The 142,517-nt window shown below is 43.9% G+C and overlaps 3 protein-coding genes across 4 annotated transcripts; 2 read left to right on the top strand and 1 right to left on the bottom strand.

Moving 5' to 3' along the window:
• The first annotated feature begins 23,933 nt into the window (after positions 1-23,933).
• On the top strand, positions 23,934-38,683 carry OSTN (osteocrin). Its single transcript, XM_051626395.1, has 5 exons — positions 23,934-23,986; positions 31,029-31,127; positions 33,978-34,195; positions 37,652-37,748; positions 38,056-38,683. Exons 2-4 carry the CDS (start codon positions 31,029-31,031, stop codon positions 37,734-37,736), a joined length of 402 nt encoding a protein of 133 aa, XP_051482355.1. The 5' UTR covers positions 23,934-23,986; the 3' UTR covers positions 37,737-37,748; positions 38,056-38,683.
• Positions 38,684-42,458: 3,775 nt separating this feature from the next.
• On the bottom strand, positions 42,459-51,713 carry UTS2B (urotensin 2B). The gene is made up of 5 exons (XM_051626463.1): positions 51,367-51,713; positions 48,986-49,087; positions 46,063-46,100; positions 44,859-44,952; positions 42,459-43,092 (listed from the first exon to the last, which is right to left on the bottom strand). The coding sequence occupies exons 1-5, from the start codon at positions 51,488-51,490 to the stop codon at positions 43,067-43,069; spliced, it is 384 nt and encodes a 127-aa protein (XP_051482423.1). The 5' UTR covers positions 51,491-51,713; the 3' UTR covers positions 42,459-43,066.
• A 10,941-nt stretch (positions 51,714-62,654) lies between these two features.
• CCDC50 (coiled-coil domain containing 50) lies at positions 62,655-107,462 on the top strand. Of its 2 annotated transcripts, XM_051626038.1 has the most exons (12): positions 62,655-62,961; positions 80,960-81,022; positions 82,318-82,447; positions 87,437-87,527; positions 90,197-90,314; positions 93,892-94,596; positions 97,232-97,323; positions 98,020-98,064; positions 98,431-98,535; positions 99,490-99,569; positions 100,547-100,638; positions 101,631-107,462. In XM_051626038.1, the coding sequence occupies exons 1-12, from the start codon at positions 62,913-62,915 to the stop codon at positions 101,648-101,650; spliced, it is 1,590 nt and encodes a 529-aa protein (XP_051481998.1). In that variant the 5' UTR covers positions 62,655-62,912; the 3' UTR covers positions 101,651-107,462. The 2 variants fall into 2 exon arrangements, with proteins under 2 accessions (XP_051481998.1, XP_051481999.1); XM_051626039.1 differs by lacking the exon at positions 93,892-94,596 and having other exon boundaries at positions 62,665-62,961.
• Positions 107,463-142,517: the final 35,055 nt, after the last annotated feature.

The following is a 142,517-nucleotide window of genomic DNA, read 5'->3' as shown; positions in this document are numbered from 1 at the left end:
TGTCTTCTGGATCCAAGTGAGTCACACAGACTGGCTACTTCTGTCCTTAAAGGGAACATACTATTCCTTCCTTTCTTCAGAGGCCTTGTCTCCTTCATCATTAGCAAGGAAATAACTGTCCTTCTGCCAGGCAGAAAGGCAAGTGACCATGTTAGCTTTTCAGCCTGGATCCAGTCGTGGGAACTGGTGGGGCTCAGGCTCTGGTACACCAGTAAGCACAAGTCAAGCCTTCACTGCTCCTGAACAAGGTGGCAGCCAGTGCCCCTGTTTCAGGCACTTCCCTGGCTTTCTGTTTGCTTTCTGCCACGTGGGCAATGTCTCTGATGTAACATTCACATCCTGTATGTATTACTGTTTGTCTGTATGCAGACACGTGTGTAAGTACCCAGATATGCATTTGCCTTCCAGAATTCAACATGTTCCTATGTGCTGTCTACCCAGTGTGCTCCAAGCCTGGGATGTGACACAGCTCAGTGCAGTCTGTGATGCAGGAAGGTTAAACTGGACCAGGTCATCCCACTGTAATTTAAGAATGTGCAAACAAGGAATACCACAATCAGTCTAAAGTAGGGTTAAGTGAACTTGACTATGCCCGAATCCTTTGACTGTAAGGCTGTGGGACAGAAGAGGGTCTTTCTGTTTTGTTTATACAGCTTCTGCCATGGCAGGGCTGTGATCTTTATTTGGGACCACAGTGAGTGATAATCTAATTCTGTTTTTTTTCTTAAAACTGCAGCCTGTCTCAGCTCAGGTGTAGTAATTCTCTGAAGTTCAGGAACCAGGGATAATAAAATATCTCATGGTTCAGTTTCCTTGATTACACAGGGCTTCCTGCCTTGCTGGCACATCAGGTATTCATGCTTTCCCAAGTTGTGTGTGGCCACGGACACACACACACCAACAAACAGGTGCAACAAACCAGCTTCATTCCCCTGCCATAGCGGTGCAACAGAACTTAGCTTCTCATGATCACCTTGCTCTTCTGCATCTGTCATGCAGGCAAGACCGGGTCATCTTTATGCACAGAGAATTTAAATCTATGCTGCCCATTAAAGCCCTTATTCTTCAGTAGAGGCAGAGGGATCTATTCTGCCCTGCAAGTAATATTTCCATGAAGTACAGGAGCACTAGGTTGAAGTATAGGGCATAAACAAGCCTGGAATTGGCCTGGACACAGTTATAGCAATTAAATTATTGCCTCAGGGTGGAATAACAGATTTCCACTCATACGTATGCAGAGCCAACCCCGTTTCCAAAAGCCAGTGTGCTCACGTTACATGGTGTTCAAAAGTTCTTGCTGTTCCCAAAATATTTCCTTAGCTCATTTATCCATTGAGGGGCACAAGGGAAAGCAATTACTGTGGCAAAGGTGGAAAATGGAGGTAACGGTTCAATCTAATCACCACCCCACCATGGAGAAAGCTGCATCTCTCCTAACCACAGAGGAGGTGTCTAGTGCTCTGGCTCAAGACAAATATTTCCTCATCACTCAGCAGCCATTAGGCAGGATGTTCCAAAGCCAGTCAGGTCTTGTAGCATGAGGAAAAGAAGGGCTGCATGGACTGTCATCAGCAACAAGAGCCCCAGAGTTTAGACACAGCTCTTCGTGCTGGGCTAAAACAGGTGACAGGCCACATTACACAGCTTCAGAGCTAGTGGCTGGTTGTTGTGTTTAACTCTTTGAAGATCATAAATGACACTTGCACACTTCTTGCTAGAATCTAGAAGACACCAATGAGGAATCCCTTCAAGGGCAGGTGTGCCTGGTGAAGAGGGTCTCTTCTGCAGCCCTGACAGATGATGTTTCTCTACATCTGTAGCTGCACTGAGCTGCTAACTCATTGCCTTCCATAACGCACTCTCCCTTGGCATGAGTCCCTGTGTAATCAGGGACCAGGCTGGGTTTCATGCCTACTGAAGTCTTTGCATCTAGCTGACCAACACCAGGCTGGCCTGATGTCATTCACATAGAATCACAGAATCATCATGGTTGGAAAGGACCTCTGAGATCAGAGTCCAACCGTCAACACGACCTCGGCCTCTAGGGCATGCCCTGAAGTGCCACATGTACACATTTCTTGAATGCCTCCAGAGATGGTGACTTAAGATCAGCTTTACCTCAGTCAAACTCGCTGTATTGATTTTCATGAGGTTATTCCTCATGAGGTTATTCCATGTTTGCTCTGACGTCAGAACACTGCTTGCTGGATTTATGTCAGGAACAGGTTTGACAATTATTTTGCTCTGAATGCTTGTGTTTGTAAAGCATTGCTATGTGGCAAGAGGAGTTTTGTAGGATTCAGCTGCTGTAGTCTGGAAGTGTTTTTACATGGTAAATCTTTTGATGGCTCCAACATGCGGCAGATGAACTATGATCAAACTCTTCCCCCAGTTCCAGTGGTAGGGATCTTGTGTGTCATTGGAATCACATTCCTTCAACTGATGTAATGAGTAAAGCGAATACATAGTGAGAGCCTGGTTTCAGATCTTAGAATAAAGGTACAGATCTCCATTGCTCTGTTACTACAAGTGTAGTATAGCTTTTACCTTCAGAAATGTAGGTCTGGAGGTTATCAAATCCTGCTTGCATTGCTGTAGATAATTGCATTTATTCATAATGTTTATGAATTGATCAAAATCCAAACTAAAATTTGCTCAGACTAGTGTCCTGTGAGTTGAACTCTGTTTCTGCTGGCCAGCATTAGTTAGGATCTTTACTTTCTCTCTGGATCAAGTCCAGAAGTTGGTATTTTATTACTGAATAAATTGCAGCTCAAGTCCAATTTATGACTAAAAACTTGATGTAGAGGTTGCCTATAGAAAACTATCCAAGTGAGTCTTTAAGAAACTTCAGGATAAAATACTGCTTCTCTGCAGATTAATCTATAGGTTTATGTGCACTGATGCCAAACTGCACTCACATATAATGACTTTTCAGCATGGATGCTATAACCTGGCTGTTGTTGGTAACCCAATGCAATTTTGTTAGATGTGTTATAATTTCTAAGTCCCTAAGAAGTGATTAAAAATATCTCAGTAATTACAAAGGAATTATACAAGAAGCAATTAAAAATGGTTAGATATTTCCTACATCAAATGTCAAGTCACACACTTTCATTTAATGAAATCAGTCTCCAATAGAGTTCATAACATCATCAATGACCTAAGCAGTGCACCTGACAGCTTGCTTGCCATCTCGAGCTGTAAATCTGGATAACCGATGGTATATCGAAGAAGAAAAGGTCAATAAATGCAGAACTGTGTGGAGAATCTAATCTTTCCCTGGCACTTGTTATTTCTCCCTTTTCACTCTCCTTTCATTTTATAATCTGTCACATTAAACTAGTCACATTTGGCAAGAGGCTGATCAGGACAAGTTTCCGATAAAGCTGCACCCGTTCCTGAGAGGCAGCATCAGCTGGACAAGGGCAGTACGTGGCTGCAGATCTGGGAACAGACGAGGGGAAAACTCTGTTCTGGAAATGCCATTTAAGGAGGAGTCATAAATACATGTAAATACATTAAAGCTGAGAAAGAGACGGGACAGACTACAGAATTTGTTCATGTCTTCATGCACAATTAAGAAGGTTTTTAATGGGTTTTGCTTTGCTTTGAATAAAACTGGTACTCTTGAAACCAGAAATGTCTTAGGCTTCTGAGCAGTAAACCTGGTAGTCTTTCCATTTGCCAGTACGTTTTTTTCCTGCAGTGTGCTTAACACTTTGCCTTGTCCAGAAAGAAATGACTCAGTCAAAAGAACTTCCTCCTTCTCCCTTGGGTGAATATTCCACAGTCTATTAGGTCTCCCCATTAGGAAATGTTTTCAAAATAATTTTCCCTGTGCTTACTTTTAAAGCATCGTTCTATGACTAGATACTATCCTAAATAATGTTCTTCCATCATTAACGTTTCCATTTCTTCTGTACTTGTCTATGGTTGTCATATCCCCTCCAGCATTTCACTGGTGTTTACTTGAGCTGCAGATGTTTAATGTATTTAACCTTCCCTTCTAAGCCAACCATAGGACTGGCACCAGGATATTTATACGCCATTAAACAAGGGTGGTGCCTGTTAAATGTAATTAGTTGATGCTTTCATGGTAGAGGTTGTGCAAGAGAACAAGGGCAGCTTCTATTCTAAACTACATGGGAAAGGTACAACTGCTAAACAAGAATGAGTTATAAACAGACTACATATAGCAATATATTAATTTTGTTTCAAGCTTTGATTTAAGTCCACATGGGAAGCAGTTACATGTAATCAATGCCAGCCTCTCAAAGATATTGCATGTATGTGTGCACACAAGAAATTCCAGCGGAACTGATGCATATTATCAGGTTTACAAGGATTCTGTATTTTAACTGTAAAGAATATCTCTAAAACCACTAGAGTCTTTTAGACTGTGGGAAACATTACAAATGTTACCACACTATGTCTGGATGCATAATATGTATGTTTTTTTGTATCTCAGCATATTTGGGTTTCTTTGAACTTTAAGATTAACTCTGAATTTCTTGAATACACAAAACTCACTTCAGGGATAGTTATATAATCTCTGTGCTGTATGTTACCTTAAATTGGTGATACGTACTGTCTACTTAAACTCCAAATACGGGTTTTTAGTTAAAGGTGGGGATGATAGCTGGGTCTCTCATTAAAAGTGTAAACATTTAGCATTTACCTATCTTTGCTTGCTTATAAATTGACTAAGCTTGAAGGCTTTGGGTTGAAATTTTCTGTGCCAGCTCTGTCAGACACAATATGGTTTGTGTAGGTAAATGTTATGATCATTTCAGTGAATTTTTCTAGGCTTTTCTGAGAACAAGAAAACAGGAAAATGTGATAGAAAAGTGCAAGAACAGTCATACCAGGTCAGACCAGCCGTCTGTCTAGCTCAGGATAGTCACTCTGACAGTGGCCAGTACTGCAAGCATATTTGACACTTCCTTCAAATATTCTTTCAGCCTCCAGCAATTTGTGGCTGAGGGATTTTAGAACCAGACACAATATTGTGTACTTAATAGTCCTTGAGGGATTTTCCTTTGGTGACTTTGTTTTTGAATCTGTGTAAGCTTTTGGCATCTAGAACATAATTTGGTAAGGAGTTCCACTGTTCAAGTGCACACTGGTTGAAAAGAGGGTCTTTCTGTTTTTTGAGCCTATTTCCTGTCCTTTTCAATTGAAGATCCTAAGCTGTTAAGTTGGAAGCAATCATTTTGAAAGCCAGCCTCTGCCAAACCCTGTCTTGGTCCTCATTTTGGAATAGAAGCAGTGAGCTCAGAGCCCATTGCTATGTAGGTAAGTGGAAGTACTTGAGATGGTTTCTTCTCGTGTGCATCACTTCACATTTATTGATACTCAATATCATCTGCCCTTTTTTTGGCCAGACATTCCATCTTGTCACCTTCATCTGAAATTTTCCATAATTGTTCCTTAATACCTTGAATACCCATTTGTCAGAAGAAAACTGTCTTTTCACCATTGTCTTTCTTTTCTAGATCATTGCATAAATCTTATTTTTCTCAGTTTAAAAATTTTGACAGTTTTTATAGAGCAGCTCTAGCCACTTCATCTGATAGAAAAGAGGAAGTAGGAGTCAGGATTGTCAGGGATGTGTGTGTCACTATGCCTGTGAGCATCCCAAAACTTTATGTAAAAGGGAATGCAGCAGACGCAAAACAGCAATGATTAAGGAAACTGGAAATGCTCCTTTTCACTGAAAGATAAGTTCCTTTAAAGGGCTGACTTTAGATACCAACAGATTTTCGCTAAAGAATTAAACAGCAGACCAAACACTGACTGAAATAGAGTGAGACTTGCTTAGAAATCAGTAGGGTGTTGTATCAGATATAGAAATAATGTTTCTGTGTTAAGAATTAATAGGAACTAGTCCAGGAAAGCAATTAAGTGAATGTCTAACTGTACATGCTTGAGTAAATCTTTTCAGTGGGGACACATATTCTGAAATTGAAAACCATACTTAAATGCTTCACTGGACTCCTTGAGGAGTTGTATAGCTGTCTGTAGATATTAAATATACATGAATTGTTTGAAATGTATGACCAAATTGAAAGTAATCTATTTACCAGTGTGCTTCTGACTATCAACCTTGACTGAGCATTAGTTTGCTTCTTTTTTCACACATCTCTCCCAGATTCCCAGTGAGCTGCAAACTTCATGGGTCTTCTCTGGGGTCTGGTTTGTCCCTGCTGAACTTAATAAGTGGCAAAGTTAATAAAAAAAGTATCAGCAGGGTTTACATTTTTTTTTCTTTCAAAATAGAATTTCTTAATCCTCTCTCCCTGTTTCACTCCAGGAGATCTGTTCCACACAGCCCATGGAATTTTGGCTTCTCCTTTATATTTGGAAGAAAAACAAATTTCAAAATGTTGGAATTTCTCACAGATCAGAAATTCCTTTTTCCAGATAGTTCTTCATGAAAGGAACCCAGTGGCTTCTGTGGCACTTGGCTTGCCTGTGTAAGATTGTCAGGCAGAGATTGCAACACTCGGATGGAGGAGGAACTGTACAGCAGCACACGCACCTTCTTGCCATGAGGTAAAGCACTCTCCATCCCAACACTTGTATCTGGGAGCTCCTGAGCCTCCTCTTCTCCCATCCTTTGTTAAATCAGTCCCTGAATAATAGCACCTTCACTGACTCAGTTTAGCCTTTCCAGCCTTAAAGGTAGTGGGTATCCTTGTTAGAGATGGGTTTCTCAGTAGTTCCTAAGAGGCAGCTGTCAGCACTCAGCAGCTTTCACTGGGACATTTCAATCCCAGCCTGTCAGTAATAGGGAATTTTAAATTGTTGTTCCAGGAGGCACATTCTTCCTTCAGATGTTCATTTTTCCCCAACATAAAAGAGTAAATAAATAAATAATGGAAGTAGGATATACCAGTTAGTAGGAAAGTCCTGAGTAATCCTAGTTGGTCCTAGTAGTCCTAGTTAGTAGAAACTAGTCCTAATATCTGTCTTTACAGGCTTCCTGCAGCTATTGTTTCACCTTTCACTGTGCCATTTTTGCTGTCTGCTCTCCAGTCTTTTTCTGTCAAATATTTTTGGAGAATAGAAGAACGACAAATTTCACTGACGTGCAGTAGAAACAGGGCTAAGGGGAGACAGGAAGCTTGATTCACATGGAATAAAAAGGCAGAATATAAAATATCCAAGAAGAAATGTGTAGGGTGGCAAGGAGCAGGCAGGGGGTGCAAAGGAAGTCCTGGAGAGGGAGATCTTCCTTTGCTGCTTCTGCTTCCTTTCAATACCAGTTGTGACTCTCCACACCTACCATTTGAGTGTAGGCAGGACAGAGGTCTTGGTTCTCCAAAGCACTTTTTCTGTAGTCATTTCCATGAATATGAAGATACGTAGCAAGCTGCAGTTTCACTGTTTCTGACTTGTTTCTTGTTTTTCACAATAAAGTACAGTAAAAGTTTATACTTGCACAGATAAGAAAAGCACCAGAGCAAATTTTAAAGCATAAATTCATAATTTCATAAATAACAATGACTTGCCTTTTCTTTGTTGGAAAACAATAATTAAAGGAAGCCTAGCTGACCTGATTTGTTTACAATAGCCTTAGTCCTATAAAAAAATCACTCACAAAATATTCTTGCAGAAGTTGAGTGGTCAGGAAGGAATGATAAAGTACTGAGTAATGAACAAAAGAAGGAATTTAATTATTTTGTATGTGTCTTAGGGGACAACAGCAGATAACCCAAGGTTCAGTGCTAAAATTTAGCATAAGTTCTTCAAAGACCAGGCAAATAAGAATTTTGCATAATGATTTAACTTTATTCAGATTCATTATGGCTGGGGAAAATTATGACTAATTTCAGAGAAGTCCAGCTCAATGGAGTCTCAGTTCAGGGACAAGGTGCTGAAGTACCAAGATATTGCAAAAATAGGTAGTAAAAATAATTGGGGAAGATTTAGTTGAAAGAAAATAGAAATTCATCAGCCATGTGTAGGTAGTTACTCACTGCATACCAACACATGCAGGATTTTTGCTCAACAAAGTTGTTCTAAGTCCTCCAGGGTCCAAGAAATCCCTTTAGCAGGGACTATAATATTCTTGACAGCCAGGTCTGTGCTGGCACTGTGCACCTTTTTTGCACAGCCACTTTGTGTGTAGGAGCTTTGGTGTTCAGAAGAGGCAAAGTTTCTACCTCAGACATAGGGAACATAAACATTTTGACTTTCATGAGTCTCTTTGTCAAAGACTTAGCAGCAGGGGATGAAAGATCTTGCACAGCTCTGGTAGGGAGAAGAAAATCAATCCCCCCACAGCAGCAGCTTCCATGAACATTAAGTCTAGCTTTAAAGTTCTCAGGGAAGAGAAATTAAGGCAAAAAAAACCAAGGAAATGAGCCAGATGCCCAGAGAGAGGAGTTGAGGCATGGTGGAATGAAGGTATGTGCCTTTTAGAGCCTCAGCATAAGGAGCAGCAGAGATTCTTTGGAAGTGCCCTTCAGATCACTGACTGACAATGTAAACACTGTTCACACCACTCACCAACCTGATAGGCTACACTCAAAGCATCTGACATCTGCCTCAAAGCTGTCCATGAGTACATGATGGTTGAAAGGGAGATGAAGAAGCTCTCGCCAGGTGGTCCACCTGGTGTTTCCCTCTAGTGCAGAATATCAGTGGAAAATGCCATTTCTGTAAGGCAGAAGCTGCTTTATATGGCTCAGTTGAGGCTTCATTCCACTTTTACCTAGGACCAACTCCTTGACTTTCAATTTTTTTTTTTTAATTATTTTTTTTTTTTCTTCTGTTTGATACCAGTACAATGAGGAGAAAATTGAGTGATAAAAATCTTTTCTGGCAAGTGATCCTGGAGCTGTCCTTGCCATTAAAGTCTCTTTTCCCAGCAGGGTCTTATGAAAGCTCAAGGAATTCATGTCTGTCCATTCAGGAACAGTCACAACAAGTCTAAGTGCCTTCCTGAGCTGCTGGCTTAAAATAACTCCACCAATGGCCACTTGTGCAGTGACATTTTGGAAATGTGCACCGCCTTAGTAGAAAACTCAACTGTGAATACCAGGCGATCTATTGCGGTTCCTGGGATGTCAGCCCAGAATTTCAGCAGCCTTTCCATCTCAGCGGAGCTCAAAAAGGCATTTTTTAATTAAAAGTTTCATGTAAAATAATAGACATTGCGAGATGGGAAGCCTCATAAATTGAAAAACGTCTGTTGATTTTGCAGAGGTTGCTTATTTATTTTCACCTCAAACATTTCAGAAGGGATTCTAGCACTTTGTTAAACTGCTGCAATATTGGAGTTTTCTGTGTTTATTTATACACACCTAGTAAACTCCATGAAGCAGCCCAAAGTGCCTGGTGTCAGCAGCCCCACAGCTGGTGGCTTGGGTTTTTCTTGTTTGTTTTCTTTGTTGTTGTGCTGGATTAATGTTACAATAGACAAACCTGAGCAAAGCATGTGCATTAAATGCAAATGTTTGTTCCCTGAGGAAATGTGAGAGTCCAGGAGCTAACCTCTCTAGTCCAGGTGCACTCAACCAAAGTGAGCTGGTAGTTAAACATCCAATTCAGTGTATCCTTTCTTTTGCAGCTGCAGCCAAAACTCTATTTTCTGTTTGGAGCTATTGGCTTGACTTCAGGCTCCATCTCATCAGCAGTTTACCTGTCACACTTGGTGCAGGTGGGTCTAGCACTTTGTTGAGGAATTGCAGAGGATTTGTTGTAAAACAAGATCCCAGCCTGACATAGGTCAGCTCAGCTCCAGCCAAGGTTATTGGACAAATTCTCAGCTGCTGGAAAGTTTAATTGATTTAAAGCCATTGTGAAAATCTGCTCATCTCTGTACAGTGATTTGTTTCCAGTTTCAGGGTATTTGCACTGATTTGTCCCACTGGAAACTTGTTTAACCGGCTGGGGTAAAGAGGTACTTCCTCTGATTTTGGGTGATGTCGGTGCTCTTCAGTTCTGGACCACCTCTTCATTTCGGTTACACCAAAATAAATGCTACTGAGGACAGAGAAACTGTAACACCAAAAGAATACTATGTGAGGAAAGAAACCTACTTATTTTGCTACTTTATCCTTCACCCTGTGCTTTTCTGTCCTTGTGTGTCCTTCATCCTGTCCCAGAGCAGCAGGATCAACCCCATTTTCCCTGCCCAGAGCATCACCTCCACAGTCAACCCCTGACCCTGCCAGGGGGTTTTCTCTACAAGTCCCTGGCTGTGGTACTCATGTGAACATCCCCCCTAACATGTTTTCTAGGTATATATCGGTAGTTAAATTTTCTCCCAGTGAAAGTCAGCACAAGCCAACAAAGTCAGCAGTTTGGGGCCAGTGACAGGGAGATAAATATCATGGGCTAAAGCTGTGGTGCAAAAGGTTTTTGCATGGATGTTGAGGGATGTGTTTGTGACAGACACCAGGCAAGTTTAACCATCTGGACAATATCTTTTTCTGCATCTGTGGGTGTTTTATATTCCATTATTCTTGTTGAGCCATATACCTCCCTCTTCTGGAACATCTCCGTTGATTTTAGTTAACTTCTAAGGATTTACATCAGCGCTAAAGAAGACTCAGTTTGTTGCTCCTAATACTGACATTACCTCGACCCTGTAAAGTCTAGGGCAAATGGGCCAAATACAAAGTTGGGATAGAAAAGAATATCCTCCACTGGAAATTTTGGAGACAGATTTTGCAATCTTGTTTATCTGTGCAAGTCAGACTTAATCCAGGACATAAGCTGGCCAGAAAAAAAAAATATATCTAAACAAAAAAGGTATAAGAGGAATGTGCAAAAGTAATATGATTTCCATTTCATTGGAGCGGAGGGGAAGTACAGAATGGTGTAAATGGAACAGTATAACACAGGGTATGTCAGTGGGGATATAGCTGTGTGAAGAACAAGAAAAAAGAATTCTCTGTACAGATTTATGTTGTCTGTAGATCTACCTGCTGGTATTGGTGAATTTGTAGTTGCTTCTACATCCATCTGTGACATGCAAAAGTGGTGAAGCTTGTGATTTTTAAATAAGCGATTAGGACAATTTCCTTAGTTCCTAGCTTTTCAGAGGGAAGTACCTAAAGCAGAGCTTGTTGCTCATTGTGGAAGGGGAAGGAGCAAGTGACCTTCACCTTGTCTGCTGGGAGCTCCCACGTTGTAAGTCTTGCTCTGTGCTTCCCTGGGTGCCAACGTTCAGGTTATTATAGAGGCTTTTCCCTGTAGTGAGCATGGATCCTGCTGCTCAGATTTATTGTCTATTCTTCTGCTGTGCTGAGGATTGATTGTGCATTGCAGGCTCAGAGGGGGAATGCTTCTTAGTGTTCCCTCTCTCCCCTCCCTCTGTAGATGTGAGCTCTGCTGCCTAGGTGGAAGGGAAAGGGAATGTGTTAATGGCTCCGTAACGAGAAGGGTGATTTTTCCTGGCAGTGCTTTTAGGTTTGCTTCCAGAATGTGTACAGTTATCATTTATGCTCCTTTAAAGTCTTTCATTTTCTCAGAAGAGGCCAGTGCATAGAAAGAGATTTTGGATTATCAGGCTGCTGGCACTGGCCTGCATTTTCCACTGTGTGCTCAGAATACAGTTTGGTTTTGTGCCTCTCCGGATCTGTTTACCTTTTCCCTTCCCCTCTTCCTACTTCCCCCGAGTGAGTTTTTCATTATAAATATTTTAAATTTTTGATACAGCCATTAAATCACTTCTGCAGTTTCATTGAAAACCCTAAAACTGCACAGTTGATCTCCTGAAGTGTGAGGAGGCTGGTGGAATGACCAAGATATATCAGTTCTTTGGTTCTCAGAGCACTCAGAAGACATCAAATTTGGCTCCATGCTGCTAGATCAAGAGCTTTTAAAATGTTGTATCTAATCCTTCATCCAGAGCTTTTTAGCTGCTGATGTAAGCTGGCCTGTTTGCAAATGAGGAATTGTCCAGCATTTCATGGGATGTCTCACTCTGCACTGATGTAGGACAGGTAGCACCTCCTTGCTTCCTCTGTTGCTGCCACCTCTAGTGTGCTGCAAAAGCAGGACCTGGCTGTAGGAAGCAATGAGCACTTAAAAAAGTAAAAAAGAGGGGCAAGGAGACCATGATAGTGGCTGAGAGGACCTCCTTACAGTAATTTCTGTTCATATTTTCTGTAACCTTCAAAAGAAATTGTGGCTGAGCAGAACTAGGAAGAGACAGGACAACTCTAGATCCGTGTGGTTTGTAGAACTTCACACAAAGATGCTCTTCAGCCCCTTTGAGCTTAAACACCTGTGAGTTTGAGTATCAGTGTTCCTGATTTAGCTATGTGAGTCAGGTACTGCAGTCTGAAAATCTGCCTTGTGGATTGAAATCTAGCCCCAAGCTACAGTGAAAGCAGCTGGTGGGCTGCTGGGAAATGAGAACTTCAAGCCTTACCGTTTTGAAACATTGTTAATGTAATGAGCAAGGCCACAGTGATCTAGGTGAGACTAGGCTGTTGAGTTTTGATCAGGCAAGGCTGTCTGTTGGAAAGTGAGACATACTTCTGCTGGTAGTTCCTCGCACAGAGGGAAAGAGAGGTTGCTCCCTGCACCCCTACATTGAGCCCAGGGCTTGAGACTGGGGAGGCAGTGGGAGTACTTCCATTTGAAATGAGCATGGGTGCCTGTGATCAGATGATAAAAAGTTGTGGTTCCTAGGAACTAGTTCTGTTTCAGGGCAAGCAACAGAAATAATACTGCTTCTACTGCTGTTTTGCTCTAAAAGAGATATTAATGTAAAAATAAAATAATTTAGAAATAACTATATTCCCTCAGCTAGCTGTCATGGCAATGAAAGCCCAGTAACAGAGCCAGTCCTCTGGCCAAGGTTCTTTCTAAACCACTTCTAATTCGTGGAAACCAATTTGCAAAATTTTGAGTGGTTTGGGAACAAGAAAAGTCACTTTACAAATCATTGTCTGCTGCAGAAAAAGCAATTGTCATGGACCCAGAGCATAAAAACATGATATGGGGCTTTTTTAGTGTATCAAGTCATGCGACGAATTAGAGGGATACCAAATAACGTAATTTCAACACAGTCAAACAGCTTGTGCTCTGCTTGCATGGTGATTATCCTCTCAGTTTACATAGAACTTTGCACTCCTGTGGTGCTTTAATAACATCACTTTAAACCCCTGACATTTGGGTAGCATGAGGAGCAGGAAATACTCGCAGCACCTACAGTCATCAGTCACTGTCAGCTCCAGGCTGAGATTTCTCTGCTTTCTAACCATGTGACTGTACATTTAGCTTAAACTCCTTTTTCTGACACTGCCCCCAAAAAACAACCTTGAGAGTCTCTGGTTGGTGTGTCCAGCTTCCAAAATCCTCAAGAGCCTGTGCAGACAGCAGGCAAAGGGTGGGGTTTAAGTTGAGTGTCAAATGCTGTTCATTAACCCCGGCTGCTGCCCAAGGATGATGCTGGTGACATTGTGTTATTTGCATGACAGGAGAGTGACAGATCTGCTTGAGATGGAGAGGAGAGCAAAAATAGTCACTGAATAATAAATGACAGTCTTTGGTCTGAGGAACTTGCAGGACGGGGCAGAAAAATGTGATACAATAAGGGCAGGATTGAGGCACTTCAGGTAGTGGTTGTGTGTGCTAAATACCTTGAAGAAGGTCTGAGTTTTCTCTCCTTTCAGTCTGTGCAGCCAGACTTCGGTCCTATTCATGCTTGTGTAAATCACAGATGGCTCCACTTCAGTGCAATATTGACACTCTCTGCTATCAGGGCTGTTGACCTGGGAGTAGTTATGCCACTTATACCCTGGCAGAACAGAAGCAAGTCCTGTATCTGGGATGGGAAGACCAGGACTGGCTGGCAGCTGGCTGGATTTTCTAGTTGCTCTCTGATTGATCCAGTGAGAACCAAATGAATCCCTCATTGAAAGGGGCACTCCCTGCTCCTGACAGCATTGGGGGTCTCTGAACATTTTGTAGGAGCAGGACTGATCCCCGTGGCATCACTGTGTGCCCACTGACATCTGTGTGCAACCAGCCGCATGCTGCTCAGCAGCCAGGCACCCCCAGCACTGTGGAGCCATCACATGGCACCTTTGAGGACAGAGTTTCCCTCCTGCTGGGTGAACAGAGCTGAGGTACCTGAAGCAGTGTGCAGGGTCTGTTCCTTCCTTAGTGGCAGCCTTCACAGCTCACCTCCTTTTTTTTTTGTTTGTTTGTTTGTTTTTGTTTGGTTGGTTTTTTGTGTGGGTTTTTTTGTGTTTTGTTTTTGTTTGTTTGTTTGTTTGTGTCCAGAATGCTTCTTGTGTTGATTATCACATACTGGTATTATTTGTAAAAGAAAAAGGCAGCCAATCCTTCCGTGTTTACCTTAAGCACATCTAACATGCAATGCACTGAAACCCTCATTTTTCCCCAAAGACAACTAGGCTTTGCTACAGCAAGACTGGGCTGTGGTGAGAATAGATGCTTTAGACCCTTGAAAGATCCTCTTGTGATGGAAAGTCCCAGCTTCTGTGATATGAGACACTTCAGTAGCCCAGTTCTAGATCCTCTCTCTGGTCACTGGAGTTGTATTCTTGGTGGCAATGTGCTTGATCTGGGACTGCAAGATAGGGCTTAGAGTGCTTAGTCAGTATTATCTGCTCTGTTTCATTCCATTGGTTGGTTGGTTTTAAATATATTTTAGATGCCTAATAGTTTCAATAAGAAATTTCTAAAAGAACATTAGAAAAGTGATCCACAGTATTTAAATCACTATGTTAATGCAACTGAGCTCATGTGGCTAAGAGATTGCAAATCATTTTCAGATGCTGTCAGCATCTTTTTTTTGCTTGTCCATGTCCTCCTGTGACCATTGCTTGCAGAGCCATGTACACACTTGAAGGATTTGCTTCGAGGGGAGGGCTCAAATATCAAAGTAGAAAAAAAAAACATTCAAACCTAAAAGCTGACCATAAAGCCCAGCACATCATTTTCAGAAGCAGAACATTATTGTTACTCTGCTGACAAACTCCTTTTGAGGGCAGCAGCACAGTCCAGCACCGTTTTAGCCGCACATAACCAAAATAAATATATGGTTACATAAGGAACTATATTATGTTCTTGCTCCTGAGTTCCAAGTCTAATTGTAAAGTAAGCACAAATCCAGCATGTCTGCCCTTATGGAGGTGGAGGGCCAACCTCCTACATGCAATCCAGTTCATTAGCACCTGGCATAAAGGGGCCAACTGGGTAGAAGTAAAGTGGTTTCTTGTCTCTTCTTCTAAGGTGTACAAGATGTAGGGCCCCTCTGCAGATGTGGGCACAAGGGGACAGTTAGGGAGAAGCACTGAACAGGCTCCAGAGAGCAGACATGTCTCAGGAAGGGCAGTACGTGGCTTTTGGCCATAGCCCAGCACGGTGCACGTAACTGAAGGCCAAAGGATTACATTGCTTGCACGAATCAATAATGATTTATACAGCTTCATTAATATGCCAGCAGCAATACCTATAGTTATAATGACTTAATGCTGCACATGATACAAGCCTGCTTTCTGCTGCCTGTGACTGGGGAAAGAGTTATGGAGAGAAGCTGTGACAAACCTGCACTTTTAGAGCTGTGACAAACCTACACTTTTAGAGCTAGGCTCTGAAATCTGGCAGGGGATAATTGTGCTTCTTTGTCCCTGAAGGTGTTGTGAAAATATATGAATCATTGTTTATTTCCAAAGTCCTTGGACACTGTAACTTCAAATAGGATAGAAAAACCCACGAAGGAATCCATTTTGCTTCAGAGCAGAGATCCTCATGAAAATACTCATGAAAGACAAACCTTGGCACGAAGAGGGGCAGGATCCAGCTGTTTGGCTGGCGTTATGTGGAGAAGGATGAAGAAACATCCAGCAAGAATAAGCAGGCAGTGTTAGGACCTTGCATTTTCTGGAGCTGGCAGTCTCTCAGCTTTAATCAAGCACAAATTGTTCAGTTCCATGCAGAAAGGACTGGATAATGTTTACTGCCCTGCACACCCTATGGGAACAAAATCAGGGATTCCTCCTGCCTTCTTGACTAAGACTAGGATGCAGCAACCACAGAGGAAAAAGAAGCTGTAAGATCCAAGTGCATTTTCTATGTCACTGTGTTCTGAAGAGGACTTTATCACCCCTGGCTTAGGATACTGTACAGTGCTCAGTATTCTGTCTGAGCTTCTAGACCTGGAGTGTAACAGAATATTATGTATGTATGTGTGAGCTCCTAGATAAAGCACACTGCAGCAGAGAAGGTAAAATAAAATCTGAGGCACCTGGGCAACAGGACAGTGACTGCTATAAAAGCCCATGTAGAAGTGAATGTTGTCAGTATGAGCAGCCACATGTTGACAGAGGATGGTGATATAGTTACCTAGGAAGGACAAGTGAAAATTACACCCACCTCAGACAACCAAAGTTTGAAATACCTTTAGGAAGGAGGCCAGTAGCATCAACACTGTGGACAATAAGGCCCAGAGAGATGAATTCAAGGTTATTTAGCCAAGGCAGAAGTGAAGCTGAGACCAATCCCGTCCACGAACACAGGCTGAGGGCTCAGTATCTGGAAAGCAGCTATTGAAAAACACCTGAGAGTCCTGGAAGAGGAGCTGACTGTGAGCCAGCAGTTGCACTTGCAGCAAGGAAGACCAACAGCATCCCAGGCTGTGTTAGTGTGTGCACTCATCTGGAGTACTGGGATCCCCAGTACAAGAGAGGTGGGGGCGTGCTGGAAGGGCCACAAGGGTGATAAAGAGCTTGGAGCATCTAGCATGTATGAGGAAGAGGGTGTGAGAGCTGGGATTACATAGCGGAGGGCATCTTATCAATATCTGGTGGGGGAGTAAAGATGACAGAGCCAGACTCTTTTCAGTGGTGCCCAGGAAAATACAAGAGGTGATGGGCACAAACTAAATGCAGGAAATTCTGTTTTAACATAAGAAAATTAAGGGCTTTTTGTTTGTTTATTTGTTTGTTTGTCTTGTTTTAATTATTTTATTTTAACCATGGCAGTGGCTGAACAATGAACAGGCAGCCTGGGGAGACTGTGGAGTCTCCATCTTGGAGATATTAAAAACTTGCCTTGGCAGAGCCCTGACCAAGCTGCTTTAGTTGACCCTGCTTAGAGCACTGGTGTTGGACTAGGCAATCACCAGAGTTTCCCTCCACCGTGCTGCAATTCTGTAACAGAATAGAGCTCTCCTGAATTCCAGGGTAATGTTTGCAACAATATGATTACTGAGATTCTGGACATGCTCTTTTTTGGTAAAATGTTGCCAACAGAAATACATGTTCAGGTATGGGGCTGCACATGCACAGACGATCTGTGCATTGGTGAGGGTACCTGGAGAACCCCTCCATAAGTAGGCAAACCAGTGCCTCCGGCCCAGCTGTGAAGTGTGAAAAATTACTGAATTCCACCTAGACAGAATTTCCAGCTGGAAAAAAGAGGATGTGTCTGGGGAAACCTGGCCATGAGCTATTCTTGCCTCCAGGATTTTGCGCTAAATCTCCACGCAGACCAGTTTCTTGTTAAATAAATACCTATTCAGAGAAGGTCTTTGCACACCAAAATCAATATATTCATAACTTAATTATTTGGTGGGTTACTTGCTATTCAGAACTCTATATATTCTTCCCTTTAAAACTTCTTAGCTATTCCAGTCAGGGGAAGGCTGAGTCATCGTGTTTATATATGAAGACTTGCTGCTTCTGTCACCTCAACACATCCAGCTTGTGTGGGCACAATTCATTCATACAGTTGTGCCGCAGGTTTAGTTCACACACGTTGCTTGAGGAAAATAAACTGTGACAAAAGAGAGTTTAGTCTGGAGGTTATTTTTACTGCTTTTTATTATAGCTGTGTCATCTAGCTAGCTAGCTACGTGTTTCGCTCCTCTCTGCAGTACCATGACTGCAAAATAGGAATGCAAAATCCTGCAAGTTGGGTGTCCTCCCAGGTGAGAGACAGAAAAGACAATCGAGGAGCTGACAATCAGAGCTCAGTAATTTGTTCCTGTGATGGCACATGGATCTACTCTAATCAACAAATACTTCCCTTCTGCCGTATCCAGGACTGCTTGGTCTGTCAGAAGACTAATTTTCAGCAGACTCACATCAGCTCTACCGCGATGTGGCCACCTCTAGAGGGCGGTGATTGACTGATTAATGTTTGTGCTGTAATTGAAGGTGTTGGCTGGTTGATCCTGGACTCTTCCAGTTACGACGCTGCAGCTGTTCAGCAAATCACAGCTTCACTGCAGAAAGGTGCAGAGTCTGACAAGCAAATGTCTCTGCCCAGTTGAAGTGACAGAGGAAACATGGCCAAGTAATGTAGCAGAATTTGGTCCAAGCACTAGGATGAACTGATAATCTGTCAAGAGATTTTTAATTCTTTGAAATACTAGAGAGTTTAATCTCTAGAATAACACTTGTGCTGTCCTTTGCAGGAACCAATCCATAAGTGCAATTAAGCCAGAGCAAAATAGGGAAGGAAATAAAATCAGTCAGCATCAATTGCTGTAAACTACTGGCTTTACACTAGCGGCTTGCTGTAGTTGGCTTCCAGCACAGAATGGTCCAACTGTGCAAGCCACTATCCCAGGGACAGGCTTGCCAGAAAAGAGGGGGCAGTACCTGCCTTATTATCATCATTTAGTGCAGGAATTGCTTCCAGGGAGAAACAGCCACCTGCCCCACCTTTCTCATGGCTGTGTTTTCCTCTACCCGCATGTCAGGCAAGAAACCAGTGGTTTCTGTCATCTTCTGGTGTTGCGTGGTCTGCAGGTGACCCTGCCCAGCTCCCACACCACTTGTTTCTATCTGAAAAACATCACTTATATTCCCTGTTTCCCCCAAACCTTTGTAATAGCTTTGGTGCTTAGCTGCCTTCTTTACTCCTTTCTACTGCTGCCAATGAACCAAACTCCACTTTACTTCTCAGCTCTGCCCAGAAAATGGTCATCAGTTATGTGGAAAAAAAGCTTGAGGACAAGACAGAGTTTCAGGACAGACGTTTTTCCTTCTTGTGAGTGTGTCTGAAGTTAAGCTCCTGCTGTGCACTCAGTGCTCTGCTACGTTGCATATTTGTAGTTAGGCATCATCCAAGATCAACACTTTGATGCTCAGTGCTTTTTGTACTGTGCCACAGGGGCTCATGGGTCAGAAAGAGTTTATTTCAGTGATGGGCATCATCAGCACATGTCTTTGACAAGGGAGGCAGTGTGAGCACATTAGCACTGCTCCCTCTTTTCCCTATTTCTTAGCACAGACAGGTAGGGCTGGTTCTCAGGTTGACATGTTTATACTTAGCACTGACTCCAAGTAGCATTGCTAGAGGAGATGGAAACACAATCTGCTCTTTTTCACTTCTGTGGTGCCAGTTTTAATTAGGACCAGGTTAATATTGGCCCAGATTTATTACTATTTGCTTTGTACTTTGAGACCTCTTTGTACGATCTTGTTGCCTCCTGTCCATTAGCCTGTGGACCACTGTGATCATAGCACAAAAGGCCCTGTTGCCCTTCTTTGCCCTTTTCAATCTTCACAGCCCTCTTGGACTGGGAGCCAGTGGCAAGGGCACAAAAGATAAACTGTATTTTTTTATTTCCAAACACATCCTTCTGTATCATAGCATGTCTGTTACAGAAAAAGCCTGTCTTTCGATAAACTGTCCTTGTTTGGGATTTCTGCCTTGTTTTGCAAGATGTTGTGACCCAGCTCCTATCATAAACACTTAATTCTAGCACAAAAGACTTTTTAAAAAGTACATATATAGAAGCTGCTAGCAGGAAGCCTATCATTCCTGAAGTATGTTACTGTCTTTAGTTTCATAGGCTACCTTCATTTTGTGGGTTTTGCTTCTCGAAATCTATCTAGCTGCAAGGAGTCATCTTAAATGGAAGTGACACTGAAAAAGCTACTTTGATAGCTTGCAGATTTAAAAATATCTGTCTTAACATATTTTTTCCTTCCAAGGTAGAATGTACCTTTAGTTGGAAAACATGTGCACATTGTTAATGCAAGGTCTCTTTTCCATAGTTGTGTCTTACAGTGAGTTATCTGCTCCCTGCCTTTGAATATCTACATGAAAACAGGTGGGAATCAGCTTAATTTCTGAAATTGCCTCATATATTGACTGCAAGTCTGTGGTGGTATTTTTAAGATGTTTTCCCTTCTCTGGACAAGATAAGAGTATAAGTGCTACTAAAGTAAAGTTCTCCCTGAGCTGGTGATGTAGCTATAAATTGCTGGAGTTTGATTTATCTGGTGAGATGCTAATCCAGTTTCAGATTGGTTAGAATTGGGCCAACTGTATCAGAAGAGTTTATTGCCTGAAGAAATAGAAATAGATTTAAGACACCATAATTTGAAATATTTCAGTTGTTTATCTCAGAGATGAATGAATCAGTACTAGCTAAGCACCTGACTTGTGGAGATCAGCTCTTTAGAGAAGGGGAAAAAAAAAAGTATGGATTTAATTTGAAAATAAATATAGTAATTGGGTATTTTGTAGAATTTTAGGGTAAACCTTCAAAACTGGAAAAAAATTTCCACTTTTTCTTACTTCAAAATTGTCCTTATTTCCCACAGTAAACCCCCAACTAGACTATTTCTAAGGACAACCTCACTGTTTAATGAAACTGTGGATAATCCTAGCAATCAGAATGTATCAAGTCACATGCTTTTACTCCATGCCAGATCAATCAAAAATTCCTGAGGACTGGTCTTCTGCTTTGGCCATAATGCCCTCTGGACCCACTTGATTTATAGATGACAAATGTGTGACCTTGTGAGGAATCAGTGGCCAGTGGAAAGGGTAATGTGATTCAAAGAGGCTGGAAGGTAGAGTTTTCATGAGACAGCTTAATGACAGAAGGAGGAGACTTCTGTGACTTAAATCACAGTGATCTAACAGTACTGCCACAGGTTTTAGTGGGAGAAGAAAAAGTAAAAGTATGATACAGTAAAACTAGCAAGTATGTGTCACAGTATCCATGTGTCATTCCTAAGATTTTAAAGACAAGGTCTAACAAACCCAAGTATAGTTTGCACAGGCAAGGCTGATGAAGTGGAAGATTGCTCAACACTTGCACACGTGAACCCTTGCTAACTCCTGCTCTCTGAATAAGAGCTTGTCTACTAAAGGAATTAAGGAAAACATTAAGCCAGCTCAATTGATTTGCAGTTGAGTATTGGAAGAATTACAGAAAGTACTTGCAAGAGTGTGAGGGTAGCAGGGAGGCAAGTTTGTCTTTCTCTTGGCTGGTAACAAAAAAAGCTTCATATCTTGCGTCCTTACCTCCTCCAATTAATATTGTTTTGTCCTCATAGTTGTGAAAATAACATAAAGCTTCTTGTTCATTTATGGTTAAGACAATAAAGATTCCTTCCAAACTCTTGGTTGCCCTAACTTAAATATCGATACTGTAACTATTAATAAACAACAATAATATTGAGTATGCCTGTTCATTGGGCCCTCTGCTAGCCAAGTAACCACCGTTTACCTTTTTCTTTATCTGTGAAGTTTCCTGGTCAGCTTTTACCAAAAGGTGTTAAAAAGGTATCTGTAAACTTCTGTTAAATCTACATCAATTTGGAGCAGGAAAATGAAATGTTAACACTTTTTTTTTTTTCCTTTTTCAGTCAGAGATGATGATCATTGTGTGTATCAGCATCCATTTCTGAAACTTTTAGGTCATATGCTTTTGTAGGAAGAGCGCAGTGATAAATTTATTTTAAAACAGAAAAAAAATGTGTATTACTTACCTAAAAGGAAGAGCTGTAACTTCACAGTAGGTCCAGGTGGTACAAAAATGGCTGGAGCTTTGTTATAGGATCACCTATCAGTGAATAGTCTCAAGGCAAATTTCAGTACCAGGTCTTAGGCATCCTCTTGCAGTCAAAGAGGATGACAATATGGTTGCATTTCTCCTCTTGCTTTTTTCCCAGCCCACTGTACCACTCAATCTTATGAGGTGTGCTGAACCTCAGCTGCCTGAGGCTCTGCCATCCTCCAGTCCTCACCCTGTCTTGTGAAATACTGAAATGCCTGTTCCCAGCATTCAGTTCCCTGTTGTCAGCTTACTCATAGCCCATGCCTCCTACCACCCTCATCAACACCAAAAGTGGTGACAGAAAGGAGCCCTACAGAGATCCTGCTTCAAGAGCTTGAGATAGGACCTGTAAAAACTCCAAAGAGGAGTAAAAGTCTGAGAGTGCTGCCTCATGCCTTCCCAACAGAAAAAAAGAGAGAGGCAAAGAATGCGTAGGACTGGAGGAGCTGGTCAGCATCACTTCATGGTCATATGCAATGAAGGTAACAAATCAATTGAATAATATCTTGTGTTTAGATCACGGTTATCTTTTTTTCCTGAGATCTTGCTCACGTTTTGTACACATCAGTCAATTACTACTGTGTCCTTGGACTCCCAGCAGCAAGGCATCTAAATGCAGGCAGCACTCTAAAACAGAGCTCTGCCCAGTTCTCTTCCAGTGGCAGCGTTTTCAGCTGTGTCTCAGCAGTCTGGCATTGTTTGGTTCTGTCCTTTTGATTCTGCTACTGCCCTAGTACCCAGAGAGCACATGTGGACCTCTGCAGCTGCCAACACTGTTCTGTTATGTCCTGCAGTGGTAAAGAGTCCCATCCTTCCTGCTCCAGCCTGATGTTGGGGTGGGTGCTTGTGTGTCTGAGGAATATTCTTGCAGCACTACATGAGGCCACACTTGCATATCTGGCTGTTCTGAGAGCTGCTATGGAAATACTTGCTTTGCCTCTCCTTGCTTTCTGGGGCTGTACATTTGTGTTGTGCTCATGATGAACACCAGCCTCTCATTCTCCATTTCCTTTTTTTCCCCCCCTTATAGCTCAGTCAGGGTGTGTGGCGAAAACTCTCTTTACCAGGAACTGCCCTAATTTGGCTCTTGACATCAGCTCCACAAAGTTCTGTGGCCACTTTAATCTGAGAAATGAGCTGTGGTGCAGTATGATTAAACTCTTGTCTTGCTCTAATCACTCCAAACAAGGCAGATGATGAAATCAAAGCTTTTGCTCCTTGACTGGAAACTTTTTCCCACCTATTGCAAAGCTACATTTGGAATTTCCTTTTATTTTCTGTTGCTTGTAGCTTGCTTTTGGCAAGTCAGGGTAAAAACTATTCTGAAAGTACTGTGCCTGTCTGTTTAAAGAATAAAGTCACTATGAATTAACTGTTAAGGAGTCTGCAGGAGTCAGAATTTTAGACCCAAAAGTGGGTCTACAATTGCTATGTGAATCACTTAAGAAATGAGATAGAGAAAAAGGGGCAAAACCTGAGATAGGCTTATTCTAATGTACAGGCAAACAGAAAGAAATCTGTCCTCTGGTGCTGTCTAGTTAAGATATTTTCATAGCTTACACTTCACAATCATTTAACTAACTGAAATAAAGTGAAAGTCTTAGGATCTTGTAACTTGCTTTACAAACCATACTTCTTTCTAGTGCTTATCTTACAGTAGTGTTGGTCTAGTAAAAATGCAGTAACTAATTTCTTCCTGAAGTAAATGCAGTTCTAAAGTTATTCCTGTTGTCCCCAAGAAAGACATTAAAAAAATAATTCAGGACACCAGGCTTCTCTACTGCAGTTTGCAGAAGTGAGAGGTTAGAGGAATGGTGATGCTGCTGAAAATCTTTCTGCTCCCATGACTGGCTGTGTGATTCCCTGAAAGAAAGGAAAAACACAACTGACAACAAAAACCCTAGACCTTTAATTATAACCTAATCATCTTGATCACAGCAATAAATATAACGAATGTGAGGCAAGTTATGTGTGTGAGAGTGCAAGACAGAGAAAGGTTTAGGGCAAGGATCAGTGGAAAATCTTTAGAAATGATGTAAGAGAAAGCAAAGGCAGGGATTGGAGTTTGTAGCCTACAGCAGAGACTATAAAAACTCTGAAAGAAAGCTGAACATAGGGATAACTTAGGGGGAAGAACATAGCAGGACCATTAAGGTTGGAATTGCTTGTGTCCAATGCAAGGTAAGATGAGTGAGGACAGAGCTGGGCTGGGGATGTTTTGTGTCTTCTCCTCTGTTTACAGAAGCTTTCTTCCCTTCTTTACTTTCTTCTGTTTGATTTTTTTTCACATTTTTTTGTCTTAACAGGCATGCACAAGGTATGCACATGCCCATGTCTGATGGGAAAAGCACAGCTTCTTTTTCCAGTTTGAGATTAAAATAATATGATGTTTATCGCTTAGTATTTTTGGCACTAAAACTGAACTAATAATATTCAGTGGAAACTTATTTCCCTCAGTTAATCAGCCGGTATTTAAACAAGCTGTGTCAGTGCATTTTGCAGCAGTGACTCGTTACTGTCATGTTTTTGTAATGCTTTGCAGTAAACTGCTGTTTATATTGTTATGCATTTTACTCTAGATGTTGTTGTCAAATGCATATTACTTCTTAAAATAAGCTGAAGAGACAGGACAGAGTAATTCCTTAGCATTATTAAAGAACATATGTGGTAGACAAGTTTGCTGCACGTAATATATTGTAAAACACAAGATAAACTGTTTAGGGAAATTATTTTCCTTTTATTTATGGATCTGAATAAAAGTTTTACTATAGCCCATATTAGATGAGTGTTGATCCAGACTCTGCCACATTTTTGCAATAATAGAATAACCCTGCAATAACATTCCTACACTAACAGAGTAATTATCATTATCTAGTGATCTGATTACTTCAGCTTTGTGCCACTGTAAATGGAAGCAGACCCTGATTTGTTGATAGTCATTGTATTTTCTCCTTTCTGAGTTCAAAACTATTTCACTGTTTCTTTTTGCCTCCCAGACTGGAGCTATGCAAGTCAATACATGTGAATAGCCTTGGGTTTAGATGTCCAGAGGCTACAGTGAAGTTCAGAATCCACTAATTTTTAAAGCACAAGTAGACAGTGCCTTTAGCTTTTCTTACTTGGCTTTTCAGTTTGGAACAACTGTCCTCTCCAGGGGAGTGCAAAGCTTGAAAGCTGAGGAGTTGCAGGGACATTTTGTGCCCCTTCCCACTGGTTCACTCAGGAAGCCTGGGGCAAATTATGACCTTTATCTGTCTCTGCTCACCTGTATTCAAAATACAGCTTGACCTACTTTTCATCTAAAAAACTTTGAGTATCATGAGGAATAACAGGCAAAAAACCCAACCCCCCCAAAAAAAAAATCCACCAAGAAAATCTATGGTCCAAATGATGGGAAAACTGCAAAATATATTTGTCTGGAGCAGGAGTTCTGCAGTATTCATAAATACCTGCTACACTGATTTCAGCAGATTAGGGTTTCATTTTCACTCTTGGAGTGAATGACAAATATACTTCTCTCCGTTTCTTATATGGCAAATTAAAAACTTGAATGATACAACAATTGTAAGAATTCTCTTGATTGACCCTGAAAAAGACTGCAAGTGTTGCAGCTTTCCTTTTCAACCCAGAGAAACAGATTACTCTCTAATTTCTATTTGCAGTGCATCTTCACCAAGCAATTGACTTTTCTTCTTCAATTCATATCCTTGCTCAGAGCATTTACAAGTGTTTATCCAGTACATCAGCATCAGTGTATGATTCTTTTGTTAAGACATTCCAATGCTATTCTTGTCCTTAAGAGCTTATCTTGAAAGCACATCTTGAAGAATATTTTTATTGGACTTTGAATGGTCTATGTCTTTGTGTTGATAACATATTCTGATAATATATTCCTCATACCAAGTGTTAAGAACTTCCACTTAACACTCCACTGCTGTTAGTGAAGGAGATTATTTTTCTGACTGCAGAAAAAACACAAGATATTTCTTGATTTTTTTTTTTTTTTTGACAGAAAGGTTTCTTATTTTTACTTCACATGCTGAAGATGGCACTCTAACAATGAACAGTTTTAGTTCTCATGCAAAAGATGAGGGAAGAAAGTTATATGCAAAGTTGTTAGAAATGTTAATGAAAGTTGGCATGTTCAGTCAGCGCATAAATGGTGTGGGGTTGAAAGCTTGTTAGCAATGAAGAGTAGTCTAATAGTGTCTCATTTTCCATTGTGCATACCAAGAACACTGTAGCTCACTCTTATCTTACTTAGGAAAGGTAGAAATTGGTTCTTCCTACTAAGAGATATTTTTTTACTACTTCAGAGCATCCTTCTTATTTATTAGTCCCTAGGCTTCTAGATGGGTTTAATGATTTCTGTTTGTGTCTTCTTCTTCATGGTACCCTATGGCATTGAAGTGACTTTGGGGTTTAAAATTTCTAAAATCTGTTGCTAAAAATGAATTTATTACACAGTGTAGTCAGATTTGCAAGGTGTCCAACTTGTCTCCTTCCTGCCCACTGCAAAGAAAATAGTCCTCATTTGCTCTGCATGGCCATTTCGTTTCATGCTCTTTTAACCAAATGAAGAGATGAAGACCTTGACTGACTGGTCTTCCACAAGTGTCTGTCAACCTGTGACAGTTTGGTTTTTTCTTGATTCATGCTTATGTCTGTTATACAAATGCATCCCAGCAGGGCTGGGTTCATTTGTGCAGTTTCCACACTCTGTGGGAAGCAGAGTGCCACATTTTCAGCCTTTCTTCACATGAGCAGAGAGATTCCTATGCTGCTCCCACAAATGTTGTACTTGAGTATCCTCCGACCAGGTGTGCAGCTGTCATAACTGAGTCAGCATTTGTCAGAGGTACTTTGGTAAAAACATAGGCAAAGGTGACTGTCATGGTGATATGAAGACATGTTAAGACCAAACACTGGAAATCATACTGTTACAGTGAAAGCAATTATTGCAATGAAGCCTTTGAAAAGGAATGACTAATTAGAAGTGCCTTCTTAAAAAAACTTTCAGACACTTCATTTTCAGAAAGTGAATCATCTTTGGCATTGAAATACTGTCAGATAAAATGTTTCATTTGGGACACAGAAATACCTAGACATTTTCTCAAAATCACTGGTCTTAAGATTCTTGCATAAGTTAATTCATTATAAGTTCTCTCTGGTTACACCACACTAAACCAACCGGCATCTATTTATCTGCATAGCTGGGAGACTGAAAATGGAGAAAATTAAAACTGTAGAATTCAGGAGTGTCTGTACCATATATCTAATAAAATATATGAACTTTTAAAAAATCTGTGCCTACCCCAGGAAACACATTATTAATAACATAAAGTGCCTGACACTGCTTACGTTTCGTTTTGCCACAAGGCCCAATGCTTCAGTAATTTTTTAAAAAACAGTGTGTAAGGAGTGATCCATCTCTCATCTATGGGATGAGAGCAAAACCACCACTCTAACCCACTTTTGGACTCTGCTTGTTTTTCTTTTGTGGTTTCTGAAGGTGGGATTTGTTTTGGTTTTTCTCCCTTTGATATTGACCTGACTAGAAAGTTTCACTTGAGATATTCAAGGTCCCTTAGGAGTTGCTGGAATCACTAGGACTGATGGTATGGGCATATTTTTGGCTTTGTGGTAGTTAATATGCTCAGATGATCCATTGTATAACTTCTAGAAGTAGGGCAAATTTGTTTCACCAGGAGAAGACTTATTCTCAGAGCTTCACACAAGCTATTTAGAAGTCGTTCTTTTGGTAAGATGATCATCCATAATTTTATTTTTTTTTTCAGCCAAGGTAGATTCTCATCAGGTGTCCAGTCCAAGGCTAGCAAAGCCAGTGTTAGGACTCAGTGGTATATTTTATGAAGAGAGGTAGCAGCAGTTAGTTTTCTATTTTGTGGCATTGGAGCAGCAAGAAGAATCCATCAGTAACTGGCTTGCAGGAACAGCTGTGGTTTCCCCCAGCTGGTTGGAATCCACATGGTATGAGAGATCCTCACGGCTAATGGTGATGGACATGCACTACTACCATCCCAGTGCTCATATAGCAGAAGAACTGGAGCTTCCCATTGCCTATGGGACAGTTCTGGGGCATTGCATCAGGTCAGCTCAGGAGCACACAGCAGAAAGCCCCGTGGGCTTCTGAGCTCAGCCAAAATTTGCTCCTTGCAAGAGCAATGTCCTCATTTGCAGGTGAGCTTGGCTATGTCCTGTGCTGGCATTTCAACAAGGACAGCCGAGTCATCAATACATAGTGGCAGCTGATGTGAAGGATTATAGTGCAGGACATGATGTCTTGCCTCAGTTCTCTTGCTAACAGGATAACAAGAAAAATTAAGCTCTTGTGATTTATAGTTGCAGAGTAATCTCCACAGTAATGTGAAATATGATGGTTTAAATGGGTAAGAACAATGACAGCTGTTACCATTTTTGACAAGCTATGGGTTTGGAGCTTGGTGATGAATCTCATGCTGTCTGGGGTCTGTTCAGCCCACTTATCTTCAAGGTGTCATTTTGGTTTTTGTTGTTGTTTTTTCTTTAAAAGAAAAACATCTTTTAAGTCCTTCGGTTTGATGTTGGAGACTTAACAGTTTCTGTTTGGTTTCTTGGGGGTTTTTTGCTTTCTTGTGATGTTTTCTTGGAAAATGGCTCTACACTGATTCCAAAGAAAAAGTTTTGAATGTTTATCCTGCTTTGATAAGGTAGAATAATGTTCTCTCTTTTATCTTTAATTTTATTTAAATTGGACCTGCAACAAAGATACATAATTATAAAAGGAATTTTACTTTTGACACATTTCAAGCTAAAATATCACTAAACCGTATAAATATGTCTGAATTTCAGACTTGCAATTATATGTAGTGAAGGGTAAAGCATATTTTATGTCAGATAACACCAGACCAGACCCTGAGCTACAAAAGCCATGGAGTTACACCCCAGTCCCTTGAACTATCCCTGAAATTTGTGGTGAAGGGTTTTTTTTCAGAAGAAAGATGGAAATTCAAGGTTTTTCAGAAGCAGGCTGGTTGTCAGAGCTTTGGTTGTTCTCCTTTAGGAACAAATTCTGTCAAGCCCCACTGTAGGTCTCTCTTGGCATGGGGCAAGGCAAAACGTGGATGGCGTGAAGCAATGAAGAGTGCATGATATGGCTGGAGGGCTCTGCTTACACAATTGCAACAGATGAGCTTAAGGAGAAAAAGAAACAGCTACTTTTAACAACTAAGGTCCTACAATGTGAAGGGAAGAAGCTAAGTCCCAGACTAGCAGAAGACAATGGGATTTTAATGGTGTTTACATAGTCCTCATTGCATCCTTAATTTTGTAAATGCTGTTCTAGAGCTAACCTGCTCCGCTAGACCAAGCTTCTTTTTCCTGCTTTGGTCACAACTCTGTATGAAAATCAGCAAAACAAGATCTTGCTGGACTTAAGTTTTGCTCCTATTTAAACTAGTGATGTTGCTTCTTAGTTACTCATTTCCATGGGAACTAGAGCCAAGTTTTAAGTCCTTTCAATTTCCTCCGCTTCTAATTTCACTGGCGTCAAGTTCTGACCAGTTAATCAAATGTCTTTTGTGTTGCAGGTGCTTTAATGTTTATTTTTATTAGTGTACCAGTTACTATTTTTAGCTCTTTGGTCTTAGGGTTGAATGAATAGCAGCACAGACCTTTAACCATAATAAACATGTGTTTTTAACCTTGCCATTTATTTTTATGTGTCTGTATCCAAATAATCAGGATGTGGTTACCTGTCAAGGTTGTAGACTACTACTTCAAATTTCAATGCACGCCCACATACAAAAATATACATTGTAGAGGGTTACAGCTTTAAAAACACCCAGACAGACCCTTGACTGACTTTAATGGCTTTTGCTGTTGGGCTGAGAAACAGTGGTACCACCTGGCTTAATGCTTTGTCTTTGCCCTCACATTCCAGTGAACTTAGTCTGCTTCACCCCTACACAGTAGCCAGCAGCTTTCTTCCTCACTCCTGATCCCTTGTGGACAAAGTAAAAACCAAAAAATCTATATACTGGGCTAACCAAATAACAGAAGCACATGTAAAATTTACAAGCAAGAAACAGAGTTTCAAGAAACAAGACTACAAGCGTTATATATTTACTTTTCAAAGCTGGCCTCCAAACACTTTTGTGGCTTTTCTCTTTTGTAGTGTGGAGGAAAAGTACGAAGCCAAACATTTTTTACAACTTGTCCTTTGCCTGATATAATGGAAGACTTTCTGTGCAGGGGATAAAACAACTATAATACATCATAGAAATGTAGTTACGCATCCTTTCTATTTCTGCTTTTGCCAAGCAGAGAGTCAGCAAAGAATGGCACCATCAGGCTTGAATTATACTCTGGGACAGGACCTGTTGACAGAGTAATCAGCAAATTAGCAGATACCTGTGGCACTAGAGGCTCCAGCCTGATTCTGTTAACATCAGCTGAAATATTCCCACCTAGATGAGCTGGAGGCACATCAGGTTTTAAGAGCTAGATCTCAATAGGAGCTTAAACAACATACCCTCAACCCATGGCCAAAGAAACCCCTGCAGTGAGCAGCTTCCTGAGTCTTCAAAAATTCAATGGTCCCTGTGTTACTTAGAGGCTCTGCAAGTACCTGCAGTTCTGCAGCTGTGGTCAGAACCAGTGATGGGTTCCCATGTAAGCTTTTCCCAGGAGTGGAAGCTGGATAACTTTATTCTAGGATCCCAAGAAGATCCTGGAAATTGTGGCTATAGCAATAACTTATTCTGGAGACCGGTGAAATGCAGCCTTGCTTTCAAAAGGATGTTGGGGGTGTATATCATTTCTGTGACAGCTTTAGGCACCTACCCAGCATGGGGGGAGGTCAGAGTCAACCTGGGTGGCTATGAGCCAGAGTCTTCGTACTTACAAGTGAGTGCCTAGTACAGCTGGTTTTAGCACAAGTTTGCATTCATTACTGCTGCCACTGCAAGGACTGGGCAATTGTGCAGAAAGGAATGATGGGATTTGCAGGATAAAGGGGATGGAGCTGAGTCTGCACCCAAAGGTGAAGCACATTCAGTGGTGCTATCTGGTTGCTGGGTTTCATGCAGTGATTCTGTAAGATAAAACGTTAATAACCATGGGAACAGAATGTCCCTCTGCTTTCACTTTTAAAAGACTTTTGGAGTAAGGTTGTGCCAGGAATGCAGCTGTGAAGCTATTAACAGATTGTTCTCCTTTACAGATGCAGCAGTTCCAGCTTGTTGTGGTGCATTTGGCCCTTGTGATCACCCTGCTGCAGTGGCACGCTAGCTCAGTGCTCCTTGCAGAGGCAGCTCCAGAGGTAGGTGGATGTTTCTGGTAGCTGTCACATAACAGTGCTCTTCCTCAGGCTGTTTTTGGCCACAGTGTGTGGGAGACACCATGGTCTCCAAATGGTGTTGGCAGGTGGATGGTTGGTATTGACTCTGCAAGGGCAAAGCAGAAGCTGGACAACTTCCCCAGTAAAAGGAGTGATGTGAATTGCATGGCTCTGGGAGGATGGACAGAAGGAAGTCTTACCCAGACTTGTGCAATTTCTCCCGAAATACCATGCAATTTCTGTGTATTAAAATACTGCCCAGTGACTTTGGATAGAGAACTCCCTGAATAAGGGAAGGATGTGAATGGGGCAAGGAAGCAAATTCCTCTAATACTGAAAGGAAAGTTTATTTCTTCTTCTTAAAGACAAATAATCATATGAGAAGTCTGCAACTTTCAGAAACCATAAGGAGATCCCTGAGAGAAGACCACTTGCATGAAAGTTGCAAATTAAATGTGCCAGAAGAGACCAGGAGAGGGAAGGGCAAAATAACTTGCCTAAGCTTGTGCAGGAAAGTAGCACATGAAATGGGAGAACAGACTCACGTTTCATACAGTATGATATGCAGGGGTTGCACACCTGAAAAGACAGAAGTCTTCTGCTTTCTCCTTTTTTTTTATCTCATCTTGACATAAAACAGATTTGGCAGGAAAGGTATTTATGCAATGGTTTCGTGCCATAAAAAAATCAAGGATCTAAAAGTTCAATCAAAGTAGCACTTGACCGTGAGGTCTTTACATGAGTTTTTAAGATCAGCTTGGAAGTTTGATGCATACTGAAGAACACTGATGGGTCTTCCTACCTTGCTCTCTGTCTTCAAATGCATATGTCCTGATTATGCAAAATAATATTTGTTGTAAAAAACAGGGCTTGGGGGAGCCACTCCTCACATCAGAGCTGTAGCAGCTGCTGCTCTGATGTTGCAGAGACCTGGTATCTTGTCTTTACCAATGACAGATTTTTGTGAAAAGAGTGTAAGAACAGAACAGCTCCAGAGACTGCCTGATCTAGAGACTTGCACTTGACCAGGGCATGTTTTAGCTGCTGATGGGCCTGAATTTCTCTTTGAAACAGTTTAAAATCTTGGCATCCGTGACGTTCTTTGGCAATGTGTCCCACTTCATCTATGTTTTGTGTTTAAAAAGTAGCTTCTTATATATATTTTAAATTCACCATCTGGTGACTTGACTCAGTAGACTAATGAGCTCTTTTTCATGATGAAAAGAATTATTGGTCTTTATTCAGCTCTTTGCTGCTTATAAGTTTATAAACCTTCAATTGTACCCCACATCTACCTCTGCTTATCTGTGCAGTTTTACTTTGTTCAGTGGTTCACCATGAAAACTGTTGTCTACTTCTGATTACCATTTTAGCTGTCTCTTTACGATTCTATTATATCCTTTTTAAGACAAAGTAAGTGGGACTGCACTAAGCACTCAAGAGCAGAGGCTATTTTTGACCTTCTAGTTTCAAGAGTTATTGTAGATATTTATCCCCACTAATGAGAGGAGAATGTTCAGTCTTTTTTAAAGGCGTAATTTTGTTGCAAACCTCCGTGAAAGTTTTATAACCCTGACAGGGAACCGAAAGGATTGCTCAGTGCTCTTGAGCCTTGTAAGAAGTCAAGTCAGAGAACAGTATGTGATGCATTGCAAAAGTATTAACAGCACTACATTATTGTGTGAACATTGTGGTCATGTGCTCCCCCTTAGACCACGGTTTTACACACTTGATCACTGGTTATGCCACCCATCAGTGGTGGGAAATATCACCACAGCTGTGGTGTGGGCCACAGCAGATATAAGCATGTTACGTGTCATGCATGTGGTGGCTTCCTTTACATTTGTGCTAAACCCACTATGTGTGCTTAAGAAAGATGGTGGTGTGCTTCTAAAGATAGAAGAAGACCTGCTTCAAGGCAAATAAAGGGTTGGGGTTTTTTTATTTTTATTTTTTATTTAATTCCATGAATATAAAGTGGATCAAGAAAGCAAACATTTCTTCTGAAGAGAAAATTATTTGAGCTTGACACCTGCTTTCATAGACCTATATTTTTCTGCCCTATATTTTTCTGTTAGCTGCAAAGCAAATTACTTCACTTTTGTTTCATGTATCTCTTGATAGACCCCCATATTGTCAGCTTTTGTACACCTTGAACTCGAGTTTGGTTCTGAAAAGGTATTAAGCCTAATGCCATAGTAAAAGTTTACAACTCTGTGTCAAGTCAACATACTGTTCTTTCCTTTCCTCCTCCCCAAAGTCTGTTAACTGCATAAATCCTTTAAATGTCAGTTTTCAACAAGTTAATCTTGGGGTATTTTTTTGCATAGCAATTCATTAATTAGTCAGCTTTGTATGGAAAGTGGTTTTGTTTTTTTTTTTCAATAGTGTTTATTAACATTCATTTAAAATAATTAAAATAAGTTTCCTGAAAAATATCAGGATAGATACTGGAGTCTGGTAATGGTGACTGCATTTTAAGATGATTAAATTACTCAGCTCATGCTATAAGTGATATTAATCACACTGTGAGATAGGGATACTGGGCTGGCCTACAAAAACAGGCTTTGTGTAGTAATAAATTTTGATAATTCTTGCAATCATAATGAAGGCAAGTTGAATGATATTAAAAAAAACACATTCCCAGCCTTTTATGGCAAACTCCTGTGGGTGGTAAAGGGCCTCATTTCACAGAAGAAACTTTGTTTTAGAGCATTGGCCGAGGTTTAGTATTGTAAGGATGATGTATTTATAGGACTGCTGCTGTGACACTGGTTCAAATGATTTTCTGGAACTTGAGGGGCAAGCAAACATCTCCCCTTTTTTCTGCAGCCTTTGGAGCCTTCTGCTGCTCTGGCCATGGGAGCACATCCAGTTGCCAGTGAAGAGAAGTCAGCCACCAACCTGGCAGCCAAACTGTTCCTTCTTGATGAGCTGGTGTCTCTGGAGAATGAGGTGACTGAGACCAAAAAGAAAAGAAGTTTCCCAGGATTTGGGTCCCCGATCGACAGGATTTCTTCAACCTCTATGGATGCTAAAGGCAAAAAGAGGTAAGTTCTTAGATGTTTCTACCAGTGGTAAAGCTGGAAGAAGGCTGTTGGTAGGTATCCTTGGATAAAAATGGGTTAGCTTTAGCAACCAGCAGGTTTACTGTTGTTTTGAGGTGCATCTGATCAGGGTACCAGAGGTCTACAGAAACCATTCTGGTTGCATGATGTGTAATCCTTCAGCTGGGATGAATAGTACATGCACTAGTTAATTTATCCCCACAGTGTTGTACAACTAGCAAGGAGCATTCAAGCATATACATTTTTTGAGTATATTTCTTTCCACTGACACACACTAACATTCAGTTTAAAACTGCCTTTTTGATAATGAGATTATTTCAAGTAACAATACGCCTGAGGTTCAAAAGCAGAGGGTCAGGGCTAGGTGCTCCTGAGGCCTGGGTGAAGAGAAGTTATGATCATGAATAGCAAGGTGAAGAACACCTCATGAAAATGGGCAGATAGTTAACAGAATGTTCTTCAAGACCTCGATCAACTTATGATAACCTAGGGTTTAATCAATACAGCAGCACAGCAATACCTGCACAGCACACATTTGAAGATAAGCATGTTTGTAACAGGGCTAAGCAGTGATGCTTGATATGTCTGGGGAGAGCCAGGGAGTTTAGGGTAATGCTCAAGGGGCTACTTGTATCTGCAACAGCTTAACTGTCTTGTTCCCTTCTTCTGGTAACTGTCTTCTTTTGGATGGAATCCTCGATGCCACAAAGTATTTAATAACATGCTTAAAGCTTAATCTGGAAGTGGAAAGTATTCACAAGAGCCTGACAACATTACAAGTGTTTTTTTTTCAAACAGAATTTTGCAATATTTTCTTGTTGTTTTTCCATTTATCCACCCAGTCTGCTACTAGGACTTTTTGACTGCAGCCAAAAGTGATAAAATACAAAATTCTTAAACCCTTGAGTAGAACTATTCTGTTCTGTTCTCATCAAGAGATCAGAATCAGGTCATTCTCTGTTTGCCTTTTTAGTATGCTTTCCCTTTCCAGAGGAGGAAATACAATACAATTTTTGAAGTTACAGTGCCTTTTTTGCAAAAGTACATGGTATTCCTGATTTGTCTCCTGCTTTCTAGTTGGAACTCTTGTCTCATCTTATGTGCAGTACAAGGAAAGAAACCATGGGGGGGGGGGGGGGAAAGGTGAAAGTTGTCCAGGTTTTCTAACAGCTTGTCTTTGAATAATGAGCTCATGTAAGTGAGTGACACACTGCACAAAATTCCTCCTTTCCCAGCATCATCAGCACAGTTTGCAGTTTTGCTTTGAGATTATTACTTTTAGGGAGCCAATTAGCTTTCAAGTTTGGGATTGACTCATTTATTTGGGCCCTCTGAGCTGCTTTGATCACTACATTGGTAGTCAGACACTACTATCAGCATGGACCACAGATCAGAAGAGTGGTATGAAACAGAAGTAATGGTTTTTAGGTGGAAGCAGGCAGAGGCTGCTGCACTTGGCGGAGTAACGCAGAGGACTAAGCACTCCATCACTGTCCTGCAGACAGCAGATAACAGCCCATTCCTGTACCAGATGAGACAGTTACCTACAGAGACCATATAATGACTTTTGAAGTGTGAAAACTGTTCAATAGACTCAGCCCTCTGAATTAATTCAGTGTGTGTAGTGCCTGGCAACATAGCAGAAACTTTTGGAAAAGAGCAGATCAAATACAAGTCCACTCAACAGATTGTTGTTGCACCCAGCAGTTACAGGAGGGCCCAGATCCTAACCTTGCCCATCAACAGCAACTTACAAAGCTGTGAAAGCATGGGAAAAGCACAAAGAGGTATGAGTCTTCAGAACAGGCAGGAAGACCCATAGGCAGAGAGAAACTCTGGGAATCTTAGTAAAGGCTGTTTTAAATAGAAAACATCACTTTGTCCCCAGTAAGTGCTGAAATACAGTCTGGTTTGGGAGATGGAAATGGCACGGCAGGCTGGGGAGGGAGCTGTGACTACCCTGCTGTGGCTTGGGATGGCCACAAGAGGGGAAGCTTCTCTGCCTTGCCTGCCTGCCCTGCCTGCCCGCTCAGCCTTGCCCCTTGGCATGCAGTTACAGTTTCCTTCTGTTTGTCTACAGAAGACGACAGCGTTACAGATGATGCAGAACATCTCTACCCCTCCCCAACCCTCAATCCAATCTGGGAAATTATTTCCTTTTTCTTTTTTTTTTTTAAATCCAGCAGCCCCAGTGTCCCACCTGCCCCCCACCACTGTGTACCTACACTTGGGAATAAAAGAGTGCTGCCCTTGAGGCAACAGACCAGCCCTTTGTTTTCTTTCCCTGCGGCTTCGTGCAACAGTGCAGAGCACAGAGGTGTTTGTGGAAGGGACAAACTTTCCTGCTTTTGCAATGTTCTGTAACTGCTCCAGTATGACCAGTGTGGTGCTCCCCACGTACGTGCTGCACTGTCAGCTCCTGTCTCTTCACCTCATCTGAACAGTAGCTAGAAAAGAAGCAGTGTGAAATGGGCTGCTGATGCGGGAATAGTGCCTCTGGGCTTCAGGCCATACCAGAGCAGTGTGAGGAAAGAAGTCTGCTTAGAGGAGACTGTGGATTAGCCAGATAGTCTTGGGTGGGGTGAACAGAACCCCCAAAGCCACAGGCTGAGTGAGCATGGGAATGCCAACAATTAGAGTTAGACTAAAGTTCACCATACCATCCACTCCTGGTAGTTATTTTGCATCTGCAAACTTAAAGAACAAAATTTCTTATTTATTTTCCTTGACAAGAACTGGTAGAGAAAAGAGGTACTTTTCCAGGGTTTCTCTTGGACCTGCATTTTGCTGGCAGGTCCAAGGGCAAAAGTTAAGGTTATTTTCAACAGCAGAAAATCTCACCATTTTCACAATTAATTGTGAAATTCACATCTGCTGGTGAAAAAAATGCTAAAAAATGCTGAATTAGGATGGGAAAACTTATTTCCTCATGCCCTCAGTCATCAAATCATCAGGAAAAGTACCATGTGGAGGAAAAAACTAAAGCCAAAACCTTCCATTTTCAATGTCATCAAAAAGTCAGTACTATACCATTTTGAGAGCAGTGCTTTGCAGGAGACCTCATAGGAAAACTCTTCTAGGGCTCCTCTGACTTATGATGCTGTGCACAAAACAATTCCTCTAGACAGATGCAATGAATCTCCTTTCTTTTATCAAGAGTAGTTAACCTGAAAACTGTTTGCTGCCAAATAAAAGCAGGGATAGTGGATCAGCATTAGCCAGTCTGTAAAACAGGTGCAACTCTTGTCTATTGTAAGACAAGTTGAAGCATCTTATTTTTAAACACTCGTGTCTTTGGCTGTTCTTGCACCACTGTTTTATCTCAACAATGAAGTTGTTAGTGGAATGGAGGAATCACAGATGTAGTAGCATATTGATTGTTCCTATTATGTCTTTCCCCAGTTTTTTCCATCCTTTGCTTTTTTTCTCCCTGTGCAGGAAAGTGGTTGAGCTGCCTAAGAGAAGGTTTGGAGTTCCTCTCGACCGGATTGGAGTGAGTCGTCTCGGCAACACCAAGGGTTAGCAGTTCCTGCAAGTAAGCCCAAGTACTCCAGGTGTGGGCAGGCCCAGAGACCCCCCTGTTCTCAGTTACATGGAGGTACTCAAGGCATTCCAAGCCAGTCAGCTTGGAAAGGAGAGCCTGGGGAATAATGGCTTCTTATAACATGTGCTGTGACTGTCAGTTTAGCTTGAATGTCCTAAATTAGAACTTAGTAGCTCCCTACAGGAAAACAAGTATTTCTAACATTTTCCATCTCCTGTACTTCACCTCACAATGTATTTGTCCAAGCTTGCATTTCTGACATGGGAAGATGTAATGTTTACTGCATTTCTGCCTACAGGTACTTCTGTTCTAAATGATTGATGCTGTATTGGGAACACTGCAGAAACACAGAAGATGCATCACAGCATGTCTTGTCATTGACTAATGATCCAACACTCAAGGAACTGACCTCCTGCAAAATCTGTTTCACATTGCATTTTACAAATGTTGCATTTACAAATAATAACAAACTCAACTCATCAGGTCAGGATGCTCTCACAGTTGTGCACAGTGCCACTGATAGGAGGGAACAGAAAATTTGTATATAGTTTAATTGCATGGCATTTATTTCTTAAACTTGCAGAAGTTTGTTATCCTAGCAAGGACTGTTGGATTTTTTGGATTGAAAATAAAACTTCCAGAGATGCCAACAACAGTCCATGAAAAAGCAGCCAGTTTGCCTTGCACGTTTCTTTCAAGAGAATGTTTGTTTGATAGATGATGGGAGGATTTAACAGTTATGGGACAAACCTAGGATTTATTTGAATTATTGTTTGGGAGAAGATGTCTACTGACTTTTCTAGGAGTTAGTCTGAATGAGAACTATGTCAATACCTTAGTATTCGTCCTGATGTTTTTAGTAGTCTTTCTTTTATCTCTGCACTGTATTTAGCCTTGTTTTCATTGTATGGCAGATCCTGAAATGTGATGAGACTTTATGTTTCTTCCTCTAAGCCGATGAATACATTTCTCTCCTCCCTATGTGTAACATAGGATAGCATCCAAGTATGAAGTCATCTATTTCCTAGACCATCTGCATCACAAGCCTTAATTTAGGCTGTTGATGAGTGCATGGGGCATGATCAGAGCTCCAGCTCGAGAAGTTCAAGAATTTCTTACTTCGGTGAAGTGTAAACATGTCCTCTCCATTTCAGAGTAAAACAGGTCATCTTCCTGTTTAACACTTTTCACTTCTTTCTGGATTATAAGATATAGCTGCAAAGAACTGTTTGCTGACATCTCAATGCTCAGATTCCTAGCTACTATTTTCTAAACCTCACAGCCTGCTTCTTGGACTTTGGTCCGTGCCAACTAAATTCTTTGGATTGCTCTTCTTGGGTGTCGATTGTTTCTAGCATTGCAAAAGAAGTTCTTTTGAGAGTGGGTTTATGCAGCACTAGGAAAGAAATGGTTCTTGCCAAATACTCTGTGTTAGGCAGAAAGTTGTAGTAAGGCTGGAGATAGAAATTAAATGTCAATTTTCTGATCTCATGTGAGGCTCAAAGCTCCTGGTCATTGGCTAGCAAAATGTGGAAAAATACAGTCAGCTTTCCTCAAGAAAGGATTTGGGAAGTCAATTAGTATTTGAAATGAAAGCTATTCTGAGAACTGGGATTTTGGGGCAATTGCCCCAGTTTAGGCCATGGTGGGAGATGAGGCTCCGTGCAGAAGGGCAGGTAGCATCTGATTCATGTCTGAGACAGGACAGTGCTCAGCCATAGCAAGGGCTATTCCTATTTTCCTTCTTGCTGACATCCCTCCCTGAGGCCAGGACTTGCCCAGCCACAGAAATTCTGCAAGAAACTTTGCTTTTTTTTGACGTCTCCAATACAGGCTTATGCTGCTGGGAGCTGCTGCACAAACCAGTGGATCACATCAAGAGGTGCCTCCATGTTTCCCATTAAGCAGAGCACTCTCTAGCTGAGTTAGGTGAACATTCCTCAGGTAAGTTGTCAGTGCTTGTGTGTGAGTTGAAGCACTGCAGATGCTTTTGAGACCAAGATCTTCAAAGTCATAGAAAGAAAGAAGAGCCATGAGTCCGTCTTGGTCTTTTGTTCCCTGCTTTCCCCTTGTCCGTTGCTCACTTTCTGCCTTTAGGCTAGTAGTTGAAGAATCTGAGAGCTGGATTGAGTGGGTGCATGTAGACTGGCTGACTCAAGACAAGTTTTTCTGTCCATGCTAAAGGCAAATCTACAAATGCAGGCCTGGACAAGCCCAGACCCTGTCCTCTGCAGTGCACTGCCACCACCTATGCTGAGCCTGCCCTGCAGTTTAGTGAACAGTTGTTTCACTGAGCTCATCCAGACAATCTGCAGACAACCTGCTTGCAAGGCAGCCATATGTATGGGCATGGGCAGATTATGGAATTGATGACCTGACCACTCATACAGCTGTCAGACAGATGCAACATGGACATAGTCATTGCATGACATATTGGGAGACTTGGATCAGAGGAATCTGATGCTAATGCAGTGGCTTTGCAAAGACACTGCTGAATTGCAACAGTTGGCAGTATTATCCTGGGCTTACAAATAAAGAGGGGTTTTAAAGCATGTAAGTTCTGTGCAGAAATGCTCTCCCTCAGAAGGGAGCTGGGAGCTGAAAGCCTCAGTTGTGCTCTTAGCTCCCACCTCACTGCATGGATTACTTGGAAGAAAGCAACAGCCTTTCTGTTCCTCTGCCCCATCCACCCCAGAACACACTGAGACCTTCTGCAGCTCAAAAAGCACCCTTCAAAATCCACAAATGGACAGGTGCTGTTAAAAATATGTTGATGTCTGAAGGGCTGAATGCCACAATTTGTTTTCATAGGCAATATTGAATAGCTTCAGTCGTTGTGCATGGCATGGGGGTCAACAAATGTGACATAAGGATATACTACAGCATCTGTTGCACAATAGATTTGCCCTGTGCTGCCTGTTTGCAAATCCATTCAGATGCCTGTGGGGATTTTCTGCTAATAAATCAACATGATATAGTAGAATGTGTAAGGGAAATCCCTTTAGTTATTGCCTGTGTGTCATGAGCAACTTTAGCAAGGGTGACTGCCCAAGCATAGGTAAGGTATGAGCAGCCACGATGTGGAGGTGACTCCTAAGGAAGCGAAGAGTTTGTGTTCTGTGTGATTAGCAGAAAGGACAGGACTCCTACAGTGACATGTTGAGGGTGAGCCTAGAGTGAGCACCACTGCCCTTGCTCGAATGAGTGACTTAATTGCATTCAATACTTATTCATCACTGCAGCAGAAGCAGTGAACACAGCAGCATGTAGTGCCTGTGATGAAATAGTGGGGTACTTTGGGCACTTAAATAACTGTAGTGATAGGGTGTAGCACATTGTGTGGCCTAAAAATCACTGCTGAGCAGCATGGTGCAGTGCACTCCAGGGAATTCCTGTGTCTAGGGTGAGAGCAAGCTGTAAAATGCCAGAGACCCTGTGTTCATTTTCCTGCCTTGCTGGTGAGCTGTCACATTGGGTCAGGAAGGCATGGCTACAACTAGCAGGTAACAGATGGAGCCTGCTGGTCCAGACTTTCATTGCATTGGGATTCTCTACAAGCTGAAAGCATCTGAGCTGAACACCAGCTTGGGTCACTCTGTGCAGCTCTTGTTATACACCTTTCTTTCAGCTAGAGCACCAAACTCTTAAAGAAAGAGAGACCCTTCTCTTGGCAATAGGCTCTAGTTTTTCCTGGATTTGATGCTATTGTAAGGGTTTGCTTCCACATACCTTTTCACTTGCATAAAAGCAACAGAAAATGGGAAATGTGTTCTGAGTCACTATCAAGGAAATAACAAAGAATTAATACTAATAGCAAACTGTGTTTTGGTTGTTGTTAGACCTCACGGATATAATCAAGCTGGTTTTGTTTGGTATATGCCAGCTTTGGCCTATAATAGAATAAATAGACCTCCTGTTGCTGAAGCGCATACAAGGTACTGTGTTAAGTGTGCACATCTTGCCAGATCCCAAGGCAATGAATGCAGCAGGGTAATTACAGCTTTGGGAGAGGTAAAGTGTTGAATTATATGGAGGCTGTATAAGCTCCAATTAAACAGGGTGGCTCAACAGAGCTGGAGAGACTGTTCAATTCTTGTCAAAATCAGTCTACACATTCACAGTGGCTACCAGATCCTGCTCCCTTTTACACCATTGGAAACCTCAAAGTTAGCAAAATGGCCTTAAGGTTTACTTTGTATTTACACTTTTGGGAAAATGGTCCCTTGTTTTTGCAAATAAATGTAGATAACAGGACTTAAGATGAATACATGTGAGAACCACCGATGGATTGTGATCCATCTTTTTGGACAGGAGCAGACATAATTCTGCAGTAGAAAAAGCCAGCTAGCATCTGCTCTGAGCAGCCAAATGAGCCAAAAATCTCTTCTCAGAACCTCTCTTTGGGGTGAGTAGGTAGAAATCAGTGGGTCTGGTTGAGACTTATGAATACAGCAGCCTGCACGTATCCATGAGGAAGACCCAACTCTCATTCCCAGTTTTGGTCACTAGGAAGGGCCTCTCCTCAGGCACATTAAAACAGGCCTGTGTTGCTCTAGCTGGGTGTTTAATGGGACCCTGTTTTCCACGGTAAACTTCACATGAACTATTAAGGTAACAAGAGCCCACATCAAGGGAAATGTGCTGCCCCTTGGGCCTCTGCAAGAGGTGAGAAAGAAAACAGCACATGCTTCTGTGCAACAGAAAATTTTTATTGGAGTGATATCCAAAGGATCCAGACCTCTGTGCCAGTCCTACCCCAAACCTGCTGTGTACACTGACAGGACACAACGAGGAACAGCTCTGGCTCAGCAAGCCAAGGCAGGCAGCCCCTCACTTTACACCCAGCCTGCCTTCCTGTCCCAGCAGCAGCTGTTGAGTCATCTCAGAGCTGCTCATAGAAGGCCATGGGAAACCCAGACACCACCATGAGCAACGCCTGCAGGTGTGGGCAGAGGCCCAAGGCAGGGGAACTGAATTGGTGTTTGGTGTCTCATGGGACCTGGAGAGAAGGGGCAGAGTGTACAGTGTCAGCAGACTGAGTGGCACACACAGGACAGCAGGGGAATTTTTGGGAGCCTCTTCCAAGTAGATCATGGCAGGTTAAACCTGGAAGGAAGGAATAGTGGAATGTGGTAGTGGGCTACTGGCTTCTGACATGGTCCCTGTTGGACTTGGCTGTGGTTCAGTCGTGGAGGATAGCATCCAAGTTAGCAGCATGATGAGAGAACAGCATAAACTCTTAACACATTAATACCCAGCATGGCAGTTTGGGGAAGAGCTCGTCTTCAGCCTTCAGTCCTTGCAAGTCTTCAGATGCAGTATTTCCAAAAACAAGCTGGAAAAGGATACAAGAAAAGGATGTTAGCATCCAAAATACTTTTTTACTTCCCACTCTGTCCCTGGAGTGGGTTTCAAAAGGCCCATGTCTTGAGAGAGTTGGGGTGTGAATCCAGCCTTGTGGTTTCTGGACACATCTCATTAACCAGCTTTGACTTCATGTAACACTTTTATAAGGTGTTTCTTTCAGCTGCTTATACTGTAAAGAAGGGGTCTAAAAGTTTTGTTTCATGTTGCTTGATTTATAAGGGTTTGCTTTTCCTTTTGCTGCATTTCAGTAATATCAGGAATCAGTTTTTTCTTTCCTGTCTATTGATCAGCAGTTTTGCTGCCTCAGAGATGAGCACAAGGTTTTTCACCCATGGTTGACTGGAAGGGCAGGATATTGGCTTGGAGAGAGTTGATCTGGTCGGTACAATTTTTTATGTTCTGTTTGTTGTTGTTTTGTTTTGTTTTTTTTTTTATCGAGCCAGTCTATCACTCTGCAATGAACTGTCTTCCAAACAACATTGATCTCTGTGGGATCTTCCAAGAATAGATTAGGGAAGAATGCAAATTTTCATGTTGGAAAAAAATACCTGTATCACCAGCATGCCCTGTTCTGTGAACCCCATGTGCGTTTTCTATTGTCAAGTATGAGAGGGATTTCTACCTGTTTTTTAAAGCAGGATCTTGGGAGAGAGCTTCTACTGAATCAGTGGCACTCATGCTGAGACATGAGCTCCTCTGAGACTGGAAGGACTGTAGATGAAGACAAAGATTCTCTGCTTTAATTTCTGTCAGAATCTGATTTAAACCTGGCAAGGGGAAGTAGTTTCATCTGCATTTGAACCTTCCAGACTGGTAAGGGCATGAATTAGATTAGCCAAATTAATGACAGCCTCCGGGGTTGCTTATAAATTGCAGATTGCCACCTAAGCACTTAAGCAAGCCTTGCACAAAGGGATTTTCTCTTGGCTGTCTGGCACGTTATCAGCTTGCACATGCACAGAGTGTGCGGGGCAAGAGCAGAATTAGCTCTTTTGTTTTTAGGCCAGATATATCATCAGTGACTTCTGATTTACAGTTGCTGTTTCTTTGTGGAGGAATCCACTGAAAACCAGCATGGATGGCATTGTCCATGTGCTTGTCAAGGGCAGCCTTGCAGAAGCACTGGTGCAAAATGCTCCTCAGTCACTGGATACAGACTGGACAAAGCTTATAGACCAACTGAGGGAACTTTCCAGATCTTAGTTCCCTGCATTCTCGGTTGATTTCCGCATCCTTTTTAGCTGCTTTTCAGCAGCACAAACAAGTGCTCCTTTTTTCTCTGTGGGGAGGCAGTGACCTTGGCAGAGGGGAATGCAAGCAGCCCACATACCTCATTATGTCTTTAGCACTAGCTTTGTGCCCAGAGCAAAGGGATGGGTGCACTGTGGGGACATGTTTATACAGAACTCACCCCCTCCAGGACAGGCACTCGTTGCTCATACAACCCCATGTTCCTCTGTGAAAAGAGGGATGGAACACTGGCTGCCCCCCTCCTGGGTGTGCAGACCTGGTGTATCTGCTTCTACAGTGGACAGATTTGGGTATGTAGCTCTTGTCACCAGCTGCTAAACCAGCCAGCCACCAAGAAGAGAGGGCTAGGACTGCTAGAAAAGCTGACAACCTGTTTTACAGCATATTTGGGCCATGTTTACTGTCAGTGTCTTTGTTGCAGAAAGGAAGCCCGGGAGATGGGAGCTGGACAGCATGGTTGCAGGTCTTGAACCCAAAACCTACCGCGTTTTTTGGGCTGGGATGCTGAGAGACTTTCCAAGGCATAAGCCACCTCTGACCCTTCCTCAGTTGAGAGCTGATCCTTCAACTTCTCCAGCTGTTTAAAAACAAATGCAGCTGTAAACAAATGCATCATCATGAGGAGCTCTGCAGCATGCTGGCAAGTTCAGGGCAGCTCAGAGGCAGGAGGTACAAGCAGCCTGGCTGAGAGTGTCACTGAGGAGGACAGGGTCTTTCCTAGAGCAGGGCAGTTCCAGGAGGTACCTGCCTTTGGAGCATTCACACCTGCTTGTTTGGTGGCAGTAATGTGGGCACTCTGCTCTTTCCCCCAACCCCAGAATGCAGATCCCTGTGGAAAGCAAGCTGTGCAGGAGAATATTGTACCACTTAAAATCAAGTCGATGCTGGGGCAGGAGGTCTCCAGGCATCCACCCACTGCAGAAGGGAGACTTGCTTCTCCATTGCTCTGGGCTGTTCCTCCCCCCCCTTCCCCAGCTCTTGCTAACTTCCCTTGGTTATAGTGTGGAAAGTCCACGGTGTTTGTTCCCCATCTGCAGCTACAGATGTGGGGTTTGGGGCACAGTGAGAGCCATGTCAAGGATGTTGCACACCTTTCCCTGTTCCTAGAAACTCAGTGTAGGATGGGGCTTCCTCTTGCTCTCTGTGTGTATGTGTGTGCACTATGCATAGCACAGCAGGGCTCTGGCCCTACATAGGACCTCCCCTGCTAGTGAGAGCCCAAACAAAAATCAGTTTGGATTAAGTGTGCAGGGCTGTCCCTCTAACTTCAGCCCATTATGGGATGCAGCCAGCTGATGTAATGCCCAGGAAAGGAGCATGAAAGGAGCATGACCTCTCTATCTCCCTCCCTTTTCTTCCATGAAGATTTCCTTTGGCATCTATTTTTTCCTGGCTTGGCCTTCACTGGCCTTTCACTGGTGGCAGAGACAAGAGCTGTCTCAGCCTTTATTGCACTAGTCTATAGCCTTGCTCTCTTTTTCTCTTTTCAAGCTTGTGCAGCAATTTAGTCCAGGTTCTGCTCTTCCCTTCGTGTGATAGATGCTTACGTTGTAGTAGCAGAATGAGGAGTAGCAGGATGCAAAGTTAGAAGAATAAGGTGTACAGACAATATGTGTACAGACAATATGCACAATTGTTTAGCTATTCATGGCAACATACGTGGTTTCTGTGCGTTTGCTCCTCTTACCTGTTCAAGCTCTTCAAATTTCTTTGCCAGCTCCCAGTCTGCAAGAAGGGAGAGAGTAACATCAGTATCTGCATTGCTTCCCAAAGCTCAAATCTAAAACTGTTTCTTCATTTAACCTCTTCAAGGGTTGATATGAAAAGACCTAGTTATAATTTAACTCCTGTTAGTGATCCTCAGATCGCTGGTAGCAGAACCAGTGACAGAAAAGCAGGCTTTCTCTGCTGCATGCTGGGGGATTTTGCCCTAATTCTCCATTATGAGGGAGGCTTTATCATTCCCTAGGCTCTAAAGGGATTGGCCCAACAAGGTCACATACTCTGTGATACTAGCTCAGGTGAACCTCTGCTGCTTTAAATTTTTAACCTGATAACAGCAAATCTCCAAGGCTGGCTTTTCTCTTTCTCTCCTTTTAAATGATTTCCCATTGCTTCCTTAAGACTTGTTTATCCTCACATCACCCATGCAGGCAGAAGAAGTTAGAAGACACAGATTTAACCTAACATAACTTATTGCTTATAAATCAGCAAACATCAGGGTTGGCAGAGTGGAGCAACGGGAACTGTAAAATAGCAGGGAGCGCACAGGCTTTGCACTTCCAGATGTTAGGGGAGCACAAGGACCTGGGGACCATCTTCATAGATCAGACTTAGAGACCTCAAGGCTGAACAGTACTGTACTAGACTGTTAAAAACCTATGCAGTGAGATGAATGAGCTGCCCTGAGATATCCCATCCAGGATAAGGAGAAAGTTAGATGCCTGTGAATGGGATCTAAAGCCTCCAGCTGGATTGACAAGGGTCTGGACTAGCAACAGGTTAACCTGCAGGAAGGGATGTGGGATTTCAATCTCACTCCTCTTGAGAGCTGAGGTACCTTATTCCAGACCTAGACTGATGTCAAAAACCGGGTTTATTTTTAATAAGGTAGCTGGAACAATGGTAAGCACCCTGACAAAATGAACTCAGTCAAAGAAAGCTGAATGACTGGACTACAGCAGTCCTCCTTGGAGGGGAATGCAAAGTGATCAGCTGTTTTTAAAAGCCAGTTTGGGAAAAAATGCACTAAAATAAGCAGAAGAGCCAGACAAGAGCTAAAGAATGTCTCTGCTGGGCCCCACAAGAAAGCCGAAAGCCTGCCCTGGAGCTGCCTCCTTTGTCTGCTCCTAATGTAGCAGCAGGCATTGGTCTGCATCTCCAAGGGGATTTAGGACATAATTCCTCTTGATTTCAGATAAGACTCCAGAGCACAAATACATTGCCACACTTGGGCTTTTTTTTATTATTATTTGAAACTGAGCAGGAGGGTGCTAAGGAAAAGCTGAATGCCTTCTCAGTCTCTTTTGAGAAAGAAACAATTCCATTAAAATTCCTGAATATTTTCTGACAGATATGAATCCAATAGTAAAAGCAGCCTTTCCTAAGCAAATCCATTGCATCAGGGCTTAGGACAGGGATGGGCTGAGAGTCAGGAGGTAGGAGCTCTGTTCCTGGCACTGCCAGCAATGACCTCAGGCAGGTTCCTCTTAACTGTGTCTTTACATATCCATAGTAGAGGTAGCTAGGTCTGCATATCTACAGGTGAAAAGTGCCACTTAAGAGACTTATTATTATTCTTCACATTTTTACCCCTTTTAGAGTTTCAAATGCCTATTTTGGCTTGACTTTCCACAAACTGTAAGCTTGGCCAGTGAATGCTATGAATAGAAAATGAACAGCGGTCGAAATTTGGAGCAGATTCTTTCAGGCAGGGGGAAGTTAATTTATGGATGAAGCCTTGAGTAACTGCCTGCTGTAAATCCTCTGTCTGTGCTCTGCTCAGAGATTCATTATATTCAATTGTCTGGCACGAAATACAGCCTTTCCTCTAGGAGTAATAAGTGCTATAATCCATAAACCAATCATAAAAATATAATGTCTTGAAAGCATCCCCTTTGCAAGAAGGATGCCTTTGTTAGTACAAGGACTTGATTTATTTGTGTTTATTTATTTGTCCCAGGATTGTTTAACCACTGCCTCACTGCATTAACAAGGGGCTGGGGAAGAGCACTGAGAGATTTTGATGAATGGAGCTTCATAACAAAATTTCTGCTGGGCCCCATTCTGGGCTGTTTTCACGGGAAGGGCAGCTTCCTGCTCTGAGACCACCATGTACAGCCTAAACCCTTTGCTGGCTGCTGTGGCCGTGGGAATAGCTGACCCCTGTAACCCACATGGCTCTTGTGATCACTGTGCATCATAGTGTCAGGGAAAGCATACGTTTCTCTTCAGCGGGTCTGAGCTTAGAGGCTGTTTGCAACATGTGGATGGCTTTAAATTTGCTGTCTGCTCACAGAGCACAGAGAGGAAAAGCCTCCACCTGGCCTCTCTGCTGGGTGGGAAAAGCCCATTGTCTCACCCTCTTCCAGCAGTAGCAGTGACTCAGGCTCAGATAGGAGCTCCTACTAGTGTTGTCCCAACTTATACCAGATCCCAAGTGATTTAAGTTGTATGTTCTCTGCAAAATCTTGATGCTGCCCCACTGCCCCTGTGCTCACACTGCTGCTTTTAGCATGCCAGCAAGACACTGAACTGTAGCTCAACAGCACATGGGGCTATGCAGAGTGTGGGTGGAGAGGTGACTCCCAAGTACCCAAGGTCACTGGGACTCAGCAGCATCTCTTCCTGTCATTAGTTATGGATGCACACATGCTTCTTTGGCAGCTGAGTGCCTGAGGAACTACAGTCTATGTTTTGGGGCAGCTTAACATAAGAGCAGATCCAAGAGCCCCAGAATGGAGAACATGGTATTAATCACATGAAGGCACCATACTGGATGCTTCTACTTTCCTAGCAGTTGGTATTTCTGTGGAACCTGAGGAGCAGGTTCCTTGCATTCATGTAAATACAGATGTGAGAAGCTGAGATCTCCCATCCCCTTGGCTTACCAATATTCTCTGGTCTCCGCCATGCAAGTTTCTTATTAAGGAGCAGAGTCAGAAGTGTGTCCTCATGATTTGTGTTGCCTCTCTCCGGAAGGACTCGGTTCTCTGCAGCACATAAAACAAACCTTTCTCCATCTCTAACGACAAAAAGAATGAACCCTCCAGCCCCCAACATTAAAACACAAATTAAGGCGGCTAAGAAGTGGAAGAAAAATGTGTCCTGTCAGCACTTTGCCAGTGTGGAAGGAGTTTGGGGGAAGAGGGAAGTGTGTGAGCACAGAAAACAAAGTCCAGGCAGTGAGGACAGTGCAGAGAAAGGGTGCAGGATGGGAGAGCCCTCCCTGCCAGCTCTGGGCTGCTGGCCAGTCTCACTGCAGCCTCATCAGCATGGCTGGCTGCAGAGCCAGAGACATCACCTTGGTTTAGACAGTCCCAACATCTTCCGCAAGGCGGATGTACTGGCTACCTCTGTAAAGCCAGAGGGAAACCCACTAGATCCTCTCATCTCAAAACTGCAGATGGTCCCTTCCTCCTCCCATCTTCCCAGGGCTGATAGAGGTGGGAACTCACTCCCCATAAGGGCTGACATGTGGGTACCACAGCTGAAAAGCCCTGCAGCCCTGCAGTCTACTCTTGTTCTCAGGCAGTCTTGGGGCTGCTCTGTCTGATTTGCCAGTGGTATTAAGGAATTCTTCCTGAATGGAGCCAAAGTGTGGAGGAGTTTAAAGTGACCCTCTTTATCCCTGAGGAAGCCTCTTACAGTAGCTGTAGGATATGCTGAATTTTTCTGTTTTCCAGTAAAAACCTCCCCAAGCTGCTGTCCTCAAGAATTTAGGCTTCTCTATGAGGTGCCTTTTAGGGAACTTTGTCGGTGGTTTTGCTTTTGTGGTTGTGGCTATGCCCTCAAATGAATGGTTACGAAGGTCAAGGGTTCAGCAGAAACCAATGGACAGAGGACATGGGACTAATCAGAGCTCTGAAGGCTCTGAGACCCTCCCAGTTCTGTTGAACACATTTCTAGGATCATCTGAAACCTGAATGTTGCATTTATTTTTGAGAATGACAGAACGGGAGCCAGACTTTACAGGGACAGTGGTCATTCCCCCTTCCTTAGTCTGAACACCCCTGCCCTACACCCAGATCCTACAAAGCTCTACAGGTTGCCTACAGTGTCCATGAAAAATACTAACAAATTACACAGAAGAAGCTGATTTTCTATTCTTCCAGGATCTCTAGGACCTCTGCTCACTCTCTTAAAGGAGGTGAGAAAGAAGAAAATGGTCTCAGATAACCGGCAGCCCTACATAGCTGTGGTGGGAGGAATGCAATTTTTTTTGATACATGAGACAAAACATGGTACCAGATGAGCCTCAAGGATGCTCAAGAGTATGTGGGAATCAGCTCCATTAGCCAAAATCACATAAATCTGCAGAAGCAGAGGAGCCCTGGCCAAAATGATGCTCCAAGTATTTGGCCAGACTCAACCCTGCCCCACGCTGTGGCTGAAGCTGCTGGTCCTGATTGTGATCTCTGGAAATAAACCCTAGGGAGTCAGCAGAGCTACATGCTGTGTAACACTTGCAGTTAGCCTGGAGTGCTATGAACCTCATTCCTAAGTCTGAAAGACAGTTATGATTTTAAAATAACTACTTTCAGTCATTTGGGGGATTTGCTACAGGAAAAAAAAAAAAAAAAAAAAGGCAAAAAACCTATAAACACTCTAGTAAAAGCTAAACAGAAGCTGTATTTAGATAGAGTGGCCTCAGGAATGTTTTGGTTGTCATTACAAAAATAAATAGGTGATATAAGAGGAAAAATAATTTGAAAAGCAATGTTATTTTCAAGCCTATATTTAGCTGCTCTTTTTTTTCTACTGCCAAGTCTCTTTGAGGAAGAAGATTAATGATTGACATTTCCCTGCAGAATAAGTTCAAGCTAAGATTAAATTATGGGAGAAGACCATATAAAAAGAAGTTTTGTGAATAAAAAAAGTTCAGCAGCACCCTACTATTGACATTTATGAGCTGTCAAATCTCATATGGTGCAAACTGAAATTGTTACTCTCTGATATTTTAATGTTTTTCCCTGGAATTTTCTTTTGGACAGAAAGTGCTACCCTTACCAGATTTCACCAGATCTGATATTTTTACTGATTAGCAGAATGTGTCATATGAGCTGCAGACCAGAAGGAAGGACAGCTTTAGCTCATGCTAATATGAACAAGTCTCTTTGTAGCACCCGTGTTAATTGATTGTTTAGTGTAGCTCAAGGTTCATTTCATTTTCTTTCATGGATAAGCAAGTGTTGCATGGCCATGACAAGTAGCAGACCAAAGCAAAAAGATAACCACCTACCTGTGTCATCCAGTCTGTATTCCAGCTTACCTTGTAGTAAAAAAGGCTCTCCATGTGTAGACGGGACATACACGGTCATGGTCAAGATGGTTAGCACTCCAAGGGACAGCTGGACAGACCACATCTTCTCCACGTTCCCACCACCCAAAAGCATTCTTCCTTCAGGCACGGTGGAGGACTTCAATGCAACCCCGTGCCAGATGAGCTCACTTTTAAGAGGCAGTGGATGTGCTGCGATTGCAAATGGCCTTTGGAGGAGGGGAGAAAAATATCTCTTGAGATATAATTCAACCTGTCAATATGATTCACTCCTTTGGGAGTGGACAGAACAACCCAGTAACAGACGTCAGATGGAACCTGTTCAATATCTCTCGTATCAGACTGATCTAATGAATTCTGATGTTCCCACAGGCAAACACCATCCATGTATGTTGATATCCATTCCATACGTACAGACATGAAAAATATTTTTTCGGGGCTGCTGCTTTAATGGAGCTCAGACATGAGGACTCCCACATTAGAAAGGAAGATTTGTCTAACCTACAAGTTGCCGTATGTCACCAGTTTGGACAGAATCAGGTTAATGGGTTTTTGTAATTTATCATTTCACTCCCTAGTGCCTATATTAATTAATGTGAGATATAATGAGTGCTGAAGTGGTGGGAAGCAGAGGGGGAGAGCTCTTTTCATTTAACTGATTGGCGGATGTTGAGTGTGTCTCGCTCACCATGACTTATGGCTTTGTCAACGAGAAAGGCATCACACCCTATTTTGGGATTGTGTCTGAGTGGAGGAGTGCAGATTTGGCAGTAGATATGGATCTCATCAAGGATAGGCAACTGTCTTCAGGTTTTTTTTGGGGGGGAGAAAAAAAAAATGGAAGGTCAGATGCTGGTTCTGGTTGCACAGGCATATTTTATTGTTTAGAGCAAAATATTGAGTCATATTGCACATATTCCATGTCTTCACAGGTCTTCTACATCTTGGATTTTATTTGTGTCCTGTCTATGACTATTGATCAGGGGCCAGCTACTAGTTTTCTAATACAACCCTACCAAGAATAATGTTGTAATAGTAACAGTGTTAAACTTTGTTCTTCACTTCTGCTTCTTCTGCAGAACTGAATCATCTGTCCTACACATTGGCTAAGCTCTGGCTTGTACATACACTCCTAGTGACTCACCTCATGTGCTGTTTTGACACCACATCATGCCAGATTACCCAACATAGCTCTGTCTGGTGGTACCTACTCTTAATCTAAACTGAAAAACAATATAATTTCCGTGTTTGGGCTTTTGGTGTCTGGTCCCCAGCTCTCCCCACAACTTGCTGTGCACCTTGGATAGCTCTGGGATGACTGGCCTTTTACTAACCCCTTTAATATTTACTTTTTACTAAAAACAGAGGAGGAAGACTCCAATTTTTTGCAAGAAGGGCCTATGAAAATGAATGTGATGTTTCCATTTAGAAATAATTTTCACTAAGGAAATACTCTTTTTTTTTTTTTTTCCTTGCAGATACACTATGTGAAAATAAACAAAACTTGCCTTTTCTCTCAATTTTGTGAACCACTGATCAACCAGCTGAAGTACTCCCCTTCTTCACAAAATCCTGTTTAGGCTGAAAGATACTTTTGTCCTATTTGGAACACTTTTCCAGCCACATCTGTCTCCCTAAGCTGCCAGTTTCAAACTGGTCAGTAGTGAAAAGCCCCCAGGAAGCAGAGACCATAACTTGATGATCACCTCCTTGCACAGGAGTCCAGTATGGACAATAGTAGCTCTGGCTTAAAACCATATTCGTAAGGGAGGGTCACATCCATTTTTACTTGGTATGACATGGTTTTCCAGTCCCAAGTCTGTCTTGAGTTCTGCTTTGCCTCTGTATAGAAAGTGGTTTTCCCCATCTCTTCTAAGTTTGTGTGGAATCCACAGACCTCTGCCTGTTTTTCCCTGCTGTGAGGTATCCCAGGCAGTTGGCAGGCTCTTGCAGGAAGATGAGCTCTTCCCTAGGATTTCCTTTTTCGCTGCTGAGAAACTTCAGTTCTGGGTGATGGTGACTGTTTAGCCCTGAAAACAACTTGCATATAGAGTGTGCAAGTCCTTCCAAGTGAGGGCCCTGAGTATACTGGATGCTGTGGGTGGGCAGATGCTCTCAGCAGGTGGGTGGGTGGATAGAAGCGACAGCCGCTGCCAGACACTAGTGGACTTTTTGCATTTGTTGCAGTTATGAGAGGAGTGATTTGCAGGGTTGGGCTTCTGTAAGACTCCCATCTGGAAAATTCCTTTGCTTTTAGCCCATTTGTCCAGGTGCTGGGAATACTATTACATTTTATTGCTCTTACATTATTTTTTTTCTCAATAGAATAACAACACAGTCTCCATATTCTCCCTGAGTCACGCAGTGATATCTCCCTGATAACACCCAGTGATAATGTCTTCTACATCATCCACTAAGCACTTGTGTCTAGAACTCAAAGATACGAAGATGGGAGCTTACTTCCTATGGTCCTAATCTTTTTAAGCCTCTTCATGTAGAAGTTTATTTTTTCATAAAACTATGCAGACTCCAGGTAATCAAACATGATCATACATGAAAATTGAAAAGGATGGATAACTAGTCCAAAAGGCAAGAATGAACAAGACTTGGCTTCAGCATATGCCACTAAACTCATCTGCACCAGCTGATGGGAGATGGAGATGAGTACATGGTCCTGAGCAGCCTCAGCTGGTGCCTTCACCCATCCTCTCTGTCCATAGGCTGAGGAGAATCCATTTAAGCTCAGCCTTGGAGCCTCTCTGCTTCTGCCTGAACTGCTGGTCTGCAGCTCAGTTGTGTCTTTGCCTGGTTATGGCTCCTGCTAATCTGGATTCAAACCTGCAGGTTGACTTCCTGGCTTAACCTTAGACAAGTTATATTAGTGTAGACCTGTCTAGTGTTCATGGGGCTGTGTTTCACCCTGGTTCCTATAATCAGGATTAGTTCTGGCTAGTGGGTTGACTTCCAGCTTGACCCTGGATCTGTTTCACCACTGTGGGTGAAATCAGTCCCTGATTGTTGGGACTCTTGACTGAACCTGACTGCTCTTCCCCTTGAGATGGGACCCTGTCCTGCTGGCAGCATCATTGCACTTGGCACCCCATTCCCTAGGGAATGGCTGATCCTTGTTTGTGTATCATCTTCCTCAATGTTCAGCTTCTTCCTCTGCACTGACTTCCTCTTCTCTGCCAAGTAGATCTTGGAAAATTCAGGTATGCTATATAAAATTCCAGTTTCTCTTGAAGTCACTTTGGGCTTTGCTGTTAGCTCTAATGAAGCTAAGCCTGCCTCTAGAAGAGATGCTGTCCCCAACTAGCCTAGCCTTAATTTAACCCCAAAGCAGCAACCATTACTGTTTCAGAATAAACTCAGACAAGGGGAATTCATTGAGGGTTTGGGGTGACTTGTAAGATACAGGAGGCAGTGCTGAGCTGCTGAAAGCAGGAGAACATGAAAGGGCTACTTTTCAGAGCCAGCTTCAAGTGGCAGATTTCCAGACCACTTTGTATGGTGTATATTTGGGGTTTGGAGAATGGGAGGATGTGTTTTATTTTCCAGAGCTTCCTGAGAACACATGAAAACGTTACCTGCATCTTGTATTTCAGGTGAGCCTCAAAAACATCCCCAGGCTTTGCTGTGGTCTTATGGTCTCCACTTAACTGTATTTTGCTTGGTCCCAAAACAACCAACCTGCTGTGGGAGGACCTGTCACAGAAGTGCCTTTACTTAAGCTTGGGAGAAAGGGCTTATTAACTGTTCTGGAACCTCTGCACCAAGGATGAGACTTCACTGTGACCAGGCAGTCTCAGCTGGCAACGACAGGATTTACACCGTGTGGTACAGATGGGGAGAATCATGCCTCACTGTCTTCTTGCCTAGAGTGTTTCCAACAAGAATATGAGAGTGGTGAATGACAAACTAATTTGGAAATGAGGAGGGCTTGTGGCTTGTAGAGGGAAAGGCAGGATGGAATTTTGACAGTCCCAACAAAGAGGGGGAGGAGTTGGTGATCTTTTAGCAGGCAAGAAACGGGAGGTGCCCTCACAACAGGGAGGAAGTGAGCTTCATATGCAATGCCAGAAAGGCAGGAGTCATCTGCTCCCCATCCTGGGCAGTGACTTACAGTGTACCTTGTCGTCCCACCAGGTGTCTCTGTCATCTCTGTCTATTCCAACAGTCCAATAAACTGTTTCCATCTTCAGAAGCCAAGTCCCTTCTCTTCCCTAGTGTCTACCTTTCTTGCCTGTATCACCATTGTAGCTGTGAAACCATTTGTCTCTTCTATGTACATTCCTCTTGCATCTCTGTGCCACTCTGCTTCTCCAGCTGTGCCTCACCTGATGTGTATCAGAGTAGAAGGCACCAAAACCCACCCTGTCCTCTTCAGCCTTCATCCCTTACACATTTAATATCTAATTTCCTTGCTGTCTGTGTCGCTCCTATCCTGGGGGAACTAGAGAGACTAAAACTCACTCCAGTCCATTATTTACAGCACCGCTGGAAGGCGCTCAGATACTCTGATGTGTGGTGCAAAGTTCCTGACAGAGCAGCTTGGCTGCAAAAGGAATTAAAATAATGTGCACACAAGCCAGGAGAGCAGCTCACTGAGAGAAGGGAGTGCATAATGGGGAGGGAAATGTAGTTATAAAATGAGAGTCTCTGTTCCTTAGGGGACTGTTAAAAGGAGTCAATATTTATGAAGCTTTTAGTCTGACTCATGCAATTTGTTCCCCGTTCTATGTGCATGTCTTTGGGACTCAGCTGTTCCTTGGTCTGTTACTACCTTAAAATTAGATGCTACAGTTAACTGTATCCTTGTACAGAGAAAGAAAATGGAAAGGTGTAAGGCAGAGTGTAAAGCAGCTCAAATTGTCACCTCACTGCAAGCAAGAGAACACACCAAGGGAAGTATCCCCAGCTGCTGTCAGATGGCCATCGCGCTAAAGAGAAGCAGCTCCTTGTGGTTAAGTCAGTGGAGGGTAAGAAGTTCAGCTGGGCTTCCTGCCTGGCTTTTGTACCCATTCTGGGGGCTGTCAGGAAACCATTCAACTTCCCAGTGAACAAGTGAGCTCCAAAGTATTCTCTAGGAGTAAGAGGCTGAAAGAATAATGCAGAAATATGAAAGGATGGGATGTGGGATGAGATTTTCTGGAGAACCTATTCCCCCTCTGTCATTTATAGGACATTAGAGAACAGCCACTTGTAGAAATGGTAGCTGAGGTGAGAAAACAGCACATGGTCAACATGATTTATAGAGCTGGGACTTGTCCTTGACAAACATGGTTACAAGTCCGTTGCCCTGCCAATAGTGGCAGATCTTGGCTTGTTTATTCTTTTTAGAAAATGGATCTCAGGAGTCATTATTACTTACCTTGTGAGCAAGCGAAGCCATAATCCTTGCATTTCTGAGAGCTTTTCATTTGCACACAGGGCTGCGGAGACTCTGACAGCTTCTGCACATGCAGAGTAATGTTTTGTTGAGTGAACACCAATGCTTTGTGGATGTTAACTTGCGTATATAAAATCATGATTTGAAATGTGGGATGCAACTGAGGCTGTAGGACATATCCATCCCTCACCTTTTGGCCTCTTTGCTACCTTGCAGCTTAGGAAACAAAGCTGGCAGAAGTGATAACACAGGATTTGTTTATTTGTTTAAACTAGAAAAGGACTTGGAAATCAGGAAAGAGGTGATTTTTAGGTGGATCTAGAAATTTTTCAGAGGGGAATAGAGCAAACTGGCTGCTAGGTGAGATCTGCACTGACTTCAGCTCCCACCAAATTCCCTCCGACAACATCAGTGTGTTGAAGTTTCATCCAGGCAGTAGTGACTATGAATATATGAGAACTGGACAAGGTGCTGCACCACTTCCTGCCACTTCCATTAGGCTTCTTATGCCTCTGTGCTGTGGGCTTGCAGGCAGGTCCCTGCAGAGCACTAAGTGAGTAACAGATACCTGTTCTGGTGAATTTCTGTTCTTCTGACCTGTAGGAGTAAAGGAAAGATGCACAGTGAATGAAGGAAGAGTAAAGCAGCAAATGTACCACATTTTAGTATTACTTCTCACTTTCAGTGGTAAAGGAGATTTTTTAGGAGGCATTTGGTCTCTTTTGCTGATGTGAAACTTAACACTGTTTCACTTAGGAAAAAAAACCACAAACCAAAACACCAAAACTACAACCCTTGCAAATGTTTATGTAAAATTGTGAGCAGAGATGCAGAGCTAATTTGCACCTTGCAGTTTTCAAGGTAGCCTATACAAACATCTGATTTGTGCACGGAACTGAGCTGTGAGCAGTATCATACCTGACTTCAGATTGCACGGGTCCTCTCTCCAACTTGCAAGTCAACAAAAGTCCTTGTTCTGTAAGTGCACAGCTCAGGAGTTTCTAGTGCCCCTCGTTATGTTACATGTAAGCACATGCTGAGTTTCCTCTTTGTTCATTCTTTGCAATCATTCCATTCATTATCCCCAGTATGCTTTATAATACCTTAATCCTTGCAAACTCCTGTTCTCCTTGTCCTTCAGGGAGCCTGAATTCCCACAGGCACTATTCAGCTATCTATGAAAATTGCACACCTGCTTCTTGGCACTCCTTGCCAGTGCTGTCATGTTTGCTTCCTCTCGTCGGCCCCTTCTGGCACAGGACTTCAAACCTCCCTTCAAGTGAGATTTAGCTTAGAAATGCAGGGACGCTCATGACTGAAGTGGGTCAAAGAGGAGAAAAACAAGTGTGTGTCCCCAGCTCAGGTGAGAAGGAAGGTCAGTCCCCTGGCATCAGTCACCACTGACCCACAGGTTTTGGACACGGGTTTGTGCAGCACCTGGTATCATGAGATAACTAGAACCATCTTTTCCATCCCTTTGGATTGACTGTTAACTGAGGCACACATTTCTGCCTGCAGGATTATTATCTTCTGTGTCTTTTCCCACAACAGCCTTGTCAGTTGGAAGTTTGCCTTGCCATCATTAAGGAAACTTTAACAAAGACTGTTCTGTTGAAAGTGAACATCTTGACGAGGCCCAATTTATTTCACAGTTGTTGTTATCCTGTTGACCTTAAATGACAGCAGGACACTTGGAGAGGTGCCCAGTTTATTTAAGAAGCAAGAACAAAAATGTGTCTTCCTGCTTGCAGAAGAGCTTAGCAGCACAAGGGACTCCTAGCTTCTGGTCCCAATGCTCTGCCTGGCAGCTCTTGCCCTTAAAAGCTCACTGTGGCTCTTCTGAGAGCCGGTCCAGATTGTGGGGAAGAAAAGAACTGTTTCCCACATTGTTTTGGCTTTATTAATTTTTTACAGTTCCAGGCTCTCCTTTGCACATCCCCTCAAAGGCATTCTCAGTGCTGTGAGAACTGGGAAAGTGTTGTGTGGTGCACCAGGGTGATAATCTGGGTACATTCCAGGAGTGACATGTTTGGAGGCAAGATCAGATGTCTGGGTGCAGGCAGGGAAAGTGCCCAGTCCTGAGGCTCCCTGGGGTTTAAGACTTATCTGGTGGCACAGTCCCATTTCTGAGCCCCTGCCACAGCTGCTTGCTGGAGGACACTCCTCATTGGCCATGGTGTGCCTGGTGCACATGGCCTGTCATGGAGAGTGGCTACTGGAGAGCACAGAGCCAAGCAAAGTGATGATGCAAGGACAAGGGACCAGGGTTGCAGGTTGCAGCAAGGGGAAGTCTACCAGGATATAAGGAGAAAAATCACAATGAACAAAGAATGGAACAGGAGCTTGGAAGTGATGAGATCTCCAGCTTTGGAGATATTAAAAAATAACCTGGGCAAGGCCCTGAGGAACTTCATCAGATTTTGAAGACAGTCCTGCTTTGAGCAGGGGGTTAGATGAGAGCCCTGCTAATTCCTTCTGGAGTGAACTTACCTTATGAGAGAAGAGTTCGAGTTGTGTGCCCTGCACTTCAATTCATATTTGGCAACAGCTTCTCAGTTGCTTTTGTCCTGCGAAATAAGATGGGATTGTTTTCTAACAGAGGCTCCTGTGAGATTAAGTACCTGCTTTTATAAAAGACTGAAGTGTCTTCTCTTAAAAGTGGTCAGTATTCTCAGCTTTATTTGGATGAACCTACCCACTGCAACATATGCCATTTGTCAAGCTAGGTACTGTGCAGTTTGCACAGAAAAAGCTGTCATCAATCCAGCAGAACAGACAAACACCTTCCATGCTTTTTGCCCAGAAGCAGCAGCTTTTTAACACAAGTGAGAGTTGGGAAGGTAATTTGAGGTCCACCACAGTGAGTAGCCCTTTGGGAGCAGTTGATGTTATGCTGCTGTGGTGATAGTGTTCCATCAGTAACTCCATCCCTCTCCTTCTCAGCCTCCCTGTAGTCCTTTTTGATTTTTGTAACTGCCTTTGAAACCCTCTATAATCTTCAAGTGACTCATGCCATCTTCCACTCTCAGAGATTTCACTGGAATGCATCTCTAAAACATCAAGCTGAGATGAGAGGGGAAGTCCAATGTCAAGTATGCAAAGAAAATACTTCAGTGTGTAGGACCCTGCCTTAGGGATCAGTGTTGAAAAATGCTGTTCACTGGTTTTGCTCGTGTAACCCCTCCCAGGAGCCTGTTCCAGCCCTTCTGTGCTCTGACAGCTAGAGATATTCCCCTCATATCCAGCATCAAGAAAATAATGAGACACTTTGTCTCACTGCAGTTTTCTTGAGTCTTAGCAGAGCTCGCTACCCAACTGCTATCACTGAGCTTCAGCAGATCTTGCAAGAAGAAATAAATTTGCATGATTAAGGGAACCACAAAGAGCCTTGCAATTTGTAGAAGTAGAAACCTGAACCCAGGAACTTCAGGAACTACTCTGCTGTGGCTCTGCTTTAGTGAAGCTACAGATAAACACACAGTTGTCTCAGCAGCAGCCAAATTCACATCAGTCCAACATGGTCTCTTGAGTGTTGTGCAGATTAGGACTTATTGCTGTTGCTGGTTTTGGCCCTAGCCAGACAATTTACTGTGACACCTTCACTACTGAACCATGCAGCAACAAGCTGTGTGCATGGAGTGAAATGCAGGATCACAGGGATGGACAGATTAAAAGTCATGTCAAAGTTGGCTCCGTTGCATTACAGTTGCTGTGTAAATGTGACTGCCCTCAACTTCTGCTGCTTTGTACTGAATACCTCCTACTGAGAGAAAGACAAAAGAAAACCATATTCCAGTTTTGGAAAGCCAGACCAGTATATTCTGTGCCACTTCTCCTGTATCTTCCTGGTTCCTTGGCATCTTTTGTTTTCACTTTTGTGAAAAATCAAATTTAGGAAAAACGAGAAATGGACTTTTAGACCCTTCCTTAGCATGGAGCTGTCTGTAACCAAGGAGGATTACTTGTGAGCATTCCAGTTGTATTGCTTGTATGAATGGCAGAAGGATTAGGGGGAGGAGCTGGGCAGAGCTGGGACTGTAACAGGAGATAATCTGTGTGACCTGCCCCTGGGAGGGACAAGACCCTGTGACTAATCCCCGTCTGTATGATCATATAGAGTACCTGTGTAGTGGGGGTCATCCTGTGTGCCACTGACCCCTCAGTAACTGGGTACAATGGCCTTCTAGGCAGAAGGTTCATCAGCTCTCAGCATGTGCCAGCACACAGGAGAGGTGTTAGATGTGTGTAACTGAGAAGGGATCATAAATATGGACAATTCAGTGATTTTTTATTTTCCAGGGGAGAAGGCTGAGTGGTTGAAGGCACAGTAAAGAGAGTCCTGGTTATGTATAGATTAAAGACAAAGTCCATGCATACTTCCTTGAGGATGACAAAGCATCCTTTGAAAGGGGAAGAATTAAGGACAGATAGTTCCCGAGTTTTGGAAAACAGGACTGGAAAAATCTGGAATAGCATGTGGCTAACCCTCTAGAAATAGGTTTGTTTTGACTGTTTCTTTAATGTTTTTTACTTTTTAATTAAACAGGGATATTATTCCTTTGCTGATTTTTTTCTGAGATCTCACACCCCATTATATCTCCGTCTGAGCTCCTGTCCCAGTTATCCAGGGCACAAAGCTCCCCAGAGTCTGTAGGAGAGGGGGAACAGATGGGCTCAGCCTCACTCTAGCCCTGCATCCCCATACCCACCAGCTGCACAGGGGTCATGGGACATTAGAACAGAAACTGGAGGCCCCTTGTGTCAAATGTGGTAATATGATTGCATCTGCTTCTTGTATTCTCCTGATGTGCATGCTTATTGGTGATCAAAACACTAAACTGCATGAGTGACTGTGCTGAGCACAGACTGGAGGGGCTCAGACATCCCTACATCTCAGATCCTTCTCTTCTTATCTCCTTCCCTTTGCCCAGAGGACATAATCTCATGCTGTTTCTTTCCTGATGGAAAAGAAAGGTGGGCTGCAGCTGTTAAGTCCTCTCCATCTCTGCTGGAGGCTAGTCTAACCTTCTACATGGTAGAGTGAGTGCTCCTGGGGCTCAAAGGCCACTCAAGGTGCTCCTTGTCCAAAAACCTCTCATCCACACTGCCCTCTTTGAGTTGTGTGTGTCCCAATGGACAAACTCATGACATCCTGCTTTGCTCCCCTCCCTGAAGGATTAGGTGCACCCACCTCGCAGCCACCGTGATAGCCACTCAAAAGTTGACTCATTTCAGGCTTGACTTGGGCAGGTTTTCAGAGAATGATAGAATCACTTTGGTTGGAAAGAACTTTAAGATCATCAAGTCCAACCGGTAACCCAGCATTGCCAAGTCCACCACGAAACCATGTCCCTAAGGACTGCATCTACACGTCTTGTAAATACCTTCAGGGATGGTAACTCAACCACTTCCCTGGGCAGTCTGTTCCAGTGCCTGACCATCTTTCAGTACGGAAATTTTTCTTAACATCCAATCTAAACCTCCCCTGGCACAACCTGAGGCCGTTTCCTCCTGTTCTATCACTTGACACTTAGGAGACCAACGCCTACCTCGCTACAACCTCCGTTCAGGTAGGTGTAGCGAGCGAGAAGGTCTCTCAGCTTCGTTTTCTCCATACTAAGCAACTCCAGTTCTCTCAGCTGCTCGTCGTAGGACTTGTGCTCTGGACCTTGCAGCAGCTTCGCTTCCCAGGACACGCGCGGGGCGGGTGGCTCGGGAAGGGGGAGCAGGAGCAGGGACACCCGGATCCGGCACAGGAAAGCGCCGGGATTGCCGAGCTGTCCGAGCGCCTTCAAAAGCCGCTCCGGCGGTAGTAGCGGGTCTTCAGCCCCTCCCCCAAAGACTAAAGAAAAAATTAACTATAAATACACCCACTGGAAGGCTGCCCGCCCCGCCGAGCTCGCTCCTGGGCTCCGCGGGAGCAGGGGAGGGGGAAGGAAGCTCGGGACCCTCCCGCCCAGCCCGGCGGGGGGCGGCGAGCGGCGGCCCCGCCCCGCCGCTTTCTGTCCCCTCTCCCGCACCGTACGGCCGGGCGCAGCCTCCGCTCCAGCCGCCGCAACTTCGGGTGGCGGGGCGCGGGCGGCTCTGCCCTCCCGCCCAGGGCCCGGCCCGACCCCTCCCGCCCCGGGGCCGGCGGGAGCCCCGCGCCATGGCCGGGATCGGCATCGACCACTCCAAGCTGTCCCGAGTCAAGGAAGGTAGGGGTCACCCCGGGGGGGGGGACGCGGAGTCTGGCCGCGGGGAGCTGGACTGGACGGGGCGGGTCGGGGGGAAGTGCAGGGAGGGAGGGAGGGGAGCGACTCTGCTTTTTAAAAACATGATGGTGCTGCTGCGTTTTCTCTGGCCTCGGGGCGGTTCTCGGCGCTCCCCGTGCGGGGCGGGGTGGGGGGGGTGGGTTGGCGCCGTGTTCCAGCGGGGCGGGCGGGGCCCCCGCGGGGTTCCCGGTGTCCGTCCCGCTCCCCCCGCCTCATCCGCGGCGGCTGCGCGGGTCGGAGGGCGGGGAGGAAGGCGGAGGGTCGGCGGGGCGAGTGGGCAGCCTTAGCTCGACGGGCATCGGCTGCCGCCCCCCTGCCCCGGCTCTGGGCTCCCTCCCGCGGGCCGTGCTGCGGGGGCCGGGCGGGGAAGCGCCGCTTCCCCCCGGGAGGAGGCAGGAGCGGGGCGGGGGAAGGGGCCAGCCCTTTGTTTGCGCCGGGGCCGAGGCCGCCGCGTCCCCCCACCCGCCGAGGCCGGGCAGCCGGGCCGGGGGGGCCGGGCTGGGCCGGGGGTGCCGGGCTGGGCTCCCGCGGGGGGCTCAGCTGGGCTGTGGAACAGGCGAGGGACCCTTCGGGATCCTGGCGCGCAGCCGCGTTCCTCGCGGTTGCCGCTCCACGGAGTTTGGAGGCTTCGCTCGGGGCACTGAAAAAATGGGAACAAAACTAATCCACAGATTTAGGGATTTGAGCGTGACCGGTGGTCTCGAGGTCCCAGTTAAAAATACTTGAGCCGACGGGGCTTTGGACAAGGCTGTGCCCTGTGCGGAGCTCTGGAGCCCCAAGCAGCCTCCTGCACCCTGTCTAATCCCTGTGCACCCCAAAAGTGCCGGGGAAGGGTGGCTGGTGGCGGCCCTGCTCACTCTCCGGGTGGCTGATGATTCAAGTCAGTGCTTCGAGTAACCTTCCGTCGGGCCGGATTGGCCTCAGCTTTCCTCACAGAGTATCTGCCTCACGTGTATCTTTAAGCTTAGTTAAAAGTTCCCTGGAGCTGCTTTGGGCTGGAAAAGATTTGTACCAGGTAGAGTCTCTTCTTTCTGACACTGATGGAAATGTGTACTCTTGTGATAATCCAGTTATTTTAGATTTACACTGTAGTAGTGAGAAAACTGCATGCTTGTTGAAATGCGACTAAAATTCCTTGTTTTCCTTGCTATTGGCCATTTAGTTTTCTTTTTAAAATTTCAATTCTTACAAAGTAGCTAGCGCAGATTTGATGATTCAGCTAGTCAAGAGCAGAAAGCATATATCTCTGCAGGGAGCTGGAGGTTCCTTTTGACCTCATCACCCTTTAATGCTTCGCTTCTCAATGCTACTGGAAGAAAAGAAATACCAATTTGCTGAAGTTTTAGGGGTTAATGTTGGTCCCATTAAGTCATTAGCAACATTGTTATTGGTCATCTTAGTGTGGCCAAGTTCTCATCCTTAGAGTCTGTCTGCACATGGTCGCTCAAGAAAATTGATCCAATTAACCTTTCCAGTGGGTTGATTAAAGTGAATTAAATCTCTGTATAGACACTCTTATTCAGAATTGAAGTAGCCTTGATTTAGTTTGATTACTTTTTAACTGGACTGAGTCAAACTTGCCTCTATGCTACAAGAAAATATGTTTATGGGCTTCTGATGCAGTTCAACCAGTCCGTGGTAAATTTGCACCTATAGTTACTATGGATTAAGTTTCAAGAGTGTCCTGGTATGATGATCTGTTGTTACTTGATAGCAAGTGGATTAAAGCAGCATCCCAGGGCAGCTCCAACATGAAAAGTAGATGAGCCCTTAGCCATGTTCTCCAAAGCCTCTGGCATGTTTCATGCTTTTAGTTTAGTGACATAATTTGTTTTCATTGTGGGGAGTGTTGAAACCCAACTGTGCTTTGGATTAGATCTTTCAATACTCGGCGTTAATGCCAATCAGGAGAAATGTACCTTCCATACCTAGGGAAATATTTATTGTTGCTGATACAGAAATCACTTTTGCTCCTTCTGGAAAAACATTCCCTTTCTTCATTTCGGGTAAAGGTCAGCTTAGTCATTCATTAACAATGAAGAACGTTGTTTTGGTTTGAGTACTTTGTTCTTCACCAGCTGCCCTTCAGGAGGGGAGGTGCTGTGTCCAGGTCCTCCCTGCCTGCAGGTGGCTGGGACTGCTGCGAGACAGTCTCAGCAGTCTCTCATCCTCTTCTGGTGTGGTCTGAAAAACTGTTTTACAACCAAGGTCATTTCTGTGCAATGATGGCAGTGAAAATCTGATAACTGTAGCTAGGTGGTGCAGGAAACCTTGCTGCTTGTGTTTACTTTCTTTTTTATTTTTAAAAGCATTTGTATCAGCTGGAGGCCTGATATAGATTGTATTTTGTCAGTGAAAACTGCTTCAGCCAGTCTAGTTTATTTTATGGGCAGGGATTTGCTAGTGTAAAAATACACCCCCAAAACACTCTTTTTCTATTATAAACTAGACCTTGCTGCTGCTGCAGCCTGTTGTTGCAGAGCTGCATTTCCATGGGCAGTAAAGTGGATGTTCTGACCACTGTGGTCAGTAAAGCTCTTGTAAGTTATTTGCTGAAGGTTTTGGTGTTAGTTGCCATCTGTTGGGCTGAGGTTCCCTGTCTGTGTTTGTATTTGCCTCCCAAGCATCTGTGACATTTTCTCTTTCCACAAAGTAGCTTTTACTGGGTGCTCTTTTGACCCATGCCAGGGGGTTGCTCAACTCTGTGTGTAGATCTTTTTTTACTAGAGGTCTCATTTGTGAGCCTTTTTTTGGGGAAAAAAAAGCATCCTGGAAATATTATTTTAATTAGTTGTCTATAAAGCCAATGAAAGAAATTGGCTTGGGCTCTGCTTGATCTGGTTTTGTCTCATCTCACGCCATCTGATGAATAACTAGTAGCTAAAATTGGGAAGGCCTGAGGGCCACACGATCTCCTTGGGTGCTTGTTTAAAATGAGCCCTTAGCTGCAGCTCCCTGTTCCATTTCAAAGAGTCCTGTTTTGCCTCTGGGACCTGGGAAGAATCCCTGCCTGCATGCAGGCAGGCAGAGCTGCACATTCCTGGGGAGGATTTTTGGAGCTGTGCAGCCCTTACTTCTCTCTGAAGGATGTACCTGTGGTCCTGCCTACTCTAACTCCATTTGATGAAGGACTGAGTTTGGGGCAATGGCTTTGTCTGCTCAGACTGACCTTGAGTCCCTTGTCCCATGCAGGCTCTTAGAGCCATCAGTTGTTAGCGGATGCAGGTGAAACCCAGGTTTGAGCTTCCTCGCTGGGGCTCCTGATCTTTATGCCTGTCTGGATCATCTGTGAGGAGAGAAAAGGCAGGGCTGGGCAGAGGCAGAGACAACCTGGCATCCGCTTCAGCAGCCTACAGCTCTTTGGAACTGTGGAAAATTGCAGTGGCTTCAGTGTTTAATTTAATTTTTAGTAGTACTATAAAGAAGTACAAGGGCAGTACATCTGTGCCAGCTGTTAGAACCAGCCCTGCCATGATGCTGTCTCTTGAGCTGCAGTCTTGACTAAGGCTGATTGTGCCACTTGGGCTTGGAGAGGGACAGCAGCAATGCTCACACTATGGTTTCTACTCCTCATTAAGCACCTGATTTGACTTTTTGAAGCTCCTGAGCTGTACTTTGCACTGCTGCTGTTTGCAGTCTGCTGCCAGAGTGGCAACTTTCCCAAATGTGGTAGCAAAAGATATACCTCTGACTGTGGCATTGGGGAAACAGGAAGGGCTTGAATCTTTATTTTCCATCTTGGCAAGGCATTCTCTGGGGCAGGCAGCTTTCCTGGCTCTCTTTTGCCATAAACTGAATAAAAGTTTACAGTAAGCATTGCTTCAGTTGTCCTGTTCCTCCCAACTACAGCACCTTCCCTTTGACCTCTACAGCTTAATATGAGCATTGCTGAGATCCCTGCACTAGAAAAAACTCCTGGCTGCTGACCCTCCAAGGGACTGGGAAAAAGGGGTCAGTTCTGAGGTGCAGTGGCTCAGACTGATGTTATCTGCTTATCTTAAGGCTTTTAGTGCATGTGTGTGCTCAGCAACATGATGGTGGAGATGAGTAACTTGATGTCTGTCAAAGGTGGAAGCAGGTTCAGAAAGCACTGATGAATGGCACAGTGTCTGGTGAGGAGGGATTCTGCTTTGGAATTTTTCAGGGGGTGGGTGTTGAGGGATGAGGTGTCAGCTGTACTCATGTGAAGGAAGGGTTGGCCTTTAACTGGATTAGTATAATCAGGGCAACAATTCTGAGAGCAGCTGAGGGTCACCCAGGTCACTGTGAAGCCACCTGCGCTGTGCCCTTTGGCTCCAACTGAGATTTTTTTTCTTGGAACATCATGTGCAGTGTCACAGCTTTCTGCTTTGTAACTTCCTTGGACAAGGGCTCTGAAAAATGCAGACAAGCTGGATGGCTTGAGGGCAGTGGGGAGGTGGAGGGTGATGGGACATTGCAGGCTTTTCTTTCTAGGTCATTGGTTCATGTCCAGGTCTTCTGAGTAATAGGAGGTCTGTTTTTCCAGCATGCATGAATTCAGTAGCTGAGGCTCTGGTACTCATTTTGCTTCTGCTTGGAGCTGGGTGAAAATTTTATTATGCATTCACTTGTTCTAGGTCTGCAATGCTTGGCAGAGGAGATGGGCAGGATTAGCATATTTCATGCTCTTGGCTTCAAAAAGCAACAGAGCAAGCAGGTCTGCCTCCTCCCATCCCCTAAATCCTTAGCACTTGTCCTCTGTGAGCTGCCTTGGAGGTTGCATCAAGGCAAAAGGATTGGTCAAAAAACAGTCTCTGGCAGAGAGGAGCTTCCAAAGTCACGTTGATGCCTCCTGCAGAGATGTTTCCTTAGTTACTGACAAGTTTTCGAGATAAGAGGTCACAGTCTGTTTTGCCCTGATTTCTGGGGCTGGAGGGAGGTGAGGGGCATGGCCTTCCCCCATTTGAGTTGCTGGGACACTGGCATCAACCATTGCTGCTCCCTACAATGGTCTGTGGCTGAGGGCTGTGTTGCAGACAGCATTGGGATTGCTGGGACCACGAGCCCCTGCTTAATCATTAATTTTCTGTGGCTGTGAACAGCGTGAGAGGGTGCACACATTCCAGGCAGGAGCTGGAGATGGCTGCTGCAAGGAGCAGGACAGGTCAGTTGTGCTCTCTCTTGGCACAAGGAAAACCCCACTTGAAGAAGCAATGGCACGGACCTCGTGGCTGTGTGAAAATGCTGTTTTCTTTTTCTTGCTCAGGGACGTCCAGTTCATGTGAATGTGGTGATTTATACCATGAAGCAACATGTTCCCTCCTTGCTTCCTCACCCCCTTCCCAGTGTTTCTAGCTGGCTTCCCACTCCCTTGCTGCAGCTTCTCTGCATATTGCTGGCTTGAAGGCTGAGGGACTGAGGAATGAGGCTGATCTGTTGGTAAAACTACCTTCAAACTTGAGAAGCCTATTTCCAGTTTCTGGTACGGGGCTCTCTGCTGGCTTGTCCTTTTGTCTTTCTACAAACATGATAAAAATACTTGCTGTTCTGCTGGTGGTGGCTTGCATTGCAGGGAGCAAAGAGCATTTGCTGGGTATTTCCATTGGGAAAGCAGGGATCCCATCTCCCTGGAGGCTGCTGTCTTGTGGTTGATGCCCCATGGTCACATTACAGTGCTTGCTTCTCCACGGGACATGTGATGGGACCTTGTGGAAATCCCTTGATGGTTTTAGTCTTCCTTTTTACAAAGAGAAACTGGAGCATTCCCACTCTTTTCTTAGTACAGGAAAAGGTACCACACAGCTTGTTGAGTGAGTGCTGTGTGGCACTGTGTGACCAGTTAGGCCTGGGTGCTCATACAATCTACCCTGTAACCTCAAGCACCTTGTGAATTAAACTTGCCAAAAGCATTACTTTCCCTTGGGAGAAAGGTGTGGATGAAAGCCTGTTTAGAAGCCCATTACAGCCCTTCTTCCCCTGTCTAGTGATTTTGTATTAGGCTCTGGAAGCTCAAATGATGATGAGTTTAATTACACACCAACTGGTGGTGCCACTGCCGAAGAAAAGAAGTGAGATCTTTTTGACTCGGGCCTGGGTTGGTAGCGGTTTGGTCCATGCACTCTTGACAGCTCTGCCTGTGGTGAGTGCTGTTCAGGACAGAAAGCTGAAATGGGTTTGCAAGTGAGTCACTCTTCACTTCTCTTTTTAAAGGAGGTGTAAAAAGTTGCGTGCAGTGAAACTTTGAGTTCCTGGGTATGGTTTGTTATTTTCCCAGCTCTTCTGCTGAACCAGGCCTCAGTGACTGGAGGAATCGGTTCAAGAGGAAATGTTATGTGGGCTCAATGTGTGGTGTTCAGTAAGTGATGACAAAGGGGGAGAGGACATAAATGAGACAACATTTGAAGGCACTGAGAGGCAGGCATAGCTTAAGAACACTGACAGGGCTGACTGAGAAGCAATGGGACAAAAGGGAGGAAGTAAGTGTATAAAAGCAGGAATATTTTGTGGCAGTGAGAGATGGGTTTGTAGATTATTTTTTTTTCTGCAGAAATGTTTCCATAAGGCATGGTACATATTCCTTTGGCTCTTTACAATCAAACAGGATGAGAGGCTGGAGTGTGTCCTGGCAGGAAGCATCCCTCACAGAGGGACTGTCACCACTGACCTGGCAGGTGGGCTGGGTAATTGCTGGCCTGGCTCAGGGCAGCTTTCCCTGATGTGGATGGAAAACTTCCTCTCATCCTCTGCATGCTTGCAGAGCAGAATGGCTTTGAAGTGCAAAGCCCCTGAGCTTATCGTGTACATCTGTTATGGATATGGCAAATGTTACTTGAGGGATCCTAGTGGGAAGAATTTTTTTTCCTTCTCTTATGAGTTCAGTTTTATATCAGGGAGCTGGCTGGTGGGATGGGGAAGATTTACATCCTAAATTCATCAGCACCTCCTGGAGCCTTTGGCAGTGCTGCTGGGGGCCAGGGTGAATCGGTGGAGGACAGCAGGGAAAAACCTGGGCATTTTCCAAGGCACCAGGGTGTTGGCTGTTTTTGTGGCACGTAGAGAGCACAGCATTTCACAGGGCTGTGATCTCCTGCAGGCTGTTTGCCCGGCGCCAGGTTTCCGAAGGAAATTGGTGTTGGGAAGAGGCTGGGTTCTCCTGACCTTGTTTGCAGTGCTGGAGTGACTGGCTCCTTGGCTAGGGCTGCATAGTTCTTCCTGCATTTCTCACATCCTGCAATACTACAAGGTGGAAAAGGCAGGTTTGCCTCCAGCTCGGATTACAATGCTCAGTTTCCTCCTCAGACTCCATGATGTTGGCATTGCTCTGAGCATCAGCTCTGGCCACGTAACAGGTGAACTTGTAAGGTCCTGATTTTAGTTGTGTGTTTGTTGGGGGTTTTTTAAGCTGTAAGTGTACATTATCACCTAAAGGTGACTTAGCTACTCAAAGCAAAAAAACCCAAAAAACAACATAACACTTCTGACTGACTTGGAGCTCATTTTGTGCTCTTGGAGAGGAGCCAGTTGAAAGGCTGCCAGCTTGCTGCTTCCTCATGCTTTGCAATGCATGTGAGCTGTGGGCACAGATGCCATAAAGTGGTTTACTCCAGGTTGATTCTGGAAGCTTTGCCTCCCTGCCTGTCTGGCCCCAGAGGCCAAGAATTTGTTCTTACCCTCTTATGCCACTGTTTTAAATTTGTAGTTGCTGTAAGGGAAGTGTGCCAACACGTGGCTGTGACAGGAAGGGGGATGTGTACTGTTTGTGCTGCAGCTTTATTGATTAGTGACTCTTTTGTAGGTGGATGTGAAAGTTTGACTGATCTAGGGCCAGCTTTGGCACTTTGTGTTTGCCTGAGTTGACTGATAAACCTGGAGAATTAAATGCAGGAAGTGAAGGGGGAAGGAGGAGAGGACCCATGAGCAGCTGGCAGAGCAAAGAAAAGGGGTTTTGAAACAAAGCAGAATGTCCTTGGTTGGTTAGGTAGAGAAAGGTTGCTCTTGCAGAGCATCTTTGCAGTGCTGGCAGCTGCTGAATGGGTGGCAGACAGGAGTCCTTGCAGCCTGGCAGTGCCTTTCTAGGAAAAAGGAAGCTGATAGGAATCTGTGCAAGAATCCCAGCTGATTGCAGGATCAGTTCAGCCTCCTTTAGTTTTGAATGCAGCCGCTGACCCGGTTTCCAGCAAGCCTGGGAGGCTGCCCTGAGGCCCTACCTGCTGGAGTTTTGCTTCTCTTGGTGTCTGATCTGGATGAGTAAAACCGAGCTGTACACATCTTGACTGATGCTGTGGTGTTGCTAAAACTGCTGCTGCTCTGGTTTAGCTAAAAGCCTCAGAGCAGTCTCAGGCTTGGTTCTAGTCACCCATAAAAAGTGGCATCTTTGAAGGAGTCTTTCTTCTACTTATTCTCTCCAGAGATGGTTGTTTCTCCAGATGACTATACGTCCTTTTGGTATAAAACCACATTGTTGGCTTTTGAGAGGAACTGGAACATTTGTTTGGTACTTGGTACCTTCTGTGTGGGTGTCAAGCTTTCAGAAGTCAGCCTTGCATAAACAGTCACCTGAGTCAGTGAATGAACTTGGACCAGAGAGTCATTGAGAGCTCTGTTTCTGAATCCCATGTCCCTTGTATTTTGCTACATTATCTTTTAGGATTAAGCTTTAGGAGAAGCCTGGGACTGCTGACACTTTGAATTATTTCTTCTTCCAGTCCAGCTGCTGGAGCTGCTGTGAGAGCTTATTCACCACAGCCTGAAACTGAGGGCTTAGAAATGCTAGTGAAGCATCTGAGATCCAGGGTGCCATCATTCCTGAAAGGCACCCTGAATTCCAGAGTGGCCCTGCAAAGAAACTACTGAACTGAGCAAGGGCTTTAGATTTGCATTTAGCAGAGAACAGAAGTTTTTGCCTGTCTGGAAAATTCAGCGTGTCCTTCCAAGAGCTTTGCGGAATATAAAATTGCCTAAAATGCTGAAAGAAAAGCTGAAATAAACACATCAAAACAAAATAAGGTGATCACTGGTCTGGGGTGATGGGAAGGTGATGGGTCTGGGGGAAGGGGGTGTATATAGTACAAACCTCTGGAGATGCAGCTCCATGCCTGAGCGGTTTTCTAAGTGGGTGGATGTTCCGAGTTGTGCATGAACGGAAACTGTTTTTCTTTTTCACCCTCCCTTAAACCAGTTTAAATGAGTAATGTTGGGCTTAAAACTAAAACTGCCATGACATCCTGTCCGTGAAAGAAACAAAAAAGCCTCCAGAAAAGGACAGTGTAATATAATCTGTGGGACATTGCTGAAGACATGTTTTACAGGTACAGTAATGCTCATGGGGCCATCTGTGTGAGCTGGGGATTTTGACCTGGTGAAGGTAACTCCTGCCCTGCTATCCACCAATGTGTCTGGTTATTCTCCCTTGTGCAAAGTGAAGGTAAAACACAACTGTTAGAAGCAGTGTGCTTGTTTTGCTGTGATCTGTGGTTGAGAGGCAGTGGTGAAAGTTGACTGCTAAGAAAGCTCTCTGTCTAAATTGTTGATTGTTCATTTTGCACACGTGGTGTTAGCTGAGTCAACTGAAACTGTGAGATGCTGGAGAGAATGTCTACAGAAGCAACTTTCATTCTTATTGATGATTGAGATTAACGTCTTCCATACACAGACCCAGTTATGCCTCAAATATTGTCAGTGAAGTGTGTGTTGAGCTGCCTGGGGCCTGCCTCTTGGCTGTGGGGTCAAGCTAGCCAAGCCAGCCCTAACCCTGAGGTTTTTATACCCCTCCATCTGAATGTTACTGATGGGTCCACAATGTGATGGCAGAGTTTGCTGGTGACCTTTTGGTTCTAGGCAGTCCTGTACAGACTGATAGATGCTCAAGAGTGAGCTATGGAGATGATACTGCTCTGAGCCTGACAGGTTATAGCTCACAGACATTAAAATATGGTGGTTTGTGTATCTGCTCTCTGTTTTAAAGTGGCAAAATACTGTATGTATTTAGCCTCTAAGTGCACAGATGTATCTGGAATTGAAGATAGTGGCTATAGCAGCAATGTTGGATGTATGACTGAGGATTTCTAGAAAGTTCTTGTGATTTGTAGTACTTCATAACTGAGGATGCAGCTGGTCCTGGCTGAAAAGGCTTGACTATTCAAAGCACGGGTGCCACTACCCCTTAAGGTTCAGTGCCATTTTCAAGTTTATCTATATGCCTGAGCTTGAAGTGCTGCAACTCAACATTTTCTTCTGGAAGTCAAAGACATGGTCTCTCATGTTCTTGACCTCTGGGTTGTGTGTTAAGCTTGGGGAAAAAGAAGAGTTGCTCTTACTTAGAAAGGTTACAGATTAAGTGACGTAGGGGTGCAGTTATCGAATGATGGAAAAGATGGCCACTTTCTGTAATAAAGGAAGAATGATAAATTTTATCAAATTTTGGGACTGGAGCATGTTCTAGGATGACCTTTTGAGCTTCCTTGAGGTGCTTTTTTAAAAATTGCACTCTTGGGTATCTTCAGCTTCCTTGTTTGTACTGTGCAAACACCTCTTCTTCTGCTTTGGGGTGTTCAGCAGATGCTCTCTCAGCTTGAGGACTGCTCTACAATACAGTTTGCAGGCAAGTCTGTAGAAGTGAGAATGCCAAACTAGTAGCCTCAGTGAATGTGTTTTCTGAATGCTAATTTCTGTTTTAAGGCAGGTTAAAAAATACTCCTCTTCTGAGGATTTGGTTCCAAAATTATATATAGTGTTCCTGTTTATAAAGCATTGCTGAGCAATTGAGAGCTGATTGTTGGAGAGTTGTGCAGATGGAGTAAAACCCCTCATGACCTTGACCTTAAGGCATTAGCTTAGTGTGGAGAGGATAACCTCCTTCCCAAATCCCAAGCTGTTCTTAGCTTCCCAGCCAAGATTGCCAATAAAAAAAAAAGTGGCAATATTTGTTTACTTTGCATATTTACATTTTTAAGAATTAGGCTGAGACTTCTCAGTTTGGTTCCCCATGGGGCTGCACAGTCTCCTTGTGCTGCCTCATAGCTCCTGGCTCGATGAGATGCTGTGGTGCTGTGGCTGAAAAGCAGGAATTGTTCCCTTCCCTTGGCTGCCCAGCCCTGCCCTCTGCCTGGGAGCCACCTTCTCCCTGTGTGAGTTTTCTCATGTCCTTGGCATTGACAGTGCCTGGTGAACAAGGTCCTAGGAATGCCATCTGTGTAACTGCAGCAGCCGAGACATGTTCTGGCCAGCCTCCTTCTGTCTGCGTGTGGTAGCAGGAGCTGAGGAATCTGATGGTGATGGGAGAGGCAGGAGAGAATATCTCAGAGCAGCATTGCTAGGGGTGAGAAGGAAACATCCCAGTTGTGTTTCCTGTGGAAACTGACCTTTGGGCAGCCTCCCACCTCCAGTTGGGTGGCTACTTGGTCGTGTTGTCTTTGTTTCAAGGAAACGATTTGCAGATTTTGGAGGGCTTAGCAGGCTTGAAGTGACCTGGCCAGTCCCTGCTTGTAAGAATCTCTATGAGGCTCCAGATAATCTGCTGGGATCCTCATAACTCAGCGTATTTCTGAGACTGCTGGCTTCCAACAGGCCACACTTGCTGCTTGCCACTTAATTTGTCAGTTCTGTAGACCTTAAAAAGTGATTTTTAGCTGATGAAGCTGTTTTTTTCTGGTGTCACTTCTGTCTTTCCCCCCCCCCCGCTGTCCTTCAGTTCAGGATTCAAAAACTGCAGATGCTCTGAAATAAGCATGACTCACACCTTCTAGTTTATTTTGCAAATTGTCCAGCACATGATGCTGATGGGAAAACGTTGGGAGTGGAGGGGGTGGGGAGCAAGAGATAATTTTTAAGACCCAAAACAGGAAATGCTTGGAGCATGTGTGTGTGGTCCCTGGGTCACTGAACTGGCTGATGTCCCAGAGCATGTCATATGGACCACATGAACCAAGGGGGGCCCTGGGCCCTCAGCAGATGTCAAAACGCAGTCTAAGACTTCAAGCAGAAGTGGGGTGTGTGTTTTGTTGTAAGCCTTGCCTAAGGAGCCAGTGGGTTTGACCTCTTGTAGAGACAGTGCACATTCACACTGCCCATTCCTGGATGTTACCTACCTCTCTGTCACACACCAAAGAATCAGTAGTAACTGAGACTGCCTTTGCTCCTCTGTTGTGGTTACCTCACTCTCTTTGAGGCAGTTTGGTGTTAAAAATGCTGAGCTATGGAGCTGAGGTAATGCTGGAGTAAACTACTGAGGCAAGTGTTAGAACATAAAAAGGAAAAGGTTATTTTGTGAAATTTGGCCAAGTTGTTATACCTGGAGACATTCTTATCTTGCCCGTAAAGGCAGGGCTTGCAGCCATTCTTGCAACAGCCTCAGATGCCCTGATTCAGAGTGGCATATTTTTGGGGTAAACTCCTACAAGTGGAGAAGACCTGAGCTTGGAGCTTGCAGAGTGGCTCTTCAGGATCCTGCAAGCAAGCAAGCTCCCTCTTTCATGCCACTGCATGGATTTTGCAGCCCACCACTGCTGCAAAGGATGCTGCTTCCAGCCATGCTTCTGCCCTTGTCCACATCTGCTGGCTTTGGCAGTGGCTGGGATTCCTGGGCTTGCATCTCTTTCATTGACAGCTGTGCCAGAAGCACTTATCCCAGCCTTGCTCCCTGCTGTGCCAAGGCAGATTGGCTTAATCAGGCTATGGTCAACCTGTTGTTAATGTTTCATGCTTAACTGGACTTGCCAATTGTAGCTGCTGTGATTGCACCCCTGCTGCTTGTTGGACTATCTGGTTCATGGCTGGAATCTAGAGATGGGAAGTCATATTAACTTGCAGCAGTGAATGTAACATGAATCTTACCTTTCTTACAGTAAGGAAATACAAAAACAGATTCTGTCCCCCTTAAACATAAAGCTGATTGGAGAGAAGGAATTTTGAGTCTCTCTGTACCTGGGGCCATCTTATTTCTCAGCACAAACCCAATGGGTGTACCTAGTAACCATGGAATCACAGAATTGTCAGAGCTGGAAGGGATCTCTAGAGATCATCTAGTCCAACTCCCCTGCTGATCCCCTATAGGATCCCCTATAGCACGTGACTCAGCACTGCATCCGGGTGGGTCTTGAATATCTCCAGAGAAGGGGACTCCACAGCCTCCCTGGGCAGCCTGTCCCAGGGCTCTGTCACCCTCACTGTGAATAAGTTTTCCCTCATCTTTAAATGGAACTTCCCACGTTCCAGCTTATGCCTGTTGCTGCTTGGCCTGTCACTGGGAACTACTAAAAAGAGTCTAGCTTCATCCTTCCTGCACCCATGCTTTAGATACTTGTAGGCATTAATAACATCTCCCCTCAGCCTTCTCTTTTCCAGGCTCCCAGCTCTCTCAGCCTTTACTCGTAAGGGAGATGCTTCAATCCCTGACTCATGTTTGTTGCCCTCCGCTGGACTGTTTCTAGTAGTTTCCCATCTCTCTTGAACTGGGAGCCCCAGAACTGGACACAGTATTCCAGATGTGGCCTCTCCAGAGCAGAGTAGAGGGGGAGAATCACCTCTCTTGACCTACTGGCTGCACTCTTCTTTATGCATCCCAAGATTCCATTGGCCTTCTTGGCAGCAAGGGCACATTGCTGGCTCACGGATAACTTACTATCTACCACAACTCCCAAATTATTCTCCTCAGAACTGCTTTCCAGCAGGTCCACCCCTGACCTATACTGGTGCATGGGGTTCTTCCTCCCCAGGTGCAGGACCCTACACTTGCCCTTGATGAACCTCATTAGGTTCTTCTCTGCCCAGCTCTCCAGCCTAACCAGGTCACACTGAATGGTAGCACAGCCCTCTGGAGTGTCAGCCACTCCTTCCAGTTTTGTATCATCAGCCAATTTGCTGAGGATACACTCTGTCCCCTTGTCCAGGTCAGTGATGAATATGTTGAACAAGACTGGACTGAGTATTGACCCCTGGGAGATACCACTGGTTACAGGCCTCCAACTTGACCCTGCTCCATTAATCACAATCCTCTGAGTTCTGTCACACAGACAGCTCTCAATCCATCTCGCTGTCCACTCATCTAGCCCCCACTCCCTCAGTTTCCTAGTGAGTGTGCTGTGGCCAAGCTGAGACAGGGCAGAGGATGAGGACTAGCACTGATGAAACTTCACTTCAGACCATGTTTGGCTGCTCCACATCTCCAGTTTTTTTAGTTGCCTCGTTGTTGAATTCATGTTTTCAGGGATGGAGTGTTAATTTTTCTCACTTGCAGTTGTGGTCATGCTTGGCTTGGTGCTGTGGTGTTGGGTCTAGTCTCGAGGGAGTGCTCTGCACTTGCCATCACACCCAGTCTTGCTAGAGAGTTGCAGGTGTCCCCATCTCTTGCCACCTGGCTGCCTGACAGCACTTCATTGTGTTTGTAAGGGGATGTTCTCATCTTCCTTTACACATTGTACTTGAGCTGATGGTACTTGGGAATAACGTGCTTAGATGAGTTAGAGGCAGCCAGTCCAGCCAAGTTTCTGACAGTGACGAAAGGTCTTCTCGTGCTGTCTGTCCTGCCAGCAACTTCAGCAGCACAAAGCAAGGTCTGTGTGCTCAGGCTGTCTCACTGTGGGTTTGTAAGAGCAGCTTAACAGAGCGTATACATAGCCAAGTCGCTTCTTCAGCAGTGAACAAATGGATCTAAACCTATGAACAAGCCCAAGGCTTGCTGCTGCCCTGCCAACCTCCTCTGCAAGATGTCCTCTGTGAGCCCAGACACTTGAGAGCTTCCAGTGTGCATGTCATGAATAGCACTCCAGTTTCCCCCTGTCTATGCTGGATCTTGATGGAGTAATCCACACAGTTTTAAGACACAGCCCACTGTGTTAATATCTAAGCCCTGTAACTTGGTGTCTCATCCCAGGGCATTGTACCCACTTGCTTTGTCCCTATTTAACTTCAGAGACCCATAAACTACTTCCAGTAGATCTTTGGAGGAGCAGCTAGAAGAATCAGGCCCACCAGTACAACATGACAGTATATTCACTGGGCCTTTTTATGGAAGGACTGAATGTTTTCTTTAGGAAGCTTTTTGTGGCCCATCAATCAAAAAGGGTTAAACAGTCATTGCTACATTGTAGCAACGAAGCTGGGATGAGACTCTTGGGGCAGGTGCAAGACTGTTACTAGCAGCAGTTCTACCAGGCCGTCCCACTTTCTCATCTCTAGGCCAAGCATGTTCCTGACAACGTGTACTTCCCAAACAAATAGAGAAGTGTGTGGGTAGGATGGAGTAAAAAAACAAACAACAAACAAACCAAAACCAAAACAACACATGTGCCTCTGGGGAAGATGGAGCAAGCAGCACCATGACCAGCAAGGCAGAGCTCAAATACTGCAGGGAACAAAGCAGTGTAGGAGCCTGTGTAGAAAGGAGCTGGGAAGGCTGGGGTGCAGCTGTGTAAGCATTTCTTACAGCAGCAATTTTTATACAAACAATATGCAGCTCTGAATTGTTGAATCCTTGCTCCTGTGCTGTCAGCCTTGTCTTGCTAGTACAGCTGTTGATGCAGCTGTGCAGTGGACTTGCTCTGAGACCTATTGCAGTTAAAAATAACACTTCCAACTCCTTCTCTGTGTTGCGTGGCCTGATTTTTTTTTTTTTTTTTTTTAATGGCAGGAACAGGTGCTACTTCTTGAATATGTAGTAGTAAAAGCACACCCCCAGATTTGGGCAGACTGTGGCTCTGTATTGAGGTATCTTTGCTTAGCTCTGTAGAGCTCAAATGTCTGAGTTGGATGTGATCTTCTAGCAGGCCAGATGATGCTTGTGGTAAGCAGAAGGTGGTTGTTCCACAGCTGTGCTGTGAAGCTGAAGAAGTATTAGGGATCACAGAAATCAAGTCTCTGTGGGCAAGATACCCATGCCCTATCCCATAAAAACCTGTCTTTATGACCATCAAGTACCCCAGGTGTGTCACCTGTGAATAGCGCTGCTGCTTGCAGTTCAGCTGTGTTTTTTTCCAGATCAGTGGCTAAAGGCACCATTTCTTTCTTTATATACAAATGCCTATTGAAAGTGCTTCAGTGCTATTTTGTGTCTTTTATCCTCTTCCCTTTTTTTAAAATAAGTTGCAATAGAGAAAAAAAAGTCAACAACAAAACCTTAATTACACCATCCAGAATTGTACAGGCTTAAAGTTAGTCACTATGGGATCGTATAACCTTAATCTTTGTCCTCATCTCCACCCTGTTTCTTGTTGCTCTCCTTCCTCAAAGAGCCACTCTAGCTGTTAGAAGTCTTTTGTCAACTGCAAACACCCTCCAATGCGGAAAGACTCAACCAAAAACTCTGTGAATACCATAAAGGATAAAACATTTATCAGACCTCTCAGTACAGGCAACTAGAAGCTCCTCCAGATATTTTCTGAAGATAACCGAGTGCAGAGGAACATCTTGGTGTTTCTCTAGTGAAATATGTGCATCAGTGTGAGAAGAGGGAAGGCCTGTGGGATGGTGGCTTGTGAAGACATGGCAGCTTTCTTGTTTCCCTGCAGTATTTTCCACCCTTTGTGGTGATGGAAATGTTTTATCTTCTCTGACTTTGAACCTGTACATAAATGGATTCCTCATAAATTCCCCTTGTAGTTTTGGAGTGTTATGGGGGTTTTGGGTTTATTTTCACTTTCTCTTCTAGGCTGTTGCTGTGCTCTGATAGAGAAACCTTGGTCTTCCCTGAAGCTTTTTGCCAGTGGCTCTTCCCTCCCCCTGCAGCTTCAGAAGCACCTTATACTTCTCTGCTTTGTGCTTCATATTTCAAATGGGAGATATTCCCCTTTCAGGTCCTGCTAAGCTGCTTAGCTTGTCACACTGAGGGGGAAAAACAAGTGACAGACCCTTACAGTGCAAAGTTTTCAGTGTCCTGGCCTTTAATTCCCCTTGAAGCAGATGGGAGCTCTGTGTATGGCAGGCTTGCAGAGCAGGGCCCCATACTGCAGTTTGGGAGCACAGGTCAGTTTGTCCTTGGTTCACTGAGAAGTTGATGTGTACCTACCACCAAAAGACTGAACCTGATGTTGTGTGTGCATGTCCCTGTCCCAGTATGTACGTGACTTATGTTTTAATGTCCTGCTGCCTATCGTAACAAGTTAAAAATAAACCTTGGTGTTTTTCTACAGTGTGGGTAGAGCATTCCTTCGAAAGTTCAAGTGTGAAAGTGATCGGCATTGGCAAAAATCTGCCCCTGTCAGGCTGGAGCCAAAGGGAGCTTGTTCCCTTCCCATTAGCTTGTCTCTGGGTTGTTTTCAGCATCTTCTTAAGAAGCTGTGCTTATTGCTGCCAGTAGCACTGTGGTTGATCTCAAATCTGGGTTATAGGTACTGATCAGCATCTGCTCTTGATAAAGTCAATGAAGGTTTCAGGAGATGACTGTAAAATAATTCCTGAGCTGGTAGAAATGCCTCACAGTGAGAGCCATGGAGCTCAGTCTGCTCAGCTCTGCAGAGGGTGATAAGTGTGCATGTGCCTTCCTGCAGAGTAAACACTATTCTCAGAGTCTTGGCAAAAAAAGTCATAGTAAGCACAAACACTTGGCCTTGGTTTTAGTTAAACACAGTCTATGTGAGCATTGGTATAAATGTGGGTGGAATATAGGGTTTTGTGCACAAGGTCTGATCCAGTGGTGATGTGGAAAATTCTGGTCTTAAACTAAAGCAGAGGTGATGGTTAAGTGTAGAAGGCTTGTTTTGCAAACAGGGACAAACAGCTACATGTAAAAGTAGCCACAGGCGCAGGAGGGGGAAAAAACTTTGCGTCCAGACATTGGTTGGTAAAAAGTGTGTCAGAAGTCTCTGTGTGTATGCTTCCCTGACCCCCATGGATCTTTTGATGCCTCTTTTTGCTGGCTGTTGTGGTGTTTTTTGTTTGTTGTTTGTTCTGTTTTGTGTTGTTTTTTTTTTTGTGTGGGTCGTTGGGTTTTTTTGTTTGTTTTTTTTTTTTCCCTGATACTGATTCTATTGGCTTTTTTACCTTCCAGTGTGTCGAGACTTTGCTGTTCTGGAAGATCATACCTTGGCCCATAACCTGCAGGAGCAAGAGAGTAAGTAGCAATAATCTTTGGAATAAACTGAAGTAAATTTATCCCAACAGGTACCTGGTTTTGTTTGTTTTTGCTAAGAAAAATCCTCCCTGTTTCTATTTAATTTGTATTCTTTTTAATGGAATATGGATTATTATTGGTGTCTTCACTGTCTTGTATCACAACTGTGTTCTTCCCCAGCACACATTGTACACTGGTGATAGTCACACTTCATGTTTTCATTTTGTGTTTTAAGTTTATGCCTTTTATGACAAAATTGCCTGTGGGAGTCGACTTGATGTTTTGTTGCTGTGCAAGGTTTTTAGAGATGACTAGCAATTTTGGAAGCTTCAAGTTTTATAGGCTGACCTGAGGTGCAACCAGAAGAGGTCTATTTTAGTTATTTCAGAATGACTAGTGCCTGCCTTTTGAAAGGGGGCTTCCTTTTAAGACATTTTGAGGTAGAGCAGCTGTATGCTGCGGGGTTTAAAAAGAAGGAAAAAAGTACAGCTTGGATCTTCAAAGTGGCTGGGTTTTTTTTAGGGTTTTTCTTTTTTTACGTGCTTATCAGTTACTTTGGGTATGTTTGCAGTTTCAGCTGTGCTGGCCTCTCTATTCTGCTTTGCTGGATGCCAAGACCATTGGTATCTACCAGTACTAGGTGCTAAAATCATTCCAGCTATTCTCCCAAAGTGTGCAGCTTGAGCTGAAGTTGTGCCCTTGCTGCTGGAACCTGAGACCACTGAGTTAAAGCTGGCTCTTAGCTGCAGCTTGTGTAGCCATCTTTTCTTGCAGGCAGTATCCATGTATGGTAAAGGACTTGCTGTAGCATTCAGTTGCTAAATATAAAGGTGGTGAGATTCTGGAACTGATTATGTTGAGAGGGTGAGGAGTTTCCTCCTCTGGAGGTTCCTGAGAGCAAATTAAGGAAGGCTCCATCAGAAGTGGTTTAGGTTCAGCTCATCCTCACTGGCCTTTGGTGGTCCCTTCCAGACCCACTTTATTAACACAGGCTAACTTCACATGGAGAGAAAATGACATTTTCTAAAAGCATTCCCTACAGCTCTGAATGTGATTAAGATATGTAGTTCTTGTTTTGGTAACACACACATACACAGCCCCCTCAGAGCTGAAACAAGGCACTCTCAAGCTGCTAGCGTAATTTCAGTTCAGAACTTCACCTTTAGAGATACTATGTGATGTTTCCCTGCCAAGAACTATCTTCCTTTCTGGCCTGGAATCTCCCTCCCATTTGTCTTGTTCAAAGTGTGAAGTTTTGCAGGCTGATCTGGGGATTCTTGTCTGTTTTTTTCCAGTTGAGCATCACTTGGCAACAAATGTTCAGCGTAATCGTCTGGTGCAACATGACTTGCGGGTGGCCAAGCAACTGCAAGAAGAGGAGGATCTAAAAGCACGTGCCCAAATCCAGAAACACCAAAAAGACTTGTGAGTTTGGAATGGAGCTGTTGAAATGCTAGTTCAGTTAGGTTAGAGCACTGAAAATTGGCTGCTTTGATTTGAGTTGATTGAAAGTATGTGGGGTTCAGATTGGTCAGCCTTTTGCTTTGTTTTCCTTTTTCCTTTGGCTATCCATTGCCTTAAGAGTATTGATACTAGGCTCTGGCAAAGTAATGAGAATTGGGTCAAAACAGGTGGTTCTGAGGCCTCTCTTGGGTTAGATTCTCTTGCCTGACCATGGGAAGGAGCCTTCCTGTACTGCTGCCTATTGTCAGAGTGGGGTAATTTGGCCACTTGCATTGCCCTTGTCCGTGACTAAAGTCTGAGAAGGAAGAAACCACACAGTTGTAATACCCCTTGTGACAGTGAATTTTCTCTCTTGTGGAAATTGCAGATGTTGGCATGTTTGCATTGTGCCTGATGAATGTTTTTGAGGAACTGGGTGCAATAATTTTTTTGGTCTCCTGCTACACTGAACAAACAGGTGCACTGAAGGGACATGCTTGCACTTGCACATACTCCAGCATGAAGTGGCCTTGAAAGAGGGTCAGTTGGTGGAGATGGGTGTTGGGGGACAGGCCTCCTCTCACATTTACTGGCTTCTGCAGCAGCTGGGGGAGGATGTTTAAGGAGTGATGCAGTCTGCTTTTCAGGTTTGCTCAGGTCCCATGCACCAGAGCTAACCCTGTGACCTGTGGTCTGGCTTTCTGTGTGCCGTGGCTGTGCAGCTGGTGGAGAAACGAAACATGGCAGTACAGGGCAAAACAAACTATTCTTTTCAATCTACAGTTGACATGGGGCTCCCTACAAATGCAGGCTCTGCAAGGCATGGTGTGTCTCCTGGCTTGTGTTGTGCTCTGCGAAGCCACCCACCAGGTACAGCTGTTGGTAGATCACAAACCCTGGGTGGCTCATCTGGCAGAGACAGCAACAAGACTTCTGTATTGCAGATGTGTGAGATACAGGGCTGGCTTCAAAGAAGCTGCTCGTAAAAGAGTTGAAGCTGGGGCATGACAAATCAGCCACTGTTGTCAATGTTCCCAGCATACTCGGGCAGCACAGGGTAGATTATACATATGTGTATCTCAAGTCTGTGCTTGCTTTAAATAGCTTTGTCTTCATTACCAGTTAGAGATGTGAGTGTGTAAATGACAATGTAAATATTAATTTTGTATGGCAGAGATTTTGATTTTACTAGTTGCTGGGAACTGCAAACAATTTGCTTGTTGTAGGACTCTGTAAAATGGGGTTTGCTAACTTTGTGAGCCAAGTTACAGACAGAACTCCTGATACAAAACGCTGTGTCAGCAACTGTTCTGCTTCTGAAAGCATGAGCTCTGCTGCAAGAAGAGTAAAAACTTTGCAGTCATCCTTTTGTAATTGGATCTTTTTCTTCCTTAATCCTCTGTACATTCTCACTGTCTCTTCCCTGTGCAAGATCAGGGTGTTCTGGCAACAAAATGATCCCTGCTGCTCACTGTGTCATCTAGGATGGTTTGACACTGCAAGGTGATGGAGGAGTAAAGGCACTTTCTTCTGTCTTTCAAATCCTAGATTCTCTCACAAAGACTTTGAAGAGAAATGAGAGGAGATATAACTTTTCTCTTTTTAAGAATTCAGGGAAACATCAAACCTTATTTTCATGTGTTTTTTTTTTAAAGCCATCTCTCAGTTCTAGCTGAGCAGCCTGCACACTGCTAAGCATAGCAGCAAGGTTGCTAAAATAGCTGTTGGAAACATTGTGAAAATCTGCTTTTTCCTCATTTTGCTCCCAGTGCCATGATGCTTCTGTTACAGGAATGTGAACAGTAGCTTTGAACAGTTCCCCTAAACCTTTTTTTTTTTTTTTTTTCTTTTTTGTCCTCATCTGGCAACATTTACTTGCTGCAGCCGAAGCGAGTGGGAACTTTCTGCTTTCTGAGCACACTGAATTCCCCCCCTTTCCTAAACCAATGCAGTTTGCCTGACACTCTTTAACACTCCTGGTTTACAGGAACGAAGGACACATGTTGCAGTGTTCAGAGATGGTGACACTTACTTTGCTCTGACTAATTTCTGGGGACTGATGGGCACTTGAGCTCCCACTAAAGGAACTGAAGGATGAGAAGAGCTGGCAAAGCTCTTTAAACTATTTCCTTATGCTCACTCAAGTTGAAACACTAGCTTATGTTGATAACTAATCAAGTCTCAGTATTTAATTACCACTGAGTAATAAAACCCAAAACCTAATCCTTTCTTGCTGTTCAGTGTTTTTTTGAGATTTATTCATGTAATCAAGAACTAGAAAATGCTTCTACTTTTGCATTATTTCTAGTGATCTTTGCTGTGAATGGAGAGGCAATGACCTTGTTGCTTTGGCTCTGAAAGACAATTAGCTGTTTCTGTCTCCTGTTTGCAGTAAGATGTATTTTAAGCATTTAGCAAGTCAGTTGGTTATGATGAACTTGGCACCTCTACTCTGTTCACAAGTGCTGGGGGAACTGGAGACGTGCAATGCCTTGATATGTCTGACCTTTCTAACTTATTTTCTACCTGGGTTCGTGTCCTCTGAGACTGGAGTCATAAGGAATCCAGTGTCTTGGGTCTACTGGTAGTATGCTCCCCAGTATTTGCATTTTCAGCTATTGTTTTACTGGAGATTGTGGTTTCCTGGTGGTACCAGGTTTGCCAAGGTCCCTTTTTATATGGGAGGTTCAAGAACTAGATTGTGAGCTTGTGTGCCTTTGAACAGATGTCCTCTGGAATCAAGTGAAACCCACATGGGCACACACACAAAATGACAGTTTTTATTACCTGGATGTAATAAACTGATGTATAAATAGAATAATAAAATAATTTAGGTTGAAAAAGATGTTTAAGATCATAGAGTCCAACCAAAAACCTAACAGAAGATGTCCGACCTATTGATAACTCCAGGTCTGCAAACACTGACATTCAAAAGTGCCTTTTTGAGGGAATATCTAGATGCAGGTGAGTTTATGCAGAAGTGTTTTTGAGTGTGGTGTTCTTGGGAAGGAAATGTCATGTTGTGACACTGACTTGGGGTTTATATGTTTGGGGAGGGGGATGTAAATAACATGCAGTACCCAAGTGCAGGTCTGCTTCCAAGGAGCAGCTGCCAGAAATAAAGAAATTTGTTTTCCCTCCTGCTGCATGTTTCTTTTCTTTCCCTATGACAGATTAGTTGTTTCTTGGTGGCATTTGTGCTCTAAACTCTCCTCTTGTCGCAGTGCCCCTCCTTTCCACTCTAAACCACGTATCCACTCTTTCTGCTTCTCTCATTCTCCTTCTCTTTCGATAAAAGCAGGCTCTGTGGTGCCACTGACTTGACTGCTCCAGCCACGCCTCTTCTCTGTTTTGCTACCCAAAGTGCTTGTCTACACTTACTATTTTAAATTCCTCTTCTCACATCCTAGACTCTCTTACAGTGTCCTTCCAGGACCTGAAGGAGCCTACAGGAAAGCTGGGGAGGGGCTTTTCACCAGACAGTGCAGTGATAGGACAAGGGGTAACTGTTTTAAACTGAAAGAGGATAGATTTAGATTAGACATCAGGAAGAAATGAGGGTAGTAAGGTGCTGGAATAGGTTGCCCAGGGAGGCTGTGAATGCCCCCTCCCTGGAAGTGTTTAAGGACATGTTGGATGAGGCTTGTGCAGCCTGGTCTAGTGTGAGGTGTCCCTGCCGGGAGGTTGGAACCTGATGATCTTTAATGTCCCTTCCAGCCTTAACTTTTCTATGATTCTATAATAAGTTTAGTAGGTCATTTATGCCATGATTCTTGCTCAAGCCCGGAACCAGTTGTTGAAGCCCACACAGCCCAACTTTGATTCAGCTCAACCTGCTTCTCTTGAAATATTTGCTTGACTTCCATAATACGCTCTTGGTAGTCTTCCCATCCCCTATCTGATCCTTGCCAGGATATTCTTCAAAAGATTGCATTCTAATAAAGCAAGTGCTGCCTGTTGCTGTTCCCATTCCCATCTCCTTCTATGCCTTACCTTTCAGTAGTCTCAATTGCAGAGTGAACTTTTATTTTATATATATATTAATTTTTTTTACCTGTTTAGAGCTAGTCTTTGGCTCAAATTCAACACTGCTGAAAGAGAAAGCTCATAATCTTTCTTCTCAAATCCACCAGCCCCTTTCTGGGTTGCCCTAAGGAGCCCCTGGCCATGGTTCCAGCCTGTTTGCCAGGTGTCAGAGCCTGTGGCTGAGTGTGACTCAGTTTCTCACAAAAGCTATCAGTAAGATGTCTCTGAAATATGGCCTTCTTGCTCTATCCACACAGATACAACTCTCATGTCTCAATTACTCCTGTATCTCTTTTGCTGTTCCCAGTTAATAAAATATTGTGTTGTTTCTGCATCTGCAGTGGCCAATTGCTCCCTCACCCCTTGTTTTGACATGTACTGCTCTCTTGTCTCTTGGCACTGGTTCTGCCTTTGTAGCTCATCTCACCTCGCTGGCATTTCTCATTCATTTCTGAACTGCCACTGCCAATCCCTGCTTGGCCTACTTACTGCTTTTTGCTCAGCATTTCTGCACTTTATCCTTGGCTTTCTTGTGAAAACCACTTCCCAGAAATACCAGTGTTAACCGGAGCCCTAAACCCCTCCTTTTGGCACCACAAGTACAAAAACTCCTGGGCAGAATTTGACTGTTTGCAGTGACTCTTCCGCGCTCCCTCGCCCAGCCCTGTCCTATGGTATTACCGCCTTTCTTAGCAACCTGCCTGTGCATCAGTTTTCTCTTGCTTTATTGTCTGATTATGGATGTTTTTGGACATATTTCCTAAATTTGGCCAGCAGTAAGTACAGGGAGTCCTGGCCCATGGGAAGGATTCATAGGCTCTACACTAATACTGATTAATAATTCTGTGTAAATCAGATAGTTCTTTTGCTCTCTTATCTTTTTCTCCAGGCTGACTGATGCCTGTGACTTTAGCTGCCTTTAATCCTTGTCTCCTTGCCTTTTAGAGAACGCCAGGACTCTGAGATTGCTCAGGAAATCCAAGTGAAGCTGGTGTTTGAAGCAGAGCAGCGCCGCAAGCAAGAGGAAAAAGACGAGGTAAGTTTTTAAGCTGCAGGGATGGCAGAGCTATTTGTAGCAGCCCTTTCAGTGCTGGCATTTCTTGCAGGCAGTGTGAGCCACAGGAGTTGGCTTGCATGGTGTCAGTTCTGGTCCTCCCAGACCTTGGCATGCACAGTGATTTTTGTGGAGTCTTGTTACAGGAATAAGATACAGTCAGAGCCCTCACACTCAAGGGTCACAGGGCTGAAAGAAGGCAAGTAATGGCTGAATATTGTTGAGGTGTTAATTGCTCTGCTGTAGGAAAGTGTAACTGCTTATGCAGTTTGAGATCTGCTTTCTTGCTCAAATGCAAGATGACAACTACTACTTTGGGGAGAATCCTGGGTCTTGGTGTTTGGTGCAAAGGCTTCAGTAAGACCCTCAGCTCAGCCATCTGTCTCTGGCCTCTCCATTACCTTCCTTCATGTTCAGTTTAGTCTTTCCCAGACTGAACGCTCTGTTGCGATTTCTTGCTAATAGATTCCTTTTGTGATTTCCTGCTGCTTGAAAGTGGGCAGTGTGGTTTATCCATGGTGTTCAAAGGATTTGGGTTGTTGATCACTTTATTGTGTCAGTCTGAGCAGTCTTAAAATGCTCAAGAGGCACCTAGTGACACGTTCTCTTGAAGAAGAGCTTGAACACAAGGCTGTTTCCTGCAAGAATCTGAAATAGGAATGTAACCTTACCTGACAGATGCATCAGTTTGCTTGTGCAAGACCTCCTTTTCTTCTTATACCATCAAGTCCAAACAGATGTGGAAGAGCTTCCAAGAGGAGATTGTGGCAACTCTAGCTGAAGGATTTATGCTAGAAATGTGACCATCTGTCTCATTTTAATTGGGAAGGCAAAGAGGATGCAATACTATTCATGTTGGCTGTGGGAATTGCACTTTTCCTTCCTGCTCTACATAGAGAGCTGCTGGGATGTCAGCAGTCTGACAGCAGGTTCCAGTAACCAGTCAAACCAGCATGCTGACCGTCTTGTTCTGTTGTGAGCAATCTCCAAGTGAATGTGGCTCAGAGGAATGAGAAGTCATAAATATTCTTTCTCTTCCTGCTAGTACATAGGAAGTTCCCAAGTGGGGCTGAAATGTAACTGGACTAGGTTAGGCTGCAGCTGAGGACCAGGGTGTGGGAAAATCACCCATTCTGACACGGCATCTGTCATATCCTTCAAGACACTGTGTTACACCAATGCTGGGTTAGTCTTGCATTTGTCAGATGTGAGGGTGTAGTAGCTGCCCAGCATGTGTGATAACTCTCTGGCATCAGCAGTGGCTAGCAGTGTTAGGCCAGTGCTCTGCTTGAGGCAGACCCAGTCTGGTGAACAACGTTTTGAAATGAAGTGCTAAGCCTACCTGCTTACAAGTCTAGCTTGTGAGAAATGGTTTGTGTGGATTTGCAAGTCTTGAGCAGTCTCAGTCCTGGAGATAATGTGCTTAAGCCCATATATTTATAGACTTACTGTACTTGCTAGAAGAGTCAGGGGAAGGAATGTTGGACTTTTCGTTTAAGGTTTTTTGTTTGTTTGTGGTTTGTTTGTTTTTGTAAATAGCCTGTGGTATCTCCAGGTCCTCCACAAAGATGATTACTGAGCAGATATGCTCTGAATCCTGAATTAATAGTTTGTGCTTGAACACTCATCCAGTGTCGTCCAGTGCTGGCTTTCATCTGGAGTGTGTTGGCTCTTAGTTTGCATTTCAGCAATGCCTCTCCTGCCTGCAATGTACACTTCACATGCATGGCTTTGTAAAGGTCCTGAGGATTAGAGAGGCTTAAATGAATGGCATCTGAAGGGCTGGCATGCCCTGCTGGTATCTTCCAGCTTCTCTTCCTCACTTCAGACTAGCTTCACTGACTTGCAAGCTTCTGGGCCTCAAATGAGCAAGCCCCAGGGGGCCGTTTCCTGTTGTTAGACCTTGTTGATCCATTAGTCATCTTTGAAGGAAAACTAATTAGGAAAATGGAGTGCTGTTCTCCTTAATGGTATATCTACCAAGCCTGTGACAGAAGATAAACAGCTGCAGTCCCCACAATGTTTCTGCCTTGTGCTAGTGCTCTCCTCTTAACATCCCTTTCGATTTTCTTTTCCTTCAGCCTCTGTCTGTCAAAGTGATGCATTTCCCTGTCTGCCATCCTACAGCCCCTTTAAATTACAGCTAGTTTGAAGCGAGTTCATGACTTGCTCTGGGAACTCCATCCAGTCAGAAGTGCCTTCAGCTAGAGACAGTCTGTGTTTTCTTTTCCATGGTGGAGTCCAGGGAGGATGTCCAGCCCAGCCCACTCGTGCGAGTATGTGCTTGTGTGACTTCCAAATCCTTGCTGAAAACCTGAGGATGCACATGCAGTCCCCTCTGCCGTGCTTTGGCCATTAAGGCTTTACAGGTTTGTGTGCAGGTAGAACAGGAACCTGTGAGTCTGCTGTGGGCCAGGGTGAGGTTTGGTACTGGTTGCTGACATGGTCCCTTGCATCGACCAGTAAGTTGGAAGCCCCATCCAGTCCAGCAGTTGGATTTGAGAGTAACCCTCCTGTAGTCATGTCTGAAAAATTAGGCTATCTGGATTTTTATGATTGAATAAAGAGTTTGAATTAAAGGATCTGGAAATTATTATTTATTTTTTTTTTAGGATGGAAAGATAATGTCTGTTTTCTTCCCATCTCTGCAGGACATTGCCCGTCTCCTACAACAGAGAGAACTGCAGGAAGAAAAAAAGCGCAAGAAGCACTACCCTGAATCCCAGGGACACACAGGCTATGAAGATAGTTATTATGCAGAAAATGGAGGTATGTTTCTGCTAAAAGATCAAGATTGTGGCAGTATAGGTGAACCTGGTGGTCTCTCTTAAGAGATTTCCCTTATCCTGCAGTACTGCATTCAGCACTGTAACATTGCATCAGTTTCCAGGGTCAGGACCAACCTTTATTCTAGAATCAGGAAATACTAAAAACAAAAAAAAGCAGATAAGAGAATTTTATAATTTTTAATGTCCTAGGAGATGGCCTACAGGACAGGGATAAGGGTGTGTAGTATGTGCGCGTGCAAGCACTCGCATGCATGTTTTCAAAGGGCTTGTGGAAAAAGACAGTAGCTGATGGTGCTGATAAGCCACAGTTCCTTCTACGGAACGTGGCAGGTGTGCGGGGGAGAAATGCAGACACGATTCTGCCCTTGCATTCAAAGAGAAACAGTTCTGTGTGCTCATCTGCCTTGCTGGCACAGCTATGTGAATGAAGGAATATATTCTAGTTCATGGAAAAGCCTTTCAAAAATAGCTCCTTGCAGGTATGTATCCAAGCTTCAAAATTAGCACAACCACTCTGAATGACTTACTGAATAACAAGGTCATCTCCACAGATGTCTCTGCTGTGATTATCATCTGGGACTGTACGTTGTGGGAAAGATATGACCCACAGCACTGTATTGCTTTCTCTTGGATGGCTTTTATGATTAAATGCAGACTTTCTTTAAATTGGGAGGAGAGAATCAGGGTGTGTTTAATTATGGAGCAATCTGGGGATGGCTTTGCTGTGCATTGGTGGTGGTTCTTGTGTTCTTCAAAAAAAAACACAAACGTGGTGGGGAAGAGACAGGCTGCTTTTGATTAAAACATTGTGAAGATGAAGATCAAACCTCTTATTTCTCATTTTAACATCAATGCCATTGGTGATTTAAAATGTCTTTTATTTGAATTTACACAAAGTATTTTGGTTTCAATTGGGAAGAACTTCAAGTATGGGCAAGAAAACACAAAGCATGAAGTGCAGAACAGTAACCAAGTGGAAACTTCATGACCACAAGTCCTGTTATGTGTACAGAGCTGGGAAAGTCTTTGATCTTGGAGTCTTATGGCCAACCCACACTTCAGTTTTTCAGAATTAAATAGGACAAATCCCTGAAAAAAAGCAGTATAGGCAATAGTCTTGCTATGTGGAGATGGTAGAGCAGGATGGATTTTTGTAACAGAAATCAGCTGAAAAAGCCTGTGACTGTCTGAACTGAGACTATGGTGTAGATTTGGAAAGCAAGGTATCTCATGGGTCTAACTTTTCTTCCTGCAATAATCTGTATTCTTGGAGGTGAGGTAGAAAGTGTTTTGACTGACCATTCACAGTAGTACTGCTCTTGATACGTGCTTCTTAAAAACTAGAAAGGACTGGAATGGATTTTGATGCCTGGATCATCTAGTCCACTGGCCTGGAATCTTTTAAGTACTTGGGCACCATTTAATTAGGCTTCAGCATCCAAAATTTGTATCATCCTCATTACTTGTGAACTTAAATAAAAAGTGCCTTTGCTTTGTTTGGGTTTTAGTCTATTTTAAGATGGAATTTATTCACATCTAAGAGGAATGTGGGTTAGGGCTATTGCTCCAAATGATCTGAGCTCTTAAAAAGTGGAAAAATAAACATGAAAAAAAAGGCTGAGTTCCTCCCAGAAGTGTCTGTGCCATGAAAAACATTTCTGCATTTGCTCAGTCACTTGCTGCTTGAGAGTGTAACACCAGGACCTAATGAGTGTTTACACAGCCCCTGTGGAAGGTGCTGCAGGAACCAGTGTCTGCTGAGGAGTTAATCGCCCTGAGACACGCCAAAAGCAAATCTTCTGCTTGGGATGTCTGGCATGGTTGCACTACCTGCAGCAATCCTTCCCAGCACAGCCATGCTTCGCTCTTTTGTGATCTGCTCTTTGCTGCTGTATTTATTGAGCTTTCTTTAATGACAAAATTTAATCAATTCTTAGACCCTTTTTAGCATAGTTCAAAAACTGACTCTTGCTTTCAGGCTCTGGTCTCCGTTGTTCAGTAAGTCACATAGATTGTTTTATTGGACATTTGTTCACTGTAAATCACATGAGTTATCTAAAAACTGAACAGAAAAATGAACCAGTTAACAGGAACTGCTGTGGTTACTCTTACAGTTCTTAGATTTTTAAAAATATACCTATTCTGGATAAAAGCCACACAGATAATTTTTTTTTTCAAGGTGGATTTTCTCTATTTTTGCTGACTCTGAAAATTTTTTTTCTGAATCAAATTACTTGAACATTCAGTGGTGGTTTTTTGCACCCCCAAAGTCTAGATGATTGTAAGGAAGGCAGAGTTATTATTAAAACAGGGTGAAGTTCATGTTCAGTGAGATCTTTTAAAAATATTTTTAGATATTACAAAAAAAACTTTTCAGCAATGGAGAAGGAAAATCTTATGCTGCTGGTTTTTGGGTTTTGGTTGTTTTGGGCTTTTTTTTTTGTGTGTGTAATTCTGTTTCAAATTGGCCTCTGCTTCAAGGCAGTTGTTTCAGAAATATGCCTTCATTCTGAAAAGCTGCGGTAGAAAGATAACAGTTCACTCAGTGCAATTATTTTTCTTAGCTAATAGTTTGATTGCAGATTGTATGCAGGCAGACTGCTGCATCCTCATAGCTGGGTCAGGTTTATTACTGAAACTAAAAGCAAAGAAAATTTCCACCTGCTTTCTGGAAAGCACAGAGGAAACAGTCCCACCAAGCTGCTGAATAAGCAGCTTTTCCAGCTACATTGCTGAGGTCAGGAGCCTGAGTTTTGTGAACTCTTATCCTGCCCTTAAATTTCTGTAGCTGCAGTCAGAGACTAAACTTTTATTTAGAAAATGAAGAAGTGTGGATCTGAAACTTCTCGGTCTCCAAGAGGTATGTGACAGTCTTTGGTGGAAGATTCTTGGATGCTGCAGCCATCCACCATCTCGTTCTTGCTTTTATTAGAAAAATAACTAATTCCATCTCGCTTGTCTTTTTTTTGCTTTTGCTTTATGTGAATCTTTCCCCATGAGGTGAGACTGTTCATTTTTTTTCTGAGGAAAAACCTTGTGCCTCAAGCCAGGGTGAGGCACTAGTGCCCATACACCAGGATTCTCTGACCCTCTGCTTGGCCCCTCCTGGCCTTATGCCCAGCCCCCTGTGGCCTCCCAGCTTCTCCTGCCTTTTGCACATTCCTTTGCAAGCCTTTTATCTCCGATGGCTCCAGTATCTTGCAGCAGTAGCATGTCACCAGGAGATGAGCTGCTCTGCTGACTGTTTTTCAACCCTTAATGGCATCATTAAAAGTCCTTCATCTCCTTGTCTTAGGAGATGCTTGTCCATACTTCTTGGGTGGACCTGCTCCAACCCCATCGCCTCCCGTGCTGGCCTGCTGCCCTCTCACTCTGACCTCTTATATCCTGCGAGCTTCTATCCCTCATTATATTTCTTTCTGACCCCACTGTGCTTTGCCTGCATTTCCAACTTCTTGCATCAAGCTCCCTCATCTGAACACTGAGTCTGGCCTTGTTGAGCCACCATTAACCCCTGCACCACTAACCTGCTCCTTGTTTGTCCCCCCGTTGCTCAGAGCACCCCTGGGGTAACACCAGAGAGCAGGTTTCTGAGCGTCGCAGGGCACACAGTGGTGACGGGAGCACGCGCCGGCGGAGAGAGCACCGAGAGGCACCCTCGTCTTTGTCCAGTGGTACCTCCAAACATAGGCATTCCCCCTCAGAGAATCGTTGGAGGTCTCCTCAACCAAGTGAGGCCAGCAGTGGCTATCAGCAGGAGTGGAAATCAGCCAGCCAGGCAAGGTCCAGGAGATCTCCCAGCCTTGATCTGGAAAGAGAGGCTGAGCGCGACACCCGTGGCCTCAGCAGTAGTTGGGAGCCACGGGAGAGGAGAGCAGCTGGCAAGGAGAAGGCTTGGAGACCTCCCAGTCTTGACCTGGAGTCCGAGCATGGACTTGCAGACCAATCACGGCACAGCAGAAAGCCCTCAAGGCAAGACAGAGAAAAGCACCTTCCTCTTCTTGAGGTGGAACTGGAGGCTGAGCAGGAGACCTGGCATCAGGGTGGCAGCCAGCAGCTGCGCCCTGAAAAACACAAATCTCGTCACCAGGGCCACTCGTCACACAGAACAGTGCATGACGAGAGGCTCCGTGAGGCTGAATCTAGAGATGATCTTAGGAGGGGTAAGGAGAGAGACTGCAAAAGGGCAGGACACAGGAGACGTTCCCCCTCCCCTCATGCTGTGACCCAGGGGAAGGCTGGAGGCTGCCAGCAGGACTCAGGTAACCAAGGGATGGGGAAGGCGTACAGATGTGTGGGGACAGACCTTTGCGTACCCTGTCCTGGTGTCTGACACGTGTTGTTTCTTTTGAAGGTGCTTGTCTCCAGTATCCACATGCAATGTGTACACGGTGAATCCTGCCCAGGTTTCTCCCGTAGTTAATGAGATTGTTTTTGTTCATGAATGTTCTTGCTTTGTTTGTTTCCTGACATGTTCCATGGCATCAGGAGGATGAGTAAGAAGGTGTTGTTGGAAATGGTATCCTTGGTATTCTGTGTTTAAGAAAAAAAAACAAACTTCTTAAACTACCAGCTTTTGTTTTCATGATATGTTTTGTTCTGTGGTCTCCTTGCACAGGAGGGGAAAAAAAAACAACAAACACCAAATGTTTGATGACACTTGTATTTTGTTGATTTGGAATGCAGGGCTGTAAGTTTGCTTAAGCACTAACAATTTCAGCCAGCAGTTTCCATCTGCTTCTTACTGAAAACCCTGTTGGCAACATAATAAATTCACTGAAGGCAAAGTTCAGTAGTGGCACTAGGTTTCCTACTGGGATCTATTTGTAAAATGGGGTTCTTTTAAAAAATCTGTACAAGTGGATTTTTCTAGGAAACATGTAACTGTGTAGCTCTTGTTCAATAACACCTGAGGACTGGCAGGCTCTAATCTTTCTGCTTTTAAAAATGTGCTGGGGGTGGAGGTGATCTGTGTCTTGGTGAAAGCAGGAATTTAGAAACTTTGGGTCTGTGTCTGTCATAGTGTGGGAAACTTGTGCTTTAAGCCATCGAACTGGTCTATGCTTGGATGAGGTGGGGATGATAATGTGTGTCTGTCTCTGGAGATGCTGGGAAAATTATTCTTTGTCTTCATCATTCAAAGGTTTTCTTTGGAGAAGTAGAAGGCATTAATCAGGTCTCTACATCTAGCCAGTAGTCTGTGATTTGCCCTGATACAATATAAGTCCAAGTGACTCAGTATCCTATTGCATTGAGTCAGAATAGCCAGAAGATCACATCCTCTTCCAGTGGGCCATGGTCATGATGGGCTTCATGCTTCTCTGAGTGTGGGCAGAAGTGATGTGGAAGTAATGTTCATTGTCATCTGAGCAAATAAAGCCTGGCACTGATGAGCGTGTGAAGAAAGCTCAGCCTTGGGCTGGCCAGAAACAATTCCTGGAAATTTATTCTTCACAGAGGTGGTGGTGTACAGGAGCCTGTCACCACACTGTTGTTCATTCCAGCATGGTAAAATTGTGTTTTCCTTGACCTTGGAAAAATACTGAGTAATTTAACTCTGACCAAGCTGGTGCTTTTTGCCAGAGTTCTGTGCTGGCCAGAGATTGCAGCTCTTCAGAGCTTGGACTGATCCAAGTGTGCTGGGAAAGGCCAAGTCATATGCTTAATGCCAGAGCTGAATCTTTCTTATGCTAAGATGGTTTGTAAGAGGGGTGTTAATTGCTTAAGATCACTGACCAGTTGATTCAAACAAAACAAAAAGCAGAAAACCCCCCACACCTCCTTTAATACCTGTCAAAGAGGTCATTTCCTATTCCATGACTTTATTCCTGAATCAGGTCTCAGGTTCTGCAGTTTTGAAGGCTTCGGGACACTTGATGGAGTATGATGGTAGTTTGTTCGTAAATATACAGAAAGATTTTTGAGGTCAGTTGGTTATTTCATGTCTTTGCCTTGATTTTACAAGATGGGAAGGAAACTGATAGATGACCCAGTGAGATGCAACGGGTATTTATAATAACTGTGTAAATGGTGTAGCAGGAGGCACAAAAGTTTTGAGTGAAACATTGAGGTGTAAGAGAGTCAAACAGCTGGAGTGTTTGTATTCTTTGGAGAGAAAGCAGAAAACTCATTTGTATGTCTGAGATGTCTGAACGATAGAGTTCAGACTGCAGATGGAAGGAGAAAGCATCCATTGTATGGCAGTGAAGTCATGCATTTTAGAACAGCGATACTGTGAGACTCCTTAGATGGCCTACTGCAAATAGACTACGGAGAGACTCTCAAAATACAACACTTTAAATCACTTGGAGATGGTTTAACTTAAATTAACAAAATATAACTCCATACTCAAAGCAAGAACTGAACCTTATATGAACTTAATGTTTGCTTGACTGTTTTCTCATTTCGTTAGTTAGTCCAAGGAAGAAATTGTCTGAAACCTCACATAAGCCTGTCCTGGGCAACTTTTGAGCCTGTACTGCTCCAGCAGTGTGTTCACAGTCTCTGCTGTGCCCATAACAGATGTTGGGCTGCTCTTCTGCTGCTTTTGCTAGTGTATCTGTATCAATACAGTGTGGAAATGTATGACTCCTTTGCTAGCATTGCTATGTCAGCAAAGACTGCTTCAAGGGCCATGGCCTCTTCTGCCATATAGTTGCATTGTCATATAAGACATGATGTATCAGATATTTCTATATGCATAGAGAAAGCTCCCTAAGCTGTGTGCTGCACCTCAGCTAAAGGTCCTCTCAAGCCAGCTGTCTGACAGGTACAATGTCCTGGGCTCTGGTTCCCTTTAGGAGAACTTTTACAGGTGGCTGAGGAGATGGTGGGGGTGCCCTTGCCAAAGCATCTGGAAAATGGTTGAGTTAATTGTTTTCTCTCACAATTCTGTAGGCACTGAGCAATATATGTATGATACACCCCAAAGGGAGCAGGAGTTGTCTGATGCAGAGATTGCTCGGAAGCTGCAGGAGGAAGAGCTCCTGGTAAGTAGAGAGGATGTGTTAGTCAACTTGAAGGAACTAAGGTAGCTAGCAGTTAATTTGTAATCCTTTTATATATGTTAGTGACTTTAAGACCTAAGGTGTTGCTACTGTGCATTCTAGTAATTACCTTTGTCTCCCATACACAAATATGGAGTGATGGCTGCCATCCAGTCAGCAGAGCCCTATTTTCTGAAACAGACACCCCAAACTTAAATAATTGAAGCAGAGTGATATTAAATCAACATTTCCAAACAGGTAAAGATGGCCTGTAGTCAGTGTGGCAGCCCAGAAGTGAGACAGACCCAGTGCCCATCTTTGAGAGAGAGGGCATCAGGGTGGGCAATGCATTGTGGTGTGGCAGAGAGATGAGGGCAAAACTGCTCAAAAGCTGAAATGACAGTTTGGTGTTGCGTTGTGAGGTAAGTATTGAGGCAACCTTGTCTCGTGGAAGGTGTCCCTGCCCATGCAGGGGGGTTGGAGCTAGATGATATTTTAAGAACCCTTCCAACCCAAACCATTCTATGATACTATGATTTGGAGAGGATGGTAGCATATTTGTATGGGCATCTACTTGCCATGCACAGTAGGTTAATGGGTGTGAATAATTCAGATGTGTTAACACTTCTGTCTCTGTTTTTTCTCCCCCACCCCCCTGGTGTTTTGTTTTTGTGTTTTGTTGTTTTGTTTTGTTTTCAGGCTAGTGAGGCAGATCAGAAGGCAGCTCAAGTAGCCCAAGATGAGGTGAGCAAGAGGTCACTTGTTTCTGGTCTTCCTTTACTTGTGGAAACAGCTAAACCCCATATGTCACCTCCAACCCTCTATTTGTTTCCCTCCTTGTAGGGGAAACTCAGGGTTCCAGTTGGGTTTGCTTCTAGCTGGTTTTCATATATGTGCTCAGGTTGGCCAAGCAGGGAGTTGTGCTGCCTGTTGCAGCCATGGCAGAGGAAGGAAGTTTGTGGCTATGTAACAGATTCTTTTGTAACTGACCCCTAGGGCAGACTCAGAGATGCTGTGAGATGAGCTCCTGCATTGAAGGAAAAGGGCTAAAGGGCAGAAAGGCTCTAAAAATGCAGTTCTGGCAAATCAGGGAAACACTTTCTCGTTTAGGAAATTGCTCGCCTCTTGATGGCTGAGGAGAAGAAGGCTCTCAAGAAAGAGAAGGAGAGAGAAAAGTCTTCCTTTGAAAAGAGGAGGCATGATCAGGACTGGAAGGTATGTCAAGCTTCAGGAGGCGCCACAAATTAAATGCTATAGTGCTATTCCCATTTCCAGAGGGAACTGAGGGTGTGTGGAAAGAGCAAAAAGAATGATGCAGACTTGCATCCAAAGGGTCTTGCTGTCTGTTACTCAGCTGCTTCCCAAGCCTTTTGGAGCCACCTCCTTGGTTAGATGCTCTTTAGATTCAAGCAAGGTAAGCCTTGGGCTCTAGCCTTGGAGGGGTTAGTGCTGGGTGTCACAGCACCCTCAAGCATTCTGGCCTCCCTCAAGCACTGTCAGTCCTCCTGGTGCAGGACCTTCTCTCTGCTGAAATCCTGACTGTTTCAATAAAAGCAGTAATTGGCTCTGTTTGTACACTGCACATAAAAGGACAGCACAGCTGCTCCAGTTGTCACTCTGCTTCATAATAAGCTTGGCTCTATAATGAAAGTATAGAGTGTATCAAGTCTAGGTTTTTGTTTGAGTAAATACTGCAGAGGCTTGGCTAGCTGATGTGGAAGGTGATAGGAAATGTATTTCATAGTCTGCACTGCTAAGGTGCTAAATGGGGTGTTGTGTTAATCTTGGGACCAGCTGGAGGTAGCTCTGTTGTTTTTCAGTCTCCTTACTGTTTTTGAGAGTTTGCAGGAGCACAGCTGCATGCAGCTGGTTCCCCCCTGCTCAGCCCAGCCTTGTGCACAGTCATTGCACGCTGACTGTGCTGGACCCCCCAGCCTTGATGGGTCACCCAGCACTGTCTCATATTTAGAGAAACAATTGAATTTGCCTCAGCAGGAATCGGTTTCATTTACTGGAAGCTGGTATTGGCGCTGCCACTGGCACATACCTGGCTGTAGTTGTGTGTAGCAACTGAGCATGAAAGGGCTGCATGGAGCTGTGTCAGCTTCTGTGCACTAGCTGGTGTCTTGTGAGGCATGCAGATGAGCTGCTTTCCCTTCTTCCCATCAGCACGATGCAAGCGAGTCTACACGCTCAAGGTCAAAAGAAGGGCCTGAAACTCAGCGACACAAAGGCGACAGGTCTTCAAGGTAAGCTTGAACTGCTGGTAAAAATTGGGAAACGCAGTTGGGAAGCGGCTCAGAAGCTGAGTCCTCGGGAGGAGTTGTGGGGTGCCCAGCCTGACCCACGTGCAAAGGGCCTGGTAGGGAACAGAAGTTTTAGGACTGGAAAGAGATGGAGGGCACAGAGCTCATGAGGTGTTCAGTGACCTGTGTCACTCCCTGTGCTTGTGGCGTTTGTCCATATCTGTCTCCTTGCCTGGCACTGGTGGAGATTGATGAGCTTGTGCAGTGACGTTTGTTAAATGACAGAGAAACACTGAGGGGGTTAAAGAGCTTCTGGGGATGTGAAACCAAATGTCATCTCTGGGCAGGAAGGAGTAATTGTGATGCATTTGCACAGCTGCTCCCTTGGGTCCTTGCTCCCAGTTACCTCCTGTACACTGCTCCTGCTGCTATGTGTGGACGCCCCCCAGCAAGCAAGTACCTTGTACTTTGGAGTACCTCATCCCAGAGCTGATGGGAGTAGGCTGTAGTCCAGTGCTGCTTCTGAATCACTTGGTACCCTGGCTTGATGCTTCTTGTGAGGGACTGAACCCTGGAAGTGCCCTTGGTGGCTTTGATTTCCAACCCAGATGTGAGCCTAGAAATTCTTGTTGAATTTGCAAAAGAAACAACAAATGAAGGGTGCAGGTGGAGACTGAGAGAGATCTTAAAATACTCTGGAGTTAAAACTGGGCAACCATAAAACCCTTTAAAATGTTGTTCTATTGAATGAGGTTTGCATCAAACTTAATAAAGGACTTTGTTTCTTGACAACCTGAAACCATTACTGAATAAAAGCAGTCAGTGTTCAGGGGAGTTGGTCTGCAGTTGCAAAGTCTGGGGCAGACACAGTTTGCATCAGACTGACAGGGGCAAACTAGGCAGCCGAGATGTTGCTTTTGTCATGCTGTCAAGTCTTCAAGTTTTTTCCCATTGCTTTTTTTCCCCACTGTGCTTGGCAGGTCACAGCCTCCCCTCGATGACCACGCTCGGTATTACAAAAGCCAGCCCAGTCCCTTGCGCCAGATGCCCAAACCTGAACACTCTCCTAGAGGTAGGATCAAGCCCATGGTTGCCATAGCACTTGGATTATTGTGGCCTGTTTTCCTTAAATAAGCAGCCTGCAGGTCAGGATGCTTGAAAGAGATGCTAACAGAGAGGAAGAACAGATATTACTGCCCCAGGAGGCAGGTGAAGTCAGCGTTTGACTTGTACTTGCTGCGCACGTTGCAGGCTGAGAGACTAAAAAGCTGAATTGGTTTGTCTTGAGTTTATCAGACTGCTTTCTTCATGTCTTCTGTGATTTCTTAGTGATAAATGACTGCAAATCCAGGCAGCAAATTAAGGAAAAATAACATGAAGACAATGACATGATGGATTTCAGGTGACTTGCTAGTATCAAACAATCTGACAGAAGACAAAACCTCGCAGTATCACCTGTCTGGCAGGTGAATGGGATGATCAGACAGAAACTTGTCCTGAGAACAGGCTTGTTTTGTTCCTGTAGCATCTCAGCACTGCTTTGTTGATTTGTTTCCTGAAATCACTTGGCCTCCCCAGTTTTTAAAATCTGAATGTCAATTGTTTGAGTTATCTGTAGAGTCTCTCAGGGAGTAAAGGGACGGCCAGAGCTCAATTAAAATTTCTTCCAGCTCCACTGACTGTGACTTGAATGTGGACAGTTTACTTCCCAAAATGTAAAGCTTTGGATTTTTTTTTTTCCCAACAAACAAGCTGGAAGGTTGATGGCACCTTACAGAGTCTGTAAGGCCTGTGTTCATTCTGTTTTCTTTGAGACTGTGCAATGTGGCTTCTAGTGCTGTTCACAGCCTAGAAGATATGTGAATGTCTGCCTCTCCTGTGGCCCTATCCTTCCTCTTGTCTGAGTAATGTAACATGGTTCTCATTTTGGCATTTGACTTTACCACTACCCTGGAAGTCACAAAGCCATCCAAGAGGGCAGGACAAATAAAAGATGACTGCAGGTAGTATTTTCTTCACTCAGTTCTATCCTTACAGGTTATTTTTTTCTGTCTTGCTTTCCAGGTTCCCGTAGGAAGCAGTAAACTGTGCTCGCCTTTGCTTTGGTACTGACTCTTCTGTAGCAAACATTACTGGAATTGCCAGGGAACTTTCTCAATTCCTTACCCAATGGGAGGTACAGCCTCCAATCCCAGGATCTCCTCTTTAAGTGTTATCATGTTAATAAGGAACACTTGTTTGTTTCAATTTCTTACTTGTATGTGATCACGTAAGCAGTGCAGTATAATCTAGCCGCCATTGAGCTGTGTGAATCAACTAGCTGACTTAACAGCTGCCTCTTATATTCTTTTGAGGCTTTTCTTTTATTTTTAAGTTTTGGCTGGAGCTTTGACAAATAGGACAAATAGGGATGCACGTATGACAGGGAGGAAAATCCAAGATATGAGCTGGGTTATGGTTATGCAGAATGTCAGAAATACAAGTCCTTTCCATATTAGGATGACTTAGCAGAGAGAGTTATAAGAGGAAACATGTTTCTTCCTGTGTGGGATAAGACAGCTGAGCCAACCTGACAGCCATGCAAGCTTCAGGAAGGAGAGAGAATCTTCCTAACATACTCCAGCAAAAGCCAGAACCTGGGACTGGTGAGGAAGAAATTGCTGATTTCCTAACTGCTGTGTTTCTTTCTGGTGTTTCCAGCAATCTGGGTAGAGTGTGTAACCAGGCATTTAGCTCTATAGGATAGAACAGTTATGAGGAAATACTGTTTCAACTGAAATTGGACCACGTGTTCATGACTTTTAAGACATGTCAAGGGTTGATTAAGCTGTGAGTTGTGGATTGGGAGGAATCATACAAACAAATTTAAATGCCTGAAAGGTACTCTGTGGTCACCTTCTTTGAGCTTCAGTGTGGTAGAAGCCAAGGAATTTCACTGAAGCCAAGCAGGAACTACTGTATCTCCTAGCTCTGTTGCTGGTGCACTTTTGTACAGTAATTTGAGTCTGAACCTGAATATTCTTGGACACCTGGGACTGAAGGAGGGCCATATGGGCACTGAGCATTGAATCCAAAATGTACTGTTACTGGCAACTTTGAGCTAGCCACAGAGTGCTGAGCAGTCCCCACAGTGTGCTCAGTGCCTCCCCTCCACACTGCTCCGTCTAGCACCCCACACAGACCTTATCCAATCAGGATAAAGCTATGACTCTAGGACACAGCAGGCTCTGCAAGTGTAAGTTGTATGTACAGATTTGCCCATGCAGTGATTTTTTTTTTCCCTTTCAATGACTTGTTTTCTCTCTACTCTTTGAAAATCCTCCTCCTCTTGCACAAACAAGTAGCCTTTTCCCTTGGGCTCCTCTCATTTCAATTCTTTTGTCTTTTTAATAATTTATTTTCATTATTTTCGAGTACATTTTTAAACAGCAAAGCTGAGCATCTGCACACTGGTGGTACCAGTATGGTCTAGTTACTCATCTGCCAGTCCAGTTCAAGGCAGCAAGCCTGCCCGAGTTGCTCCTGTAGCCCAGCTTCCTTATTTCACTGGGTTTGTTCTACTGTGCTCTTCTGCTGGCAGCTACAATTCTGTTGCTGGCCTTGCTGAGGAGGGGAGGCAGAACCATGACTGTACTTGCCCTCCCCAGCAATCTGCCTGGGAAGGGACCCTGACAGTTTCAGAGCTTTGTGGACAGCACATGTTGGCATGGAGCACTGATAGGAATTTAGAAGGGATGATGGCTCTCTGCTCTTGCACTAATGCACAATTCAAGCCCAGAGGCAGCTATAAGGCTTTAAGCTTGGCTGTTGTCCTTGGTCAGGACAGTTAGAGACAAATCACTAGGAAGGCAAGGCATCTCTTCTCCACGTAAGTTACAAGGGCATGTTTAATACCACAAACAAGCCCACAGCTTGCCTTAACCAACAATTCAAGGAACTTCCATTGTCTAGCCCCACTGGGATGTTTGCAGCATTTCACTGCCTTTGAAGAACCAGTTAACCCCCAGTAGACCTGTTCTCCAGGCACACACTGGCCAAGTGTTCTAACATAGGACTTTTTTGTGCATCAGCAGTGTCCTGTTAGCTGTGTACCTTTGCTTCCAGACCGTGAGCTTGTTGACCTGCATGAACCCTTAAGTGACTTGCAAGCCCTTGCTTGCTGCTTCTTCTCAGGAAATACCCCAGCCAGCGGCTAGATTTTACTGTCCTTGCCTTGTTCCCTCTTCTAGTTCCATCTCTGTCCATTCAGAAGTGTTATTGTTGTTTTAAAGGATCCAGAAAAGGAAAAACATAGATCATACTTTTTCCTTTTTTTATTTGATAACTTGGGCCAATGTGGTAACCTCATTTGCAATGATTTCATTTTGTAAACATTTATTTTGATATTTCATGTAACAGTCAAAATTTCTACTGATGAAAATGCAGTGTTTTTTGTTGCTGTTTGTTTTTCCTGTGGGTTTTTCCCCTCTATTGCCATCAGAGTATTTATTGTTGTGAAATGGATGCCTGATGGAGTTTTATGAACTAATAATTTCTACAAACACCCCAGTCCAGGCCCTGCTGCTTGTATGATCTCGTGCACTTGTGGAAACTGGATGGGGAAAGTCCTGCCAAATCAGAAAGTGGTTGTGCTTTGTAGTTGCTGAGCATGGGGGAAAATGGTGACCCTCTGCACAAGGCAAGGGGAAACCGCTAACTAGGAATTCAGCCCTCCCTGGGCCTCTGTAGCTGGCTATGATGGGCCTTCTTGCACTGCAGTTGGCTGATGTAACTTCTGTCTTACTCTCACCAGAAAAGTCATGAAGGCCCTGAGCCTGCTGACATTTTAAGAACCTATTAGTTCAGGAAGGATGCTTGGGAGTATCCAAGTTGTTGACTTGAAGGGAGTGAGTGAAAATTATGTGAGAGAAAACTCCAGTTGATTTTATTTGGAATCTGGGTGAAATCTGAAGAACACCTCAGTGCTTACTCTGTGGAGCTGCAGGATCTCCTTAATGGCCTTCTCAGGCCAGCCAAGCTCTCTAGCCATGGCACCAAGAGGCAAGAGCCTAAGGGAAGGATCCCAGGAGTATCTGATGCTTCCTCAGATGCTTTCAGGGAGTGCTGAATGCTTTATGGGCTTTGCTCTGTATCCTTCCTTAGTCTTTAGATTGTTGTTCTTACTCCCTACCTTTATTCTTTTGCTGTCCCTTGTAAGTGATTATCCTGTTTATTTTTCCATAGTCCTTGTGAAAAGGAGAGCCCTGAGGTTTTGTTTGAAGGAGCTTATTCAAATTGAGGGAGACAAATGCGAGGAATGGTACCTGAGGAAAGGATTTAGTAAATGGGGTTTAAACAGAGCAATATCTAATATACCTTGTAGGCCTCATGCAGTCAGCAGGTTAGAGGCTTCCTGAAACAAAGGTTGCAGCTGGACTACCATGGTTAGTGACCACTTTCAGAAGGAGATCCCATGGTCCAATTGGAGTCAACAAGAGTTAAGATCATGGATGAACAAGGAGCCAATTAATCTTAGGCTCAGCAGCCATGGTTCTGCTGAGAGTCAAGAAGATGCATCTTGTGTAGACAAGGTGCAAAATCAGCACCTTGCATATGTGTCCCTGGAAAAAGGCACAATGAAGTTGATCTTTTTAAAAGAAACAATCACAGCAATACTTCCTTTCTATGACAGAAAAATGCTTAACTTTATTTTTTCCTTGTCCTATCTTGCCAAGTTTCAGTAGCTTTGCCTATGGTTTTGTTTTGGATTTAGTAGCATGTCAGAGTCCTTGCTGGGACCCCTGCCCAGAGTCATTCAGGTCTTGCATCCCTTTCTGACTCTGGGCATTAACAAGGCAACAGACTCCACACGGAAAATTCATCATGGTGACAACCTGGCACTTCCTAACCTCCATAGTAGGCACATCTCGCCAGCAGGAGCTCTGGCACCTCCTCGCCTCCGTCCAAGCACAATGGTCTGGTCTGCAGAAAGAGGTCGGGTGAACCCGAGTGATCGTGCCTTACAAGCAGGGATACTCGATGTCTTCAGCAGGCTCAGCTAAATCACCCTGCTTTGAAACACTGTCTTAATGTGGACTGTGCATCTTCCTGCAGCGAGAGCAGTTGTTGGCACACGGAGAGATCCAGCAGGTTAATCTCATCTTTTTTTTTTTTTTAAAGAACTTCATGGTTGTGAACTTAGTGGAGGTGGGAAAATATCAGCTGTTAAGGGACAGATGAAGCCTCATCATTGAATTTCTCCTCTTGGAAAGGAAGGACAGAAGTTACAAATGCTGCAGTCTGCTTCATTCTGTAAAAGGGATCTCATATGTACAGTATTTTTGTATCTCTGCATTCCCACCTGTCAGGATTTGAATCAGGATTATTAACATTCTCTTAGGGAAAAAAAAATATGCATTTTTATTTTTACAGTGCTAGACCTTTGTGCATTTTTATTTTGTGCCAAATTACAGCCACTGTTATATTCTGGTGTTTTCAGTTTATTGATATTTGATCGATGTGTATATTATATATTTTTATTATCAAGGTTTTTATTTTAATTCATATTAACCTGTATGCAAACTAACTGTGGATTGCTAATTTATATATAAAGGGGAGCACTTGGAGACAGTCTGAGGATTCCCCTACTTAGTTTACACTCTTGTAATCTAATGCAACCAGTACATGAAACTCATTGCTTCTTGCACAGAATGATCTCCTGGGTGTCTGTCACCCCAAGCAGATTGCTCCTGCTGTTCCTCCAAGCAGCAGTGGCACTGCAAGGCTGTGGGAGATGCAGCAGGAAATGCAGCACAGCTCATAGCTCAGTCACCCATCAGTCCATGCTCTCTGCTGTCCTGCTCCTAGCAGTGATGCCAGGGAGGATGCTGCAGCTGGAATTCCCACCTGTGGGTGACTTTGGTTACTTTGTCCTGCACTCCTGCCCAGCTGATGGACAGTTATGGTTTTGCCCACTCTCTGGAGATGCTTGGTGCTTAGTTTTGCAGTTGGTTTGGGAGGTGGGGGTGGGATACAGCACTGGGCACAAGCAGTGCCCCTCACATCGAGTATACACTGGTTGCTTGTCTTGTTTTTGTTGTGGGGGACAGGCATAAACCTGCAGAGATCCCAGTTCACTGTATTCTTTAAAATACACACCGTAGCACGTTTCTGACTGTGCAGTGCAGCTGTGGAGGCTCTGGCTGTGCTGCACACAAGTGCCACTTGGACTGCTACATGTAGGACAGGCTGCAGGACACAGGTTTTGTGTCGAGAAGTTGCACTGCCCTCAGCTTCTAGACTGGAGATACTATCAGCCACCTTCTCCCTGTGAGTAGCACAGGGCAAGGCTTAGCTGTGCAGTTTGGGCTCTTCCAGGAGAGTCCTAGAGAGGACAGTGGCACACACAAATGAGTATTTTCTACTTCATGGTAAAAAAGTTCCACTGTATCAGTGTTCACTCTAAATAGACTCCACGGTGTGTCTCCAGCTGCATCCTTGCACTGCAATATAGTTAACTGCCTCGGAGAAATAACTGCAGTTCTCTCTTTTACTCTTGAGGGTAAACTTTCAGCCTGTTGAATCTAAATATTAGCCATGTGTTGAGATGGATTAGTCAGAAGGCTTAAATTCTTCAGAGCTACAGGTGTACTCTGTTGCAACAGCTAATCCTGAAATATAAATTGCACACTGACAATAATCTGTCTATGCAAGCCTAGGTTTTTTCTTATTTCTGACTGTTCACTCTATAATTTTATCAGGTTTGGCATAGAACTTCTGAATGACATTTAACCAAAGTATCATGTCTGTGTGTGTGTATAGCATGTTTGCTTCATACTCCTAAATTCTCATTGAATGTAAAGGGAACATTGCCTTGCCCATTCTGTTCAATAAACCGCTGTATTTTGTTACCCACAACATCCTTCTGTCCCTCTGTGTCCTTTTCTGGGAACACTGAAGTGGCTTACCAAGAGCAGGAGAAAACAGTGCTTCATTCCAGCCTTGACTGCTGGAGCTTAGCTTTTTCAGCCAGTAATTATGTTCTTCCAATATAATAGATGTAGAAAACCAACAAATTTATATTGAATTTGATTATTTTGTGGCCAGAGAGCTGGAAAAAAAAAACACACTGTAATATCTTGGAAAGGATCTGGACTGCTTCATTTCCTGAGATTGTGATACTGAAAAATAAAGCAATGCAATTATTTGCAAGGGTAGGATACATTTTTTTCCTTTTTTGTTAACGTAGCTTTTTAATTTGCAAAAAGCCTGCCTGCAGATTCCCAAGAGCAACTCACAATTACAGTGGTGGGATGGAAGGCAAGGAGGGAAAGTAGCAAATGCCAAGTCTTCAAAGGCATCAGCTGAGGAGGCAGCCACATGCAGCTCAGAAAGGAGCAGACATGAAGCCATTTCTATGTCACAAATTCAGTTGGTGACAGAACATGATAAAACAAAGGGGAGGTTACTGGATATAAACTCCAGATCTGAGTCCAAACTGCATGAGGTTGTCAGTGCATGGGCCAGGGGCTTTCCTTCCTCAGGTGCTGGGTGGGTGCAGGAATACTCTGACTCCAACCAAGTTCAGTTTTGGGCTGGCTAAGGGTCTGTGTCACAGCACTACCCCAGTGTTTCTACCTCCTACCAACTTCATCTTGGAGTCCCTTATGTAGGGAGCGGAGGCAATGACCAGCAAAACAGTTGGAAAACTAAAAATACTAGGATGTGGTTAGGGGTGTAAGAGCCTGATTGTAAAATCAGGGCAATTGGAAGTGCCAAGAGCTCTGGCAACTTGCAATTTATTGCAGCCTGTTGTCTGAAGTGACTGAATGGGTCTGTTTTCTTTGAAAGGCTTCTTTCATGCCAGCCTTGGCACTTGGTTAAGCATTTGGCTGTGGTGGGAGGGGGTTCAGCTGGAGCCCTGAGTAGCAACTTTCACCTGCTGCAGGGATTTGTGTACAGATGATTGTATGTGGGAGTCACAAGAGGAACATGGAAGACCCCCTGGGGACTTTTTTCCTTTTTTTCTGTATCAGAGGGATCACTGATCTCAGGGTTTCTAAGTCACATGCAGCTCTCAAACTGTACAGACATGGATGGTGATCCATTGTGCCATTGGTGATGGATCTGGGTTTCCCAGGTATCTGCCAACCATGAAAGAAAATAAACTGGAAGAGATTGCTTGAAGTCAGCATTGCTCAGTACCCAGCAGCCTAAAACTGCCTACGTGGCTGCTCCATCCTGCTCTGCAAGGTAGGAGCTGCAGGTGGCACCTGTTGTCTCCCACCCACGTGCGTGTCCAGATCCTCATCTTTCACCCAGGTCCATGCTGTGTAACTGGGGGCTCTTACCCAGGAAGACTTTGGTGTGTTGCTCATGGCTTAGAAAGGGTGAGCCCTGCTTAGAGGCTGCCTGTGGAAGGAACTACAGGGCTGAGGCAGAGAGGATCCCCAGCTGCTGTGAGTTTGGCCATAATTAAAATCTGATAGCAGCTGTGTCCTTTTGACATCCCCATAGGATAAGAGACCAAGCACAGCAGTACAGGTGATTGAAATGGGCAGGTCTTTGTTTACCAGGGAGAATCATAGCATCACAACAGCAGTAGAAAACCAGATCCTCCTGGTGCTTGCTCATCTAGGAACCTCAGCTAGCTTTCCTGATTCCAGGTGTTAATCCAGCTGTGCAAAGGTGCAAATTAATTCCAGCTTGCCTCATCCCTGAGGATGCTGAAACAGCTGACTGAAACTGATCTGTCCTAGCCCTGCTGTTCTGCACTTTTGTCTGGGAAGAAACTGGTGCTCTCATGGATCCTGGCTGACAGGAATGGCTCCTGTCAGAGGTAGGTAAGGCCAGGAAGGGTGGCTTTTCTTCTATGCTGGAGAGCTGGTAGCTGGTCTCAGGAAAACGTCTGCTTGAAACCAGAATGTGCTGCTCGACAGGATCCCAGGACCAGTCACTGCAAAAACTCTGACCACGAGGAGCAAGGCAGTGGCAACTGTAAGTACTGTGCCATCAGAACAGGGATTGAGACAGACCCCGGAGCCAGGGAAGCCCGAGGGTGAACGGAGAGACCCGGCAGGAGTCAGCACCTCTCGCCAGAGAGGCCGGGGGGCTGTTGTGGCCGGGGGGCTGTCACAGCCTGGGGCGCAAACGGGGCAGCCGCGAGGGGCTGGAACGCGGCCTGCTCAGAGCAGCGGAGCGCGCGGCAGGCGGGCAGCCGGAGTCACCCCCTCCCGGTAGGAAACTCAGCCATGGTGTCCGCTCGGCCTGAAGCCACGGCCAGAGAGTGTGGTGACACAGAGGAGCCCTGGAAGCACACAGGTGGTGTTCAGGTCCCGTGCTGCACAGGATACAGAGCCTGTCGCTCCTGGCAGAGGGCAGCAGCGACAAGCCCCGTGTATGGAATGATCTGCTCAGCCCGGGGGTGGAACTGAAGGAGGAGGTGAAGAGATGGAGAAGTATCTGGAAACATGAAAAGAGGGAAGGGTGGAGCTACAGACCCTGCTGGCCTTGAGGCATAGTCAGCAGGTGGAGGCTCCACAGCAAGCAGAGGCAGGGGACCTGGGAGACAGGGTAGCAGACGGGTCCCTTCCCAGCCTCCTCTGCCTTCCTGTTTCCCCCTGCACGATAAATATGAGGCTCTGGAACTGGAGGACCTGACAAATGAGGATGTTGATAAAGATCCATCCAGGGAGTTCCCTGAGCAAGCAGCCCCACACATTAGGACTGCTCCTATAAAAAATAAAAGGAGGGTAATTACCATAGGAGATTCCCTTCTGAGGGGAACAGAGGGCTGGGCTGAGTATGCCAGCCAGACCCATCCCACAGGGAGGTCTGCTGCCTCTCAGGGTGTAACTAGGAAGCTCCCAGGTCTGGTATGACCCTCTGATTACTACTGACTACTGGCCATGCAGGTGGGCTGTGGTGAGATTACCAAGAGAAGCCCTAAGGGATAAAAAGGGACTTCAGGGAGGTGATCGCGGCCCTGTACTCGGCACTGGTGAGGCCGCACCTCGAGTTCCATGCTCAGTTCTGGGCCTCTCGGTAAAAGAAAGACTTTGAGTTTATAGAGACAGTTCAGAGGGCATCCAAGCTGGTGAAGGGGCTAGAGAACAGGTCCTATGAGGAGAGGCTGAGGGAATTGGGACTGTTCAGTTTAGACAAGAGGAGGCTGAGGGCAGAGCTGATTGCTCTCTACAACTACCAGAAATGAGGTTGTAGCGAGGTGGGTGTTGCCCTCGTCTCTCAAGTAAATAATAAAACTAGAGGAAGTGGCCTTGCAGCAGGGGAGGTTTAGACTAGGATATTATGCAGAATTTCTTTACTGAAAGAGTAGTCAGGCACTGGAACAGGCTGCCCATGGAGGTGGTGGAGTCACCATTCCTGGAGATATTTACAAACTGTGTAGGTGAAGCACCTCAGGACACGCTCGAGCGGTCTGTGGTGATCTTAGAAGTCTTTTCCAACCATGACAATTCTGTGACTCTGTGCATTTGAAATTACTTTCTGCTCAGCTGAAAACATTTTGTTTTCTCTAAATACTCTTCCAATTTGCTGAATTGCCGGTGTGCAGAGAGCAAGAATTCCCTAGGAGAGAATGAGATCAAAACCCCAGGAACAAGAAAAGATTTCACTGATACCTCTGCACTGTGAAAATGGGTTCCCAGCTCCCATGGGGGTTTTTTGATACCTCTACCCCACATTTACTAGGTATATTATCAACTTCATGTTCCTCACATTAGTGAACTTGACTCAGTTTCAGTGCCAGCCATGGTGTGCAATCCCATCCTTTCTGGTGAGAAATCTTTTCTCTCAATATCCTTAACAAGGGATGGGAGAAATACTTGTCAGTCTGCCAACCTCTTCCTAGCCAGCTCTTCCTTGGGAAGTAGAGAGGAAATAAAAAACACAGGCTTGAAAATAATGTTGGAAATAATAATCTTGGAAAAAAAATAGTCAAGGTGGAAGAAAGGTTTAATTTCTTTTGTTTTTGTTTGTTTGTGGGGTTTTTTTGCACCTATGATAGTTCAAGTGTTCTGTGCTGGATTCAGAGACGCTCCAGAGCAGCACATTTTATACCATGGCTCTCTCTAGCGGCCAGACGGCAGACAAGAGAAATACTGCATCTCAAGTAAGAAATACGAAACTGCATCAAGGGAGCTGGGTTTCAGGGTGCTGACACCCCACGGCAGAGAGCAGGTATGCCTCCTGCATGGACGGATCAGGCCACAGGAGCAAGTGGAAAATACAGCCTATAATCCTGTCTGTGAGGTATGCCAGTGGAGGAATCGAAGCCGAGAGAGATGCACTATTGGTGCTTCAGCCTTGGAAAGCCCTCAGGATTCAAAAGTGCAAGTTAGATAAAGCCATTTGAAGCCCTTCAGAAGTCACAACACCTGATGGATAGAGCATCACTTTACACAACTAGATGAGGTCAGTTTTTGGTGTCATAGCTGTGTCACATTGGTTACAGAGAGAGCTCAAAGGCTGAGAGCTGCACCCTTGCCCAGGGAACTGACAGCAGAGAGGATTCGTCCTCTGGGTTGGCCAGCAGTCTTTGGAAGCATCTGTTTGGGGTTTTTTTTAATATCATTTGGAACACGGTTGGTAATAACCATGGGCACCTAAATTATTCCTAAACTATTGCATACTTGCAGAGTAACATTTGGGCAGTTTTCCTATGGATAACACTGCACATCTTCATAGTTGTTTAATTAGAAAAATCATGTGCCAAAACCATGTATTTAAATAATGTCAGTTATGTGGCAAAGCCAAGCACTCAAAAATTAGGAAATAGCAGAACTGAAATAGTAGAGATAATATTAATTTAGCCCCTTTGTCAGTACACAGTGTAAGCCAGATAAGATCAGGGTCAGTACTTTTCCCTGGACTTGTACCTCAGCCCCCAGGGCAAGTTCACTGGGTGATGAGCTGAGACTAGTTCTGCTTGTTACCATCACCTCAGACTTTGGGTAGCAGCCACAGGAATGCTGTTGGCTAGCAATACAACAACTTACCAACTACAAGGATATTAAAAGAAAAAAAAAAAAAAGCCCCAACCCCCCCAAGAATAGGGAGTTCTGCAACCTGACAATTAACACCCACCCACAGCTCCAGCCAGGTGTTGCTCTCCACCACCTTCTCATATAAGCTCTCAATACCCTGAAGTAAGTGGCTCTCCTTTTTATAACCAGCCTTTCCCTGCTTACTCTCCTAGGAACTGGCCCTTTCACACTTGGAAAGAGGAATTTTCTATTACTTCTGAAGGATTTAAACGTTTATCTGCTTTGTTGTAAGTATTTTGGTTTACTTTTTTCTTCTTGGAGGAGTAGAAATAATCTCTTAGATGGTACAATGAATGTTGTAGACTACACCCATGTCTGGTTTAGTTATTGGTGTGAAATGTTTCAGCCTCTGGTTCAAAGGAGGATTTCTTTGTTGTTGGTTGGTTGGGGTTTTTTGGTGGGTTTTTTTTTCCCCCTGGCTTGCAGTGCTTTGTTGTGTTTTGGAGAATTTCTTCTTACTGTGGTGAGACTTGTGTTTGTTTGCAAAGAAGCTTACAGTAATTTTTTGGATGTGCAGTGCTTTCAGGAAGGCCATATTGGACACCCATATGTGAAGCAACCTGTCTGAAAGCTTGGTCTTGCAGCCTTCCCTCCAAAGGGAACTGGTGTGGTGGCTGCTGGAGGCTCTGCAGGGATATAGGCAGGTACAGAGTATTGCCCTGGGCCCTGCTGCCAGCTTCTGTAGGAGGCTGCCAGTAACCATTTTAAAGCCACCATAACCTGTGGAAGAGAGATATTCTGTAGGAAAACTACCACTTATTGCTGTGAAAGAGGTGAAAAGGCACTTAAGGAAACTTCCTCCTGGTACACCATTCCTTTTTTTGCTGTGTTTGAAGGCAGAAAAATCTTCACTGCTGTGCAGAGTACTAGGAACTTTCACTGCAGGAGTTACCTGCATCCCACTATGTTGGTGCTGTACAAGCCTGAAGCAGAAAAGCAATCCTTGCCCCAAATTGTTTGAGGTGTACATGAAATGGGGAGGCAGTCTAGCTATAGGAATAGCAGCTTGCTAGTACTGGCTCTTTCTGCTGTTCCTATCTCTTTGATTTTTTGACTCCAAAAGCACAGATGTCTTGATTTACCTGAATTCCATGGACTTAAGCACATCACTATTCCTTTATCTTGTCATTCCTTTTTTGTGGTATTTACCCTTTACAGCTTAATTGGGTTCTGTGTTACTGAAGGCTGCTTGCTACTCAAAGGGCATTAGAGAGTTGCATTGAAATATTTATGTCCAGTGCATTACTTCATTAACGAAATGATCTAAAATGAATGGAGATTGAATTATGCCCAAAATGCCCTATAAAACTGGATGCTGACTGATTGCTTAATGGTTCTCCTGATACATGATGCATTAGAGGTCTGTGTTGCCTTTAATTTTTCATGGGCTGAACTGTGTCTTGCAGCAACCCCAGCTGGTTGGTTAATGGCATTTCCTTGTAACAGGGCATCATTCCATTTTTCTCCTTGACGTGCATGGTGTTTTCATGATGTATGAATTGAGGTGTCAAAGTATGTTTTGTGTTAGAGAACGTAATTGAGGTCACTTAAACCTGTTAAGAAAATACACCTGCAGCTCAACAGAGTCTTTGTGATGTGTTTTGCCTTTAGCCATGTACATGTTGGCTGTCTCACAAGCCCCATGGTCTGTGGCAAGAGAATGGTTTGTGGTTAAGACTGAAAAAGCTTAATGTGGTGCAAACTACTCAACAGAACATTCAGACAGCAGAGAGCTTTTACCAAACTTCTTTAGTTTTAGGACTTTTAGCAAGCTTAATTTGGTCTTCAGTAACAGAATTAATTCTTCCAGCTGCTACCAGCTAATGCAAATCTGAATACAAACATTATAGAATGTAAAGATACACTGTCCTAATTTCCAAGCATGTCCTGTGTATTCCTTTCTATTCTGTAGTTTTTCTTCTATTTATGTCATTCTCCAGGAAAATCACTGTGTTTCTGTGGTGGAGAAGCTGCATCCAGCCTGTGCAGACTGGACAGGGCTCAGAGTTAACCTGGGGGCAGCAGAGCCTGCAATAGTGAACTGGGGCCTGGCACATCTGTGTTGCTTGTAACATTCCTGCAGCAGCATTCCTGCTTCTCATGGCATGCAGGAGTTTTCAAAGACCTGTGCAGTGTCTGTTTCAATGCCTGGAAGGGATCTAGTCACCTACATACAGTGTTGGCCTGGCTTTCTGCAGAGCAGGAGTACTTTGAACTTTCATTTGCACAATGAAAATGTCCAGGATCTAACAGAAATGCCTTTTCATAACAGAAATATCAGCTGTTTCCTTTTTGGCCTGTCCCTTAATCTCTCACTGTCTCATGCACTGGGGAAATCCGATCCTTGCAAAGTTAATTTTATTAATTTATGCATATTGGATTATCTTTAAAATCAAATGAGCTTTAGCTGGGTGAGCTGGAAAAAAAAGAGCATACAGGGACTTTAAGGAGATTAAATTCAGTAGAAGCCCTTTGTAGTAAAAAGTAGCTCCTGCAGAGCCCAATTTCCTGAAACACTGAGGACTCCTCCACTGGGAGGGACAGTTGTAGCAAGACTGAGAGTCAGAAGAGCTGGGTCCATCTGCCAGTTCATTGCAAACTCAGAGTGCAGTGTTGGCAGGGTTGATGGTGCCAGTGAAGGACTTGAGCTCTGCAGAGGGAGATTCCTGGTGCCTAGCAAGGAAAATGAAACACCTTGCCAGCACCAGACATCTCCTGGGGAAATCTTGTGTTCTGCAAGTGTGATTTAGGAGATTAGTATGTTGACACACTTTGAGCTACTTGGGGGCTTTGTCTGGCCCAGGCTGATACCTACTTTCCTGGCTTGAGGAGACTTAGCCTTCAGGCAGCACCCACTGCACTAGCATAGCAGTTTCTTGCATCCAAAAGGTAGGTGGTTGGCAAGCTGAAAACCTGAGGTTTATTCCATCTGCTCACTGAGATATAAAGCCATGTCTCTGCTGTGCCAGGAGAGTGTGCTGGCTGCACAAGTTTAGTCTGATAAGACTCTCTGTTCTCTGGTCCCTGACGCTCAAGCTTTCCTGCTCTGTGATGAACCGAGCTCCCGGGCCATGAGAACGTGTGCACAGGGGAGCCGTAAGTGTCCATCAGCTAGAGGGCAGCCCTGGATCAGTCCTCTTTCTGCAGTGACTTTGGATTTGATGCTGTCATTGGATTAAATGTTGAAATATCCTGGCTCTAGGGAGTCAGGCTTGGCTCTGGCAGGGTGCACAGCCCTGGGGCAGCCCCGGTTGTGTAGATGGAGGGAGGCTGTTTCTGTGGCTTCTGAGTCTTGTTGCTGGGTGTGCTCAGAGGCTCTTTTGGGTACTATGACCTCCTGGGTGATGGCAAACTGTCTGGGAGCCAAATGGCTAAGGTGTGTGCAGCAGCTCAACAACAAGCAACTGTGTGGAAAATAAGGGAGTCAGAATTATTGTGAGTGAAGGAGAAGTAGGGAAAAAGGACACAAATGTGAAGGATACCACATTAGCATTTTTATGGTGTTTTTCTAAAAAAAAAATAATATTAAAATTGGGTTTTTGCTTTGCCTTCCTGGGGAAAAGGGAATATCTACTCCCTGTCTCACAATGCAATGAATGCCCAAAGCAAATCTTCTTACTCCTGGCAGCTTGAGATTTTTAACATAGTAAATAAGGCAACATGTTTTTTCAAAGTCAGAAAAGGAACTGGGGTTTGTGGCAAAAAGTTATTAATAAAAAGTGTTCTCTTTGGCAGTGAATTCAGAGGTTGCCTCATCAGAGAGTAGTTACCAGCCCAGCCAGCACCATTCCTGAGACAACTGAAATTTAGCCTCCTGACAAAAAATTGATTTTGAAGATTAATTGTCCCCTGTAGCACAGTTTTAGTCCAATATGAAATACAGAGAGGACAATTGTCCTTTGGGTTTAATAGACCTGTCTCTTCGATATTCACAGAGCTAGAGCAGCTGTGTGTATTTTTGTCCTGACTTAAAGCTAATATGAGCAAGGCAGTTTCAGAGAGGTACTGCTGTCAGAAAGGGAAAAACTATGGGTGATGCCTGTTCTCACTGCACTCCTCGTCCCTGTGCTGGACTAAGGGTAACAGAAAACTAACTTTGATTTTTAAAAAGTGGAATTTTCTCGTGCAGCTCTAACTGCAGCAGTATCAGTGCAGAAGACTAGGCACAGCTTTTAAACCTGCACTGGGAAGACAAAGCTAGCTGGAAGAGTTTATTCTGCTGATATTCTCAAATGTGTATAAAAGGGCAGTGCTCAGAGCCCTAGGGAGCTCAGCTCTCCCCAGAGAGGACTTCTAAAGTGTACTAACAGAAGCTTTTCTCTAACATAGCTATTATCTAGCTACTGAGGTGTTGGTTTGAGGTGGGAAAATTCTCCCAGGTGGATATTCTTTTGGGACATCCTTTTTTCCTTGCCTGGCTTGAGCTGAAACTCCGTCAGTGCCCCTAACCTTTGGACCTACACATTAATTTCAGTTAAGTTAGCTAGAGGCATCCTAGGAATTGCAGTGGGTTCTCAACTTATTAGCTCCTAGAGAATACACACTAGTGGGAGCTGAAGGAAACTGGGATTTGTACACTCTGCTGCTCAGGAGGGAGCTCATACTGGATTCTCCCCAGGAGCCAGGCAGCTGGTCTCCCAAGGTGCTGTGTGAAATTTGCCCCTGAATTTGAGTTGGGTATTGAATCTCCATGGGCAGCAGCAGGGTGCTGGGAGGAGGAAAAGAGGAGAAGCTGAGTGTCAGGAAGGAATCTGGCAGGATTCCTCAGGAGTGGCTCTGGAGTGCAAGGGCTGCTGGTTCAAATGAGTTCTGGAACCTCAATGTGCAACCTTGGTCTCTTGGCAGGTTTAATACAGGTTTCCTGTAAGAATCTATTATCTGTATCCTATCACATGTGCTTTCCTTTTATAGTGGCAAACTCCCAGCAAGGTTACTGAGATCTGAATTAACTATGTGCTCAGTAACTTCTGGTGCCCAGCCTGTCCTCTGCTGTGACTGGGACAAGATTTCTTCATGCTTTTGGCTTGGCTTCTCCATTCAGATGTCCACAGTCTCTGTCCCAGGACTCTCCCTTCTAATTCCTTCTAGGAAATTGAAAACTTGAGCAGTAACATGCTTCAAGGAGGAGAGGATGATCACTTATCCAATTAACATGATACTTGGGGAAGCTGAAGATCTGAAGGCATGGGGTCTTGTCTTTGCACCTGCCTGTGGACCTCTGGACATGCTCTCAGCTTTTGTGCAGACTGTGATGGGAGGTGCTAGGGAGTGGAAAAGCAAAGGTTTGTTCTGGAACAGCACTGCAGGGAGTGTTGAGGTCTGGAACTGCTCCCTGATGCAGCCTTTAACACTTGAATCAGAGGAAACCTGTAAGCCTGGCTTGAAAAACTGTCTTTCACCTCTTCCACATGTGCACAATACTTGTCCCATAAGTCCTCACATCCTTAGCTTCTGCTGTGAGAGAAACCCCCTCTGAATCAATGTCAGTAATACAAGATATAGTAAGTTTCCCAAGAGGTAATGCCAGGCTCCTGGCAGCATTACCAGCTGGGAATGGTACCTACCAGCTTCCTGGGGATCCTGGGCTTGCTGTCAAGCTCCGCAGCCACAGTCCATCATTATCAGAGGGGAAGGTGTGGGAAGAGGGAGCAGCTGTTGGGAGCTTTGGGCTAGGTATTAGCTTTGAAATGTTTTCAGCTCTCTAAGAGAAAGACTTCTCCCTGTGGTACTGACAATAGCAAATGATTTTCAGCCTTTCCAGGCTTTCTTCCATTCTACATTGTCTTGCTGATAACCTTACAGCAGGGATTCATGGGGAAAGAAAAAAGAAACCGATGCAGATTTACTTATTCAGGGAGAAGGACAGAAAGGGCAAAATCAAGGAAATAGAAGTTGCACAACCTGTTTATTTATTTTGAGGTTTCTCTTGCCTGACCACAGGCTCCAGTGCCTGGATCTCCTTTATCAGATTGCGGTGGTTTTGGGACTTTGCCACACACTCCTCTGCAGGGGCAGCATCTGTGTGGAGTGGGGGAATATGTTAAAACCATTCAGACTTCAAGGATCAATTAGTTTCTTTCATGTTTGTGTTTTTGTCTTGTTTCTTGCTAGGATTATAGTCAAAAGAGGGAAAGGAAGAATAACAAGAAATACTATTCAGTTAAGTAAAGATACAGAAAAAAAAAAACCCTTCTTGCTGGGCTGTGAATGGTCCAATTTTGCTTAAGCTGAGATGCCTCACTGTACTCCCAAACTCCCCTAGGCAAAACTTGGTCTGTAGATGTGCAGAGTATTAGGCCACTTGGTGTCCCTGTAGTTTGTGGAAAGCCATGGGTAAGTAGAGGTCAAGCTGGAACTGGAGCTGGGTGGAAGCAGCCGTGGCCTGTTCCTTGGAGATGAGGCTTGATAGAGCAGCATGTCAGTCCCTCTTCATCTCTTGTTTCTCTTAATGAGGTTCAGATTGTCAACTTAATTGGAAAGCCAGGATGATTTGAGTAACCAGCTTCCAAAGGGAGCTGCCAAGGATCTGCACCCATCAGTGCTGCAGGTATAAAGCATGCCATAGAAATGGGCGATGAGGGGTTCTGGCCAGTTCTCAGCCCTGGCTCCTTCCCCTCTAGGTAAAATCCAGTGGCAGAAAGGGATCAAGATGCCAGATGGTTCCAGTGTCTCCTTGCAGGATGAGATGAGACTTGGCAAATACCAGACCAATCTCCTTGTCATTGCCTGGTGGAGTTTTGCACATGGAAATTGCCATGTGCTGCCAAAATCACAAAACCCAGCTCTGTGGGAGTTGGTCATAAGGAGTTCTGGGGCATTCCCATGGCTTTTCAGGTGTGCCAGGCTGTCCTCTGAGACCAGTCAACCCGTGACCTTCAGACACAGACTGAGGACTCAGATGGGGCAGAGGTGCTCCTTCCAGTCTGACATCATCACAGTCCTAAAGATAGCATTTGACACAAGTCTTTTGTTTATGCATGATGAAAATCTAGATTAGCTTTTACTGGAACCAGACTGTGATATCTCTGTGCCTTAGGTCATGGAGAGACAGTTTGGGCTGAGATTGATTTGGGCACAGTATAGATAAACTGGACTTGATTACAGACACAGTTGCACAAGCAAATGCCTCAGGAAAAGAGGTTTCCCATAGTCATTTCTGCTGGTGCTGTTAATCTTCACTGAGATACCAGCTGAAGGATCCAGCTCTCTTGTGTTAAATGCTGTGTTTATGAGCAGTTTTCTTTCCAATTCTTCTAGTCCTAAAGAATTTGAAATCGTGCTTCTGCAAAACCAGATCTGCCTAGATACAGGCTTTTTCTTATGGTGTTTCCACAGGACTGTTGCTGTTCCCTAGGCATGTACAGAGCCATATAGAAATCATGTACAAAAGTTGAATGACCTTTTTTCCAACCCAATAAAAAAAGTTCTGATATGGTTTGTCGCAAAAACCTAAAAAAAGCAATTTTAGCTCACTGCATGAATTTTCAGTTTGGACCTTTTACAAAGCTTCTGCCTGCAGTGTATCTATCACCTTTCCCAGAGCCACTTTAGAGGGAGGAGAGCTTTATGTTGGGAAGATGGTGACTGGGGAAGAGTACATCTCCAGCAAAACAGCTTCCCTGAGCAGCTTCCCAGCCTCAGGGCACTTGAGCAAAATTGCATACAAGGCTCATGCTACAATTTGCTGTTACTTGTGTGGGAAGATAAACTTGAAACGTCTCAATTTATCTGCTAAGCTGCAATTTATGAGCTACAAATGGCTGAGTCTTAGAGAGGAATAACAGATTTGAACCAAAACCCTGCTGCTCTGTCTCTGAACGTAGGGACAAGTGGAAAAACTAACTGCCTTTGAGTGGAGTGTGTGGGTATATAGAGGTGACAAGGAGCCCTAGCAGGAAATGGCAGCAACACCACAAGGTCTGTGCTGCAGATAAAGCAGCTTGGGGTTCAGAAGAGATGGACTTAAAGTGAGGGGCAAGGGCTTGATGAGGAAATGGTCTAGGAAATACACAGAAAAATAAAGGCTTCTGTATTCACATACTCTGTTCCTGTACAGTTCACAAGAGAAAAAATAAGAGGAATTTGTTTATTAAACAACTTTCTGTGACTTATTAATTCCATTCATCTGAGATCAGAGCAGCCCCCTCCTGAGTGCTTGTTACTGCTTGCCTGAAAATCAGTCAGGGTCTGGCCATGAAAACATGATCTGGTTGAAACTCCTTGTTCAGTCAGTAATTTATCCAATTGCTAGGAGACTGCTGGGATGGCCAAATGACTTCTATTAACATAACTTTAATTCAGTACTTTTAACAGAAATAATTTATGCTATGGCTCGTGCTAATTGGGAAGGACTAGTAATGCGTGTGCAATCCTAGTGCCAATGTGGTGGGATGGAAAGGGAGCCAAGTAGCTTCTGCTCCAGCCTCTTACCTGGAGGGGGAACATCACGAGGCTTTCTGAAACATTACAGTGCGAAATTATCCCTATGTTAAAGGGATACTTCCTAAAAGTTGCTATAATTACAGATAATTTAGCTATATGAGTTGTAAGGAATATGCTTCATAATTAAACATCATGAAATAGGGAGTTAAAATACAGGAAGAGTCAGAGATATCAGTAAGGAGACCATAACTAGTCTGTTTCTTAAAATGTCCATCTAGAGGAGGAATAAAATACATTTCTCAATGTAAATGAGAAATGGCTCTATGAACTTTAATTATTTGCAGTCAGAAAGGCCTTACCTACAAGAAGGATGCAGACAGGCTGGAGAAGGGCCAGAGAAGGGCCACAGGGATGATCAGAGGACTGTAGAACCTGCCATATGGAGAGGCTGAGAAAACTGTGTTCAGCCTAGAGAAGAGAAGGCTTCAGGAGACCTTATCACCACGTGCCAGTACTTGAAGAATGGCTGCCAAGAAGATGGAGACTCCCTGTTTACAAGGAGTCTCGTGGAAAGACAAGGGGTGATGGGCACAAGTTGCTCCTGGGGAGATTCCGATTGGACACAAGAGGTAAATTTTTCACCATGAGGACAATCAAACATTGGAATAGTCTTCCAAGGGAAGTGGTGGATTCCCCCACATTGGACAGTTTTAAGTCTCAGCTTGACAGGGTGCTGAGCCACCTCACACAAACTATAGTAGTACCTAGGAAGGTTGGACCAGATGATCCTTGAGGTCCTTTCCAACCTGGCATTCTGGGATTCAGGACCCTTTATTAGATTTCAAGCCTAATTTCTGGGGGGAGATCAAGGCTTTGTCTTTTCACCAGTGATTGTTTCAAGACTAATCTTGCAGGCTAGAAGCCTCCTTTCCAAGAGCCAGACTGTGAATATGGAACAGCTCTTGGCAGGTCTCAATTCCTAAAGCCTCTTAATCTCTTCCCAGTGAAGCTTTTGTTGAGATGTAGTTACACAGACAAGTATGGCTAGCTTGGCTTCCCCAAGTGGATGCTGGAACTTGCAAACTTAGTACTTCTAGCAAATATTAGAGGGCTTGATTGCACTTACCTACTGAAGCATAAAGAAGTGTGACTGATGTTTGATGCAACAGCTACTCTCGTAGTTGCTGTGGTCTCTCTCAGTAAGTCTGATGTGAGTCTTTGCAATTGCTGAACCAGCTGGTGCTATGCCTTGTCTCCGTTTTTCCCCAATTAGGAGCTGAGACAGTTGTCTATGGCAGGTTATGGCCTAGCAGGGAGATCAAGACAGGAAGGAAAAGTGCTTTAATGATTTAGGACAAAGTGCCACAGAGGAGATTAGCAAGAGTTGCTTATTAAGTGTAAAAGGTGGGATAAAGTCCTAATCTACAAACTCTTTTATTAATGGTGGTCATCATTAATACACTCAGCTAAATGTTGCATAAGCTACTGAGCAATAGATGGGAGATCCAGTTCTTGCTTTGTGTTAAATGAAACCACATGAGCACATGATTAGCAGTATGGGAAAAAATTCCTGAAAATGTGCTCCTTCCGTCATCTTAAAGGAGATAGCTTTAATTGATACCATGGCACCATATGTGAAAGAATCCACATGGAGCCTTTTGGTTGGATTACTTGTAATGCAAAAGGGGGGGAAAGTGTATCTCCAATTATGGCAATATATTTTGCCAGCCTGCACTGATGGAGTGTTGCCAGGGAAAGTCTCTAATCATCAAAGAACATGTTAGTGTTAATGTGATTTTTGTAGGTCTCCTAAGGGAATGGCTTATGTCCTTTCAGGAGAAAGGCACTGCTGAATAAATCATCAAGCATTCCTTACCAATGGGACCCTACTAAGTATATTGTATAAATGATTATTTTCCTGAAAGGAGAGGATCTTCTCTCTGGAGTTGCACACCAGGCATGCTGGCAGCAGCTGCTTGGAGGCACGTGAGTGGCAGAGGTTGTTTTGCCCCCTTATTCAATGCCTCCTGTGGAGGCGGGAAGAACTTTTGTCTCCTGCACACTCAATGCTTGGCTCAATTGAGGACACAGCACAGCCAAATTGATGTGCAGCTTATCACGTGTAGGCTTACTTCCTTCAGCCTATTTTATTAGTTCTTCAGGAGGTGAAGGTGGAAGCACATTCCTTATCACCCTGAGGTCAGGCAGGCTTTCTTACTCTATATTTGCAGATAGCCAAATTTATTTCTAGGGCTGTTTTGCAGGAGCATAAGGTTTACCAGTGTGTTGTCCTGGAAAGCTCTGCTGATATACAACCTACATCAATTACACTGTGCAGGCTAATGGCTCTGGCCAGGTTGTGCCAGGGTGGGCTTGTCCTTGTCCACACATCCCTTTAAAGATTCAGCAGCTCTGGTAGCGAGACACTGCGTGCTGAAACTGGAGCTGTTTGAAATAGGTAGGAGCATTCGAAAAAATTGGCTTCTTCATCTAGCTGGAGACCACTAAGACTCTGCAAGCCAGCACTGGGGACTCTTCACACACTGTTCCTCCCCTTGGCTCCATGCTGTCACCTCTTGGTGTTATCCAGTAACTCTGGATGACTTTGGCAAGTCCTGTTATGTGACGGAGTCCCGACAGAGACAGAACTTGAGAATTTGGCCTATTTATTTTTAGCAGAAGAGTAACAGCTGATAAACTAGATTTTAACTAATATATAGCTGCTTTCTTGTTGCAATCAACACTATATGACAAACCATGTGTGATATTAAACAGGTGTTCATTAAAATCAGATATAATGTACTGTACCATTCCATCTTCTCACTCTCCTTTTTCCCAAAGCACTGTTCGTCGTTATATGCTTCTTTATATTTTTCAAAGCTCTCTGCAAACACTAACTAATTAATCCTCACAGCCCACTATACATAAGTTTCAATTAATTAGCACTCATTTACTTAACTCACACTGTCTCATTAAATATAAATTGAATGTATGTTTGGGAACTTTAACTAGAAACATTACTGGGGATTTATACAAAGCATAAATGCAAAATATGCTAATAGTAGCTGGAGGCAGCAAAATTCAAATACCAAGGTATTTAGTGAAAAATATGTTGTGGTGTCAGTGAGCAGAGTCAGACAATTAACTGTTCCTATGAAATGCATATAATGTCAGGGCCTTGGAGTCATCATTCACTCCATGTTGTTGCCATAGTAATACTGATAATTTGCTTCCCATAATGTCTGTCTGTGCACTTTGTTGTTAGTTGAATTTTTCAGACTCGCAAGCTCAGTACTCTGTGGGCTGGTGACTTGCTGTGAGTTACTTAGGCCTGGAGTCTGCTGCTACAAGCATATAATTGCTAATGCTTAGACTTGCTGTGGACACTGGCCAGCCTTCTGCGTTATAATCCACCCAGAGAACTAGTGATGAGGCTAGTAACGGTGTCAAGGTAGTCTCTCTACACCCCTGTCTGAAGACTCTCATTGGCAGGAGGGTAAAACTGAGTGTGGCTTGACTTCCTATTCCAGACCGTCACCCTTGGTGAGAACAGATCATTGGCTGCCATATTCTGACCAAGCTCTGTCTGGATTAAGTGCATTGTCACTTGCAGTTATTTAGGGCTGAACTGCCATGGGTGTCAGTGAGAATTAGAGCCAAAGCACCCCTGAGGAATTGGGCTGTTTTGCCCAGGTGTAATTCTCTTGGCTGTCTCTCTTCTTGTGGCATCCTCAAGCACTAAGCTGTGAAATAAGTGCTGCTTGCCACCCAAGAGGCAATCACAGCTCAGTGATGACTGAAGTGTTTTTCTAGGAATAAATTTGTAAATCAGAAGATGAAGAGTTGCAAGAGCTTTTATGGGATTGTGAGTGTCGTTTACATTGCAGAATTGTGACTAGAAATGAAGCATTACTTGGACATCTTGGATTTGTGTTAATCCCTCCAAATCCCATTTTATTTATAGAAAATTATTGTTTGAAGTCTTGTGGATTATTTCACCTTTTCCATCTTCCTATAACTTGGAGAAATAGTGGGCCAGAATTTTGATTTGTCATCAGGTGGCAGCTCCAAACATAACCAATACTTTCCTCTGTATGAAATTAAGAGATTTTTCTGCTATGTTTTGCTTCCCAAAAAGTCAGATGTTTTTTATTTCCCTTTGTTTTTACTGTCCTGTGAATAGCTCATTCTTAATGAATGTTAATTTGATTGCTGTGCTTTTAAATTAGTAAGACCTTTCCATACATGAGCACAATCTTAGTTATGCTTTTTCTTTTAACTAGAAGTATGTTTCCTTGCAAGTTATGTGTTAGCTTGCTGTACCTACAGAGGTATCAGAGCCATTCTGCGTTTTCTCCTTCCCCCAACTTATCTCTGTCAAGAAAATTATTACAGGCTGAGTACAAACTCAGCAGCGCCTGACTCCTTCAGGAAGGCTTTCCTGAGATTTTGTCTGTCTTTGTAATCAGTGTTCTTGGAGACAGCAGAGCTTTTCTTTTTTCAGGGAAAACAAGAGTTAAAAGGAGCAGAAATGTGTTCTGTCGTTCAAGCCAGCACTTTTAAAGAACAAGCATGTATTGTCTGGCATAATAACACTTCAGAGCAAGCTTCACTCAAAAGTGTAATGAGGAGTACATAGCATGACATCAAAGTAACTACTGGCACAAGAAGTATGACCACATTTGGGGAAGGATGTTGTAAGCACTGTTTTCAATTGAAGCCTCTGGACCAGTAGTGCTTCTTTCTCTTTCATTTTTATCAGAATATTGAGAGCATTCAGTAACACCATTTCCTAATCTTGTTTTTCCTCCCAGCAATCTTTTGTCCAAAAAAATCTTATGAGAAGGTAAGAATAAACCTGCTGGGTCTAGGCCAGTATCTCATTTACAGAAGCACATGGGCAAGCACAGTGGTAGTTTCCCAAATATTTTTGCTTCCAGCAGTTTGTGGTGCAGGGCTTTTATTAAACAAAGGCAATGTCTATCTTTGTACATTTTTCTTCAGTGAAATGTTCCAGTTTTTAGCCTGTATCGACTGTCATGCATAACATCCAGAACAAAGATTTCCTTGGCTGCAGTACACATGTATGAAGAACCAACTCCTTTAGATTGTTTTGAACCTGATTTTATGGCTTTGTCTGATACCCCTTAGTTCTGGTTTAGAGAGAGTGCATGTGCAGCCTGTCCCTGTTCCCTTTCTCCGTGCCAGCCTTGATTTTATGGGTATTTTATTAATTCCCTTAGCTGTCTCTTTTGAGGATTGAAGAAACCTAATCTATTTAGGCTAGAACCAGTCTTTGGTTCTATCTTTGCTGTCTTTCTAGCTATCTTTGACAGCTATCTCAAGATGAAGATAAGAGTGTGTGGAACTGCCATTCAAGTAAACTCACTGGCTGGCCCTTAACTTGTAGGAACAGATTTACCAAAATCAGTACTATTTCAATAGAAAATGGAGCTTTGGGTAACAGAACAATTTAGACCAGTCTGAGGCCACGTGGATGTAGTGACTTTGCAGGGTTTTGTTGAAGTAGTTTTTGTGACAGATGAGTATGGGGTAAAAGAGCCAAAAGCATTTTCATGTTTTATTTAAGATCTTTCTGGTAGATTGCAAGCGTGCTGTACCACAGCAATGTGAAGTAAACAAAAAGGCTACTTCTTAGAGCACTGAAAAGAATGTAGGAGGATTGATTATGCTGTTCTGTTCAGGATGATAATATGGATTTGGAAGAGATGTGGAATATGTTAAGATGTTAGGCAAGTCTGGCTGGTGCTTTTTAATTTTCACTTTGATAGCTAAGGTTAATTCATTTTGTTCCAGCTGGGAACATGTCTAGTGGAAAGGATAAAAAGTTGAATTAAAAACTTCTTAAGACAGCTTAAGCATAGCCTGAGAAGACATGTGTTGTTGGCCAGCTGTAGGTCAGCTACTGCCTGTCCTTTTCTCCTGTAATATTTCAGACTCCTTCCTTGTGTTTCATCATTTCATTTCAAAATTTACTGTATCAAACAGCTAATTCAGTTTTCTTGAACAAACTGCTCTAGTGCTGTCTTGAGGACTCTCGTCTCTGTCTGTAGGATGTCATTCATTTTGGGCAGCTATGCCAGCAGAGTGCTCAGGAGAAACCTGCAAATGGATTTCTTGGGCTCTCAACTCTTAATAACTCATTTCTTACCAGTAGCCTTTTTTTATTGTGGTCTTTATTAGAAAATAATGAGGAGTAAACAGAGTAGTAATTAGTGTGCTCTGGTCCTTGGAGCTCTCCTTGGTACTGCTCTCTGAGCTGCTGCTAGATCCTGATGCACTAGCAAGGGCTGCGTGTGCATATGTTTACAAAACACCAGGTAAAGGCTGTACAGAGCCTGTCATTTGTACCAATTACCATTTGAATGGGGGACTTGGTAATGCAAAACCATATAATTGTTTTGGTTGGAAAAGACCTTTAAGATCATCAAGTTCTGAGGATTTGTCTGCACAGAGGCAGATTCTATTTCATGATTGACTTCCCTGATAGCTGGAGCTATTTTCTGGGCTTTGCCAAGCAGTGAGAAGACCAGGTGAAGTCTGATAGCTTCACCAGTCATCCAAGACATGGGTGGGAGGAGAAAAATGTTCCAAACCTCTGCCTAGCCCAGAAAAGAATGTGATTGATGACTGTGAGTTGTGCTTGCATCTGAGTTTTCAGTATCCTCCAGACTCTTGAATTTTGTTGGGAGCAGTGTAAAAGGCTGATGGAAGACAAATGTTCATGTGACTTTGGTTCCAGCCCTATCCCTATTTTTTTTTTCTGTTACAGTTCAGTTTGCCTCATTTACTGCTTTTGGTTCTTGCCAGAATTCTCAGATCAATATTTGCAAAAAGGATTTTATGGGGAATAAGCTAGAAAAAAATGAGCCAGTTATTTTTTGTGTATGTGTATATAAAAGTTTAAGACCATTCTTCTTGACCAGCTGCTGAATGGAGACAAAAATTCAATGTCTGCAAAGCATTTGCATTATTAGATTTCAGAATAAATTCAGTATGGTCCCAAAGGAAAGCATCAGCTCTCAACCTCCTTTAGGAAAATCTGTCCCCCATTTTGATTTTGACAAATCTGTACTTGAAATAAAGGAATACATTATTAAAAATCCTTGCTTGTTGTGAACTGTAGTATAAATATAAGAAGTTTGAATAATCCATTTAAAGCTGTTGCTCATGAGATTTTTCTGAAGCCAATTTTGCAGCCTTCAGAAATATATGAGCTGAATTTACCTGAGAAGGAAATTATTTTCTGCTTACCTAAATCCATCCGACACCCACACCAGAGCTTCCACTGGTTATACAGGAGTCTGCTGTACTTCAAAATCTTCACCAATCTGCAGTGTTCTTTTGGGCTGTTAGGCATACAGGACCATGTCCTTTCCCAAAGTTAACATCACTGGTATCTTAATGAATTCAGAGATAAATGCCTCCATAAAGCCTGCTTGCTGCTCCTCCCTTCCCCTCTACTTTTCAGTGGGGAAAAGTAACTTTTTTAGTTATTTTCATTTCAACAAGAAAAGTGATATTGCTTTTTTAATGGATTTGGGTTTTTTCCTACTCTGAGAAAACCTCATGGGAGAACGTGATTAGGAAGAGATGACTTGACTGTTTTTGTTTGGTGGGAGAGTGACAGGAGGTGAATGGAGAGGGTCCCAATTAAAATTCCTTGTCTCTGTGCTCTGTCTTTGGTAAAATATGTTCAAGGAAGATGAGAAACTGTTCCATTTTAGTGAGGCAAGTACTAACAATAGAAGTCACAGGAGCAGCAAAGAATTGGGATGGAAAGGCCATGAGTCTGTGCCTTTCTTTCTGTTTAAAAGCAGGATTAACTCACCTTGCTGTGCCCGTGACAGATGCTTTTCTAAACTGTTCTTGGAAGATTTTTACCACTGGAGAATCTAGATCTCTCATGCACAGGCAATTCCAGTTCTTCTGTCTTTTGCTTGGATAAATATTAAGGAACTGTTTCTGAATTTCCTCGACTATAGTCCAAGCCCATTGCTTTTTGCCTAGGCCACCACAGAAGAACTGATAACTTATTTTCTGTAGTAATCTTTTATTTGCAGAGCATAATGTGCTCCTGCCCCCTTTTTTTCTAAGCTGAACAGCTCCCATTTCTTGTTTCCCAGCACACTGAATTTTCTAAAGCTTTGACCATTCTTGTCTGCAGTTCATCCACGTTTTTTAGTGGGATACAAGACTCTGGCAGACCTGGGTAAAGAGTAACTTCTAACTGTGTCTTCTGGGCAGCATGGAGTTTTCTGCAGCCCCAGACAGTGTCTGCCTTTTGGCTTTACAGTAGCTGTCTAACCTCCCTAACTCATGATCCTACCTGCTTCAGCTCTGCTGCCTAGTCCCTGCTCTTTGGGTTGCCTTGATGCCAGTGAATTATTGCCACTGAAATTCAGACATTTTTTACTTGTTCTTTATTGAATTACATTGTTTAAATCTTTCAGTAGTTTGTCATTACTATTTTGAATTGCTGTCCCACAACATCCTCATAGTTCTTCCCAGCTTAGGAGTATCTGCAGATTTAGTATATGTGTTTGTCCCTTTTTTACCCCCTTCTGTACTAGAAATCTTCAACTGTAGCAAACCAGGACTGCCATCCGCAGATGCTGCCTTTACCGCCTTTTGATTTGTCAGTATGCCATAGGAAATGACCCCTGGAGTCTTCCTCATCACAGCTCTACCTGAATGTTTCCATAGCTTGTTCTAAGCTCAGTAAGACGTCATTGTTTTCCTTTGGCTTTTCCCCCCCCCAAAGCAGTGCATCTTTTGTTTTGATCTACTCCTGGCTAAGAGAGAGCTGTGGGAGGAGTGATGAGGGCTTGGCTGAACAATTCAGGGAGGGCAGAGAAGTAAGAACAGAGAAGTCAGCAAGCTTGGATTAATACCTGGTGCTCTGAGTTTGTCTTCTTGAGCAGGTCTTGTGTAGTGTGCTGAAGACTACTACCTGAGATCAGTGCTCCTTTTATTACTGTTCTGTATCTCTGAGTATGTTAGTTCTGTGCCTCAGTCTCCCCCTCTTTTAAAGCAAAATATGTGATCCTGAAAATCTCTGTAAAGAGATTCAAGAATTAGTGTTGAAGAGTGACAGGGGTTTAGCAGCCCTGCATTCAGTGGAGGTTACAGTCTGAGGACCAAAGACAATTTACCTGAATTGCCCAGTTAAGACCACTGGTATGACTCTGGGGCTTGCAGGTAGCTGCATTTCATTTTCCAGAGATGGAATTGCTTCACTTGTCTGAAATTTGCAGGTGCTGCACAAACTAGCACTTAAACTGGTCGGGTGTAACTTGGTCAGAATTAGACCCCAGAGGTGCACACATACGTACACATGCATCTGCATGAGTCACCTTGAAGGTCAGAATGCTAATACACAGCAAAAGTGCTCTGGTTACCTAGAATATAAGGATTCTATACCAGAATTACTTAATTTGATTTGCTTTTAAGGGGTGGCAGATTAACCTTGACAATTCCTGGAAATATTTCCTATTCCTTCACAATATTGCAGTTTCTCTTTTTTCCTGATGTTTCTATGTATATCAGGGATTTGTCCTGTTGTATTAGTTGAAGTTTTCTTTCCAAAGCAAAATTACAGCTGATGTAAATGAGTGCCTCATATTTCTTTCGAGCTTGAACCATCTCAAAGCTGGGGCTGAGCAGCTGCTGCTGTGTCACATAATAGAAATCATAGCCCTGTTCTTGGAGCTACCCAGATGAAATCTCTGATAAATTAAGTCAGCCCCCAGACTCCTTACATCTTTGCTGCACAGCCAAGGACCATTAGATAATGAAATGGGGAGAATAATGAGCTTGTTCGGAGGTATCCCCCACCCCACCAACATCCCACTGCTGAGACAAGCCTGGAAGTATAAGCATGCAGCTCTCGGCATTGGGAGATACCCGTGAGCTGTGCTCCACACTCATGTAGGGTGCTTCTGAAAGGAAGGAAAAACTCCTGTGCTTCTTGTTCACCACTTTTTTTCCCCAGTGGGTGGTTATCACACAGAGCTCTCCCCTGTGGTCTGGAGAGAGTGATACAGTGCTCTGGACAAGTGCTTAAATCTGCATTGCCATCTGAAAGGTCTCAGTCTCTCCCAGGAGGGAGGTGTAGCTGTCAGTGATAGTGGCAGTGATGTGCTTGCTGGAAGATGGACCTGAATGGGATTGATTGCTCTCAGGTAGATCCTTTAAAACCAAGTGGCAGGCTAAACTGTTGTTTCAATCAATAACATAAATACACTGCTCGCTTGGCCCTGAGAAGGTGGGAACTCTGTGTGGAAGAAAAGGCATTAAGGTTATTTATTGTCACATGGCACAGAGGTAAAACATTCAGCTTCCCCAGCAGCTTGGAGGCTTAAAGCTCATTTAAACTACTTTTGAAATCTAATTAAACTGGGACAAATGTCTTTGAACACCCTTGCTTTGCTGTAAAAAGGGCTTATTCTTCACTTAGAAATTTATAGTGCTTTGGTTACCTTAATACAAAGGCTAAATTTGCTTGGTAATCAGGCACAGGTTATATTGCAAAACCATAACATCTTTTCATTTCTGCACTATATTATTAAGGTGACCACAAATAGCCCAGCTAGGGAAGAGAGGAATCCTGCAGCAGCAAACATGGATGCAGTGAAATAACTGCAAACAAAGACTTCCCTCATTCACTGATCACACCAGCTTGAAGAGGTCCAAATCACAGCAGATGGGGTGGTAGCTTTCACTGGGGAAACCTCACACTTTAATTGCAGAATTTGCAGCTGGGATAAATTCTGATATGCGTTTGGATGTGCCTTCCAAAGTGCTGCCCCAGCAGCTTGGAATCCAGCACTTTTTCATGTAACTCTCCAGTGGCCCTGCCTCTTCTCTCCTTGCCTCACCCTGAGCTAACAGCTGGAAAAGGGAATTTCCCCTGTTACTTAACTCTATCTTGTTTCCCCCCCTTTTCCTGCAATGTCTCCATTTCCCTAGTGCTCACTCTTGCTTATCCTGCTCTACTCCTTCCTCCACGGGCAGTCCAAAACATCTGGGCTCTTCTCTGAAATACCAGCTTTCACTAAGGGTTGAAGTTTTGCAGAAAGGGAGGTAGTTTTATCTTCCTTTCCCCTCCCTGGGATTAAGCAGACAGTTACAAGGACTTGAGTGCTTTCCTTCCTTGGCTGAGCCCCACTGCTGAAAAATCTGGTAGCCCAGTTTGTTTATCTGGCCGCTGGCCTTTGAAGGATGTGCTGCCACAGAGTTGTCATGAGCGCTGCTCACCAGAGCAAATGAGAACAAATGAGAAGCAGAGAGATTATGGCCTGAGCTGCAGCAATCCTGCCAAAACCTGGCCCCGTGTCCAATAGCTCTTAAACTGTCTAACAATTTAAACTCAGGGAGATGCTTCACAACAGGTACCAGTGACCAGCAGCTCTGCTTGATTCACCTTCCAAGGGCATCTCTGAAAACTGTATTTCCAAGGTGCTGCAGGCTCTGAGCAATGAAACAAAGCAATGCACTGCTCTCCTCTTGTGGCACAGCATGACCTGCCTCCATACCCAGGAGAATGCTATCCCACCACCTGTGGGGATGTGGCATGGGGTAATGTGTAAGGAGGGCTAGAGATGGGAGCACAAGGAAGGTGATACCAACACCCTTCCTGCATGGAGGTCCTGAGACCTTGGCCAGGGGGCTTCAGCAGCATTCAGTCATTCTCTTGCTTCAGAGAGAACTTCAGGCTGTTGCAGCTTCCTGGGATGTGCTGTGTCTTTTTCTAAGCCCTGTCTGTGTCAGAGGGAGTGAAGGTAGAGCCTGAAGAGGAGGAATGATGGAGGGATCAAAGTCTGCAAGCAAGAGCAGGGATCATCTTCCTGAGGGTGCTGTCCAAAGGTGAAGAAAAGCTGCAGAGCCAGATTCTGCAGAGAGGGATGTTCACCATACACAAAGGTCCCTTGATGGCAGAAGTTATTGCCAAACCTTTTTCTGTATAGGTCTGTCCATGAAATGGAGAATTATAGTAATCTGGATTAAACAGATAAAACCAAGGTACAGGAAGGGGAATGGCTCCTCCAGAGCCAGATGGCATGACAGTGCTGAGGTGGGGTCTGTTTCTCTGCTACTACCCTGAGTGACCAAGGTGCTCTGGAGCTCTTGTTTTAGCCTATGGAAAGATCTGATTTACTAATTGTATTTCTGTCACAGGGATTGTGGCTGGCTGTGTCTTTCACAGGTTTTCAAGTAAGAAAAAATATTTATAAGGCAACTATAAGTCTAGAATTCCCTGGCTGAGGCAGGAAGCTCAGGCTCTCACCTACTGTTTCAGTGTAACACAAAGTAAGTTGGCCTAAGAGGAAAGAATTTCTTTTTAAACACTTATACTGTCTTTCAAATCCACCTCCTCTCCCAGTGAGAAGGGATCAAAGGGACACTGTTAGCTAAGTGCCTGAAATGGAGGAGTTCTGGTAGATTGAATCCTTTTTCAAGTGCCTCATTATTTTAGTGTAAGCCCTCAAAGCAATCTTAAGGAAAGCAAGAAGAAACCTATGTCAACCCTTAAAGCTTGATGGAAGCAACCATGACAGAACATGCATGGGTTCTTTAGAGACACAAAGAAAAAAATATTGGGCTGTTGACAGAAAATTTCCCTCTCTGGTTAGTAAGTGGAAAAAATCCTCCTTCCCACCTCTTCCTCAACCAGGAGACCATTGAACGTGGGCTGTGAGGGAAACAATGGATTAGGAACTGTTGGAAAGGCAACAGCCCCTTCTGAGTATGCATGGGGAGTGCAGATGGGAAGAGGAAGAAGAGGGGGAATTATGAAACTGCTGCATCAGCCAACCAATGCTCTTTATTTTCATGGTACCTACTGAAAATCACCAAGGAAGCTTTTTCCCACAGCCTAAATAAAGGAAAAAATAATTAGAAAAGATCAGAATGAGGAACCATAGTTTCACAAGATCATCTAATCTTAGGCAGGTGGAGGTTATTAAATCTCTAATAAACATCTTCTCTGAGACCTGAGCATGTACCAGTGTCCAATAACCTTTCATTCCAAATATTCCTGAAAGGCAGTCTTATAATTATCTTTCCTCTTCCTCATTTGTTCTTTATGTGACAGTCCTGTCTCAAACTGTCCTGAGAAAGGTCAGGAAAAAGAGAGAAAAGATGTGTAATTTTTTTGCTAGTCAGTAATCACAGTTTCACCTCACAAATGACCCATCTCATTAAAGCTAGATTCACTGTACACTTCCTGATGTTTCTCAAACTAATTTTCTCTAAGTCCCACATTTTTCAGTGTGTTGATACAAATGAACATTTCTGGTAAGACAAGGGTTAGGATACATTAATGTATAATGGTATAATTCCTGATGAGATGGAATTTGGGGAAATCATGTATGATGGGAGATTTACAGATCCTAATAGCCTTGTCACTTTTGATTATTTGAGTCTGCTCTTTCTGAATGAAGGCAGCTTGCAAGTCCCTTGAAAAACAGTTTCTTCTTCAGAAAAGCATTTAAATTAGAAAATCAGAAGCAATGCTTCATTTTTGCTCTGCTTCCCTAGAGGTAGTAGGGCAGTGATGAAGCTGAGAGGACAGGTAACAATAAAGCTGCACTGCACTCAGGTAGGAGCAGGCATCAGCTCCAGGGCTGTGAACCAGCTGACGGAACTAGAGGCTGCCTTTCCAAGTGGCTTGCCACATAAAAAGTAATAATAAATTAATAAAGCACATAAGTACAGATAAAGTTCCTGATTTTTCTGGAATGGCTAATTTGTGTATGAAAAAAACCTGTGTGTCATTTTATCACCACAGAAGCAACGAAAAAGGCAAATTTTCTACCTTCTGTGACTCCTATAGCTTTGGGGATGCCCCTTTTATATCTGCCAAGCAATAATTTGATTATATACTAAAGTTGAGAAAAAGTAAATAGCCTATTTAACCATGTTAAACACAACCTGTCACCTACTGAAGATGCTATTTAAACACAACCTATTTAAGTATGCCTTCATCTAAGTCTAAGTGAATCTTGTTTCATGCCACATACCTTGCAAATGAAGTGCCTTATAATAACAAAAATGAGGTGATAAAAGATAAGAAAAAAAACATTACTATTGGCTTAAAAATGTGATGAACAGTAACATAGGGCTTCAGGTGTGTTGTATTGCTAGTCTGTGTCATGCACTAATGTCTGAGAGAGAGAGAAAGAAATTCATTAACACATCTCCACAGGTGTCACACTTGGCACCCTTACTGCACGGCCATCTCTGCTGGTGACAGAGAGTTTAAAACTTTTGCACCTCTCCTTCATTTCACCATGTCCCTGAATTTGTCTTCTGTACTACCTGTTAAGTTCATGTCATGGTTTGACTTGGGGTCAGCAGGTTCAGAATGTGTCTGAAAATGGAAGCAGAGACAGAATAAAGCTCATCTTAATCACTTCTGGTATTCTTGCCCCACATCCCTGTATATAATTCTTGTGTTGACCAACAGGGGACAATCCTATTCTATATCTCTTTGCACAGGCAAGGACTGTTGCATCCCACCCCCACCCTACTACAGGTCTAAGTCCAGAAAAGGTGATGAGCTTTGCAAGTTCAGGAGGTAACAGTGTGTCCTAGGGATAGCTAGTGATGCAGGTGATGAGTTGGTAGAACTGTGTCCATCTGTGGCATGACCTTGCCCTGTGATCTTGGTCAACCATTTGACTTCTTTATGTTCTTGTTAAGGTCTGTGAGAGTATCTAGTGCAGTGGTTCTGTCCAGAGCACTTAAGTGCTGGTATGCCATTGGTAATAAAGCCACAGAAAATACTTTGACAGCATCTTCTCCAAGTTAGGAATTAAAGTGGCTTGGACCATGACTTTTGGTAATGCTATGAATTCAAAATTGAGCTTTTTGTGAAGTGGAAAACTTCTTTCCCTTATCTTATGGTTCCTCATGGGAGTCCAGACAAACATAACCTTTGCTCTCTGCCACTGGACGTATGAGAATATGAAGGGTGATCTATCGCCATTCTCATTTGCTGTTCGTAATGCAAAGAGGAAATATTAGTAGTCTCTCCTCCCTGGAGGAGAGGTGAGGCTTGACCTTCTGGTGAAAAGAGGGAATAAAGAAGGAAAAATGCTAAGAGAGGATGATCTACTGGGATGCTGTCATTGGAAGCAGAAGTGACCTTTTCCCTGTGGTCAGCAACTGGTGTCATGAAGACAAATGACTTCAGCTTGCAATTTTAAAGATCTGCTTGTACTAAGCAAGAAAATTAAAAGTCCCTCCAGAAGTCAAACAGTATTTGCAACTTCAGTTAATGATTTCCAATTCCTTTATGAAAATAGTTGTGTATGAAAATGTGAAGTGTGTCTCATAGTTTGACACCTAAAACAGGGTATTGTAGAGGATTTTAGTTGCAGGGTTACAACAAAATCCTCTGTCACTCTAGTGAGAATGAGAGCTACTGGGAGGATCCAGGGACTCCTGTCCGTAGGGGTCACTGCCACTCAATTTCTTTTTTTCTGCTGAAACTTGGAGTCTCTTTAGGAAGGATAATTAGTGACAGTACATATGGTTCCACTTCATCCGTGCCCATTTTCACTTCTAGCATTATACACTCACTAAAACCTTGAAGTCAATATAAAATAGAGTCTGCAGAATTGCCATGGCAATAGCTGCAATTCCTCCCTTGTGGCTCCAGGTCACCTGGGAGGGCAGCTCTAGCAGGTACTTTCTAATTTACTTCTCAGCCTCATTTTCTGCCTGTGGAGTTTCTAGCGAAGGTCACTCTTCGTATCTCATTTCTTTAACCTTGTCCTTATTCTCTTGATTGTGAAACAGAAGCAGAAGCAAATAACTAGGGAGTGTGCAAAGGGAAAGAAGAGGAAACATTTTGGAGCAGCTATGGAACCTCTCTTGCTTTAGATGTTGATATTAGGTGCTTGTTGGAAGCTATCTACAGGAATGTGGACAAAGGCATGGGAAATAGGACATGTGCTCAAAACTGTACTTATGGAGTACTCCACTCAATTGCAAATCAGAGCAGTCCTTACCCTTAGCAGCTTAGCAGCTGGCTTGCATCTCATGTCTGTTGGTAATTACACTGTGGTGTGCCTAAACCATCACTAGGGTGGAGCAGATCACACCAGTGGGTTACCAGATCCATCTTAGGTAAGAGTGCCTCTGCAGTTGTACTCCAAAATGTGTCTACAGGGAGCTGAATGCGCTAAGCACAGACCTGCATCATTGTCCCTGCAAACAGGGCAAGCCCAGAGCTCAGGTTTCAGCTCTGGCTGCTCAGTGATCGAAGTAACGTGGTAGGAGGCTTTCAAGTGAGTGCTCAATCTGTCTCATACTGTGTCTCATACTGTGGGATGATAGTGCTGAAAGTACATCTCCAACTTCAGACTTGCTGTCCTTGTTCACTCCGTATAGAAAGCACCCTGTTAACTTCAGCAGGGTGAATAATGAGTGAGAGCTGCCATTGCCAGACTGGCCAGGTTAGATGGCTGGCATGCAGATTTCATATGTGTGGATCCAGAGGCTTGAAGGGAAGGGCTGAACCTCTCATGGGAAGGAAAGGGATCAGTCAGAAGTGTCATGCTTGGAACAGGTTGCAAAATAGTTCAGGCAGGGCTCCATGCCAGTTCCTTCACCTCTGTGCCCTGTCACACCTTGCCTTCAGCTAAGGCTTTTGGGTTTATTAGAATAAGTTGCCTTAATATTAAAACGGGCCGTAGTGGGTGATAGTTTGATTCTCAGCTTTGAGGTGAGACACAAGCAATTTGAATCCTAACAGCATAAAATGCATAGGAACGAAACCATAGTGCTTTAAGAGCTTTTATTTGAGAGGAGAGTCTGGCTGGCCATAATGAGGATGATGTGCTTCCCAGATCTGGAGCACTTACCATCTCTGCAAGTATTTAATTTAAGAAACAATTTGAAGCTGAAATGCAGGCAAAGGTGGATTATGTTGGTCTTCATTGCTGAGTTGTTTCCCTTGGCCAGGGAATTATTTTTCTCATAGTAAAACAACTGATCATTCCCAAACGTATCACTTGAAAGGTCTTAGGCTGCGTGCCAGGATATTGGAGCTAATAGGGAGCTCCAGGATGGGGATGGATGGCTGCAGTCTGGAGATATTTATGTGTATGTACATGCATTATTTCAGAGAGAGCGAGTTCAGCATGCTTAGACTAAAATTTACCATTGAAAGGCTCTAAACTCATTTTCAAACGGGCAACATCATTTAAAATGCCCTGCAGTCCCTGGGATGATTTGAGCAAAACTCCTCTAGCCCCCTTCCCTGCTCATCTCACCTTGACTGCAGGTGGCTGGATGTGACTGCTCAAGGAGGACAGGGACAGCAGGGGAAAGCTGCTGTGACATCAAGGGAATTGACGGCAAATGGGAGAGCTGCAGCCCTGGTGCTTCTCGTCAGCTCTCCCCAGCTAAGAGGAGTGGGGTCAGCTGTAATAACTCCAGTCTCTGCACTGGGAGGGGAGGTTGGGGAAGGGACCTGTGGGGGTGTCCCTTTTTGGGTGATGCCTCCTGCACTGGCAGCTGTGAGCTGCCTGCCCTGCGCGGGGCTCACTAACTTTCTCTCTGTGAGCGATGAGAAAAGCAATTTCTGTACAAACCTGTGAAGTGCCTTGAGGGGCTCATTGTATCGAAGCATTTCCTGGCACTGGAAAAAGTGGGACAGTCTTCCTTTTCTTGTTAGAATTTGAATGGATTTTGAAGACAAAAGCTGTAAGTCAGCCCTTTTTCTCTCCTGTTTGGTATAGAAAGATCTATGCTGTGTTTGAGAGGCTGGTCTGTGCAGGATCCATTCCAGCGAAGGGAACTTGGTGCAGTATCATCCCTGTTCTGCAGTAGACAGTGCTGTAAGAAAATGAATTCATTGTCTGTTCCCAGCGGGAGCCTGTCCATCCATCTGCTACCTGTCATTGTCTGTCTGTCTTAGAAATTTAAACAGCCACCTTTCTCTGTGCCTCTCACATAAAGGCAGTAATAATAGTAGCCTTTGACACATCCAGCCCTTTTCTCTCTCTTCAAAGCTTTGCTGAAAGCAGGGTTTTTCTGGCGGAAAGAAATGAGAATGGACAGAAACTGTGTTTGGATTGTAAGTGAAACTTTTAATGGAAAAGGCTTTTCACACAGTGGAGACATCCAGGGGAGCTGATTTTCTCTCGGGCTCAGTTCCCCCCTGCCCCTGGGGCTGGTTAACCCTCTCTCCCCAGTTCCCACAGGTTGTGCTGGGGGCCTTGGGTTCTGCACAGTGCCAGAGCGGCAGAACCGTTGTCAGGGCATGGTGTGTTTCACAGGGAGAAATGCAGGTGTTGACATAGCCAGGGCTTGTTCTATGGATTTTTTGGAAAATAAGACCTCCATTTCAGAGTGGTGGAAGGGGAAGGGCCCTATTCCCAGCTCTGGTGTGCTCTGAGCTGTCCAGTTCATGGGGTGGGCAGGCAGCTATGCTTCTCACCTGGTGACCATGTGTCACTGTCTTTTTGGGCTGCAGATGCTGCCTGTAGGAGGTGGCTGCGGTAACCTGGCTTCCAAGGAACAACCATCCTAATAGGAAAAGAGGTGTTCAGTTGCCATAATGCATTCATACCTACATCTCCTTACACCCGGGCACATGGCAAGGGTGCCTTTTTTGACTTCATGCTTACTATGACAGGCACTGTCTCCTACTTCCCTCCTTGCTGGGTGTGGCTAGACTGGAGCTGCAGTTTCACAGTGGGAAGAGCCAGGGGATAAGAAAGAATTTGCAGACCATAGCTTAAAAATGAGGGAAAGCAAAGGTCTCTTTAGTATGCCCCAGTCTTTATGGTGAATCCTCTTGTGGCAATTAATGTTTTCTTAGTTTCTCATCTAAGAGGAGAGGAAGATGGAGTGAAAAAGCACAAGTCAGAAATCAAGGCTTTCTGCTCTTTTTCCTCAGTGGGGAGTCCTGCTGGGCCCCAGTGCTTCTTGGTATTACAACCCTCATGGGCTAGGAGCTTTGTAGGGAAAAAGGAAAAACTGTCTAGGTCTTGTCTCTGGAGTACAAACTACTCCTAAGTGTCATCACTTCAGCCTTGCAGGAGTTCAACATCAGCAGCCATTCTTCATCCAAAAGCTAATTTCCTGGGTTGTTCTGACATTTTAGAAGTGGTTACATCACTTGGAAGTGAGGCTTGCTGCTGTAATTCATAGGCACCATGCTGGCAGCTTGCTTTCAGTTACTTCTAGCAAAGGCATGTGAAGAGGCAGGGACCCTACAGATTCCCCCTGAGAGGAAGCAGATGAGCCCTTTGCTTCAAAGGTCTAGTAGAAATGATGTTGTTGGCTAATAAATAAGCAGTTTCTCTAGGAAACTGAAGAGGTTAGAGAGACTTGGTCTGGTAGTGCATATATTATGTGACAAATACTGGCCAAATAATAATAAAAAAATAATAAAAATTTCTGGGCCAAAACCCTTATTAAAACTGGAGACATTGGTACAGGAAGCTTGGTTCCTATGTGAAGAGTTTAATCCTTACTGTTGTTAAATGGTGCTATAGAAAACTAAAAGATCCAGGCAGTTTGGTAGATGATTCCACTCCAAAGAATCCAAGAGCAGCATAGAATAATGCCAGTATTTTTCAGCTTCCTTTACTGAAACACATCATTAATATACTGCACTGTGGCAAAGCGACAGTTGGAATCATCAGATGGGATAAAAAAATATGCTGAGCCTAGTTGATGCTCTTACATCTGATGTGGTCTTCACCAACAGTTCATTTCCTTTAGCAGTTAGCTCATTAATACACAGGCTTGCAGCTTGGCTGTCTCCAGTTTTCAAAAGTTTTCTGAGATGGTTCTGTAAAACCTGGGCTTGAGGAATCGCATGCCACAAACAGCTGTGAGCGTGCACAGTGTAACACTTCATGGTAGGTCAGCCCACAGCGAAGCTGTACTTCTGCAGCTGGAGACCCTCCTGGGCATTGTTTACGTCCTGGATAAGAGCTTTATATTGAGCTAGGCTTGCAGTGAGTAATGCTACTTTTTGTGTCCTGGAGCCAAAAGACCCCACTGACTTTGGTGGCTCAACTTTAACTGCTGAAGTAATGTGTGACTTTCTGCACAACTCCTTGCCTCTTTTGTTTCTTACCTTTGGAAAAATGCAGCTCCCTCCATGACAGATCCTGCTCTTGGCCAAAGCTTGAACATGTTTTGCAAGACCCAGCCATTGTTAATGAGATCCTTCAGATATTTTCAATTCTTAGGGTACCAAATGGGTTTCAGTGACCCTCTCCACAGCAACCAGTGAAAGTGTGGATAATCTGTTATTGTAAACCATGGGACATTGTGTGTGTGTGAGTGAATACATCACTAAGACAAAACCTTTGCAAGGATTTCACTGCTAAATGAAAACTTCTTGAAAAGTATATTAAGGACATTGGAAGAATTTTATTAATAAAACATTTAATAAAGAATACGTTGCAGTTCTGTAGTGTCTTTCCACAGTGAAGATTTACTGTCAGGGTTCTGCCTAGATATTACAAAGAAAGGTTGACTAGAAGCACAACAGATAATAAATTAAAGAGATTAAATCTCATCCCTGTGTATATGTGTTAATAAAAGATTCCCATAATACTTCTGAAATACAGGAAATGTAAAAGATAATAGGAAAGGTATGTAGTGGAAATAAAATGAAGTGAGTGACTAAACTAATCAGTGGATTCATGCATGACCAGTGTGAACAGAGCCCTTGTGGCAGCCCACACAAACCCCAGCAGAGCTCACTGTTGTATATCGAGAATAAAACTGACCTTGAAACGGAGAGCTGCAAAATGTCTGAATGCATTTCCCTGAAATATTATGCATAAAACCAATTCCATCTTTTATAAATTACCTACATTTTCCATTCTGGTCAACCCAACGCATCTTCTGGAAACCCACTGACCAAGGAGCAGTATAGTTCCCAGAACAGATGGGGCAACCTGGGACTGCACTATATTGGTGCTTGTTCTCTCAATATGCAGAGGGTAGGAGTAGATCCACAGCGATCCTCATTTTTCTGGGGAATCTGACATCAGGACAAGTTTAGATGCCTTAGTACCTGTAGACACCTAGCTCAAATGTACTGTCTAAAATAAATTTTTGTTGTTATTAGAGGATACAGATCTTGTGCTGTAGCCTCTAACAGCCTTTATCCCCTACTTTTTCATTCCTCACACAGCAGGTCAACTGGAGATGTCTCCGCTTGTTTCTGACAGCACAGGCTTTCTTGACAGCCTGTTTTTCTGAGACTTGAAAGCATTTGTGAAATGCTTCTATTCTTAACAATGCAATAAATAGAACCAGAATGGCTGCTTCCCAAATTAATCCTTGTAATTACTGCTAGGTTTTTCTTCATTTTCTTCTATGTCTTTTTGGATAGGTTGTGTCTAAAAGATGGTCGTGTGCACATGTACATACACATGTATATACAGATTCACAGACACATAAAATCCAATCTGGTCAAGTGCAGGTTTTAAAAAATATCAAGCCTATTGCTCAGAGATCA

This window comes from Apus apus, chromosome 8 (assembly GCF_020740795.1).
Source record: "Apus apus isolate bApuApu2 chromosome 8, bApuApu2.pri.cur, whole genome shotgun sequence".
Taxonomy (NCBI): Eukaryota; Metazoa; Chordata; class Aves; order Apodiformes; family Apodidae; genus Apus; species Apus apus.
Note: the sequence above shows the minus strand (reverse complement) of the source record. Positions and strands in the feature narration are given on the sequence as shown.

Coding starts and splice junctions, on each gene's coding strand:
- OSTN (XM_051626395.1), top strand. CDS start 31,029: ATGCAGCAGTTCCAGCTTGTTGTGGTGCATTTGGCCCTTGTGATCACC. Junction 31,128..33,977: donor TTGCAGAGGCAGCTCCAGAG/GTAGGTGGATGT, acceptor TTTTTTCTGCAG/CCTTTGGAGCCTTCTGCTGC. Junction 34,196..37,651: donor GATGCTAAAGGCAAAAAGAG/GTAAGTTCTTAG, acceptor CTCCCTGTGCAG/GAAAGTGGTTGAGCTGCCTA.
- CCDC50 (XM_051626038.1), top strand. CDS start 62,913: ATGGCCGGGATCGGCATCGACCACTCCAAGCTGTCCCGAGTCAAGGAA. Junction 87,528..90,196: donor AGCAAGAGGAAAAAGACGAG/GTAAGTTTTTAA, acceptor CCATCTCTGCAG/GACATTGCCCGTCTCCTACA. Junction 97,324..98,019: donor TGCAGGAGGAAGAGCTCCTG/GTAAGTAGAGAG, acceptor TTTTGTTTTCAG/GCTAGTGAGGCAGATCAGAA.
- UTS2B (XM_051626463.1), bottom strand. CDS start 51,490: ATGCTTTTGGGTGGTGGGAACGTGGAGAAGATGTGGTCTGTCCAGCTG. Junction 49,088..51,366: donor AGAGCCTTTTTTACTACAAG/GTAAGCTGGAAT, acceptor TATGTGCTGCAG/AGAACCGAGTCCTTCCGGAG. Junction 46,101..48,985: donor GCGGAGACCAGAGAATATTG/GTAAGCCAAGGG, acceptor CCCTTCTTGCAG/ACTGGGAGCTGGCAAAGAAA.